The sequence below is a fragment of the Lactuca sativa genome, chromosome 8 (genome assembly GCF_002870075.4).
Source record: "Lactuca sativa cultivar Salinas chromosome 8, Lsat_Salinas_v11, whole genome shotgun sequence".
NCBI lineage: Eukaryota > Viridiplantae > Streptophyta > Magnoliopsida > Asterales > Asteraceae > Lactuca > Lactuca sativa.
Genome location: NC_056630.2, coordinates 126885131 through 127029309, shown reverse-complemented (window position 1 = coordinate 127029309; position 144179 = coordinate 126885131).

Sequence of the window (144179 nt, the reverse complement as noted above, 5' to 3'; positions counted from 1 at the left end):
GGAGCCAAGCTCACATGTCGAGGGGGAGCCAAGATTTACAACTGAAAATGAAAGTGCTTCTCAAACCGAAAGTGCTTCTCCAACCGAAGGTGCATCAACGCCTGCAAGTCCAGCATCACAAGAAACCTCTGAACCTCAAGTTTCTCAAAGCTCATCAATCGAGGGGGAGCCTGATAACATGACGCTTGACTACGATAGCCAATCCGAGCCAGAAGAAATGATCAATGCTGAACTAGACCCAACCTTTGATCCAAATTATCCTCCTCTTACCAAATGGACCAGAGATCATCCTATCTCTCAAGTGGTTGGTGATGTCTCTGAAAAGGTTCTGACCCGATCACAACTGAAGGCAAAACAGACATCCTTATTTTCAAAGGTTGAGTTTTGTATGTTTAACTCATTCGTATCAAAAGTTGAACCGAAGACAGTTAACACTGCCCTCGATCACTCTGATTGGGTTCAAGCAATGCAAGACAAACTGAACGAATTTGAAAGGAACAAAGTCTGGCGCCTCATTCCAACTCCTCCAGATGGTTCGGTTGTTGGTCTCAAATGGGTCTTTAGGAACAAAATGGACAAAGAAGGGAATGTTATAAGGAACAAGGCTCGTCTGGTAGTAAAGGGATACTGTCAGGAGGAAGGCATTGATTATGAAGAGACTTTCGATCCTGTAGCTAGGCTTGAATCTGTAAGAATATTTCTTGCTTATGCTGCCCACAAAAACTTTGAAGTTTTCCAAATGGACGTCAAGTGTGCATTTCTTAATGGAGAACTCGAAGAAACGGTGTATGTGGAGCAACCTCCTAGGTTCGTGAATGAAAAGTATCCAAACCATTTCTATATTCTGGATAAAGCTGTGTATGGCCTTAAACAAGCTCCGAGAGCCTGGTATGAAACGCTAACTAAATTCTTAAAGATGTCTAAATTCAAACAAGGTTCGGTTGACCCAACCTTCTTTCGCAAAAAGGAAGGTAACCACCTTATGATCGTTCAAATTTATGTCGATGACATTATCTTTGGCTCTACGAATCCCAGCTTAACAGCTGAATTCAGAAAGTTGATGGAGACTAAATTTGAAATGAGCTCAATGGGTCCTATTAAATTTTTCCTTGGTTTAAATATTAGACAGGGATCCGAAGGCATCTTTATCAATCAGGAAGCTTACACGAAGACTCTCCTAGCAAAGTTTGGTATGATGGGAGACTTCAAAGTCAAAGTCCCAATGGCATTCGGCACCAAGCTAACTCCATCTCTAGACAAACCGGCTGTTGATATCACGCTCTATCGTCAAATGATAGGTTCACTAATGTATCTTACTGCTAGCAGGCCTGACATCATGTTTTCTGTGTGTTATTGTGCTCGATTTCAGGCAAACCCACGCGAACCTCACATGCTTGCAGTGAAGAACATTCTACGCTATCTGAAGCGAACTGCCTCCTTAGGTCTATGGTATCCTTCCAACTCAGGCTTTTTCGTTCAAGCCTATTCAGATGCAGACCTTGGAGGATGTGGACTCGACAGAAAAAGCACTACTGGTGGCTGTCAATTCCTTGACGGGAAGTTGGTCAGCTGGCAATCCAAGAAACAAACGTGCGTGTCGTTGTCTACTGCCGAAGCGGAATACATAGCTGCTGCTTCTTGCACCTCACAAGTGATTTGGATCCAGAGTGAACTTCGAGACTATGGACTCAATATGAAGAAGATCCCACTATATTGTGACTCTGAAAGTGCAATTAGGATCTGTCATAACCTAGTGCAACACTCTAAAACCAAACACATAGCACTGAGGTATCACTTCATCAAAGATCACGTGGAAGATGGAAACGTCGAAGTTCATTTCGTAAGAACCACTAATCAACTGGCTGACGTCTTTACCAAAGCTCTTCCTGAAGCATCATTCAACAGAATATTGCAAGGGGTAGGTATGATGGAATCAGAGTCAGTACCTCACACTACCTCTCAACCTCAAACGTAAGAAGCGAAACCAACCGAACGTTCGGGTTCGGTTAAACCATCTGACTCGCTCATCACTACAAAGGTAGTTTTCTTGGTTGTATATTTCTTTTACAAAGTTTTTTTTTGTTGAAAGTATTTTCCAATTGCATGTCTAAATTCCTTGGTTTCTCAAAATTTTCCAAAACCGAAACCTACCGAAGGTTCGAGTTCGGTTTTTCAAAATTTTCTGCAACCGAAACCAACCGAACGCTCGGGTTCGGTTTTTCAAAATTTTCTGCAACCGAAACCAACCGAACGCTCGGGTTCGGTTTTTCAAAATTTTCTGCAACCGAAACCAACCGAACGCTCGGGTTCGGTTTTTCAAAATTTTATTCAACCGTAACCAACCGAACGCTCGGGTTCGGTTTTTCATATTTTTTCAAAGTTTTTTTTAAGTCTTATTTTTTCTTACTTATTTTTTTTATTTATTACTTATTTTTTTTCTTTCTTTTCTTTTTATTTATTTTTTTAATAAATCTCAAAAACTCCAAAAATATTTAATTTTGTTTGTGTTAATGGGGGTATAAATGTTAGATTAATTAAGTGTCCCTAGAAGCATGCTGCTGTATGTGTCCCAAGCCTCATAAGATTTTGAATCATAGCCTTCATGACCTGGTATACACAAACCTTGTCTTCCCAATAAGGCTAACACATTTATTCTAATCGTGAGCTACCTCACTCTCTTCTCACATGAGTTAAGAGTTTCCTGCTTGATCCTTATTTTCGCAGCAGAGGTACTTTATTTTCTTACACCATCTCCATTACACTTCTCCATTACATTCGTTTCATCAACGTAACCCTTGAGACTCTCAGAAATTACCACTGAGGTTTATGGTTACACAACATCTGTGTTTATGATCTTAGTTTCGTGCCACTACGAGCTGAGTGAAACCCAAAATTCAACACCAAATTTGAATTGACGGTGACCAATTAATTTGCTCAAGTTTTCACCAAAGAATTGAGAATGTACCTTCATGAAATCTCAAACTTTATTTTGTGTGATTCCTATGAAACTGTTAAGCACCATAACATTTCTTCCCTTGGGATCCAGTTTTTAATTTTTTTATCTGAGATTTTATATTTTCCCAAGCCAATTTAAAATTAATTACTACCTACTTGTTCAGCAGACTACACTGATCTCACAAGTACTTTGTTCACTTTCTTTCTTATTTCAAGATTAGAATTGCTGAATCAAAGCGAAAGCCACCTTTACTTAGCCTAATTAAAAGAAGCCTTTCAACATTTCTTAAAAAGTGATTGATCATAATTCAACGGGAATCCACATTAACACTTTGAGGTCTCTCTAGATCTTGAAGGAAGAGATTCGTGCCCGGGATCATCAGTTTCGTGTCATTATTGACATCACAGTAAATCCTAAAAAGAGTTGCTTTATTTCTTTTCTTTTTTACACTCTTTGCACGAAAATCTTTGATTTTCCAAAATTCCGTCACTAATTAATTTCAGGCTGATTTGTGGCATTGGTGGTTAATAATTAAGACGTGGTCAACAATCCTCCACGTGGGCAGTTTAATTCAAAAGATGCCGTTTAAAAGATAAGACGAAAGGTTGCTGACTCGGCGGGAGTTAAAAGGATTAAATTTCAAACGACGATAAAAATGGGGCGCGTGTGGATTTGAAACGTCCATACTTTTACTGACATCAAGGACGCGTGTGCGAATTTCAAGGGATGTCTCTCTGGCACTTAAAGGCGCGTGAGGATTTGAAACGGTTTTTTTCTGAAACGGCGCTTGTTGGGCGGCGTGATCCTAGGAATCTGACACTCTCTCTCCTACGTGATCATCGCACGTCTCAACTGTCACGCATCTGTCTTTCAGGAAACCTTTTCGTATTTCCGTAGAAGATTTGAAACGATTTTTCTCTCTCCTTTCACCGACTATAAAAGGCAGTCTTCACCACGATTTACCTTTTTACTGCTTCCGGATTTTCTAGAGAGCAAAAACTCCCAAAAGCATCACTGTTCATCTTCTAGTTCTACTATCTTCAACAATGGCGGAATCATCCTCAGTCCATGCTACCTCCCAAATCCTTCCTGTTCGTCCTCAACAATGCATGGTGATCGATCTCAACCCTCTGGCGTACGACTCCTACATGTCGCCGATCATCGAGTGCCTGAATTACTCCCAAATCGCTCCGGCTCTCTCCAGGATTGATTCTGTGCCAATGACGACTCTCTCGCAAGTTTATGCGACTGCCTATTACGACAAAGCAGTCGAGCGGGTGTTCTTTGAGGTTGCTGATCACAAGACCTCCATTTCTCGACAACGTTTCTGCACATTGCTAGGGTTGGTTGCTGACCCATCGAGAATTAATCCGGAGACGATTCCGGTTGGGCATCTTTACAGCATGTTCTACAATATGGGGTACACGGAGGTCCTCACTTCCATCGCTAAGTTCAAGAAATCTTGCTTGCCGCCACAGTGGAACGGCATGTTCACAGTCCTCTTCAAGGGCCTGTCGGAACGAAGCTCAGGATCCGACGGTGCTAGTCGACTGTTCCTGTCGATCATGTATGCAGTTTACAACGGGATCAACCTCGACTTTGGGCTGGTTCTCTGGCAACAGCTCATCCAGAGCCTTTCTTCTTCATCATGACATTCTGAGGTGTCGTATGCCCGGTTCTGGACCCTAATCACAAAGTGGGCGATGGACAAGTTTGATATTCCCACTGCTGCTGGTGCATCGATGTCTTCAATTGGTACGTTTCATACCAAGAAGATCATCGTCTCTGATGCATCTAAATTCTCATTCATTGGCTCTATTCCGGAGACAATGTATGGCGACGTTCCCTCTGACAGCAGGCTGATCCGGACGATCAAGGAGTTCAGGGCAACTGGACCCAGGGAACTCACACCGGAAATGCTAAAGTCCATCCACGATGCGGACAAACCGGTGAACAGGGGTAAAAAGGTGGACAAAGGGAAGCAAGTGACCAAAGCTGCTAAAGGTCCTTCTCCCAAGAAGAGGAAACAAACAAAAGCTGCACAGTCCCCACAGCCAAAGAGGAGGAAGACTCAACCGAAGCGAAAGCTTATAATCCCTTCCTCTTCGAGTTACTCAGAAGATGAGCATTCGGGTTCGGATGGCTCTCAAGGAAGCAAAACCCCTCAACGAGGAAACACACCACCTCGCTCACCTACCCCAGAGATGGAACTTCATAATTCACCAGTTCCTTCTCCTCCTCAAACCATCCCTACTTCCATTCCGACCATAACCCCCACTACCACTATTCCTCCAACCTCTTTCCCTATACCACCACCCATTTTTACAGATACCACCACAACCACTACAAAGGTTACAACCAACGTATCTGATATGGGGGTTCATACCACTACAACCGAAACACCACCCGTAACCGAACCACCTCAAACCGAAACCCATACAACCGAACCTACCCATACTCAACCACCACCCGAAACTACCCCACCCCACACTCAACCTGAACCTTCCAAAACCACCACACCCCCAGCTTCACCACCCCTACCATCTCCAGATCATGCCTCTAATGGAGATAACCCGTTTCCTGGCGGAGATAACATGACCTTCGATTCGGTCTACTTTAGTCTGTTTCAGGTTCAGAGTGACGAAGAGGATGATGCTCCAGTGACAAAGAAGCATCTTAAGGAGCTCAACGAGGAGGTTGACTTACTTCTCGCTTCATCTTCCAACCAACAGTCCTCTCTATCTGAAGCTGCACTTCAGAAGATTATTGATGCCTTCTCCAGGGCTTAACATGATTCGGTAGCCTCAGCCACTGCCGCCATCGAAGCCTCCACCAAAGCCTGTGAGGCTGCGACCGAAAAAGTCGATAAACTATTCTCCGACGCCTCTTCTCTGTTGAAGTCATTACATGAGAGTGCGGATTCTACCAAGACAATTTTGGAACCGATTGTTCAGCAATTGGCAAAGTTCGTCTCAACGGAGTTGACCTCGTTCGCCAACCTTCGTCAATCAATAAGCGACGACAACTCGGCCCTTCGTGCCTCCATTGATGAGCGCCTCGCTAAGCTTCAGGAGGATCTCGCAGCTGAGAATTCATTGATGGACGTTCTGGCAAGCAAAACCACCGCCCTAAAGGTCAAGAGCACTCAGCTATCAAGCTCTCAACAACAGCTGGAAACTCTTCGATCCGAACGGGAGGTCATCAGGACATGTGTTTCGGATGTACACGCTGCATTATCAAACATCCTAGAAGCACACAATCCGATTCTAAATCATTCGGTGAGGCGAACCCTTGCTGAAAAACTTGCTCCTGCCTTGGACCTTCTCAGCAAAATAGAAGGTTTACCTAGTTTCGTGTCCGATCCGAAACAAGGGGGAGAAGTAAAGTCCGGATCGAAACCACCTCCTTCCTCCAAAGCTACTCACACAACCGAACCACCTCCGACTGGTCAAGCTTCGGGTTCGGGTGTGAAGGACAAAGGGAAACACATAGCTGAGGAAGAAGATGAAGATGAAGATGATGCAACCATTGCTGACATGTTGAAATGAAAGAACAGTCGCAATGCTGATGAAGACGTTAATCGTGTGGCGCAAGAGGCTGAAGAAGCCGAACGCAAGCAGAAGGAAGCCCACGATCTCCTCGAGAGCAGGAAGACTCTCTTCCCTGCCTGGACTCGGGAGCGCATGATTAAAGAGGCCATAGACACACCCAACATCTTATGCTCGAGCCGGTGATTTCGTTCGACTGCTTTAATTCTGTTGATTCGCAGTTCGACATGCCGTTGACTCGAAAGGCGTTTATCTTCCACGCCTTCTCGTGTATTTTTGAAGTCCCTCATCCGAACCCTGAGGTGGATAGGGAGTTGATCGAATTCTATCTGAAGGCTGCTCGACCTCAGTATTTAACTTGGAGCGCCCAGAAGATAGTGAACGTTCGGGTACTGAAGCCTTACACCGAAGGCAGATTCATAAACGTTCGGTTCAAGGTGATTCGAGGGTCTGCGAGAACTGAACACCATATATCTTTGGCAGACTTACCGAACTTAAATCCTCATGATTGGATTGTTCTGCATAACATCCTCTTGACAAATGAAGCTGAATATGGTCCGATCATAGACCATCTCAAGAGGATGATTGTTTGTTACATCATGGAGGTTGCCCTTATGGATCAGGAGGTTGCCACAGTCTTCAAGAAGAAACCGAAGATAGCTCCTGTGGGATCGGCCAGTGATCTCAATCAGATGAAGATGGGCAAGATCAACCCGAGACGTAATTCGGTTATGTTCACTAGAGCAGAAGGACAAAAATGTCTCTTTGCTTTAGCTGACAAACATCTTTACACCACTGCTTGTCTGGACCATGTGTTATCGATTATCCAAAGGTGTAAAGAGAATGCAGCGGATGATGTTAAGTACTTCAACGACATGATCCAATGGTACATCAGGTTTAGGCAGACGATACTGGCACTTATCTCTCGTTTGTTTAACACTGTGAAGAAGAAGAAGGTACCCGCCTCCGCTGCTGGGCCAAGTAACAAATGAAGATCTCGCTCCAATTGACGCAAAGGGGGAGATTGTTGGGTTGAAGATTTGTTCAAGGGTTGCGTCTTTGGGCTCGGCTATATGTTTATTTATTTTGTATTCCAGTTTGGGCCTGTCCAATCGAGAGCCCATTATGTTTATTATATAAGTATATGCCTGCATGCATAATTAGGTTAACGATTAAGAGTATTACGATAGAATTACAGTTTCATTTATCGTTCTTGTAACCTACTAATCCTCTACAGTTGATGTTCTTAATCGAGATCTTCTGAGGATTTTGTTTTAATCATTCGACACGTTTGATTCACTTTTGCCTTGTTCTTATTTTCGTGTTCTTGCTGTTTTATATTTACTTACCTGTTTAAGATCTAATCGATCTTCAAGATTAAGCATTAATCTCATTAGAAGATCGTCCATCCTTATCGTCTATCTTTACTTCCTCTGCCTCATCTTGGGTATTCTTTGAGGTAGCCTTCTCTATCATTCGTTTGTGCTAAGCAATGGATCATTATGGTAGAGTCCCTACTATGGAGGAATTCCAGCTTCTGCAGGATCGTTTCGGTTTCTTGCCGGAGCATAGTGTAATGATTCCAGCAAAGGGGATACTAATGCATGACTACCCTTAAGGGAAGGCGGGAGTTTCAATCCCTATATTTGAAGCGGGGTTGCGCTTGCCGACATCTGATTTCTTCAACATGATTGTGGACCATTATGGCTTCTCCGTCGACGAGATGACTCTGGGCGCTGTCAATAAAATCGTCGGTTTTGAACTGATTTGTCGATCTTTTGGTTGTATCCCCACCATCTAGGTTTTTAGTTACTTCTGTCGTTCGACTACGAATTCTGGTGTTCGTACTTTGGTAAAAAGGTAGGGCATTCATCAGCGAATCTCTAAACAAGACGTCCCGAAGAAAAATTGGCAAAGGCAATGGCTCTTGGTTAACCGGGACCTTGTGGGGCGTGGGTATTGCAAAACAAGAGACTTCCCTGATCGCATTCCCAAATTTTTTGGGAGCAACCTAACCCTCGACAAGCGACTAGGCGACATTACAGTTATTGGAGAGAACTGGGAGGATTCCATTCTTACTGCGGCTAGTATGAGTGTCGCCTAGCGAGCCTGTGGGAAGATGGATTAATTGTTCTTTGTGAGATGTGGTATTATTTTGTTCCTATCTTCCATTCTCTTTCTTCTTGCATGCTATTACAAAGTTAGTATCCCCTTGCCTCTCCTCAATTGCATGAAGTTGTTGATGAAAAGGTATTTCAGCTGCTCAAAACTGGAGATGCTGCCTGGCCTCAGAGATTTGAACCACTTGTCAGGGTTGCCAGTGATGGTGCAAGGAAAATAAGTGCAAGTGAAGTGAAGATCCATCTTGAGGGAAGTCATCATCCATTCATAATTGTCAATGTGGTCGTCTGGATCTGTGGTACCGTCATATTTGGCCATGTATGGGATCATCCCCGTGTGCGGAATCTCACACTACAACAGCTAATGATTGAAATTAGAGTTGGCGCTCCGCATGGGATTGTCCATGTGTGATGTTAACATCCCGCTATAAGCTAGGTGCTGTTGTATTTGGTAGGGGCTTGCATACATCTGGCTATGCATAGTCGCCGACAAGATATATGGTTGATAAAGAGGAACATATAGTATCAGCCCGAATTGCTGGATGAAGTGCTGTCCTATTGGGGGAAGTGTGTATGAGTGCGCTCCCGCATATTGATGCGCATTCAGGTTGAACGGCTAAGCGGCTACTATGAGGGGATTAACTTCGGATTAAACTGGAAACTGAACGTTAGATCCGGAAGAACTAGATTCCTGACCTGCCAGGATTTGCGTGCTTGCGACTTGTGGTTGAGTAGGTATATGGATGAAACCTAGGATCTGCTACACAGATGAGTTGAAGATCGACTGCTGTTGTACGTAGAGCGGCATATGGGGCAAGCGTGCCATGGTGGTGTATAGGTAGACCATGGAGGAAATTTGTGGTTGGAGTTGGATGGTGTCGGGGATCCAAGTCCCAGTGCCGGAGGTGTGCAGGAGAGACTATTATTGTGGGACATATGTACCAGTTGTGTAGCACCTGGTTCTTAGTACGTGTTCTTTTTATTAAATCTTTAAATATTTTGCATTTGGTCTTGGACTTGGCAAGTTGAAGGACCAACTCGCCGAGTAGAAGCGGGATGAGGGGCGGAGTTGAAGTTGTGGACTCGGCGAGTCGAGTCCCGGACTCAACGAGTAGACCCCGTTTGGACAAAAACCCTAATCCGAGGGTTTGCACCGTATTTAAACACCTTAACTCGGCATCCTTAGTCCCATTTGCTCCCAGAAGACCCCCATAGCAAACCTTAGCAGTTATTGAAGCAATCTTAGGCATTTGGCGTGATCCTGGTGCTTTTGTGATCCAAGGAAAGAAGGAAAAGCTAAAAGGATCAAGAGGAGGCTAGAAGGATTCGGTTTTGAGCATCATTTGCAGACTTCAGAAGGTATAAAGTCTACACCTTGCTTGCTCTTTTGATAGATCCCATTTTGTGGAGTTTAGGGCTTTTCTAAGCCATTATGGTCACCAACCATGATTGCAAGCATGGTTTGAGGTTTATGTTTCGGATCTAGGTCCTTAAAGGGGTTACAAGGCAGAAAGGAGTGGCTTTTGCACTCAAAGAAGGCCCCATGCATTGTGAGAGCTTGTTTTAGGACCATTTGAGCTTAAAGTCCCATGCAAGCATGTAAAGGTTGTAGCTTTACGTGCTAGATTGATTGTAGAAGCATAGATATAGCTTTTGATCAAGGGTTGTACATCAGAAATTGAAGATTTAGTGAGTGAATGTGACCAACTCGACGAGTCCATTCTTGGACTCGGAAAGTCCAAGGTTCTGTCCCATATCAGTTGAGGGTCATAAGGACCCAGTTGAGTGTGGAAAGGTTTTAAGGGGGTCCCAAGGGGTGACTGATAAAAGACTAGCCTCAAGGGCTTAAGGAGATTATATAGGATGCAAACCCTCAAATTTAAGATTTCACAAACAGCTGCCAACTCGTCGAGTTTTTCTTTCCAACTCGGCGAGTTAGACCAAAAAGATTCGCGGCCCAAAGCTCTTCAACACATCGAGTTAGGGTCATCAACTCGACGAGTTCCAAGGAAAACTTGACTTTTAAACTAATAAATCTCATACCTAGAAACTGGTATGTTACAACTCTCCCCTACTTGGACTAGGCTTCGTCGTCAAAGCCTTCTGTGATGAATAAATCTTGGATAATGCCCCCGCATCTCAGCCTACGGCTCCCAGGTCCACTCGAACCCCCTTCCGGTGCTGCCACTGTACCTTTACCAAAGGTACCTCCTTGCTAAGCTAAACCTTTACCTTCCTTTTTAGAATAACTACCTGCCTCTTGACATAGTTCATGCGCTCATCAACCTGAATATCATCCAATGATATGTTGGATAAGGTGTCTAAGTCCATAACTATTTCCGGTATGTACTTGACCCGACCCGGCATGGTCCATTTGGGTTGCATGGCACCATGCAATTGGATAGACTAAATGAGAGAAATAACACTTGTGGTTATTAATATATTATAAGTTCTAATATATTAATAATATTATTTAATTAGGTTGATCAAGAATTAATTTTAGAATTAATTAAGTGATCAAAAGATAACTAATTAAATATATGGGTTGATTATGTAAATCATCCATAACTTATATAGTGGGCTAAGAGGCTCCATGGATAAACAAGTCGGGTTAAACCCATTGGATGCTCCTTGGAGGCTCCATCGGAGTTACAAACCCATGGGTCATGGAAATGAAGAGTCAAGACACATTAGGGTTTACATGGTGTAACCCTAGATGTGTCAACACTATATAAAGGTCATGTGTTCTCCCAAAATCGGAACTACTAGTGTGAAACAAGAGGGCTTGGCCGATTTTAGTGTGTTATACTTTCTCTCCAAGTTTACTCCATAGCATTTGGTGTTGTGTGAAGCATTTGAGGCATCACACTTGGGGTGCTAGGCACACAAGGTTTCAAGGAACATTTACAACAACAAGGTATGTAATTCTATCTATTATTTAAGTTAAAATTGTTCCCCATGTATGCTAGATAGGATCATAGCCTTGGAAATCAACTTTGCATGATAATTAGACAAACATAGATCCAAGGTTATTAGGGTTGCATGTACACTTAGGAAGTGTTAGAATGCTCAAAACCCATCAGTGGTATCAGAGCCTAGGCTTATTTGTTTGTTATTCGTGCTAAAAAGTTGAAAAAAGTCGAGAAACTTGTTGTCTTCCTGATGAACTCGCCGAGTCCATGGGGAGACTCGCCGAGTTCATGTGTATCTTCAACCTACTCGCCGAGTAGGTTCATGCACTCGGTGAGTAGGAGTGACAGAGTGCAGATTTTCGACCTCTGCTGCTGGAAATGGACTAGAAACATTACCCTAAACTGTTTTGGTGTTATTAAACTTGTTTTAGATGGTGTAATGTTTGTTCTAATCCATTTACAATGACAAATATCAATTTTTCATGATTATATGTGTTCATATGGTCTTGAAACTTTGATATGAATATTCATGTTCTTGATCTTATGAATTTAGATGATCATAAGAATTACTTGTAACCTACTTGGTAGTTTAATTCTTGATCATAATGTGTTTTAATGGAGTCCATAACTTATCCTCAAGTTATGGAAAACCAAGAGTCACACTTGAATTAAAAAAACCATTAAAAGAACACAAGAGTTAGAAAAATGAAGAGTCTTCATTTTTATTACTCTATTTAACTCATAAGTTACAAGAAATGAAAAGTTTTGAAAGTTTACAAAACTTGCCCTCAATTTTTGGAGCAATTAAAGTCTTGATTAAAACTTTAGTTCCAACCCTTAGATTTTTAAAAGTTAAAATTCTACCCTTATACTTATAATATTATAAAGTTATTAATAATATACATACATATATATATATATATATATATATATATACATACATATATATATATATATATATATATATATATATATATATATATATGTATGTATGTATGTATGTATAAGATTAAAGTCGTTTTACCGCTAGTACGCCTCATTCACGAAGCCGGTCTATAAGGTGGGTATAAGGTTGTTGCCTATAAAATGGCAACTTAATGGGTGTCCACTCTCACCCACCGCTTGCTTGACTTGTGGAGGGTCGTTAGCCGAACGGGTAAGACAAGAACTTATAAATTCTCATTAAAAGTATAATGATTATTATAAAGTAACTAAATGTTTTATAAATTCCCAATCTTAGTTACTTTAGGAAAATGTGAATAAGGTGCTAATCCATGGAATTACACTTTGCACCTTGTCTAAGTCGTTGGTCGAGCGTGTGTGGTTTACCGGCACACTAACTTGGACTTAACAAGGAAGGCAAAGGGTGACTTAAGTTTTTCATGAGGTCGGAAGGAGCGCGTGTGGTTTACCGGCACTACGATTAAGTGAAAAATATTAAGGGTACCAAGTAATTTGCATGGTTACTTCACACCTTGTTTTGTGATCCTCAGTATCCCAGTCACAAAAAATGAAGGGCACACTCGAGATTGAAACATGCCATTGAAAAGTTCAATGAATCTCAAAGAATCTAGGAATTTCTAAAAACCAAATAAAACCTAATAATTAATATTTCATTTTCATGGTGGAAATTGGTGAATCGTCATGCACCTACCTTTCAAATATGTTATAACTTGGATTACGGCATCCCTCTTCTAGGTTATAATATATTCTGATTGGATCCTAGCCTTAATTCTACATTTGGGTGTTTTATTAAGGACTATCCCAATATCAAAACTAAACCTTTTTCCTTCTTTTCAGATGTCTTCCAACAATGCTACTTCTGGCTCAAACTCTACAGGCTCTTTCTCTCTCATGAACCTTTGTGGGAGAGTCATCTTTGATGGATATAACTTTACTGATTGGATCAGAAACATCAGGATGGTCACTCGTTACGAGAACAAGGAATATGTTCTTGAAAAGGAGCTCAAGGTGCCTGAGCCAACTGCTACTCCTGAGGAGTTTGCTGAATATGAGGCACATGAAAGAGATGCTACCAAAGTGGCATGTATCATGATGGCCACCATGACAGCCGAGCTCCAAAAGTCCTATGAGGACTACTATCCTTTTGAGATGCACCAGGATTTGATGGACTGCTACCATCAAAGTGCTCGTTAAGAGCGATATGAAATCATCTCCTCTGTGATCACAACCCGAATGAAAGATGGCGAACCCATCACAAGCCACATGCAGAAAATGCAAAGGTATGTGGATCGATTGATGAAGTTGAATGTGAACTTCCCTGAGGAGTTAGCAATAGATATTATTTTGCACTCCTTACCTTCGTGTTATGATCAATTCCGAATGACATACCACATGAATAAAGAGAAAGTTACACTTAGAAAACTTCAGGGACTCCTAAAGACCGCAAAATCAGGTCTTAAAGGTAAGTCAGTTGTGACCACTCCTGCTACTACTCCAAACTCAGCACCTATCCTGGCAATCGGGAAAGGTAGAGGGAAGAAGTGAAAGAACCCTTCGAAGGGTACCAAGGGTAAGACCCTTACTGGCTCCTCTTCTAGCGGAACCAAGAAAGGTTTCGTTACACCTTCTTCTGATCCCAAAGAGGCTGAATGCTTCTACTGCCACGAAAAGGCGCACTAGAAGCGTAACGGCCCAAAGTAACAGCAAGATTTGAAGGATGGGAAAGTTAAACCCAACCATGCAGGTATTTACACTATTTCATCTAATAATTCACTATATTCTAACTCTTGGGTCCTTGATACCGGTTGCGGTATTCATATTTATTCTGAAATGCAGGGACTAAGAAGAAGTGAGAATGTGGAGCATGGAAAGATAAACTTAATCATGGGGAATAGGAAAGTTTCACATGTCACCAAGATTGGAGTTTATACTTTGTTGCTTAGTAGTGGATTTACTTTAGATTTGAATAAATGTTGTTACTCGCCAGAAATGGCAAGAAATGTTATTTCCCTTCATGCTTTGTATAAACAAGGTTTTACCTTTTCTTTTGATAATGAAACTGGTGGAATAAATGCTTTCTTTAATAATGTGTTTTATTTTAAAGCATTACCTTGTGATGGTGTGTATGAAGTTGTGTCTGTTGTAGATAACTTAGGAAATAATGTATTGTGTATTGATTCTTCTAATAGTAATAGCTTGGATAAAGTATCATTATGGCATTGTCGTCTTGGGCATATAAGCAAGAAACGCATAGGCCAACTCCAAAAGGATGGAGTCTTGGAGTCATTTGACATAAAGTCAGATGATAGATGCGAATCATGCTTGCTTGGAAAAATGACAAAGTCACCCTTCACTGGTTCGTGTGAGAGGGGTGAAGGTTTGTTGGATCTTGTACACACGGATGTTTGTGGACCCTTCAAACATGCCATAAGGGATGCTAATCGTTATTACGTGACTTTTACAGATGATTATAGTAGATATGGATATGTCTACTTAATCAAGCATAAGTCAGAGACTTTTGAAAAGTTTAAGGAATTTAAACAGGAAGTCGAGAATCAATTGGGCAGGAACATTAAGATGCTTCGATCCGATCGAGGTGGTAAGTATCTTAGTTCAGAGTTCCTCGACTATCTTAGGGAATGTGGGATTGGCTCACAATTGACACCTCCCAGGACACCACAGTTGAATAGTGTAGTTGAGAGGCGTAATCGAACCTTGTTGGACATGGTTCGTTCCATGATGAGTCGAGCTACGCTACCAATCTCATTTTGGGGGTATGCCTTAGAGACTGCCACCCATATCCTTAATCTGGTCCCTACAAAGAAGGTTGCTAAAACACCTCACGAGATGTGGACTGGAAAAGTTCCTAGTCTAGCCCACATCAAAGTTTGGGGTTGTGAGGCTTTTGTGAGACGTGAGACTCATGACAAGCTCAAACCTTGAAGCGAGAAGTGTATTTTCATCGGCTACCCACAAAAATCCTTTGGTTACCTTTTCTACAGACATAGTGAGAATGTGGTCTTTGTAGCAAGGAGGGATGTCTTTCGAGAGAGAGAGAGAGAGAGTTGATAAGCCAAGGAGACAGTGGGAGGCTAATTGACCTTGAAGAACTTCAAGAGTCAAGTGGTGAAGGAACCTCAAACCCTAGTAGTCAACTTGAGGAGGAACCTCCTGTTGATCCAATTATACCTCCAGTTGTACCTCTGAGGCATTCCACAAGGGTTAGGAATGTACCTGAGCATTACTATGGTTTCTATAATACTGTGGAAGGTGAGACACTTATTAGTGATGAGACACTATGCAGAAGCCATGGCAGGCCCTGAGTATGCTAAATGGAAAGAGGCAATGGATAGCGAGATACAATCCATGTATGACAATCAGGTCTGGGACTTGGTTTAGAATGTACCAGGTCGTAAGACTGTAGGGTGCAAATGGATCTTCAAGAAGAAGACCGACATTGATGGTAAGGTACACACTTATAAGGCACGACTGCTTACGAAGGGCTTTTCTCAAACTTCAGGAGTTGATTATGATGAGATCTTTTCACCAGTAGCCAAGATTAAGTCTATTAGGGTATTGTTAGCCATAGCAGCATTTCATGACTATGAAATATGGCAAATGGATGTCAAAACCGCCTTCCTTAATGGAAAGTTGGCTGAGGATGTTTACATGAATCAGCCAGAGAGTTTTGTCAACACTGAGTACCTTAATAGAGTGTGTAAGCTTGAGAAATCCATCTATGGATTAAAGCAAGCACCTCATAGATGGAATCTTTGCTTTGATGAGAAAGTCAAGGAATTTGGCTTTTCTAGGAGTGAAGATGAATCTGTGTATATGTTAAGGCTAGTGGCAGTATAGTTAGCTTTTTGGTACTGTATGTGGATGACATACTACTGATAGGAAATGACATCCCAACTTTGCAGGAAGTTAAGTCCTGGCTTGGGAAGTGTTTTGCTATGAAGGACCTAGGAGAAGCTACCTATATTCTAGGGATAAGGATTTTGAGAAACCGGAGTAAAAGACTAATTGGACTTAGTCAGAGTACATACTTGGATAAGGTGCTGAAGAGATTCAACATGCAAGATTCTAAGAAAGGAGAGTTACCCATCCAGAATAACACTAGACTGAGTAAGACTCAGAGCCCGAGTACTGAGGGTGAGATAATAGAAATGAGTCGGATACCTTATGCTTCGACAGTAGGCTCGATCATGTATGCTCTAACCTATACTCGTCCTAATGTAGCCTTTGCTTTAAGCATGGTTTGCAGGTATCAGGGGAATCCTGGTAAGGCTCACTGGACGACGGTAAAGAACATTCTCAAGTACCTGCGGAGGACTAAGGACTGGGTCCTTACCCTCGGTGGGAGTGATGACTTGAGAGTTGTAGGGTATAGTGATGCTAGCTTCCAGACTGATATGGATAATTTCCGCTCTCAGTCGGGCTGGGTCTTTACCTTAAACAGAGGAGCAATCTCTTGGAAAAGTTCCAAGCAGGAGACAGTGGCTGATTCAACTTGTGAATCAGAGTATATAGCGGCAAACGAAGCGGCAAAAGAGGCTATGTGGCTAAAGAACTTCATTGGAGACCTTGGAGTTGTACCAGCTATATCGAAGCCTATAGAGATTTTCTGTGATAGTGAAAGTGCAGTTGCCTTAGCAAAGGAACCAAGGGATCATAGGAGATCCAGACACATTGACAGAAAATATCATTTCATCAAACATCGTATAGAAGAAGGACTCCTCGTGGCAAAGAGGGTATCATCGGATGAGAACCCGACAGATCCCCTCACGAAGGGACTGGGTAGGGTTAAGCATCTCCAGCATGCTAGGAGCTTAGGGCTGAAGGATGATACTAGTTTTAGTAGTTAGAAAACTTTGAAATTTGTAAAATGTAATTGACATTTGATGATGAATAAAAGTTGTGTTTATTTATGAGTAAAGTGTTACTGTCTTTTGTCAATCGTTTACTATTATTTCTTTTGCATGTTTTGACTTCCATAATATTTATGTTGTTTTACATATTATTCAAATTATCCACAGTCAGTCATATGTTGGAAGTAGATATGAAGTAAGACTGTCATGGGTTGGTTGTAGAGGTCTAAGATGTTGGACATGGCCTCAACACTCATGAGTGCTCATAAGTTCTGAGTATTGGATTCAACCCACGCTCACTAGTATCACTTCATGGAATTTATCTCGAGTGATCGCGAGACGGTAATATCATATAAGTCTTCTAACCTAGAGATATGACTTGTTAACTATGAGTTAGTTATGCATTGAACGTACGAAACCGCATTGGTAACTCGATGTTATAAAACGTGCGTTTGTGTGTAATTTAGCAAGTAGTAGAACAAGCATATGAGTCGAAGTTTATCTGTTCCTTCTTGGATTAGAAGCTGATATCTAGGCCCCTCGATGATTTTGTTTTGAACCACGTACCGGGCCCGGTCAGAACTAAGTTGATATGTTCAATTAAGTTCTTTGTCAAACAAATCAGAAATCAGAAAACAAACTGCTGGGCAATAAGCAAGACTATGTTCCATGTATTTGTCCGGATGATATCTAGAACAGAGGATTATATGATCACTTATCTGAAATGGCGTACCATCATCTTCTCAGTTCCGAGAAACCTTGAAAGAGCTACGATTGCCGATCGGTTCTTGAAGTCATACCTGCAGTTATAGTTATTAGACTTATCCAACTGGGACACTGTAGGATAAGGTGTCTAAGTCCATAACTATTTCTGGTATGTACTTGACCCGACCCGGCATGGTCCATTTCGGTTGCATGGCACCATGCAATTGGATAGACTAAATGAGAGAAATAACACTTGTGGTTATTAATATATTATAAGTCCTAATATATTAATCATATTATTTAATTAGGTTGATCAAGAATTAATTTTAGAATTAATTAAGTGATCAAAAGATAACTAATTAAATATATGGGTTGATTATGTAAATCATCCATAACTTATATAGTGGGCTAAGAGGCTCCATGGATAATCAAGTTGGGTTAAACCCATTGGATGCTCCATGGAGGCTCGATGGGAGTTACAAACCCATGGGTCATGGAAATGAAGAGTCATGACACATTAGGGTTTACATGGTGTAACCCTAGATGTGTTAACACTATATAAAGGTCATGTGTTCTCCCAAAATCGGAACTACTAGTGTGAAACAAGAGGGCTTGGCCGATTTTAGTGTGTTATACTTTCTCTCCAAGTTTACTCCATAGCATTTGGTGTTGTGTGAAGCATTTGAGGCATCACACTTGGGGTGCTAGGCTCACAAGGTTTCAAGGAACATTTACAACAACAAGGTATGTAATTCTATCTATTATTTAAGCTAAAATTGTTCCCCATGTATGCTAGATAGGATCATAGCCTTGGAAATCAACTTTGCATGATAATTAGACAAACATAGATCCAAGGTTATTAGGGTTGCATGTACACTTAGGAAGTGTTAGAATGCTTAAAACCCATCATGATACCACTACATCCGTGTCCAAAATGCACTTCCTCAACTACGAAACGTGGAAAGTGCTATGAATCTGACTGAGCTCCTCTGGAAGATCCAATCTATAAGCAACCTTGCCAACCCTAAAAATAACCCGGAGTGGCCCAATAAATCAGGGACCCAACTTCCCACTCTTCCTGAAACAAATCACACCTTTCCACGGTGAAACCTTCAGTAACACCATGTCACCGAACTAAAACTCCAACTCGTATCGGCGCCGGTTGGTATAACTCGTCTGCCTACTTTGAGCAGTCTGCAATCTATGCCTAATATGCTGAATCATTTATGTAGTATGCAAAACCACCTGGGTCCGACCCATGAACCTGTGGCCAACCTCGCTCCAACAGATTGGGGTGCGACATCTCCGCGCATATAAAATCTTGAAAGACGGAGCACTGATGCATGAGTGAAAACTGTTGTTGTAGGAGAACTCAGTAAGAGGTAGGTAGGAGTCCCAGATCCCACCAAATTCAATAATGCAAGCTCGCAAAATATCCTCGAGGGTCTGAATGGTCCGCTCACTCTGGCCGTCGGTCTATAGATGGTAAGCTGTGTTGAAATACAGCCTCGTGCCAAGCTCCTCATGAAACTTCTACCTGAATCGGGAGGTAAACCGAACATCACGACCTGAAACAATAAAGACTGGAACCTCATGGCGAGCAATGATCTGGCAAATATACACATCGGCCAAACTCTTGGCCGATGAGCTCTCCCAAATTACCAGAAAGTGGGCACTCTTGGTCAATCGGTCCATGATGACCTATATAGCTTGAAAACCCTTTGCCGTCTTTGGAAAATTTGTGATAAAGTCCATCGATATTTGCTCCCATTTCCAAATGGAAACCTCCAGAGGCTGCAGCATGCCATGCGGCCTCTAATGCTCGACCTTGACGATCTTGCAGGTCAAAGCATCTCTCGACGTAACAAGCTATCTCTCTTTCTCTTCATGCTCGGCCACCAATAACTCAATCTCAAACCCTGATACATCTTCTTGGCCCTCGAGGTTAATAGAGAATCGAGAATTAGGAACCTCCTCTAGCAAGATCTGTTTGACACCACCAAACATAGGAACCCATACACGACAGCAACGGGTCAAGAAAACACAACCATCCGGAACAAATCTAGTAATCTCACTCCTGATCCTCTCAATCTTCCAATTCACCTCTCGGACACCCTCAGACTGAGCCTCCCTAATAAAACTCACCATTGGAGAATCCACAGATATCCTCATACATGTCATCGAAACAGAATATCCAGCCAACTAGTAGCTCAGGGCATCCGCTACTACATTCTGTTTACTCAGATGGTAAAGGATCTCACGGTCATAATCCTTGACTACATCCAGCCACCTGCGCCACCTCATGTTTAGGTTCGGCTGATCCATAATATGCCTTAAAAATCTTGTATTCCGTGTAGATGGTACAATGGACCCCATAAAGGTAATGTCTCCAAATATTGACAGAGAAAACCACCACCCCCAACCGAAGATCACTTTTGGGATATCTCATGTCATGCGGCTTCAACTGCAACGAAGCATAAGCTATCACCCGTCCTCTCTGCATGAGGACTACTCCCAAACTGGTGATGGATGCATCACAGAAAACCACAAAATCCTTAATTCCCTCCAGAAGGGTCAAAAATGGGGCCTCACAAAGTCTCTACCGAAGGCTGTTAAATGCGGACTGCTACTCAGGGCCCCACCAAAAATCCACCCATTCCTTTTCATAAGAGTGAGGTGTACTAAAATCTTGGAGAAATCCTGAATAAATATTCGGTAGTACCCTGCCAAACCAGAAAACTCCTGATATCCGAGGGAGACTTCAGAACCTCCCACTGCATCACAACCTCGATTTTAGCCGGATCGACCAAAATCCCAGCTTGGTTAACAAGGTGTCCAAGGAGCTGAACCTTTCGCAACCAATACTCTCACTTTGAGAACTTAGTATAAAGTCCTTCTGGCCTCAAAACCCCTAGAAGCTCGTGAATATGCTCCTGGTGCTGCTCTCTGGTTTTGGAATCCATCAATATATCATCAATAAACACGATATTGAGCGATCGATCATCGACTTGCGTACCCGATTCATCAAATCCATAAATATCGCAAGCGTATTGGTGAGCGCGAATGGCATAACCACGAACTCATAATGCCCATAACGATTCCAGAACGTGGTCTTCTCCGCGTCCTCTTCCCTCACCCTGACCTCATGGTACCTACACTTCATATCAATTATGGAGAACCAAGATGCTCCCTGCAATTGATCAATGAGACCATCAATCCGGAGAAGGGGATAATGGTTATGCAATGTTAACTTGTTCATCTCCCTATAATCGATGCACATACGGTGCGAACCATCCTTCTTCCTGACAAATAGAATTGGCGCTCCCAGCGGAGAACTGCTCGGACGGATGAACTGCTTGCCTAGTAGATCCTGCAGCTAAGATGACAGCTCATGCATCTCAGGCGATGCTAATCGGTATAACGCCTTGGCAATAGGGGCTGCACCTGGTACAAGGTCGACCCTGAACTCGACCTGCCTGTCAGGAGGCACAACGGGTAACTCCTCTGGGAATACATCAGTGAACTCCCTAACAACCGGAACATCAGCAACTGACACCTTATCCCCATGCCACGTGTCCACGATATAAGCTAAATAACACATACACCTTTGTTGAATATATTGTCGAGCCCTAGTTGCCGAACAAAACCCAACACCCAACCTAGTGCCCTCTCCATAAATAACCAGTTACATGCTTCATAAACTCTAAAAATATACTAAACTATGATGATCTTTTTTTTGTAGAGCATAACACTTGATACAACTTATTATGCAAAGAAAAGGTTAAAACATGTCAAGGTTGTTTAAAACTAAGAAAATCGCATAAGAGGGCTAAAAATGAAAAAATAATCAAAAAGTGAAGTTATTATATAACTCACGATTTTGAAGGGACCAAAAAGGTTTATGTTGAATAAATATGGATCTTTATGGTATTTATGATTTTAAAAAGGGCTAAAAGTGTAAATTTTCACAAATGGGCCTCATATTGGGCTTTCACGGTTTCTAGGCTAAAACTATAAAATTTTGGACTTTTGTGGGCTTGAGTGTCATTTTAAACAAGGTTGAGCCAAAAATGTTATTTTTCGGTTTTAAGGGCTGAAAAATGATAATTTTATCAAACTTGGGCCAAAAAGGATAAATCCTATGTTTTTGGGCCGAAAATGTAAAATTTTATACACTTGGGCCGAAAATGATATTTTTGAAACTAGCCTTACATGAAAAAATTTGGTCTTAAGGGACCTAAAAAGTCAATTTTTCCAAAAACATGCCTAAATTGTAAATTTTTAGTCTAAAAGGACCAAAAATGTCAATATTACAAAAAGTGGGCCTTTTATGTCATTTTGGAAAACGATGGAACAAGAACTAACATTACAATAATAAACGAATCAAATACGTTAAACTCACTTTTATTGGGCTTGGAATATACATTACATGCTTAGTGTGCATTAGTTGTCCTATTACATGTTTATTAGGCCTGGAATATACATTACATGCTTAGTGGGCCTTAGTTGTCCTTTTATATGCTTATTGGGCTTGGAATATACATTACATGCTTGGTGGGCCTTAGTTGTTCTTTTACATGCTTGTTGGGCGTCATTCATTCACGTACATACTCGTTTGGCTTTGTAAACTTAAAACTTATATGGAAACAATATACATTGTGCAATTCAATATTCTCGTAAATAACGTTAAGGATCTTGTGAGACACTTCGTTTGACACCTATCGAGTGTACAACCGTAGCCTGTAGTTATAACCAGAGTCTACTAGAGGGAGAGCGGGAGTTTGTGTATAGATCTATACAGGGGTGACACCCCACTCCTGAGTTGTTCGCTACAGTAAGTCTAGGCCAGTCTAGGGTGACAAACCTTACCTTAAACTAGTCGGCTTCTAAAAGATGACATGACAGGCGAATCAATCATTATCAAGTATGGTTATAACGACTCACATAGAGGAATTAACCCCATTATAAAATTTACAAAATACATTTACAGTTTGGTAACACAGTAACATACATGCACTGGTACTCAGTTTTAGGGTGTTAAGACCACAACGTTTTATCAGAAGACAATATCGGATTGTCTGGGATCATTCATTTTATACATTTTCAAACATTAACACGCATGCATTAATACGAGATCAGACACAAACATTTCAAACCGTTTTTTAGAAAATATCGTATTTTCTGTTTTTTACAAAGTAATACAAAACATTTTACTCAAACACGCTTATGAGCTCACCAACATTATATGTGTTGACGTGTTCAAATTAACTTGTATTCGCAGGAAATCTTTGAGCACGTTGGTTAGCAGGAATACCTGGAAACTTTGTTATGTTTTGTTATCAACATAATATGAATATTTTGGCATGTAATTTGAATTACAATACTTGATGTAAACAATGACAATTGTAATATTGTATGTGTGATGATGATGATGTTTTGTTTCAATTGTATACACTGTCATGATACTACAAGAATGAAGTCATGCAACCCCCGGACGCTTCCCCCGTTCCTCCGGTTCGGGGGCGTGACATATTGGTATCAGAGCAATGTTTATAATGAACTAACATATCTAATCATACAAGATATGCAACTATAAATACAATGAGACTAAAATACTATCAACAAATATAAAATACATACCTATGTGTGCATTTAGGGTATTGACACAATAAGAAACAATAAAAGTCTTCGGAGAATTTGAACATTGCAGTTAAACCCGGGTAGTTGTGTGGTCATATTGGGGATAAATAGAGCCTAGTCCACTATAGTTATTCAAACTACGACCAACATGTGTTCGGGAGTGAGCTTGGTGGTAAATGAATAAAAAACGTACCTATAATGATCCAAAAAGTATTAAGGAACCAAACCTAAATAATTAAAATACGATAGGATTATTTCACGCATATCCTTCCTATTCACTTCTCACGCCTCCCTTCTCGTACAAACTCTATGGATGAATTTCATCAAGGAGACCTCTACTATCAGGCCTTGGTGGCTGACATAGAGATAAAAGAAACAGGACCGAAAGAATATCACGAAACAGACTGTGAGGCGGGAGAATCCGATAAGGATTCGGAGAAGGAAGAAGGCATTGCAGAAATCCCTATGGAACCTCATCCTTCAGAATCAATACCAGCCCAACACACAATTCAGGAAAATTCCACCGACCAACTACGCCTCTTGGAGGAGGAGGTAGTCACTCTTTGCAGAGCCGTGCAAGCAGAACAGAGGAATAAAGAGATCAATTGAGAGATGAGTGAATTGGCTGACCTTGCAGCGCGATATTTTGGCATCAGAGCACCACCACCAGATGCATCCACCCACGATTAAGATCAACTCCACCCCCCACTACTATTCTTCATTATTCTCTTTCACGTACTAAGATGCTATTTACTAATGAAACAATTATGTGTTTTCCTTATTTTATTTTATTGTATGAATTCACTTATAAGCACAACCGAACCACCAAAACCACTAGAAACTCAAGGATCTCGAAACCAAAATAATCTATGTAATCTATGGATAGACCTAATATTCATGCAAAATCTACTATTACTTTCCGCCATAAATACATCATAGGGACGTAGGTTGAAACATTGAGAATCATACAACAAAACGTGAAATTTATAGAGTACAACTAGAAATGACCATCATTACTTCCGATCTTGCTTATCATCATGCAGCAGAAAATGTCATCCCACAGAAATAAGAAGCACCCCTGTGAGACACCAATTCTGCAGATGGACTCTGCTACATTCCAAGTTGTTGTAACAGCTGCCCTAACCGCTTCTATGACACAAATCAATGCAAACAACACCAACATATGTGGAAATAGTGACGAAAACTCTGACCGAAGTAACAACCACGGAAACTATCACACCCCCAAATCGGAACGACGGAAATGTTCAGGGGCAGAGGACGTCATGCTTAGTATCATAACCATAATGAAGAAAGTAAACACAACCATCACAAATATAATTTAAAAGGTTACATCGTTGCAAAAATACATGTTTCCAAATAAATTACATATGACACCAAAAGAGTTCAAAAGAAATATGCGCCTTAGCGTCTTGCCTTCAAAAATCTTTTGGTTACCTGTGTTACTGAATACCTGAAAATACAAGTTGTTTTTGAAAGAGTATCAACATTAAAGCTGGTGAGTTCATAAGCAATTTATGAATGAAAATGGATGTTGTTTCTTAAAGTTTGTTACAAATTCTTTTCCTGAAAATCCAATATTTTCTAAAAGGTTTGTTGTAGTCTTAATTGAACGAAGACTTAGCATATGTGAGTATATCGTCATACGTATGTGTGGTCTTATATTTAAATAAAACTCCTTTTTGTGAAGTACTTAAATTCCCGTGAACTGTGTGTTTTGCGAATTCCCCATGAGCGTTGTTATAACCATGCTAAGACTCGAAGTCCTTGTACTCGACGTTTTTCAGGCATCAGAATGTTATGAAAATTGTCACCCCAGACCTGCCGATCTAGCTGTTGCAAGCAACTTAGGTGCGGGTTTGTCAAACCCAATATAGATCTATACACAACTATCACGCTCTCCTTACAAGAGATTCTGATTATAACTACATGACTTTTGTGTGGTACTTAATAGTACCCTGAAGGTGAATGTCTCACAAATTTATTCATTAACAAGTTCACGTAGTTTGTAATGAAATACCAGTTTTGTAAATCGATTGTTTTACCGTTTCCTTGTTAAACGAGATGTTCAGACTATACCTATTATAGTCTATCAAAAATGTTTTATGAGTTAATGAAACCTTGTTATGCATGACTTTGTATTTCAATAAAAATGACAATGAAAATATTAAGTGTAAGTCCTACACACCTTGCTCAGCATGTTACAATGTGTGAATAACTCTAAAACTTGTTTTGACAGTTTCACCCTTAACCGTCACTGTTTTAGAATATTTATAGGAAAATAATGGTAAGTCAAAAAATTAATCCGTAAAGATGGAGAGTTTGGAAAATGTGTCTAATGTGTTCATAAATTTTCCTATAATTTTTGGTGGTCTCAAACCAGTGTGAAAATGTTCATCTTCACAACCTGGTCCGTTTTGTTGCTGCAGTGATAAACAGTTTAGTAAAAATCACCATAAATTGTAGAAAAATCGTATGGAGAATTTCAAGTAGTCATTTTAAAGGCATAACCCTGAATTATTTTCATATTAAACAGTTCTGAAAAATATTAAGTTTAAGTTGGGTAAAACAGTTCGTAAACAGGTCACAAGTTTTTTGTTGTAAGCTGTCAAGTTATGTTTTAAATATGTTTTGGTGTTTTAACTTGTATTCCCCCCCCCCCTACTAAACACTAAAGAAAACTAGAAAATGTTGGGGTATGAACTCACCTTGAGTGATTTCTTGAAGAGTGGAAGGTCAAAGACGAGGAGTATCACATCAAGATCACTTGATGAACACGTGGAAGTTTGGATGATCCTAAGAACGATTTTTGGTGTTAAAATGTGTGTAGATGATCCAAGAGTGTTATGAAAAATATGGAATAACTCTTGAGTTTAGATGAAATAATTACCAAAAAGTGAAGTAATAGCTCAAGAACACTTTCACAAAGTGGTTGGAAGTAGAGAGAAAAAGAGGCTTGCTTGAGGGGTTAAGAAGTGTGTAAGTTTGGAATTATCAAGGCAAACCAAGAAATCCTCCACGGATTTCTTTATATAGAGATGATTGCTGGAGAAATTTGTAAATTTGAAAGGTTGTTTTCCTTGGTTTGTGTGATGTGGATAAGAATGGGCTAATGAGGTGATGACACATGGAGGCAAGTGGGCACACTTGACCCACTTGACATTCTAAGCTATTTCTTTATTGCAAAATAATGATTTATAACTAATAAATCCTTCAGAAACGAATAAAATATGAGTTTAGGGGGTTTAAAATGATAAAAATATGAATTTGGTGAAAAATCCCTGTCAAAAACGTCAAAAACAGGCTTAATTGGCGACAATAGTAAAAAACTGGACAATAGGAGCGAACCTGCGAGGGTTCGGTTCTTGGAGATGAGGACCGAGAAATGGGAGAAGGAACCGAAGAGAAGGATTGGGCCTAAAGGTGACAGAAGCAAAAGTGGGTTCGGGTCCGAAGGCTAAGTTCGGTTCTGAAGGGACCTTCGGTTCTTCCTTTGGGTTCGGTCATAAGTAGCTTCGGTCCCAAAAGAGGTGTTTCGCTTCTTAGGGTTTCACTTTCAAGAGGCTCGGTTCCATTAGGGTTTTGGTCCTATAGGGCTGTTTTTCAAGTAAGCTTCCCGTTTCAAGCGGTTTTTGGTGAAGTTAATGGTCGGGATGACCCGGATGACTATAAAAATTTGAGAGAGATTTTGAGAGGGGTTTGGGAGAGATTTATTTTTTGTCAATATTATTGTATAGCCTCACAATGCAAGGTTCGTGAACCCCTTTATGCGTCATTTATGATTATTTTAAGTCTCAAAAAGGGTCCATAGTCGTGTTTTGATGCGTTTAACTCCCTTCTTAGGGTTTCACATTGATAAACACAAAGATTCACCGAGACACTTGAATTCTAGACATACAAATGCTCATTTTTATACATAGAATGAATCTTATCATAGAAGTACTAGTTAAGTTTGACCGGTTTGACTTGTTGACTTTGACTTTGACTTTGACATTGACTTTGACTTGAATTTGACGGTTGTCACATTATCCCCCCGTTAGAAGGAATTTCGTCCTGAAATTCGCATTTTGAGACGGACTTCAAGGGTTGGGGAATAGATGTAACGCCCGGGTTTCAGGGCTAAGCATTTTTGTCAATGTAATAGTCTAGGTCAACTCTTGTAACTCTTTTTGAAGTAATAAAGATGAAATATTTGAGTATTATGTGAATTATGTGTGTTTATGTGTTTATTATTTAATTATAAATGTATAATTAATAAAAAATAAAAATGAACGTCAAAATTAAAGTGTGAGATAATCCCGATATCTCTACATAAACTTGTAGAATATGTCTCAAGGTTTCCGTGCATATAAGGAACGCCGAAATCCGAGTTATAACGAAGAAGTTATGACCCGTCGAAGTTTCGCGACAGAACCGACACGATACCGGGAAGCGTAAATAGTGAATTTACGATAGAGCGAGATTTAGCCTTAGCGCTCTAAATGAAAGTCGTAGAATATGTTAAACTAAGAACATCGATAAAAAGAACGCCCAAATCTGACTTCGTATGAGGAAGTTATGAGTTTTCTAAGATTTAGCACAGTAGTGTACAGCCCGAAATCTGAATTTTAGATCGGTCGATTTTTAGCCGACGGGATCTAAATGAAAGTTGTAGTACTCGTAAATACCAACGTGTGGATATAAAGAACGTCGATAATAGAGCTCGTATGCGAAAGATATGGACGAAGCTTAGTCCTTACTTTTCGACCGCGGCGAATTCAATACAGTTTTGTAAATCCGAGATAGAATGAGAATTAGCCAACGAGGTCTAAATGAGAGTTGAAGATCTCATTAATAGGAACTCAACGGTAAAAATACAGACAAAAACGAAACTCGTATGCGAAAGTTATGGACGAAGCTTAGTCTCTACTTTTCGAGCGCGGCGAATTCGATACAGTTTTGTAAATCCGAGATAGAATGAGAATTAGCTAACGAGGTCTAAATGAAAGTTGAAGATCTCATTAATAGAAACTCAACGGTAAAAAGACAGACAAAAACGGAGCTCGTATGCAAAAGTTACGGACGAAGCTTAGAGACTACTTTATTATAAAACTCCTATAAATACAAGGGTGAACTCCTCATATTTTCTTCACACCATAAGCCTCTCTTTCTCTCTCTAACTTCTCTCTAGCCTCCCTAAACCCCTACCAAGTCTAGGGAACCTCCCTATCACGAGAAGAAAGCCCCGGAGCGCCCGACGGCTCCGAGAAGAAAAGCTTTCGGCTCGGAAACGCTGCTCCAGCGAATCCCGATTTTTAATAAAAACCCATTGTAAGTGAGTTACGCCTATACTATATTTAATATAGCTTTTATTTAATTATAGTAACATTATTAGGACCTTAAAATAATTATTTGGGCTATTATTATGAGTTATATTGAGTGTTATTTAATGCTTATATAATAGTAATAATAGCTAGACTATTAATTAGTCGCAATTAACGTTAAAACTAAACTCTAGTGGTATTAATACAAGGTTTTGGTCAAGGAAAAATTGTTTTAAGAAGTAACGAAGAGCTGTCCGAGTGCCGATTCACCACCTTACCAGGTGAGTGCATAGTTACTTTCAGCTTACACATAGATATGAAGTATTTTATATAAATTACATGCTATGTGTGCATATTACCTGAATACTTGCTATCTATGCTAGATGAACATTTTTATACATGTTTTCAAAGATTTAAACTATATATTTATTTTATATCTACGAAAATGTAGGGGTAAAACATGGGTAGATGTATTAGTTGCTGTGTGATAAAATGAAATAATGAGAGGTCTCGTTATAGATGTTATTGATGATCTAGTCATCTAGCGGAGTATAGATGACGACCACAGACTATTCTAGACAGTCCAGTGGAACACTAGCAGGCTCGCAACCTGTAGGTGTTTATTCAAACTGTGTGTTTATTTGAACTGTGTGCTCACCAGATGTACTCCATCCCCCACATGGTTGCCTTAAGGACATTTATTGTTGAGGAATCCCCTTAGCAGTAGTGTCCGTCCCGATGATAATCCTTAGGATAGGTCCCTTATGATAGATGCTTAGGGACGTAATGTGAGGATAACGGGAACGGGTAATCGGGTTTGTTTAATTTAATGAAGTTAATAAACTTATTTATTGTGATTTGAAAACCCTATGTGCTCACCAGGCTCCCAAGCCTGACCCACTCAGTTTTATGTATTACAGGTAGTGGCGCTTGAGCATAGATATGATGTTGGACGAGGGATTACAGATATAGGCCTGTAGATATCAAATAATGTAGTAAGGCTTATATTGTACTGTTTATTCTTTTTATCTGTACGAACATGACATCCCAAGTCTTTTAATGAAATACATTTCTATGGAAATGCTTTTGATAAATCTTTATCATATTTTGTTTTCGGACAAATTCCGCAACACTTTCATTTAAAATGTTACTCTGATTTTTAAACAAAGCATAAACAAACCGGTCTTTTCTGGCCGTGATTTTGGGGATGTCACAATAGATGTGGATACTTTTTTTTCATTTGTTCCTCACGTTCCCAAGAAAATTCGAGTCCTCGCTTGGCGTTCTAGCAAACCTTTACGATGGGAATGTGGCTTTGTTTCGTCGATTTGACCTCTCGATCCATGATTTCAACAAGTTCTTCTATGAAATGGAGGTTCTCATTGATTTCAATTTCTTCCAATGGAATGACAAGGGTCTCATCAGACAAAAATTTCTTTAAGTTTGACACATTAAAGGTGGGATGAACATGGTTGAGTGTCTGTGGTAATCGCAACTTGTATGCCACCGGGCCAATCCTGGCAAGGATTTCCAATGGTCCGAACATTTTCTGAAACATATTAATCTCTTCCAAGGTGATACTTTCTGTAGTACTCGATCCCCAACTTGGAACTCCAAAGGCTTCCATCTCTTATCCGTGTAGCTCTTTTGTCGGTCTTGCGAAGTCTTCATTCGTTCTTGAATTTGGACAATCTTTTTTATTGTTTCCCTTATGATCTCCGGGTCACTAAGTGCGCTGTTAGGAACTTGCCCTCTTGCTAGTAGCATATCGCCCACTTCAGTCCAGCACAGGGGTGATCTGCACTTACGGCCATAGAGGGCTTCTAACGGAGAAACTTTGATGCTAGTGTGATAACTATTATTGTATGAGAATTCGATAAGGGGTAAATGGGAATCCCAAGCTTTACCAAAGTCTATCACACAAGCTCTTAGCATGTCCTCTAGCATCTGAATGGTTCTTTCACTCTGCCCGTTAGTCTGTGGGTGGTAGGCTGTACTCATGTCTAGTCTAGTTCTATAGTAACTGCCAGAACGGTGACGTGAACCGACTATCTCTATCGGAGATAATGGATATCGATACTTCGTGAAGTCGCATAACTTCTTTAATGTAGATCCTTGTCAATTTCTCCATTTTATCGGTCTCCTTTATTGGTAGGAAGTGTGCGGATTTGGTTAATCTATCGACGATTACCCAAATGGTGTCAAGTCCACCCGTTGTCTTAGGTAGCTTGGTAATGAAATCCATCGTAATCCACTCCCACTTCCACTCAGGTATCTATGACTATTGAAGTAGTCCTAAGGGCTTCTGATACTCCACCTTAACCTTGGCGCAAGTCAGGCACTTGCCCACGAAGTTAGCTATTTCGGCTATCATGTTCGGCCACCAATACAGCTTCTTGAGGTCTAAGTACATTTTGTCTAAACCGGGATACATGGAGTAACAATTTTTATGAGCTTCGTTCATGACAACGTCCTTGAATCCACCAAATTTTGGTGTCCAGATCTGGTTCATGAGACGACGAATCCTGTTATCCCTGACTTCAAGATTCTAGTCCATTCCTCTCAACGCTTCACCTGCCACGTTCTCTAGTTTTAATGCTTCTTCCTATTCCTCTTTGATTTGCGCAGAAATGTGTCAATGGATGGTCATGGTTAATGCCTTAACTCGACGACCCGAGTATTCCTTTCTGATCAATGCGTCTGCAACCACGTTGGCTTTTCCGAGGTGATAACGAATCTCGCATTTGTAATCATTTAGCAATTCTACCCATCATCTTTGTCTCATGTTGAGTTCTTTTTGGTTGAGGATATGCTGATGGCTTTTGTGATCGGTGAAGATAGTGCACTTAGTGTCATAGAGGTAATGTGTCCAGATTTTTATGGTGAAAACTACTGCTCCTAGTTCGAGATCGTGCATCGTATAGTTTACCTTATACGTCTTCAGCTGTCTTGAGGCGTAGGCAACAACCTTTCCTCGTTGCATTAACACACATCCTAGACCCAGGTTTGACGCATCGCAATAGATCACAAAGTCCTCTGCTCGATCTAGTAAGAAAATGATAGGAGCACTGCACAGAGTTCGCTTCAGCGTTTGGAACATAGCCTCTTGCTTATCTCCCCAGACAAAAGTCACTCCTTTTTTAGTCAAGGTGGTGAATGGTTTTGCGATTTTTGAGAAGTTTTGAATGAATCTTCCATAGTAACCGGCGAGTCCTAAAAATTGTCGAATTTCTGTGAGTGTTCTTGGTGCTGCCCAACTTTCGATTGCCTTGATCTTTGAAGGGTCCACTTGAATTCCTTCCTTACTGACTACATGTCTGAGGAAATTCACTTCTCAAATCCAGAACTCGCACTTTGATAATTTCACGTATAATTTCTCTGCCCTCAGTGTCTCCCGGACTTGATGTAAATGTTGGTTGTGTTCTTCCTTACTTCAGGAGTAGACTAGTATATCATCGATGAAAAAAATCACGAACTTGTCTCAGTAAGGTTGACACACCCAATTCATCAGGTCCATAAACGCCGTGGGTGCATTTGTTAGGCCGAAAGGCTTCACTACAAACTCGTAGTAACCATAGTGTGTTCTAAAGGCTGTCTTGGGAATATCCACCTCTTGAACTTGTAGTTGATGGTACCCTGATCTAAGGTCAAGCTTTGAGAAGAAACTTGCTCCTTGTAGTTGGTCGAAGAGGTCATCGTTTCGAGGCAAAGGGTATCGGTTTTTAATGGTGAGTTTGTTCAATTCACGACAATTAATGCACATATGAACGATCCATCCTTTTTCTTGATGAACAAGACCGGTGATCCCCAAGGTGAGAAGCTTGGCCTTATGAAACCTTTGCTTAGTAGTTCATTCAATTGACTAGCCAATTCCTGCATTTCGGCTGGGGCTAGACGGTATGGCGATTTGGCTACGGGGGTAGCTCCAGGAATTAGGTCAATTCGGAATTCGACTTGTCTAGTAGGGGCACTCCGGGCAGGTCTTCCAGGATTATGTCGGGGAAATTGCAGACCTCCGGAATGTCTTTTCTATTTTTCGCTTCTTTTTTCTTGTCTATGACGTGGGCTAGGAAGGCGTGGTACTCCTTGCGGAGGTACTTTTGAGCCTTGACACAAGAGATGACCTGAAAGTTTGAGTTGGGTTTGTCGCCATAGACAACGAGGGTTTCTCCATTTGGCAGATTAAGGCAAACGGCCTTTTCGTGACATAGGATTTCAGCATGGTGAAGGCATAACCAATCCATGCCAATGATGACATCAAAACTCTTTATGGTGACCAGCATAAGGTCGATTTGGAATGAGTGATTTTTTAAGGTGAGGGTACACCCGGTGTAAATGTCGTTAGCGTTCTCAGTTTTTCCATTAGCCACTTCTACGGTGAATGTGTCATTTAGTGTTTGTGGTTTTTGTTTAAGAAAGCATTTAAATTGATGGCTCACGAAGCTTTTCTCCACGCTACTATCGAAAAGAATGCATGCGTATGTATTGTTGAGGAGAAATGTACCGATGACCACAGTTAGGTCTGCAACTGCTTCCTCATGACCTATCACTAGAACTCTACCCACTTCACCAGAGTTGGGGTTCCTTGCCTTCAGGAAGTTCCACTTGAAGTGTCCTGCCTCTCCACAACCATAGCATGTTCCACTTGCTCCGGCGTTGGCAGCTTGTGTGTTTTCCTGTACTGGAGGTTTACAAAATCGTGCGGTGTGCCCCTTTTTGTTACAGTTGGTGCAATGCATTTCACGTCATGCGCCGTTGTGGTGAAAGTTGCACTTTTTGCACTTGGGTAGGTTCCCAGCATATTGCCTTATCGGAGTTGGGGTGGCAGTGGTTGTGGCAGCGTGCACAACAACCACTTGTTGCTTTTTGGCAGGGTCTTGAGCCGATTGATCCTTCTTGTTCCAGAACTTCCTCTTGTTGCTTCCCCCTTTCACTTGTTCGGGGGTGGTTGTCACAATGTCATGGATGGCCTTATGGTCGATGAGTTGTTGTGCCAGTTCTTTTGCACTGTCAAAGGTAGTTGGCTTTGAGGCCAATACGTTTCCTTGAATTTGGGGAGATAGTCCCCATATGTATCTTTCCACCTTTTTGCTTTCCGAAGGAACCATCCCGGGACACAGCATGGCTAGATCACTAATACTTGAGGTATAAGACAGGATGTCAAAGCCTGTCATTTTGAGACCCCAAAGTTCTTCTTCCAACTTATGTATCGCGCCCTCAGGCAGTACTCCTTCATTAACATGGTTTTCAGGTCTTCCCATGTTGTCGAATTAGCCACCGAAAGTGTCAATGCCTTGATGTGGCCATTCCACCAGGTGAGGTCCCTATCAAAGAATGTGCATGTTGTAAATTTGACCTTGCTAGCTTCAGTGCATGCGCATATTTCGAAGATGGATTCGGTTTTATCGAACCATTGTAACAATTCTATGACACCTCCGCTTCCATTGAAGGTTTTGGATTTGGCATTTGTAAAGTCTTTGTAGGTACACTCTCTCGAGCGTCCCTGACTGTCCCCGTGGTTAGAATTTGTGGCACCATTACCCGCGCCATTGGTATTATTGGTGCTGATTTGGGACATTGCGGTTGCTACTGCGATTGTTACAGCCGCCTGGAACATAACTGGGTCAAATTGAGGGGGTGGTGGTGGTGGTGGCGCTGCAGCTTCCGCGGCGCTTAAACCTCTAGGATGTCTACGAGATGACATCTTCTGCCATATCAAGAATGAGAAGACAATAAGTCTTTGATAGCACTCACAAGTCAAGAGTTAAAACTAAATAATATTAGCTTTTTATAAGCATCATGATTCCGACTTGTAAAGATATTGTAAGAACCCATTCATACTAGAGGTCTATAGGTAACGAAATATAGACTTTATGAATGTTGATAGTTTTGATTAACATGAAATTTTTGTGATAGTATCCATACCAAGCCCATCCAACAATCGTTTGATGTACAATATTTATATATAATTAAGATTAAATAAACTTTCGAATTTAATGGGTTTGCCCTGGGCCCACAACCAAACAAGGAACAAGATCCAAGGTGGAACCACCATTTCTAGGTCGACATGGTCTTAATTATACATAACTTTGATTTATACATCAAACAATCATAAATTGGCCACCATTAATTTAATCTGAAAATAATCCCTGTTATGAACTTGATGTAATGTTCCCAATAAAACAAATAGCATGTCAATTTCATTGATATAACTTAGTATAAAATAATTGTGAAAATTTGACCCTATAAGGGTCTATGCTACATCCATGTATGGAAAAATTTTTACTACCTAACAAATCCCGAAAGTGTAAACACTTAAATCGCGAGATCGGACATAAAATACTAGAAAATAATAGTATTATTTATCTGCAAAACTAGATTAAACTGAAGCAAGCAGTGCAAAAACTACTTGGGGCGGTTGAAAATTTGAGGATCACGAAGTTCCTTGTTTCCCTCATCTCAGCTCTGGATTCTGCTGCTTGGCGCTCTGCTTCTGCCAGACGTCCTTCTAAAGTGGCTCAGTGTTCTCGGAATTCTTGCACTTCAGCTCGGGTCGCAGCCATTTCCCGTCGAAGAAGCTCGGTGCAGTCTCGAGTCTGATCGTGGTCATCATCCAACCGGCGAAGACGAACATAATTGACTTGGCTGGTGGCACCAACTTCCATGAGGTAGCGGGTGCTTACCCTATTTTGCTCCTCGTGGGGTGCGACACGGTGAACCATGATAGGAAGGGCTCTGTTGGTTGACCCTCCTGGGTTGAGGTCATAAAAACCTCATTCCATTCTATAGGGAGGTCGTTGACCTTGCTCTCGGCTCCATTGATGTACAGTTTCGTCCCATTGGGCATCTGACCTTGGAAGTGTTCCGGAGGGATAAGGGAAGGGTGTGGGTTGTAAACTTCGGGTTGTGAGTCGGTTCCATCTGAGTATTCTTCCTCTTCAGCGTCTACGGATTCTTCCTCTTCCATGGGTTCTTCATCCTCCATGGGTTCCTCTTCGGAATTTTCCTCTGGGTCATCCACAATTCAACCGGCATTTCCTTGGTTAGGGAAGTAGGGATCACCCGGCAAGTGAAATCCTGCCATCGCGCCTGTACGAGAATAGGGATAAGAAGGATATCGCGAGAAATTTTGGTATAAGAAATTAGTTATCCCAATTTATAATGTTCTTATTACATTTTTTGTGTTAAAATACTCCTATAGTATTTTTATGTTTGATTCTTAAGGTTGTTGGTAAGTTGAAGACTTGTTGCTCATCAGGATTCTTCTTCAACATACATTGGTCATACCTGGCTAAATATAGTTGATCAGGCTATATTCATCCAAGATATGACTTCATACCGCGAAGTTGGATCATGGTGCCCAACTTGTCTCGATACTTTTATGTTATTGCGATTATGATGTTGAATTAATGGCTGCGATTGTACGAATACTTTTATAAAAATACTAATTTTTATTTTTAAAGTATTTTTGAAAAGCTACGTCAGAGAAATTTGGCTCCGTTGTACTTATAGTTTGTATATCTTACGTGGTTCGATATACTTAGTTCACTATAAAGAAAGCTCTAATACCAATCTGTCACACCCCTAAACTGGAACGGCGGAAACGTTCGGGGGCAGAGGACGTCATGCTCTGTATCATAACCATAGTGAAGAAAGTAAACACAACCATCATAAATATAATTTAAAAGGTTACATCATTGCAAAAATACATGTTTCCAAATAAATTACATATGATGCCAAAATCGTTCAAAAGAAATCTGTGCCTTAGCATCTTGCCTTCAAAAATCTTGTGGTTACATGTATTACTGAATACCTGAGAATACAAATTCTTTTGAAAGAGTATCAGCACTAAAGTTGGTGAGTTCATAAGCAATTTATGAATGAAAATGGATGTTGTTCCTTAAAGTTTGTTACAAATTCTTTTCCAGAAAATCCAATATTTTCTAAAAGGTTTGTTGTAGTCTTAACTGAACTAAGACTTAGTATATGTAAGTAAATCGTCATACTTATGTGTGGTATTATATTTAAATAAAACTCCTTTTTGTGAAGTCCTTAAATTCACGTGAACTGTGTGTTTTGTTAATTCCTCATGTGAGTTGTTATAACCATGCTAAGACTCGAAGACCTCATGCTCGACGTTCTTCAGGCGTCGGAATGTTATGACATTTGTCACCCCAGACCTGCCGGTCTAGCTGTTGCAAGCAACTTAGGTGCGGGTTTGTTAGACCCAATATAGATCTATACACAACTATCATTCTCTCCTTACAAGAGATTATGATTATAACTACATGACTTTTCTTTGGTACTTAATAGTACCCTGAAGGTGAATGTCTCGCAAATTTATTCTTTAACAAGTTCACGTAGTTTGTAATGAAATACCCGTTTTGTAAATCGATTGTTTTATCGTTTCCTTGTTAAACGAGATGTTCAGACTATACTTATTATAGTCTATCAAAATACTTTTATGAGTTAATGAAACCTTGTTATGAATTACTTCTTATTTCAATAAAAATAACATTGAAAATAATAAGTGTAAGTCCTACACACCTTGCTCATCGTAAGTCAAAAACTGAATCCGTAAACTTCGAGAGTTGGGAAAAAGAGTCTACTGTGTTCATAAAATTTTCTATAATTTTTGTTGGTCTCAATCCTGTTTGAAAATGTACATCTTCACAACCTGGTTCGATTTTGTTGCTGCAGTGATAGGCAGTTTTATAAAAATCACCATAAATTGTAGAAAAATTGTATGGAGAAGTGCAAGTAGTCATTTTAAAGTTTTAAACCTGAAATATTTTCAAATTAAACAGTTCGGAAAAATATTAAGTTTAAGTTGGGTAAAACAGTTCATAAACAGGTCACAACTTTTCTATTATAAGTTGTCAAGTTAAGTTTTAAATATGTTTTGGTGTTTTAACTTGTATCCCTCCCTCCTGAAAACTAAAGAAAACTGGAAAATGTAGGGGTATGAACTCACATTGAGTGATTTCTTGAAGAGTGGAAGGTCGGAGACAAGGAGTATCAATTCAGTATCACTTGATGAACACATGTAAGTTTGGATGATCGTAAAAACAATTTTTGGTGTTAATGTGTGTGTAGATGATCTAAGAGTGTTATGAAAATATGGAATAACACTTGAGTTTAGATGAAATACTTACCAAAAAGTGAAGTAATAGCTCAAGAACACTTTCACAAAGTGGTTGGAATTTAGAGAGAAAAAGAGGCTTTCTTAAGGGGTTAAGAAGTGTGTAAATTTGGAATGATCAAGGTAAACCAAGAAATCCTCGAGGGATTTTTTATATTGTAACGACCCAAAAATCACGATAGGAATCAGGTCAATCGGAAACTCAACCCCGAAAATCCCTAACACACATCCCCGGAAAACCCCCGTGGCACAGATCACTCTATCATCAGCTATGGAAACTCTCAGAGGCCGACTCAATGCCTCACGACTAACACTGATATGCTGACTAAAGGCCAGAGATACAAAAGACCGACTCGCACCCGAGTCATATAACACTAAAGCAGGCACAGAATTCACAAGGAAGGTACCTACGCATAACCTAATATAAGCATAATATTTCAACATCAATATAAATATATGAAAAGGGAACGTACCAGCCACCACATCGGGCGCAGCGCGGACTTCCTCCGCAGTCACCTGGAAGGCTCTCCCTCGAGCTCTCGGTGCCTCGATCTTCATAGGACGACTCTCTGAAGCTCTGACGGCGGCAGGAGCAGATCCCTGAGGTGCTCCGCGCAGCTGTGGACACTTAGCCTTCCGGTGTCCAGTCTGGTTGTAGTGAAAGCACACTGCAAACCCCTTGGGGTAGTCCTTGGCCATGTGCCCCTCCTTGCCACATTTGTAGCAAGACCCCGCTCGGCAAACTCCGTCATGCCCCTTGCCGCACTTTCCGCAAGTGCGGCCCTTCTGGCTCCCCGGTCTGGGATCAGCAGGCTTGGCCCGCTTGGCAGCCGGCTGCGACTGTGCCGGTCGCCGATCCCTCCCCTGAGACTCTGCCTCCTCCCTGGCCTGAGTCTCAAGCTCGATCTCCCTCTTCCGGGCATTTTCCTGAAGCTCGGCAAATGTCCAGTACGAGGAGTTTGCAGCAAACTCCCGAATATCCCTCCTCAAAACACTCAAGTAGCGGCTCATACGTGCCTGCTCAGTGGGCACGTGCTCAGGGCAGAACATCGCCCTCTCGTGGAACATCCTCGTGATTGCTGTAACAGACTCAGTACCCTACTTGAGGGTCAGAAACTCCTGTGCTAAACGCTCCCTCTCCACCTGGGGAACGTACTCATCTCGAAACATGGTGGTGAACCTCTCCCAGGTCACCGCAGCAAGCTCGGCAGGCGTATAATGCGCCGTTGCAAACTTCCACCAGTCCTTCGCTCCCAAGCGAAGCTGGTTCAGCGCAAATCGGACCTTCAAATTCTAGGAGACGAGCAAGTGAAGAAGCACCCCTCAATATCAGACATCCACCTCATCGCTGCCACCGGACCCGGGGTCCCATCGAACTCTGGTGGTTTTGTGTTGCTGAATTCCCGGAATAGTAACGCGTCCCCACCTTGCGGCCTTGCAGCAGTCACCGCTGCGGTAGCCGCTGCAGCAGCAGCCTCAGTAAGAGCGGCATAACGCTCGTCGAACGTCTCAATAAGTGTGGTCTTGATGGACCCAAACATCTCAGGAATCTCGACCCTGATGGCTGCAGCTACCTCCTCCTGGATGATCCGGCGAATATCCTCCTCACTGGTACCACTGCTCTCAGACGTGAAACGTGTCCTCACCATGAGCTACCGCTGAAATACGACATACAATAAATTTAGAATCCCCACAAACATACTCACACTCGTTAACTCTTTCCTCCTTGATTCTTGGCATTCCAAAGATTCTTACTTGGGCTGCACCCCGCTCCGGTGCTTCCAGTAGTACGGGCCCAATACTACTGTCCACACCGCACCAGAATACACTCCAAGTCCTCTTCTTCGGATTCCAGGTCTCAAGTACTCTATCATGCGTAGATTACTCTCTAATAGATCTCTCATAAATCCCTCGCTGCTACCTACTCACTCTCAAGTATCTCATAGCAGCTCACCTCTCCTTAGGCTAAGGCAACACAAATCAAGCCAATCTAGTTCTAATAGCAATGCCTAGCCTACTCTAGCATGCAGACACATCATATCAATATTAACATCACATAATGTAAGGGTGTTTTGGGAAATCACCGTTCGGGCGCGGACTAATCGTACACACATCTCTTGCTCTGAATCTTTTCAAAAATCTTTTAATCTTTTGAAAATTACATCTCAAATCCTCAGTTTGAGTTCAAATACGCCCGAAGGTGTACTCGAATCCCTCAAACCAAGGCTCTGATACCAAATTGTAACACCAGGAATTTAAAAATAATTTTTCGCATTTAATAAAGACAAACTTCATTTAATATTCATAAAAACATCATTACTTGTAATTCATTTCATAACATATATAAAACCCCAAGATCACGTAATATAAAATCCCGCGTGTGTGCACTGATCAGGTCGGCGCCTTCCCGCGATCCTCACTAGTACCTGAAACAAATAACACCAACACTGTAAGCATAAAGCTTAGTGAGTTCCCCAGAATTCCATATAACACATATTAGCCACTCGAGGCTATAACTCTGTGGGTCTGTGCACCCATACTCTGTGAACCCTCAGGTTCTAACTCTGTAAACAAGCATAGCATAAATCACATAGAAGAATGCAGTGCAACACATAACATACATAGCATACAAATACTCTATTATATAACTCTGGTTACCTACTCAAGGTAAAGTATAGTGAGAAGACTCACCTCGCGTGTCTCGATATCTCACAACCTGGGAATCCCTCGTGCCCGATTCTCCGAGCTCTAATCCTCCTATAACATCATAATGTCCCTAGTTAACACTTTATATCTCTAATGTTGACTATCCCTAAGAAGTCAACACATGTCCACTCTGGTCAACGGTCAACGGTCAACTTTGACTGGACTCGGCGAGTGCTAGGGCGACTCGGCGAGTCTAGATGTCCTCACCAATTCTCTAATATTCCCTTTCTACTCGTCGAGTATCTCCCTTGACTCGACGAGTTCCTCCTGGAAGAATCGCGGGGCCACCCCGACTCAACTCGCCGAGTCTGAAGAACAACTCGGCGAGTCCCAGTTAATCTTCAAGCTACTCGCCGAGTCTGTTCATCGGACTCGGCGAGTCCATGCCATGCAACCGCTCAAACTGCTTCCTAAGGTCAGATCTGCTCCGACAATTCACAGGTCTGGCCTTCCTAAACTGGTTCATCACGTAAAGGCTTCATTTCGGTGCTCATAATACACCCCAAGATTCATAATTTACATTTGGACCTAAGGCATAAGGATTCCAATCCAAGACCTCCATTGATTCCCGAAATGCTCAAGCATGGGACATTCTGGACTTCTAAGGGTCCCAATATGGGGCTCCAATCGCTTGGGGGACTAAGGAGACACTCAATCTAGCCACAAAAGGGTTCAATAAACCCTAAATCTATATACACATCAACATAGAAGAATGCAACTCGAAAATATTACCTGAATAACGTTGCTCTGTGTCCCCAATCCTCAGAATGTGGCCTCTCTTGCTGTTCCCTTAACCAAGCCTCCTCCTTCTTGCAAATTAACACTTCCAGGATCAATAATGGCCTTCTACCCTGCTCCAGATGTTCACAATCGAATTAGGGTTTCTCTCAGAGGACTAGGATGAACAATGACGACCATAAGGCCCCTTATATATGTCCCAAGCCTGGACGGTTAGGGTTTCGCTAAACAGCGCAGACTCGCCGAGTCCATATCCGGACTCGTCGAGTCCAGTCGCGAACCCGCGACCAGATCCGCGATCCTACTCGGCGAGTCTGAGCTCCAACTCGCCGAGTCCCCTCTTAAAACACCCAAAATCATAAGTATAATGATACCTGGAATTCCAGGCTGTTATAACTCTCCCCCACTAAGACTAGACTTCGCCCTCGAAGTCTCACTCTGAAAATAGCTCCGGATGCTGCTCCCGCATCTCACGCTCCGGCTCCCAGGTCATTTCCGATCCCTTCCGGTGCTGCCACTGAACTAACACCAGAGGTATCTCCTTATTCCTCAGAACCTTGATCTTCTGATCTCTGATGGCCACTGGTCTCTCAGCATAATTCAGGCTCGCATCCACCTGAATATCCTCTATTGGAACCACTACCGACTCATCGGCTATACACTTTCTCAATTGCGACACATGAAAAGTGTCGTGGATCTGACTCAATTCCGCTGGCAACTCCAAACGGTAGGCCACCCGGCCTACCCTCGCAATCACACGAAAAGGCCCAATATACTGGGGCCCCAACTTGCCCCTCTTACTGAATTGAATCACTCCTTTCCAAGGAGAGACCTTCAGGAGTACGAAGTCGCCGACCTGAAACTCAAGCTCGGACCGGCGTCTGTCTGCATAACTTTTCTGTCGGCTCTGGGCGGTCAATAACCTCTGTCTAACCTGCTGAATCTGCTCTGTCGTCTGAAGCACGATCTCTGTACTGCCCATCACTCTCTGTCCCACCTCTCCCCAACAAATGGGGGTCCGACATCTTCTACCATACAACAGCTCAAAGGGTGGCATACCAATGCTCGAATGATGGCTGTTGTTGTAGGAAAACTCTGCCAAGGGTAAATACGCATCCCAGCTACCCCCAAAATCCAACACACACGCCCGAAGCATATCCTCGAGCGTCTGAATCGTCCGCTCACTCTGACCGTCTGTCTGGGGATGATATGCGGTACTAAAATGCAATCTAGTACCCAACTCCTCATGAAATTTCTTCCAGGACCTAGAAGTGAAACGCACATCATGATCTGAAACGATCGAGATCGGCACCCCATGTCGAGATACTACTTCTCTCACATACACCTCCGCCAATTTCTCTGCTGAAGAACTCTCACTAATGTCAAGGAAGTGAGCGCTCTTCGTCAGTCTGTCTACAATCACCCAAATTGCATCAACTCCTCTGGCAGTCCTCGGCAATTTGGTGATGAAATCCATAGTGATCTATTCCCACTTCCACTCGGGAACCTCCAATGGCTTCAACTTGCCATGTGGTCTCTGGTGCTCGGCCTTAACCCTACGGCAGGTTAAGCACCTCTCGACAAACCACGCGACGTCCCTCTTCATGCAGGGCCACCAATATTCTCTCCTCAAATCCATATACATCTTTGTAGCCCCGGGATGGATCGAGAATTTCGATCGATGTGCCTCCTCCATCAAAGTAGTACGCGTACCGCCCATAAACGGTACCCAAATCCGACCCTGGATGGTCATCAACCCTCGATCATCAGTAACGAACTCTGAAACCAAACCAACAACCCGTTCCCTCTTCTGCATCTCCGATTGCATAGCCTCAGACTGTGCCCCACGAATGGCATCCAGTACTGGAGCTATCACGGTCAACCTCAAACATACATTTCGTAGTGGAGTACTCTCCCCCTTACGGCTCAACGCATCTGCTACCACATTAGCTTTGCCCGGGTGGTACAGGATCTCGCAATCATAATCCTTGACCACATCCAACCACCTCCTCTGACGCATGTTTAGGTTGGGCTGGTCCATCAAGTACTTCAAACTCTTATGGTCAGTGTATATCGTGCAACGAACTCCATACAAGTAATGACGCCAAATCTTGAGGGCGAACACTACCGCCCCCAGCTCTAGATCATGCGTGGGATATCTCGTCTCGTGAGGCTTCAGCTGCCTCGATGCATATGCTATTACATGCCCTCTTTGCATCAGAACTGCACCCAACCCCGAAATAGATGCATCACAATAAACTACAAAATCCTCCATCCCTTCCGGGAGAGCTAACACCGGGGCTTCGCACAATCTCTGGCGAAGTGTCTCAAAAGAGGTCTGCTGCTCGGGTCCCCATGAGAATGCAACCCCCTTTCGGGTCAATCTAGTGAGTGGCACTGCAATTCTGGAGAAGTCCTTAATAAATCTCCGATAATACCCTGCCAAGCCAAGGAAACTCCTGATCTCAGAGGGTGACTTCGGCACCTCCCAACTCATCACCGCCTCAACCTTGGCCGGATCGACCAATATCCCTTCCTGATTAACAACATGTCCTAGGAATTGGACCTCCCACAACCAGAAGTCACACTTGGAGAACTTTGCATAAAGCTTCTCCGATCTCAAAACCCCAAGGACCTCCCTCAAATGTTCCTCATGCTGCTCTCTAGATCTCGAATATACCAAAATATCATTGATAAATACAATCACTGACCGATCCAACATCGGTCTACATACCCTGTTCATGAGATCCATGAATACAGCCGGGGCATTGGTGAGCCCGAAAGGCATCACCACAAACTCATAATGCCCATATCGCGTCCTAAACGCTGTCTTCTGGACGTCCTCATCCCGCACTCTCACCTGATGATATCCCGACCTCAAGTCGATCTTGGAAAACCAAGATGCTCCCTGCAACTGATCAAATAAATCGTTGATCCTCGGTAATGGGTAACGGTTCTTGACCGTCAACTTGATCAACTCCCGGTAATCAATGCACATCCGGTGTGAACCATCTTTCTTCTTGACGAACAGAATAGGTGCTCCCCACGGCGAGCTGCTCGGCCGAATAAATCCCTTCCCCAGCAACTCCTGAAGCTGCGAGGATAACTCTTGCATCTCTGGGGGTGCAAGACGATAAGGCACCTTAGCGATAGGCGCGGCTCCCAGAATCAAATCAATACCAAACTCCACTTGCCTCACAGGAGGTACTCCCAGCAGCTCCTCGGGAAAAACATCTGGAAACTCACGCACCACCGGTACCTCCTCAAATGAACTCGGTCTCTCGGAAGTCGCTCGCGTATCCATCACATACGCTACAAAACCCTTACAGCCCTGCTGTAGACACTGCCTCGCTCTGGCGGCCGAACAAAAGGCTGATCCCGAACGCGTACCCTCGCCGTACACCGAAAGAACTCCCCCACTAGGGTCTCGTATAGTCACCAGCTGACGCTCGCAGTCGATGACTGCGCTGAATCGGCTCAACCAGTCCATGCCCACAATGACACAGACATCACCCATCGCGATAGGAATCAGGTCAATCGGAAACTCAACCCCGAAATTCTCTAACACACATCCCCGGAAAACCCCCGTGGCACAGATCACTCTATCATCAGCTATGGAAACTCTCAAAGGCCGACTCAATGCCTCACGACTAACACTGATATGCTGACTAAAGGCCAGAGATACAAAAGACCGACTCGCACGCGAGTCAAATAACACTAAAGCAGGCACAAAATTCACAAGGAAGGTACCTACGCATAACCTAATATAAGCATAATATTTCAACATCAATATAAATATATGAAAAGGGAACGTACCAGCCACCACATTGGGCGCAGCGCGGACTTCCTCCGCAGTCAGCTGGAAGGCTCTCTCTCGAGCTCTCGGTGCCTCGATCTTCATAGGCCGACTCTCTGAAGCTCTGACGGCGGCAGGAGCAGATCCCTGAGGTGCTCCGCGCAGCTGTGGACACTCAGCCTTCCGGTGTCCAGTCCAGTCGCGAACCCGCGACCAGATCCGCGATCCTACTCGGCGAGTCTGAGCTCCAACTCGCCGATTCCCCTCTTAAAACACCCAAAAATCATAAGTATAATGATACCTGGAATTCCGGGCTGTTACACCACCCTGCTGTGAGAGGCGTAGCACTCCTTGGTCCACTAACTGTCTCATACCATACTCCTCTATCATCACTCTCTTGCCTCAAAGTTCTACTGCCTCATCTGCCCTCCAAATGAACCAAAACCACCCTGTCCCAACTGATTCTGCCGATAACTAGGTTACTGGATACTCACCGGTCACTACAACTAGCACAATCTCTTAGTCTCTCCCAACGACTTCCGAAGGAACTTCGGCTGTCAAAACTGCTCTATCTATCCTACGACTCTGGCACTACCAGTCTTGGGATCCTCGAGCCCCTATCTTGACACAAAGGTCCCTACCAGGTCCCACCCATGCTGATATAATCTCACGGGCCTCACCAACGGGTCTCACTCGACCATATCCTAGAGCGGTCCTCCCCTCTAGTCCCACCTATCTAGCTACTATCGCACGGGCCTCGACCACGGGTCCACCCCAAACCATACTACTGAGCAATCCTGTTCTCAGGTCTCACTTATATTGTTACTAACATACGGGCCTCGCCTACGGGTCTCACCCAACTACGTACTGGAGTGACCTCACCTATCAAGGGCTATACAGGTAGACTCCATACTAAACCTCAACGACTTAGCCTTTCCTGATCCCTATCGTGCTAACTAGGAGATACAGGCCTCCGTCCATACTCCGCGAACTAGGAGATACGGGCCTCCGCCCACACTCTGCTAACTACACTGCTAATGAATGCTACGGCTTACCCGCAGTCTTACATCACTTCCCTCACTGACTCACTGCTGGGGAATGCTGTGGCTATCCTGCAATCCTGCGACACCCTCCATGCTGTCTCTGCCACTGACTACTATTCCGAGGGCATCCTGACTCACCCGAATCCTGCTAACGATCCTTCAACCAACCCTCAGTCATCACATGTTACAACCACCTCGTGGTCTTGCATCCTTGCAATACTCGCGTCCTGTCGGGAAATCCTCAACTTGGTTTCCCAACCCAATCGTCTACTAATCCCAAATACATGAACCCGACATTGGGAAGTTTCCGCAAATTCCCAACTCCTGTACTCCTTAACCCACTCAACCCCCTTGGGTTGCTTTCGCTTCATTCTCAGAGGTCTTTAATCCTTCTAAGTTTAGCATGCTACTGACTCTGAATACTTGAAGGATTCTCCCCCACTTTGATCCTGCTAATACCTTACAGCTCAGTGCTTGAAAAGCATTCCCAATCCTTCCAATCATCCCTGATCGATTTGTTGAACGCCCCAAGCTTACCACAGCTAGGGATCTAACCGATCTATCCCCAAACGACACCTTCCTAATGCTAGTGAGGCACTACCGAGTCTCGCGCATACATGCTACAACTACTACCTCTGAATTACCTGCTCTATAGGGGACGTCCTCAACTGTCATGCTAAAATCCAAGGTATGCAGATAGCATATAATTCAATTACAAGCAGGTAATATAATATTCTAACATATACACTTACTAACATCGAAGCAGAACCATAATCGTAAAATCATGAATAAAAGTTAACACGGGAACAGAAGATACACACCTACAACATCCAGTGCTGCTTGAGCCTCCACGATAGACAACTGAAAAGCCCTGCCTCCTACCGTAGGCACCTTTGCTCAACCCTGACGACCATCTGTGATCCTCAAAGTCGCAGGGGCAGGTGTTATCACCCGTCTAGCTGAAAGCAAACTCGGACACTGGGCCTTCTTTTGGCCCCGCTGACTGCAGTGAAAACATAACAGATCTGATCCGTGAGTGGTGGTCGCAGTATAATCTCTACTAAAATGACCAGTCCGGCCACACTTGAAGCAACCAGAATCACCTCCACTGCCACTCCTGCACGCTCCCTCGTGCGTCCTGCCACACTTCCTGCATCGTCTGCACATCTGAAAATCGCTCAATCTTGAATGTGACCCCTTGGGCCTTTTTCCCGAACCTATGGCTACCTGAACCTCATCTGGCTTCCTCTTCCGGATATGCTCCAAATCAATCTCCCTCTCCCTAGATCTAGAAATCATGTCTTCCATCGTCTTACATCCGGACCTGCTCACAAACTGTCACACCCCAAAACCAAGAACGATGGAAACATTTCGGGGTGGAGGACGTCATGTGAAGTATCATAACAGTGTAAAGTAGTAAACAAGCAACAACATCATCCATTGCATTAAATGTAAAGTTTTAATACATGTGTGTTCTTTCATAATGTATAACAATAAATTGAATAATCAAAATAATCCGAGTCATGACTGTGCTCCGTCTTCTCAAAACCTGGCCACCGTACCTGTCTAACTGATGACCTGAGAGTACAAGTAATTTTGGAAGCGAGTATCAGCTTTAAAGGTGCTGAATTCATAAGTATTTAGGTGTTATTGTCTTGTTTTTGGAATGTTGTTATGAATTTCATGAAATCTTTAAATGGAACAGTTGATATAAGTATGAAAAACCCCAGAAAATCCCATGTTTCCTACTAGTATGAAATGTAGTCTTCTACCAAGACCCGAATGTTTTGTTATAACAATGTAGTCTTCTACCAAGACTCGAATGTTTTGTTATGACAATGTAGTCTTTTACCAAGACCCGAATGTTTTGTTATGATAATGTAGTCTTCTACCAAGACCCGAATGTTTTGTTATGATAATGTAGTCTTCTACCAAGACCCGAATGTTTTGTAAGTAAAATGATAGTTTTTCCTTCTTTTTCACTACTACAAACATTAATTAGTCTAACTCATCATTTATGTGAATGTATCACAAAATAATGTAAATAGGGAAAATATAACCATGTAAGTGTTATCCCTGGTTACCGGGACTAACACGCCATCGCACTAAGCAAAATGTATAACCTAATGGACATCCGAAGATTGTCCAATTGTCCTCTGTAGTAGCAGCAGGTTGGAGGAAGGGTTAGTCCCGTAGCCGACTCCTAATATAAGTAGTAACCTTAGATATTAGTAGATATTCATCACCCACTGGTGCTAACAGCTGGGTTCCCGAATGGTTAGTCCCGTCTAGACATCTCGTCGAACAGGGATAGGCAGGAAAAATTTACACAGAAGGTACAAATAAATCTTCCTCGTAACTCTAGGTACAAGTGTCCAGGTAAGTGAATACAGGATAATGTATCTATGTAACAGTAAGCATGTATGGTATTCATGTAAGCGTATTCAGATAAATATATCTATGTAAACGTACTCACGTATCATGTAATCCTAGGTAAATGTACTCATGTATCATGTAAGCATATGTAAGTGTACTGGTATAGACTCATGAATGAATTGACTCTTGTGTGATTCCTTGTAATAAGAATAATGTTTTGTTTCTTCTAACTATCCCTATGATAATTAACTGGAAGGTAATTGGTTGTTCAAGAAGGTAAAGGTAATGGTTTTGCAAGATATCTAAGAGTTTTGAATAATAATTCAGAGTGACTTGATGTCATGTTAATAAACATTTCAAAACTAATACTTTTGTTATCAAGGTATTTTAAGATAGAAAACCATTTCATGCATCACATTTTGTAATATGTGAAATCTGCTGGATGAAAACACAGTTATAAAATACATATGAGTGATTTAATAACATGTCGTTTTCTACTTGTATTCCCCCCCCATTAAAGCATTTAAAAACATTTAAAATATTCATTTAGGGGTATGAACTCACCTGTTGTGAGTGGTTCTAGCGAGTACGCGTGTAGGGATGAGAAGTTCCACGAATGAAGTCCCGAGACACAGTAAGTCCTAAATGACATATAATGACACATATTGACACGAATATAGTGTTTATAACATCTATATGAAAGGAAATACCTTCCGGGACTAGGTGACACCTTGACCAAGTGTTGGAATCACATGTGATTCAACATAGGAAGGTATAAAGGCACTCACATGAGTTTACTACCATGAGTTCACGGCCCAAGGGAGTTCACGGCCGTAAACTCATGGCTACTCATGTGGGAATGCAAGTTTGAAGGCTAGGGAATGATTTAGGGACATTAGCTCTAACCTAGGATGAAGAAAACCCACTTTCTTTGAAGTTCTAAGGAGTTCACGGCCCAAATGAGTTTACTACCGTAAACTCATGGCCATTTATGTTTATGAGGGTCCTAAAGGTCATAAGGAAGCATTCTAATTTCAAACCTAAGCCTTTGGAAGTGTTTGTGGCATCAAAACGCCCCTAACATGAGTTTACGGCCCATGGACCATTTGGTCATGTGTTTGTGGCCATAAACACTAATGAGTGTTGATATTTTCATAGTTTCGGGTCCTAGACGCATCAAGGTAAAGTGCTATGTTTATCTCTTGGCTTAGAGAAGGTATATAGGGCACTCTGGCACCCTAATATGGAGTTCACGGCCCAAGAACTTCCGTGGACGTGAACACCATTTCCTTGGTGTTTTGAGGTTGCTTTCTATCCCTAAACTCATTTAGGTACATGTCCCATTTAGTCTCTTGGCTTAAGGAGGGTTTTTAAGGCATTTTGGCACTTAAACATGGAGTTCACGGCCCAAGAACTTCCTTGGCCGTGAACTCACTTCTAGACATGAATCTTAATTGTTTTGTGGTCTAAAACATGTAATGGAAGCTTCTAGTTTGAGTTCCAAGGCTTTGAGGGTCTTTGGGACACTTTTGGCCCTTAAAATGGAGTTTACTCCCCAAGTGTTCTTGGGCGGTAAACTCACAGATCTTGTTGTTCTGTCGTGATTTTGATGTTATTACGCACAATCTAAGCTATATAATATAGCTAGATTGAAGTACTCATGATTTGGGATAAAAACCCGAAGATCCGTGAGAGAGAAAATGGCTTTTCTCTAGTTGGAAATGTAACTAATGAGTAAATATGGTTTAGTTTTTCTATTTATAGTCTTGAGGTTTTTGGCCGAAAATATTTTATTCCCGGAATGAACTCTAATATCCTAGAGCATTGGAATAACAGTTTTGCACAAAACCCTAGTGCACCCACTCACCTGATATCTCCTTAAGTGTTAAACTTGAAATACTCAAACTTATACCCAAAGTCTGGAATTTCACTGTAACTGTTCTAACTTCTATTGGCTTGATATGGTTTGCTCAGAATGAAAATTTCAGGTTATCACATCATCCCCCTGTTAAAGTGAATTTCGTCCCGAAATTAGAATTTAGGCACAAAAGTAGGTAGAAGTGATCGAGTCATTAGGTGGAAACTTCCTAATCGATTGGTTCTCGCGCTCCTAAGCAAAATCAGGTTCTCGGTTGGTATTCCAACTAAGGGGCGACGGCGTTGCTTCGTCTGCTTGACCACTCGGTCGAGGTTCACTACGGTTCTAATATGAAGGCAAAGATTTCGTAAATCTCGATCTCGTCGAGAGGGCTTACGAAAGTCCTAACGGAAATATACTATTTCAAGCTCGAGACACGAAGGGGAAAAAGGTACATTACTGAGTTTGCGGAGTAGGTCTAGTTTGTGAGATGCAGGACCGATTCTGGTAAGAATCTTGGGGGTCCCAACTACATTGGATTTAGCTTTCCACGCTTTACGAAGCGTATTAAGCCGTTCCCAGAGTGAGGTTTCCTAAAGAATTTGGTCTCTCACTTGGAATTCCAAAGGTTCTTTCTCTCGCTTAACTTCCCAGTCAAGGGCCACCCCTTGCTGGGTCAAAGTCGAAAGGGTTTCTGAAATTTGCGGGGGTTTCTAAATGGACTATGATAGTAGGTCTGTAAGACCTAGTAATTGGCAAATTTTCCGTCGGTGACTACGAATGACACAGAAATTAGCCGACTGTCAATATCTTGGATATTCATGACGTACAAGTTCGGGGAAAATGACCTTGTAAAAAGGTCTCACATCATATCCAGAGAAGATAGTTCTTGACAATATAAAGACCTAACTAAAGTACTTACAGAACAAGATAGTTTCATAGAAAATGCCACATCGGGCATAGACAGGAACACGATTCCTTTATAACAAGGAATATAAAGTAAAGTATCTACTACTAGCGACGGTCATCCCTCTGGTGAACTCTCAGTTCAGCCAGCTGGCGTTCCACATCAAGTAGGTGTCTTTCGTACACTCTCTGGCGTACTCGAAGTTCTATGACTTCGGATTGAGTTTCAGATAGTGCTTGCAGCAAGGTTTCATGGTCTCTCTCAGACCTCTCACGAGCATGTTCAAGGCGACTGGTGCGAAGCATATACATTCCTCCATTTGTATCAACTTCTGCGATACGTTGTAGAGCTGTCCTGCCCTGAATTTTGTTTCGGGCAACTCTTCGGATCAGAATTGGTAGAACTCTGTCTGCTGAGCTCCCTTCACTTACGTTGTAGAAACTTTGGTCTCCATTGAATGGCATAGGTTGATCTTGATCTTCACTCCATGTTTCCAGACATTCCACCCATGGAGGCATCGGGCCATGCAAAGGCGGATGAGGGTTAGGAATTGGAAAGGGGGTTGCTTGGGGTAGGTTCTCAACCTCAGGTTCGGAGATAGCACCGTCTGAAAGGTCTTCAGCATGGTGATCATTCATAGGGATTGGATGATCGTTATCTAGTTCTTCCCTAAACCCTCCAAAATTCACTTCGTTCGGAAGGAACAGGTTGCCGTGGGGATGGAATCCAGCCATGTTATCTACGCGAGAATTGGGGTAAGAAAATAATTATTAGACGAACTATCTAGATAATTATCTAGGAAATCTTCATTAGTTCCATCGCTATTTGTAAAGTGCATACCAGTTATATGTAATCAACACAGGATAGGCCTTCGAATAAGTGACCTCAACTCCAAATTCACAATGAATAGGGGTAAAGCAAAAATTTCACCGATTCTAAGTTTATAACATCCTAGTTACATATAACTTTAGTATATCCACTTAGCTACTATCAACTTGGTAATGAAGATCCTGCTTTAGTTCTCAAGTATAAAGTACTTATAGTAACACAAAACACCCCTATGGTATTTTAGACTTAGGTTCTGTTGTAATGTTCTAATTGTGGTAATGTTGGTAAGTTTTTTAGACTTGTTTCCATATCACAACCATTCTTGGGCATGTGCTAATCACTCCTTGGAACAACATAGTTGATTAGGCTATGCCACTCCCAAGACTGACCATACATCCCCGAGCTTACCTGTGATCTTCAACAATCGCAATACTTTTGTTCTTGTCATTGTGACACGGATTTTAGTATGAATGCAGGCACATATACTTTGTTAAATGTTTTATTATTTAAAAGTATAAACTCTTAGACAAAGTGTTATAATCCCAATGTGTTTATAGTTAGTATATCTTTTATGGGTTGATATACTTAATTCACTATAAACAATGCACTGATACCAATCTATCACACCCCAAAACCAAGAACAGCGGAAACGTTCCGGGGTGGAGGACGTCATGTGAAGTATCATAATAGTATAAAGTAGTAAACAAGCAACAACATCATCCATTGCATTAAAATTAAAGTTTTAATACATGTGTGTTCTTTCATAATGTACAACAATAAAATGAATAATAAAAATAATCCGAGTCTTGACGGTGCTCCGTCTTCTCAAAACCTGGCCACCGTACCTGTCTGACTGATGACCTGAGAATACAAGTAATTTTGGAAGCGAGTATCAGCTTTAAAGCTGGTGAATTCATAATTATTTAGGTGTTATTGTCTTGTTTTTGGAATGCTGTTATGAATGTCATGTAAATCTTTAAATGGAACAGTTGATATAAGTATGAAAAACACCAGAAAATCCCATGTTTCCTACTTGTATGAAATGTAGTCTTCTACCAAGACCAGAATGTTTTGTTATGACAATGTAGTCTTCTACCAAGACTCGAATGTTTTGTTATGACAATGTAGTCTTTTACCAAGACCCGAATGTTTTGTTATGATAATGTAGTCTTCTACCAAGACCCGAATGTTTTGTTATGATAATGTAGTCTTCTACCAAGACCCGAATGTTTTGTAAGTAAAATGATAGTTTTTCCTTCTTTTTCACTACTACAAACATTAATTAGTCTAACTCATCGTTTATGTGAATGTATCACAAAATAATGTAAATAGGGAAAATATAACCATGTAAGTGTTATCCCTGGTTACCGGGACTAACACCCCATCGCAGTAAGCAAAATGTATAACCTAATGAACATCTGAAGATTGTCCAATTGTCCTCTGTAGCAGCAGCAGCAGGTTGGAGGAAGGGTTAGTCCCGTAGCCGACTCCTAATATAAGTAGTAACCTTAGACATCCGTAGATGTTCATCACCCATTGGTGCTAACTGCTGGGTTCCGGAATGGTTAGTCCCGTCTAGACATCCCGTCGAACAGGGATAGGCAGGAAAAATTTACACAGAAGGTACGAATAAATATTCCTCATAACTCTAGGTACAAGTATCCAGGTAAGTGAATATAGGATAATGTATCTATGTAACAGTAATCATGTATGGTATTCATGTAAGCGTATTCAGATAAATGTATCTACGTAAATGTACTCATACATCATGTAATCCTAGGTAAATGTACTCATGTATCATGTAAGCATATGTAAGTGTACTGGTATAGACTCATGAATGAACCGACTCTTGTGTGATTCCTTGTAATAGGAATAATGTTTTGTTTCTTCTAACTATCCCTATGATAATTAACTGGAAGGTAATTGGTTGTTCAAGAAGGTAAAGGTAATGGTTTTGCAAGATATCTAAGAGTTTTGAATAATAATTCAGAGTGACTTGATGTCATGTTAATAAACATTTCAAAACTAATACTTTTGTTATCAAGGTATTTTAAGATAGAAAACCATTTCATGCATCACATTTTGTAGTATGTGAAATCTGCTGGATGAAAACACAGTTATAAAATACATATGAGTGATTTAATAACATGTTGTTTTCTACTTGTATTCCCCCCCCCATTAAAGCATTTAAAAACATTTAAAATATTCATTTAGGGGTATGAACTCACCTGTTGTGAGTGGTTCTAGCGAGTACGCGTGTAGGGATGAGAAGCTCCACGAATGAAGTCCCGAGACACAGTAAGTCCTAAATGACATATGATGACACATATTGACATGAATATAGTGTTTATAACATCTATATGAAAGGAAACACCTTCCGGGACTAGTTAACAGCTTGACCAAGTGTTGGAATCACATGTGATTCAACATAGGTACGTATAAAGGCACTCACATGAGTTTACTACCATGAGTTCACGGCGCAAGGGAGTTCACGGACGTAAACTCATGGCTACTCATGTAGGAATGCAAGTTTGAAGGCTAGGGAATGATTTAGGGACATTAGCTCTAAACTAGGATGAAGAAAACCCACTTTCTTTGAAGTTCTAAGGAGTTCACGGCCCAAATGAGTTTACTACCGTAGACTCATGGCCATTTATGTTTATGAGGGTCCTAAAGGTCATAAGGAAGCATTCTAATTTCAAGCCTAAGCCTTTGGAAGTGTTTGTGGCATCAAAACACCCCTAACATGAGTTTACGGCCCATGGACCATTTGGTCATGTGTTTGCGGCCGTAAACACTCATGGGTATTGATATTTTCAATGTTTTGGGTCCTAGACACATCAAGGTAAAGTGCTATGTTTATCTCTTGGCTTAGAGAAGGTATCTAGGGCACTTTGGCACCCTAATTCGGAGTTCACGGTCCAAGAACTTCCTTGGCCGTGAACACCATTTCCTTGGTGTTTTGAGGTTGTTTTCTATCCCTAAACTCATTTCCGTGAACACCATTTCCTTGTTGAACACCATTTAGTTTCTTGGCTTAAAGAGGGTTTTTAAGGCATTTTGGCACTTAAACATGGAGTTCACGGCCCAAGAACTTCCTTGGCCGTGAACTCACTTCTAGCCATGAATCTTAATTGTTTTGTGGTCTAAAACATGCAATGGAAGCATCTAGTTTGAGTTCTAAGGCTTTGAGGGTCTTTGGGACACTTTTGGCCCTTAAAATGGAGTTTACTCCCCAAGTGTTCTTGGGCGGTAAACTTACAGATCTTGTTGTTCTGACGTGATTTTGGTGTTATTATGCACAATCTAAGCTATATAATACAACTAGATTGAAGTACTCACGATTTGGGATAAAAACCCGAAGATCCGTGAGAGAGAAAATGGCTTTTCTCTAGTTGGAAATGTAACTAATGAGTAAATATGGTTAAGTTTTCTATTTATAGTCCTGAGGTTTTTGGCAGAAAATATTTTATTCCCGCAATGAAATCTAATATCCTTGAGTATTGGAATAACATTGTTGCGCAAAACCCTAGTGCACCCACTCTCCTGATATCTCATTAAGTGTTAAAGTTGAAATACTCAAACTTATACCCAAAGTCTAGAATTTCAATGTAACTGTTCTAACTTTTGTTGGCTTGATATGGTTTGTTCAGAATGGAAATTGCGGGTTGTCACACAAACTCCTTGATGTCAGCCCTCAACATCTCGTGATAGCTGGCCTTTTTTATCTCCTCATCCGCTGCATTCTGCGGAATAAGAAGATCCCTCTCTCTGAACTTGGCAGTGATCTTTGCCACAGTCTCAGTAGTCTGTGTAAAATCCTGAAACTCCCATGCCAACTAGTGCACCTTAATAATTTGTGAAAACTCAACCCTGAACCTGGCCGAGAAATCACTCCATGTCATTGCATCCAACGCGGCATCATCACCAATCGAATGTCCAACCTCCTCCCACCAATCCCTCGCTCTGTCCTTCAGAAGACAGGAGGTGAGTCTGACCTTGTCCCCCTCGGGACACTGGCTCGTACGAAAAGCGTTGGCCACATCGGCCAACCACCTACTGCTAGCAATGGGGTCCCTAGCCACATGATAATCTGGTGCTCTGCAAGCTCTAAACTATTGGAATGTCAAAGTAAGCGCTCCTCCCAAAGCCATCAACTCTGTCCGGAAGGCTACCAGCCTCTCATCCAAAATCTCTAGTATACCCTCCTTGACCGTGCCAAGGATCACAGGAGTCTGGTCTAGGATACTACGCGTGATCTCAGCTGATACAAACTCTCTCATTCACTCCTCGAGCTGCTCGGTCCCTGACCCTGACCCCGAGTCTGATCCCTCTCCGGCGCCTGATCCGCCCACTAGTCTCTCACACAATGTCACCATGCTGAAAACGTAATACAAAACTATCACTACACACATCACTGTTCAGGGATCACCCATACACACACTATAAGTTTTCTGGTCTCATCTCAACCCTTCTTGAATCAAGTACAGATCCTCTGCTTTCAGTAGTACGGGCCCATACTACCTTCACATCTATCCGTACTTTCCTCAAGAAGTGCCTTGACTCCACCAAGTCCTTTTTGTCTACTACTGCTACTCCCATCACTAACTCATCCTAGGCTTAACCTAGGGAAACCTCTCACCCAAATAGTCCTCAGTTGCTGAAGATTTCCTCGTAATGCCAATCAGCCATTACCTGAATACCATCAAATGTGACGAGGCTCAGATAATCCTCCAAGTAAAGGACTCGTCCCTACAACGGTTAGACTCAAATAAGAGCTGCGTAGTGAGGTCAAATACATAAATTTGAGATTATTCAACCCAGATCACATGTGACTTAACGTATTCATCTAATGACTAACTCTCATCACTCAGAATCCCACAAGGCACAGAGCAAGCAACATTCAGACAAAGGAAAAAATCTAACCATAACATAATCCAATCAAACTGTGATATCCTCTACACAAGAATCTGTACTAGCATGCAATTCATAAAGCTCATACACGTAAAATAGGCACATAAGGCATCCTTCCTAGATTCTTAGCCCTAATCTAGCATGATGTTCTACTAACTGATAAACATAACATAAACTTGTATGGGAATTTTGGGGTGCTTACTTGAGTTCGCCTGATTGCGTGCACCACACCCTTTTCTCCTTTCAAAGTTCTTTACTTTCAAATATCTTTTTGCTTTTTCTAAAACTCTTTTCTCTACTCAAAGCTCCTTTTATAAAAATGATTATCCCTTTTGAAAATGTCTATACTAATTCTATAGTTTGAGTTCTGACACACCCAAAAGTATGTCCGAAACCCTTAAACCAAAGCTCTGATACCAACTTGTAACGACCCAAAAATCATGAATAAAAATTTCCTTTAAAACATTACGAAAATCATATTTATAAAATCATATCATAAATCATAACATAAGCTTGGAGTATCAATTCAAAACATGTTCTTATTATCAGAGTAAAACATCCCAGGCTGACTAACTGTGGTGTGTGCCATGCGATCATCCCGAGCTCTTCCCTCCGCTACCGGAAGTACCTGAAACCAAAACTGAAAACTGTAAGAACGAAGCTTAGTGAGTTCCCCAACCTACCACATACCGTGCATAATCACATACTACAAATATTGGGCTACACCCGCTACTTCGGGCCTCATCCACTACCTCGGGCCTCGCCCGCTACAACGGCCCTGCCGCTCCAGGCCCTGCCTGGCTTTGAGCCCCGCTCGGAAACATATATGTTTCTCTTAGGCCCCTCCTGTCTCTGGGCCCTTCCCGCTAATCATATACAAACATATAACATATCACATAACACATAAATCATAACTACTATATTGCATTCCTATGTTAAGGCGTCGCCTGTCTTGGGCCCTGGCCCTGCCCTGCTACCGATGAGTCATGGAACCCCGTCCACACTGCTGATGATAGTGAGATACGGGCCCAGCTCACACTCACTCCATTCCTAACTTGGGCCTCGCCCCTACTCACCTACTGATGCGATATGGAACCCCATCCATACTATGCTAATAGTGAGATACGGGACCTCACCCATGCTCACCTTCCTACCAGGCACATACAAGTATCACACAAACAACAAGTATACTCTATCATGCAAACCATTCTTGGGCACCCGCCTGACATCAGACCTTGGTCCTGAATATCATACTGGCAAACAGTGCCTAGGGCTAACCCCCGGGTTTTCAAGTACATGGGCCGACATTGTGGCCGTAGACCCATTCACACCAAGGGAAACTCACCTGTACTGCTGAACTTTGTTGATAACCCTCTGGATGCTATCCGACTAATCTTTTAACTGCTGCTCCACTAGCTCCCCAAGCTACTAATATCAATATAACACTTAGTCCCAAACTAAACTCTAGAAGTCAAGCTAAGTCAACTATGGTCAAAGTCAAATCGTGGTCAAAGTCAACCTTCCAGTTGACTCGACTCGCCGAGTTTTTCTACCAACTCACCGAGTCCATGCTCCTCAAATCCCAAACACCCCGACTCCACTCATCGAGTCTAGCGAGAACTCGACGAGTTCCCCTTCATCTAACTCTTCAGCACTATCTTCAACTGACTCGCCGAGTCGTTCTACAACTCGCCGAGTCCATCTTCATCAGCTAAGGAGATTGCCTTGGACTCGCGGAGTTCCTCCTTGAACTCGTCGAGCATCATGATCTTCATGTTTATCACGAACACACACTGGCTAAGTCCTTCTCTAACCTCACTCACTGATCTGACTCATAATAGAAGGGTTTGGGTTTTGCGACCCGACTCACCGAGTCCATGAACTGAATCGCCGAGTTCTCTATGTGATAACTCTATTATGTCGATTTTAGTCTATTCCAACACTTCCAACTCATAGATATGAACTCCTTATGCTAGCATTGCACATAAAGTTGCTAACTTTACGTGCATGCAAGGGTTTTTGAGGCTAGAACAACATATCCAAGATAATAGGAAGTTCAAGGTCAAGACATGGAGCCTTAGCTAAATAAAGCCACCAAATCTGAGCTTCTAGAGCTCAAAAGTGTCCAGATTTAATGTCCAATCCATCCTCCAAGGCTTACCACCCGGATTCCACTTGGAAATGGTCCAAATGTAACAAATAATAAGCTAGAAAACGGATCTAGATGATTAACAACCAAGGTATAAGCTTTATACCTTAAAATGATCTGGAATGTCACCCAAACTCTAGATCTACACTCCTTTCCTTGCTCCCTTTCTTCCATAATCTTCAAGATGCACACCAAAGTCCTTAATCTTCTCATACAAGCTCAAGAATGAAGTTGGGTGGCTAGGGTTTCATCTCTAGACAATGGAGGCTATAAATGAAACCCTAGAAATGAGAATGAGATGCTTAAATAGGGTGACAAGTCCCGAAATTCCAGTTTGCCAACCCAGACCAGACTCGCCGAGTCAGTCTCCCCGACTCGCCGAGTCGGTTACTAAATCCACGACACAGGTCACGCTTCGACTCATCGAGTTCCTCCTTAGACTCGACGAGTTGACTCCCTTGACTTAGGGCTTTTCTTTCCTTTCTTGGTTTTCCTGATTCTGGGTGTTACATATATAAAGAAGGTTGTTAGAGCAATTTGCAAAGTTGAAAGGATGTTTAACTTGGTTTGTGTGATGTGGATAAGATTGGGCGAATGAGGAGATGACACATAGAGGCAAGTGGTCACACTTGACCCACTTGACATTCTAAGTTATTTATTTATTGCAAAATAATGATTTATAATTAATAAATCCTTAAGAAATGAATAAAATATGAGTTTAGGGGGTTTAAAATGATAAAAATATGAATTTGTTGAAAAATCCCCGTAAAAAACGGGCTTAAAAGGTAAAAGTAGTCGAAAACCGGACAATAGGAGCGAACCTGCGAGAGTTCGGTTCTTGGAGATGAGGACCGAGAGTGGGGAGAAGGAACCGAAGGGAAGGCCCGGGCCCGAATGTGACAGAAGTGAAAGTGGGTTCATGTCCGAAGGCTAAGTTTAGTTCTGAAGGGACCTTCGGTTCTTCCTTTGGGTTCAGTCATAAGTAGCTTCGGTCCCAAAAGAGGTCTTTCGCTTCTTAGGGTTTTGATTCCAAGAGGCTCGGTTCCATTAGGGTTTCGGTCCTGTAGGGCTGTTTTTCAAGTAAACTTCCCGTTTCAAGCGGTTTTTGGCCAAGTTAAGGGTCGGGATGACCCGGATGACTATAAAAAGTTGAGAGAGATTTTGAGAGAGATTTTGAGAGAGATTTGGGAGAGATGTATTTTTAGTCAATATTATTGTATAGCCTCGCAATGCAGGCTTCGTGAACCCTGTTATGTGTCGTTTATAATTATTTTAAGTCCCCATAAAGATCCATAATTGTGTTTTGATGTGTTTAACTCCGTTCTTAGGGTTTCACATTAATAAGCACATAGATTCACCGAGACACTTGAATTCTTGACATACAAATGCACATTTTTATACATAGAATAACTCTTATCATGGAAGTACTAGTTAAGTTTGACCGGTTTGACTTGTTGACTTTGACTTTGACTTGAATTTGACGGTTGTCAAAGAAACCAATGAGTGAAAACTTATCGAGGCACTCCAAACCCAAACTTAAGAGCAGGAAGAGAGAGTCTGGTAGTGAAGAAAGGGACAACCAACTAAATGGTCCTCGAAGAAACAACATGTCGCTGCTGTCCATGCGGCCATGACACCTATTACATCAACACCAGCGAGACCATATGCTGGAAGGCTTCCAAAATGCAACAAGTGTAGTTTCCATCATAAGGGAGCCTGCCGGAAGCCTTCCAAAAGCCTTTATCACACTCATCCGGAGATGATGATGATATGATTTCTGGAAGAAACATGTGTTTGATGGCGAGACAAACCATTAAGTGTGATGAAGGCTATTGCTCTTTAGGGTCAGAAGATGAAGATGAATATGATGTTGCTAAACCACAATACTACTACATGGCCACCAACCATCTAACCGGTCGAAGCATCATTCAGCAGGTAACATCTATAATTACTAATAATAATTTAGATATGACTATTTGTGAATCTTATCTGACCCAGATCCAAACAGATATGAACACCATCTATAGAGCCTATGAGTCAACCATAGAAGCCAGTGAGAAGAAAGATAGTGAATTGAGTCATCTTAGGTTACATTTCGAGGATAAGAAATTAAAAATAGAGTCTTTAGAACTAGAACTTGTAATGTCACAAGATGAATGTATCATTCTTAGAGATAAATCTAAAATCACTTATTTTGAAAGAAATGTTTTGATTTCTGATAACAAACGTCTCAATGCCAAAATAGATGCCATGCATAACTCTGCTGACTTGCTTGAAGTAAATCAACGGATGACTCATAATTTTCTTCATCCGTGGTCAAAAGCTCCTGGTCTATGAAGCGAGTTTCCAAAACCAATAGCTAGTCCCTTGAAAGAGTTACAAAACCTGTCCTTTATGGGAGATGTTTTGAACCATAAACATCCGAGTACACTTGTTTCTCCCTTGTTACCCCTTCATGAGACTTCTGACCATTTTGCATCTTTCATTCCCGAGTTTAAGCCTATAGTTGTCAAGTGTCTTGATTCCACACCAGTTCCGCCTTTGACAAACCAGGACCTGAATCGGACCACATAATTCTACCATAGTGTTTCAAATCGAATGGATTATGTTCCGAAACACGATCCTCCTAAGAACTGTGTTGTTGAGGAAATTCTTCCAGTGACAACTGAATCTGTTACTTCTGAGTTTGCATGGGCATCCTTAGATGATAACATTGAAACCACAAGCAATGTCTCCTATGATTCTTATGAATCAAATTCTTTGGTAACCTCTAAAACAACCTTGGTGCCCATCAAGCCAAAGTTTGGCAAACCTTCTAGTGGTCAATCATCCAAGTCAATATCTGACCAAAGAAAGAAACCCTCCTTGAACCTAAAAGACGCCATCAGTTCTAAGCAAGAAGACAAAAATTCCCTCAAAAAGGAAGTTAAGGCGAGACAAAATTCAAGATTCCTTGAGAACTCCAAAATGAGTGTATCTCGGAATTCTCATTCATCAACTCACAGTCAAAACTCCTTCACACCCACTAACATCCTCAAGAGGCATTCCAATCCTCCCAGTCTTGTAGAACAAAAGAAAGCGGTCAGTCCTACTCTAAAAAAGTCTTGTGTAAGCACCAAATCTATCTGAAACAACTCTCCTCAGACCGTTTCATCCGTTTTTATTGCCAAAGATGATGGCATGATTTTTAAACCTCAACCTTCGAACCCAAATGTGCCGTAAACCTAAGCTAAAAGTGTTAAGAAAAAAATTCCAAAATAATCAAAACAAAACCTTGTTTGGAAAGTTAAAACACACAAAGATGAGAAAACAACTTTGGAAGACATAGTAATTCCCACCACTACGGATGTTGAAAGTCTGAAGAATGATGTTCCGAACTCTCATGTCATTGAGTATGACTACTGGATAGATGAAAGGACCATTACGTTCTGTTTGTTTCCTAAGGAATCTAGGAACAAACCTTCCAAACCATTTGTTGCTCAGAAGTCACCACTAAAACCTAAGCCCCGTGCCCTTTTCCCAAAACCTAACTCGGAGCCTAAAAATTCCACATCTCACTAATTTTTGCAAGCACTCTGTGCATCGGAGAAAGAGACAATATGGTATATTGATAGTGCTTGCGCCATGCACATGACAGGGCAGAAGGACTTTCTGCGAGATCTCAAACATTCTCCTAATGTTGGTTATGTGACACATGGTAACAACTCCAACTCTCAGTTTCTTGGTTATGGAATCCTCACCAATGGAAATCTCTCTATTTCAAACATGGCTTACGTAGCTGACCTGAAGCATAACCTGATTAGTGTAGCTCAACTCACTGACTCAAATCGGCGTGTTCAATTTTGCAAGAAACATAGCTACATAATGGCTGAACACAGAAAAAAATGTTTGGTCAAGTCAAATCGCAACAAGGACATGTACCCAGTCGACATCAACATGATCATTGGCAAACCTCAACTTTTCCTTCTCTCCAAAGTTGTTCCTAACGTTAGTTGGTTGTGGCGCTAATGGGTTGCTCATCTAAACTTTTAATACATGAACGATCTTGTGTCCGGTGAAATCGTAAGAGGACAACCACTCCTCAAATTTGAAAATGATCACTTGTGTGTTGCATGTGAGTGTGGAAAGAAATCAAAGAAAGGTCATCTTATCATCATTGAAAAATCAATCTTGGAACCATTGGAACTTCTACACACTGAATTATATAGACCCTCAACTGTAGTGAGTCTTTATCACAATAAATACATTCTTGTGATTTTTGATGACTTTATAAGGTTCACATAGGTCTTCTTCCTTATACTGAAGTCCGAAATAGCCTCTAAACTCATCAATTTCATCAAAGGAATAGAAGTTCTCATCAAGCTTCTGGTAAGAAGAATCTGAAGTGATAATGGCTCGGAATTCACCAATGGCACCATTGAAAAATTCCTCACTCAGAAAGGAATTGATCACAACTTATCTGCTCCTTACACTCCGCAACAGAACGGTGTTGTCGAAAGACGCAATAGAACACTTCTTGAAGCTGCTCACTCTATGCTCAACTTTGCAAATCTTCCACTTTATCTTTGGGATGAAGCTGTCTCTATGACATATTTTACTTAGAATAGAAGTATCATAAATCGACGACTCAACATGACAACGTTTGAAGCCATGAATGGTCGAAAGACAAGCATTTCTTCTCTTCACATTTTTAGATGTCGATGCTTTATAAAAAACAATCGTGATCAGCTTACAAAGTTTCAACCCAAAGCTGATGAAGCAATTTTTCTTGGTTACTCTGCAAAATCAAAGGCGTATCGAGTACTTAATCATCCTACTAATGTTACTACTCACATTATGGAGTCCGATGCTCCTCCTTCGGACTCGCCAAACATTCAAGTAGTTCATTAATTTGACATTGAAATCCTCCTTAGACCCTCAGAAACAGCTCTTGATTCAGAATCTCGATCAAGACAAACCACATCCAAAGCTCTGGTATCCCAGAACATCTCCAGTCCTACTCCTAGTCTTCCTTCATTTGATCCAAACCATTTCAACCTTCTCAGGTTAAGGGGGAGAATGGTCACTCTTCCATCGAATCAAATGTGGATGGATTTCAAGATACAGTTGCTGATTTCGATTCCAATCCTATCAACATCGATGATGATGCAAACTTCTTTGAATTCCCACTTGAAGATGACGTCAACCTATCCGGTTCAGAAGTTCATGGGGAGCATCATCCACACGTTCAAACCACTCAAATGAGCAACACAACCCCTTTGTTGATATTGGATTGTTTGCTGCACAAGAACTTCCGAGGTTACATTTTTGGACTAAGGATCATCTTCCGAACCAAGTTATTGGAAACCCAAATGCTGGTGTACAAACTCGCTCTGCCACAAGTGCTGAAAATGAATGTCACTTCTCGACATTTCTCTCGATGGTTGAACCCAAATCCATCAAAGAAGCACTTGAACATGTTGATTGGATTACACTCATACAAGAAGAATTGGCAGAATTTGATTGAAATGAAGTATGGTCTCTCGTCCCTCCCCCTTAGAATCATCCCATTGTTGGTACTAAGATGAGTATTTCAAAATAAAATAGATGGTGCAGGAGTTATCATTCGAAAGAAAGCAAGACTGGTAGCTAAAGGATTTACACATATTGAAGGGATTGACTACAATGAGACCTTTGCTCCTGTTGCACGTCTTGAAGCTATTAGAATCTTTCTTGCTTATGCTGCTCATAAAGGCTTCAAGGTTTACCAGATGGATGTCAAAAGTTCTTTTCTAAACGGTGAACTTGATACTGAAGTATATCTTCAACAACCCCATGGTTTTGTTAATCTATCATATCCAAACTACTGCTACAAACTCCAGAAAGCTGTTTATGGCCTTAAGCAAGCTCTTCACGCATGGTATGAGACCCTCACTGACTTTCTCAAGCGTTCAGGCTTTCAAAGAGGAATTGTAGATCCCACTTTGTTCCGTAGGTCAAATGGAAAACATCCCATGCTAATCCAAATTTACGTTGATAATATCATTTTCAGATGCAAGCTAATAGTAAGTAGGTTTCAAATGAGTATGAATCAGGAATTAAGCTTCTTTCTTGGCCTTTATGTCAAACAGACTAACAGAGGAATTTTCATTATCCAAGAGAAGTATATTTCAGAACTCCTCAAAAAATACTCAGCTGTAGCAGTTCATGAAAAGAAGTACAGATGAATGATTGAATCCTCACTCTATCTCACAGAAAGTCGTCTGGACATCATGTTTTCAACATGTTCGTATGCTAGATTTCAAGTCAATCCAAAGATGTCTCATCTTTTGGCTGTTAAGAAAATATTCCAATACCTCAAAGGTACAAAGAATCTCGAAATATGTTACACAACAAATAAGAGTTTCCTACTTGAAGAATATTCAGATTCAAACTATGGTGGTCTTCAATTGGACAGAAAAAGCACATATGGTGGCTGTCACTTTTTAGGTGGTAGATTGGTTAGTTGGTCAACCAAGAACCAGAACTGTAAGGCAGTCTCTTTAGAAGAAGAGGAATACAATGCTACTACAGCTGTACCTCTCAAGTTCTCTCGATGAAATCTCAACTTTTGGATTATGTTTACCTCTTTCAACATATTCCAATCGATTGTGATTCTCCAAGTGTCATTGCGACTTCGTGTTGAGAGAAAAACTTGGAGCACAGTTGAACAAACGTTAGAACAAGTAAGTTGCGGAATAGTTAATCTCTAAGGATCTAAAAGCTCAACAATAATAAAGTTAGATAGTTAGATAGTTAGTTGTGGAAAGTAAAGAAAGATAAATGTCAAAAGTTATATCAAGAATACACTGAAAATGATTCATAACAAGGAATGAAATCACTCCAAGTTATTAAGTGAGATCAAGTTTAGTGATTAAGTCTAGAAGACTTGCTCCGAAGAGAGGTTATGTTCCAGTAGTAGTTTAAGTGTGGTGAAGATAAGAAAGATAACTGATGAAGATAAGAAATATGATTGAATGAGAAAGCTTGTGTATTCAGAAGTTAAGAGTTTTCACACTCAGATATATCACAAGTACATAATACATAAGAAAGAGTCTCTATTTATAGATTTTAGAAAAGAACAACTCTATGAGCAGCCGTGCAAGGCATGCTGGACAATAGAGTGAATTACATAGTAAAAGAAATAACTAAGATTGCGAATAGGAAAGACTTGAATACTCCGGATGCTAATATGGTTGCTGATGGAGAATGGTTGCGGTCATAGTTATAGAGATTGACCCCGATGCTGAATTGGTTGCAGGTACTGAACCATTGCGGTAGATAAGTTCAAGAGGGTCACTTTTATGTTTCAACAATTTCCCCCTAAGTGACCTCTTTAACTTTGGTTCAGTTATCAAGTTTGAAAAACTTGATCAAAATCCACCAAAATTTTCTAACATTTTCCAGCCACATGATTCTTCTGGAGATCTCAAATTTGACTTCAGCAGTAGTGTGCTTTGATCTTTCTACTGCGGTTTGCATATGTCAAGTTGCTTCTTAGGCAGGCGATGCATGGCATTCATCGGAATGAAATATTTGACATTGTCTATCTTCCATTTGAATATGATGCCAAGTTATGGGAAGTTGGTTGCGCCTAGAGATCTTTCTTCAAAACCTTCTGTAAGCATTGACACTGGTTCAAGTGGTGGAAGGTCAAATTTCTTGAGGATGGTGGGGTGGATGTTCGCATCAATCTTCGCAAAGTCACAGACAGTTTCCTTGAGGAAGGATTTGGCTTTGTCGAGAGTTATCTACATCTTAGGATGTTTCTCTGCCTTGTTCTGAAAAACTTTGGCAATGAGAAATATTTCTTCAGGGTTCATGCAGGGGAAGTCTGCCCTGGTGCGGATGTAATCATGCTCTCTTCTGGTCAGAGTGAATTGAGCAAAGTCTGCTTTCATAAACTTCCGCATATTGTAGTTCTTCATTGCGGATGGTCTATCGTTAGACCAAATGTTTTCAACTGAAGAGCCATGCTTCGCATAAAAGCGAGTCAGTCTTTCAAATTCCATTGGCAGAAGACTGCAGACGAAGGAGTCAAAGACAGCAAAGTACTTGGCATTGGGAGAAATTGGAATATCCCAAGTAGCCTTCATCAAGTAGCCTACGGAGAGGATTGACCCATGAGTTGATCAGCAATTCATCAATCATAGTGTCAAAACCGCATGCTCTCCATATAATTTCAGCTAACTTGGCTGCTTTCTAGTCATGTTTCCTTTGGGCAGTAGCAGGAGAATCTGTAGAGCTTTCTGAGGACATATGTTCCTCAATATTATTTAGGTAAGGAGGCGTCAGAGGAAGGTTTAGGTTGTTTTTGGGTGATGAGTGGGGAGATGGAATATTTTGAGATGGTGGAGGAGAAGGCTGCGGAGTGGGAATTTTATTTGTGGTGATTGGAGGGCTCTGACGGATGGATGTAATTGATCGATCACCTTCTTTATCACTTCCCCCTCTTGAGGAATGCAACCCTGGTGCTTCCTCAAGCCATTGTTTTAGTCCATCAACTTTGGCACAAACATCAGCAAAGTGTGCTTTCATTGATTTGGCCAGTTGAGAGTTGTTTGGAACGACAGATTTGAAGAGCAGCTTGTGAATATCCATTGTGAGCTGAAGTATCTATGGGCCATGAAAGTTTGATGTGAGGGATTTCTGCATGCGAGCGATTGTTGCATGAAGGACAGAAATCATGGACTCATAGGTAGTATGAGTTTCCTCTATTGCCTTTTGGGACTGGGTAGCTTGATCCGCAATGGCGGTTTGTAGGCCTTGTTTGATTGCAGTTACCTCAGTGATGAGGCGTTCCGCTGCGGCCATCAAATCTTGATGTCCGGCCCTGCGGTTGGTGTCGAGAGATCGAATCCCCATCTCGACTTTGAGAGACATGCGCTCAGCATTGAGGAAGGCACTCTTAACGTCCACTTGGTTGCTGAAGGTAAACTTCTTCTTTTAGTTCAACATTGAGGAAGGCACTCTTAACGTCCACTTGGTGTACCTTGACATTTTTGTGGGCTGCGTATGCTAGAAAGATCCGGATGGCTTCCATTCGTGCTACCGAAGCATACATTTCATCGTAGTCAATGCCTTCTAGTTAACTATAGCCCTTGGCAACAAGTCTTGCCTTGTTTCAGATGACTGAGCCGAATTCGTCTAGCTTGTTATTGAAAACCCATCTTGTACCAACAATAGTATGACCTTGTGGAAGAGGAACAAGTTGCCATACTTTGTTTCTTTCAAATTCTTCTAATGCTTCTTGCATTGAAGTTATATAGTCTGGTTCAAGCAAAGCTTCTTTGATCGTTCGAGGTTCAACCGAAGACATAAATGCTGCATAATGGCAGTGGTCAGATAAATCTTTGGAAGATCGAGTCTGGATACCTGCTGATGGGTTGCCGATAATTTGACCTGGTGGATGGTCTTTTGTCCATACATGAAGACGTGGCATTAGATGATCAACAGCTGTGGTAGAAGGAATGTCTTGGATATTAGAGGAATCTACGGTTGGGGAAGGCAGTTCCCCCTGGACTTGAGAACATCCTGCTGAATCATCTTGATCTATTAAAGCAGGGTTTACTTGAGGAGTTGGAAGAGATTGAGGTTCCCCCTGGACTGCGGATGGGAGTTCCTCTGGAACTTAAGAAGGTTCCCCCTGGAATGCAGATGAAAGAGTGACAATTCTAGGATCGGATCTAGTGTCAATATTCTCTATGAGTTCGCCATCTGAGTCGTCCGAAGGTTCGTTTAATGGTGAGACTTCACTTCGGGCAGGAATGTAAGCAGTATCAGGTACTGGAACCTCAACGGTTGTAGCAATATCCGGAGTAGAGCTTTCCCCCTTAACCGGAGAGGTGGAAGCATTGAGTGATACGAATTCAGATAGAGAAGGTCCAGATACGTCGGCATGTTGTTGTTGAGCTGCAGATGACACTAGGACTTCGGATAGTTTCGCCGTTTCAATGGGATCAAACAGATCATCATAGTTGATTTCAACTAGATTTAGAGGTCTAGAATTGGCTGGAATGTCACTTTCCGTGATTGCATTTGTTTCGGTGGACGGAGGTGCGCTGCGGATGTGAGAGTCATCAAATTTCACATCAAAGCTTTCAATGATCAACCATGTTCTTCTGATGAGCACTCGATATGCAACCTTGTTAGTGGAATAACCAAGGAAGATACCTTCGTCAGAATTTGGTGCAAACTTATTGAGTTGATCTCTGTTGTGGATCACGAAGCATCTACATCCAAAGATATGAAAGAAACGAACATTGGGTTTGTGATTGTTGAGCCCTTCATATGGCGTTTTATTGAGACGCTTGCATACAATACTTCGGTTTTGAACAAAGCATGCGGTTGCTACTGCTTCAGTCCAGAAATAGAGAGGAAGTTGGGCAAAGTTAAGCATGGATCTGGCTGCTTCAACTAGTGTGCGATTTCTTCTCTCTACTACACCATTTTGTTGCGGTGTATAGGGTGCTGAAAAATTGTGAGAGATGCCTTTGGAAACTAGGAAACTGGTCAGAAGATGATTAGCGAACTCAGTTCCATTACCACTGCGGATGCGTCTGACTGGAAGCTTGATTTGAAGTTTGATTTCTTTGATGAAGTTAGTGAAGACTTGTGATGTCTATGATTTGAGTCTGAGAAAGAAGACCCATGTGAAGCGTGTATAGTCATCAACAATAACCAGTATATACTTTTTGTGGTGAAGACTGGCTACGGTTGAGGGACCGCAGAGATCGATGTGTAGTAGCTCCAGTGGTTCAGAGATAGAAGAATCCATTATCAGAGGGTGACTTGCTTTGGATTTCTTACCGCATTCGCACGCTGGGCACAGAGTTTCATTGCTGAATTTGAGAATGGGGAGACCACGGACCAGTTCTCATGTGACGAGGTTGTTGATGTAGCGAAAATTGAGATGAGCGAGCTTGCGGTGCCATAGCCAGTAGACTTCGGATACAGCTTTGGATAGAAAACACAGCTGCGGTTTGCCAATGATGAGAGAAACATCAAGAGGGTACATCGTGCCTTCGCAGCATGACTTGATTAAGCAGGTGCTGCGATCACTCATCATTATGTAACAGAATTGATTGTCAAATTCAATTCGATGTCCTACTTTACATAGTTGGCCAACACTGATAAGATTGTGTTTAAGACCTTCTACATAAGCAACCTTCTGAATAGAAAAGTTCCCCGTAGTGAGAACACCGTAACCTCGGATGACACCGTTTGCATTGTTGCCAAACGTGACATTTCCATCGTTGCATATAGGCCTGAAATCCCGAAGGTACTCTAACCTTCCGGTCATGTGCAAGGAGCAGGCACTGTCAATTAACCATTCTTCTTCTTGTTCCTCCTTGCACAAAGCCTGTGATTTAAACGGTTAGTTTAGGCATCCAAACAAGTTTGGAGCCAGGGACGATTGATGTATTCTTAAATGATGCATGGTCCGAGGTTGCATGGATAGGTCTTTTGTCATCTTTTAGACCGAGTCCTGGGTGTTTGTTCAGATTTGGATTGTTACGAGTTTTCTGAAAAAGTATGAGATTTCTGACTTTGATTTGACTTGACATGAGATAAAAACCTTTGACAGTTGCACTGACATTTGCAAAAAAAGGGTTTGTCATTGAATCTGACATTGTGCTTGGTTAGCGGTTTATGGGCTGTGTTGGACTTGAAATTAATCCGAGGTGGGTAACTTTTGAAAGATTTGACATTTGAGTTCTGAAAAGTTTGTTTTGAACGAGGTTTCGCACGTGTAAATCTTTGATTTGCTCTAGGTGGATTTGATAAAATTCCTTTCCATTTGTTTTGATTTGAACTTAAAAGTGTTGGAGTGGGTAAAACTCCTTTCTATTTCGGGTCAGTTGAAGAGTAGATCTGAAAAACATAGTTTCTAACAAGTTTGACACCTTTTTGGGTTGTGTCAGAAGTAGCAGGAGTGACTTTTGAATCTGAACTTTCTTTTTTTTTTTTGTTTTCATGAAAGAAGAATTTTTTGAAATGTAATTTGTGAGAACAAATTTTTCTGGACTCCTGGATTTAGGAATTCTTACATGTTTTCTATTTTCTGGAAAACTTTGTCTGCTTTTGTTTTGAAATCTGATTTCCTCTTTGAAAGCTCTTTTTGCCAAAAATTTTGGTGAACCGCAGTCATTGTTATTCAACTGCGGTTTCCTGGACCCTTTTGGATTATTTTGAAAATGTGGGCTAGAATCATCAGAACTTGAAGATTCTGGAATTTGAGAGCATTGGCCTACCTCAAAATTTTCTATAGACAATTCATGAAAAATTGGTTGAAGAGTTGTAGTTCCTTGAACTAAAGAGTTACAGTCAATGTTTTTTAACTGCGGTAAAGATGACTTGACTATTGCAGAGTAGGTTTTAGATGAGACTGCGGTGGGACATTTCTGGAACAGTTGATTATAGTCTGAGGACAAGGATGGAAAGTCCTCTGAGACTTCGGGGCCTTCAACAACAATTTCTTCATCAACTTCGGATGAAGTTTGAGAATTTGAGTGAGTTGTGCCACTGATGGGAATTTGATCACGTATGTGACTAGAATCCCCAGACACAGTTTCCTCAATGATACAATTATTGCTCAAATTGTGTAATCTACCGAAGTGAGTTTCAATATCTTCGGGAAAAGTCTTGTCATTGACAGGGAAATGAAATTCTCTATCAGGAGGGACATACACTCTGTCTTTGTTGAACCGGGGTGAGGAATCCATTATGGTAGGATATCCATTTGACCAACCCCAATTATATGTATTGTCTACGGTTCCATTGTTTACCAAATTTTCAATAGGCTCACTTTCATTAAACATTTTTTCAATTAAAAGATTCAAGCGTACAATTTCTTTCTGAGCTAAATCTTTTTGATTCAAGGTTATTTCTAATTGAGTTTCACTTAACATTCTAGCATCTTTCTCTAACTCTAGATCTCTTTCTAGCATTGCCATCTTAAGTCTCTTGTTATCCAGTCTTCCTCTCACGTGGAACATCTCTTGGGATGCTATGTTCTTCTCATCTAAGGCTTTGTTATAGTCTGAAAGGACGGCAGCACAAGTGTCATTAAGATCATCTATGTAGGGTTGACAATCATGCATGCTATAATTTAAAGTTTGGATCATGAGTTTTACCTGTTCAACGATGCTTAGAGTACCATCTTTCGCCATGTAGCAATAGTTTTTGTTCAACATTGCTGACCCATCATCATCAGCAGTGGCCAGCATGCAGATTTTCCCTTTCTTGTAACACTGCTGATGGTCTCTTCTTCATCTCCAGATGACCAAACTTGATGGTCTCGTTTAACTTGAGCCACATATTCCCTTGCCTTTTCTTTTTCTTCTAACTCTTGAACCATTCTGAGATAGAATGCTCTGTCCTTGACTACGTTGGTCTTACATTCTTTTGCGAAGTGATTTTCTTTTTTGCACTTGTGACAAATTACAACATCAATCTTGTCTTTTGATTGAGTACCGAAGTCTTTGTTCTGAGGAGACTGCGGTACCTCCTTGGGTTGATTGTTCTGAGAGACTTTAGGATACCGAGAGTTGTTGTTCTGAGGACCGAAGTTACGGTTGAATGGTGGTTTGTTGAATTGTTGATTCTTGTAAAAAGAGGAAGGTGGTATGTGGTTGAACTGTTGGCTAACTAGAGCAATAGCCTTCTGAAAATCTTCTTCATCTTCATACTCAGAATCTGCTTCGTATGACTGTGGTGGGGTGTCATACAATGAAGAGTAAGGTGACTGCGGTGGAGCTTGTGCTATGAGAGCAAGCGGTCCTCCAAAGTCAGCACAGTCTTTGAGTACAGTGGATTCTTGTGCTTGAAGTTCTCCATAGAGTTTGTAGAGTGATAAAGAGTGAATCTTTCTGTCACCTTGGACTATCATTTTGGCCGTATTCCAATCTCTTCCTAGACCATTAAGGAACTAGAGATTGGTTTCATGGTTGCTGCGGATCGTACCAGCATTTGATAACTTTGTGACTATTAGGTTGAATCTTTTGAAGGAGTCTTCCAAACATTCACCAGCATGGGCTTTGAAGTTGTTGAAGTCGTTGTGTGCTGTTGTGAGCTTCTTATCTTGTGCTTGTTCTGAACCTTCGTACAAATTTTTGAGTACATCCCAGATCTCTTTTGCTGACTTGCAGTTTATGATAATATCAAAGTTTTCAGGAGCAACACCACATGAAATTTCATGAAAAGCAACAACATCATTTTCCATTTTATCGAGATCATCTTTGGTAGGACGGCTCATAGTTGGTTGACCTCCTCCTAGTCTGGTTGCAGCACCGTCAGTTTGGATTGGTGTGAGGACTGGGACATGTGGTCCTTCTTCCACGGATCTCCATACATCTCTACCCAATCTTCTTAAGTACCTCTCTATTCTTTATAACCAGTGATGATATTCATTTGCTACTAGTATTGGGGCTCGGTTAGAACCACCAACACTATTGGAGACATTCAGAGATAACGATTGTGCCATTTTGTTTTTTTTGTTTTTTTTTTTGTTTTTTGATTTTTTTTTGAGAAATGAGCTTTAGTGGTATAGAAAGCTTAATGAGAAAATCAGAGTTCCGATATCCAAAAAGCAACCACTTCAGCTCTGATACCAATTGTTGAGAGAGAAACTTGGAGACACACTTGAACAAATGTTAGAACAAGTAAGTTGCAGAATAGTTAATCTCTAAGGATCTAAAAGCTCAACAATAATAAAGTTAGATAGTTAGATAGTTAGTTGCGGAAAGCAAAGAAAGATAAATGACAAAAGTTATATCAAGAATACACTCAAACTGATTCATAACAAGGAATGCAATCACTCCAAGTTAGTAAGCGAGATCAAGTTTAGTGATTAAGTCTAGAAGACTTGCTCTGAAGAGAGGTTATGTTCCAGTAGCAGTTTGAGTGTGATGAAGATAAGAAAGATAACTAATGAAGATAAGAAAGATGATTTAATGATAAAGCTTGTGTATTGAGAAGTTAAGAGTTTTCACACTCAGATATATCACAAGTACATAATACATAAGAAAGAGTCTCTATTTATAGAGTTTAGAAAAGAACAACTCTATGAGCAGCTGTGCAAGGCATGTTGGACAATAGAGTGAATTACAGAGTAAAAGAAATAACTAAGACTGCGGATAGGAAAGACTTGAATACTCCGGATGCTGATATGGTTGCTGATGGAGAATGGTTGCAGTCAAAGTTATAGAGATTGACTCCGGTGCTGAATTGGCTGCAGGTACTGAACCGTTGTGGTAGATAAGTTCAAGAGGGTCACTCTTATGTTTCAACACTTCGTACAATCCAATTCAGCATTCACTGACCAAGCAAATTAACATACGGTACCATTACATAAAAGATGATGTCTTAAATGGCAACTTTGAACTCATTTTTGTTCCATCTGATGATGAAATTCCTGATGTCTTTACTAAGGCATTAGACGAAACCAAGTTCAATGGTTTTCTGAACAATATGGGTATGATAATGCCCGATCCTTAGTTCTATCAAGAAACTTGCACCTCTCTGATGGAAACATTAGAATGAAAATTAGTTCTGAATTCAAAATCATATTTCATCTCGGAACTATTGTTTCTCGGAATGCATATGATCATTTTACTTGTCTATGTTTCTAACCACCACTTGAGTTTTAAGTTGTTCAGTTCATCTTATCATATGAATTCCATAATCCATATAGTTTCATTGGTACATATTTCACCTCAGAACTTACTTCATAAGGTCATTCTGAAATTCAAATTCGGAAAGGTACTGTATTCTTAACTTCAAATTTTACTCCGGAAATTCAAATCTCACTCCGAAAGTTTTTCAAATTTTGATCCGGAAATTCTTTCAAAATGCACTCCGGAACATCTCAGTGATCATCCTGTAATTTCAAAACTCTGTTCCAGAATCTCAAACCTTGTTCAATTTTGCTCCGAAAATCTTTCTCAAATTTTCATTCCGGACATATGTCTCAAATCTTATTCCGGAAGCTAATGAAATCTTTCTCTCCGGAATCTTTTAAATATTTTGCTCCGGAATCTCCTCAAAATTTTTGTCTCTAGAATTTCCAAAACAACTCCGGAATCTTTTAATTAGCAAAAAATTTTAAAGACTTCCGAAACACCATTGTTCCGTGTAAGTCCCTAATTTTCCTGTGTATCAATCAGATCCGTTTGATGGTGCTGAATCCCAATCAAACGGATGATGTAAGATCAAATAGAAGAGAAGGAGAAGAAGAATAATATGAATCTCTGTATGAATTGATTAGAATTAAAGATCAAATACAAAAGATTCACACCCAAAATGCTCTCTAGTTTCTCTCTTCTCTCGTTCATCAATCTCTACTCCTCACCCTAACACCTATATTTATACAAGGGGAACATGGGCCGGAGAACATGGACCGTAAATGTGTTGAGGGTCGTAAACTTATTTACGGCCATAAACACATCCGTAAACACCATATGGCCGTAAACACCAAGTTGTTTACGGTCGAAGACAAAAAATACATTTTTCTAGAAAAGTAAACTATAAACCATATTTTTGACCCAACAATCTCGCCCTTGGTTTCTAACTTTCTTTTCTTAATTGACCCAACAAGCTCCCCTAAAAAGTAGCTGGCATTTCTTGTTAAAATTCAATGGGAGCTTTGGCTTCAGCTTTACTCTTCGATGACTTCACGACTTCAAGATGAACTTGATGAATCTTCAATAAATGACTTCATCTTGAGCAGTTGGGAATTTCTTCAGAATATGACATTGAACGCACGTTGGGTGAGGAGGCTTGACGTACTGATTCTTGAAAAATAGCGCTTTCAGCTTGAGAATCTTTAGAGAGAACATCAGAGAGAACAAATCTTCTGGATCACTTTAGCAGGTACAACGATAGCGGCAGACTGATTGAGGAGGCTTCAATGCAATCTGTCACATAAACTTCAATTTCTATTTCACCTTGATTCTGGGGTTTAAAGATTGAATGTTGAAAGAATAATCTTCATTTCTTGCTCTTTCGAATATGAATTCTTCGATGCTCACGGACGAGGCTTTAGCTTAGAAATCTTCAACACAAACTCCATGAGTTTTATCTTCACCTGAAATCACTTTTCAAGACAAAACTAAACTAAAAGAAAAAATTAGCACACAGTATTTTTGGATTTTTCATATTTTCTGAAAAAGAAATAAAACAAAAATAACACTATTTTTGGATTTTTAATTTTTTTGATTTTTGTTTGTTTGTTTAATTTTTTTTAATTTTTAACTCTCCCCTAATATTTAAATTAAAAGAAACTATGAACATATTTAACAAAAACAAAAATAATAGCTAACTTTAAGAGTGATTTGAGATCAAAGTTGTTAGACAGCCTTATTCCACTTGTCGGTACCCTTATCTTCACATCTTCATCTGATCGATCGCCAGTATTGTGGTCCACTTAAACACAAAAAATATCTAACTGTAACTTTATTATCATGATTGGCCCTAATTCTTAAATAAATTTTTCTGATGACCATTTAACTGACTACAACCAGGGATATTGTTGTCCACCTAAATCAAGCAGCGAGATCTACAGATAATCTGTATGTGTTCAATTTTAAGTGTGCTAGAACGTGTTTCCCGTTTCCTGATATGCCCCAGCCATCAAGAACTTCCAGAGTACTCCTTACACCGGGTGAGAAGAAAAACATTCAGAGAGAGGATAGATTCAGAATTCTATTACTTATTGTTTCAGAGGGGTTGAGAAGTAGAAGGTTGCATATGCTGTGTACTAGGTCGGATTAGAAGTCACGCAAAAGAGACATCATATGGCTAACAGATAAGAGGGATTTCATATATATATATATATATATATATATATATATATATATATATATATATATATATATATATAACATGCAGAGAAATAGAGTTACATATGTTGTGTACCAGGTTAGATTGGAAGTCATGCAAAGGAGACAACATATGACTAACAGACAGAAAGAAAGAAAACGATTTTCTATAGACCTAATTTATCGGAATTTACCAGTCGCCCCATCCAACCGGAATTAAGGACAAAATCCGCACATCGACGAAAAGTGAATCAACAGCTCTAGATACGGGTTATTTAATGTGACCTGTAGATTCCCATGTATATCTCCCTGCTCAACCTATCCGAGCGTCGTGAAATCAGGTTAAACGGATCTAACTAGGTCAAAGTTTGTCAAGTCCTTCAATTTGTTAGGTTCAACTCTCCCTAGTCAAGTCCATTTAAAATCTTTCGTGCCTACCAGCGCATCGAGCACAGAGCATAGACGATTCCACTTAGGTACGTTACGCCGATTCAGATTGCCCGTTATCACTTGCTGATTTCATTTCCCAAAACATCTCCCGCAAGCACATTCCATTAACACCACATTTTTGATTTTCTGATTTTCTAATGTTTTTGAATTTTTTAAAATTTTCTAATTTTTGATTTGTTTTTATTTCTCCCCCTAAATTTTTGGATAGGAGAGAAACGAAAGTAAATGCGCAAATTTAAACTATGCTAAAACAAAAATTAGTCTTTAAAGCAAATCAGCTTAAGAAAAACTCCGTAGTATAGAGAAGAAAACGCAAACCGTAATTCACCGATTGAATCTGCATTCAGAAGGTCAGAGAACAACAAGCATAATCTCAGAATAGATCCAAAAATTCTTCATATCATTAAGCACTAACCCCATTTGTGATCTCTTCCTTTCTTCCTTTCCCACAAAAGGACACATACTAAATTTATCGTTTTCGGCTCTTATGGTTGGTCTACTGTTGAAAGGAGTTTCTCATTGGTAGTGGGTGGCTCAACCTCTTTTTCGTCAACCTCCAACACTTCCTCTACAACTTCCATATCAACATTCTTAATTTCTACTTCTTCTTCGACAACCTTCTCCACTTCTACTTCTTCCTCCTCTTCCCCATCTTCTAATTGCAATCTTGGTCCATCAACATTTTCACCATTGTTCAAGGGGATGGAAGAAATGGTATGCCTTGGGTCCTCGTCCGTCTGTGATGGTAGTTTTCCCTAAGTTTCCAATATACTCACAGATTGAGTAAGTTGTGAAATTTGTTGCTCTAAGATTTTGAGGCTAGCTTCGGTTGTTTCTTGGAAGATCTGGGTAGTAGTGGCAATGCTTTTGACAATGTCTTCCAAGGACATGCTCGACGTTTCAGGTTGTTGGGGAGGTGGAGAATATGGTTGTTGGAACTGTGGAATTAGTTGGTATTGGTCATTTCCCCAAGCTTGGTATGGGTTTTGGCATTGGTTGTTTCCCCAAGCTTGGTTGTTTTCCCAACATTGATCATGTTGAGGTTGATCATAACTCCATTGGTTTGGCCAGAAGTAGCTTCCCATTTCATGCACTTCCTCCCATTCCCCTTGTAAATATGGACACATGTTGGAATGATGTCCATTTTGGGTGCAAAAATTATAAGGAATAGGTGTAAGTTGCGCACTTTGGTCATTTTCAATCATCATAACTAACTAAGCTAGCTCAGAAAGTTGGTCTTCAATGTATGGAGTATTTATTTCTGAGCGACACTTTTTGTTTTATTTTTTTTATGTATTTTTAAAGAGATTTACCTGCTCACAAAAATATTGGCATAAACAATTAGTAACACTGTGTCCCCGACAACGGCGCCAATTTGTTAGGCGTGTCAAACCCAACAAATAAAGGGGTACAATAGACTCCAAATACACTACTTTAATGCACTAAAAAGTAGTACAAGACAAGCAGGGTCGAACCACAGAGACACGAGACAAAAGTCTATACTTCTTTGCGCAAGGTACTTTGATCAGAAGAAGGGGGTTTATTTGCAAAAGTGAAATAATAAAATAAAATTCGACTTGGGAACATGCAGAAAATGAAATAGATTTGTAAACAAGTTGTAAAAGTGCTTCCAGGTCTAGTTCTCAATGTTGTTGTTCAACTTGATTATGACTTGATGTAATTCAAGATTGCTATTCTAAGTTGGTACTGAAAGATATTAACACGCTCTAATTCCCCTCGCTTTCCAAATTATCTAACCAAAATACGATCTTTGACTAGACCTAGCTTCACTAATTCAACCTAAACACGCTCTTAGATTGTATTGAAAAACTGCATTAAGTTTTGTACAAGCTTCCCAACAATGTCCATTTCTTCTCATACGCTTGGAAATGTGAAAACTTGTGACATATGTTTTACAATAACAAAACTTATTGCCTGTTACCAATTATTAACTTAATAGAATGATTAGGTGCTCTAAAAGTTAACTAACCGCACAAAAATTCAATTCATGAAAGTGGCCAATCAAACACAAATCAAATTTAAGGGTTCTAGTTTAAACAAAACATAATCACTAGAATAGAATCACAAATCAAACATCAAATCATATGCTTCGAGTCAAGCAGTCAACATGTTTTGAACAAGAACTAGAAACTAGGATTTCTTAGCCACATATGGCTAAAAACAAATCAAATAAGAATAAAGATGGAAATAATGTGCAATTACAAGTTAAAAATACTAGAAATAATGTTTCCAAATGATTACAGATCAAACCCTTGCAAAAACCTTCGAAATCCCCTCTTCAAATGTGCTCTGATATGATGTGTGTTTCTAAAAATGGCCCTCAACCCATAATATGAAAGATAGAAAAAAATGCCAAAAGTTGGTTTTTGGGTCGAACACGGCTCGTGTTGATTTGCACTAAACCGACACGGCCCGTGTTCAGCATGGTCAACAACTCTCATTTTGGTCAACACGGCCCGTGTTAAAATAGGCTAAACTGACACGGCTCGTGTTCAGCATGGTCAATAGCTCCCATTTTGGTCAACACGGCCCGTGTTGATTTTGCAGTGTAAATCCAACACGGCCCGTGTACCCCTCTAACTCCAATTCCAAACTTGATTTTTTTCAACTTTTCCGTTCTTCGCCTGATTATCCCGAAATCTTCACCAATGCTTCCCGAAACTTCCCAAAGTGTGTTCCAACCTCCAGTTTACCTGAAAAATACATAAAAGTGTGCAAATAAGGTTGTTCTAGAGACTAACATGAATATGATGAAATGCAAGACAAATGAAGAACAATTATGCTAAATAGATGTATGGAAAGGGACTAAATGGTGCACAAAAAGGTGCACAAAATGCACCTAACATGTTTCATTCAATAATAAATCTCCTATCAAATCGAATCTTGAGGCGATAGTTATTTCCAGTAGTTTTGTGGAAACTTCTATAGTGGACACAACTACTATTCTTGATGATTCCACAAAAATATCAACTCCTGAGCAGACTTTCATCACACCACCCAAGGATTCGTTAATCAAGTTATCTCATGAGGTGGTTCGAACCTCAGACATATTTACACACGTATGTAATACGGATGTAAATGTCAATATAGGAGAAGGAATTTCGAACACTGAAAACCCAGCTTCAACTCAAGGTATTTTCGAAACTACAATCATCACTAGCAATACTTCTTTGCCACCATTTGACATCACAATTCCCACTACATAACACTCACCCACTTTTGATATTGTCATAAATCAACCCATTACTTCTCTATTTTCGTCTCAATCCACTGAGCCACCCAAACCTATCAATGATGATGATACTGATGATGGAGGGATTGGTGGATCATTTTTTGTCTTAAAATTTGATCCTGGAGAAGAAAATATACTAGAACATATGTTAATGTCGGGGAAGCATTTCGAAATTCTCAACAGAAAACTTAACTCTTTGTTACAATCACAAGCAGATGCAGGGGATAGGAATTATGTTTTTGGTATTGAAGTTGATGTAATGATCAAAGTTCAAGAACTTCGTCTTCTGAATAAATTGAATGTGTTGGTTCAAGAAATTGGGTCTCAAATTCAAGACAAGCTTGATGTCTTGGATAAAAATAATGAGTTACGAGTGAAGTCTTCTTCTTCGAATTTTAATGATGAGCTCAAGGATTTGAAAAGGGTTGCTAAGGAACGTCATGTTCTTTTTGTGTAAGATGTAAAAACTATTCGTGAAAATGTGAATAACAAGCTTGAAGAAATAAAAGTGAGTGTCTCTACAGAGCTTTGTGAGTTCGATCAAAAGTATTCTTCAATTCTTGAGAAAGTTGACATTATTGTTCATGTTGTTACTACGTTTGTTCAAACACATCAATCTTTTGTTCCCAAGTTTGATGAGAAAGTAACTGTTGATGTGAATAGCTTTGGTAAACTTAATACCATGTTTGTCGAGTTAAAGGAGCTTGTTTCGAAGTTTGGTCCTGCCTCTATTATAACTCCTGAGTTTTTAGCTCAGAAGTTTTGTTTCTTCGAGGCTCAAGTTCAAAAAGTATTGGCTCCATTGTCTCAGTTAATCAATCTCTTACCAACAAATGCCTCGCCTGTTGCTACAAGGGTGCAAGGGGGGAAAAGAAAGATGTTTTTAAAGGAGAAATAGCAAAATCAACTGAAGAAAAAAAGTTGTTGGAAAGATTTTCAAAGCTCAAATTCCTACAACAAAACCAAAATTTTCGAAGGCAGAACAAACAATGGCAACTACTGTTACTACAAGGACAATTGCTAAAGGCATTGTAATTGGTTCTACTAGTGAACCAATATCTTCAAAACCTAAGTCTTTAGATGCCGATAAAGGAAGAGGACAAGGGATACTTATTGAAAAATAGAAGTATGAAAGAAAAGCTGAGATAGAAGAAAAAATGGAGAAGCAACGAAAAATTCAAATCATAATGAGACTTCTTGAAAATGATCCTCCCACAATGGATAAAGGTGATCCAAAGAAGCTGCATAACTATGAAAATATTGAAGCAAGAATGTCATATAATGAAATGTATACATTCGAGAAGAAACCAAGAAAGAGTTATTTAATAGAAAATACAGATATGAATCAACGTGATTTCCCAATCAATGAAATGTTGTTCCATCATAGCTCGATACAAGATTATTGAGTAATTCGAGAATGAAGAATACTTTCTTCATATGAAATTAAGGTTTCATGCTATAATGGGAAAAGAGCAGGTGGAAGTTTGGTCCTTTATCAAGATTCTTCATGTGATAATCGTGACTAAGGATGTGTTGTTTGAAAACATGATTCAAATTTTTCGATTTCATCTTGTCAGGGAAAACAATGTGATGTGTGCTTTTACAGTTGCTGACTTTCTATTAATGAACTTGAATGATCTTATTTAAGTTGCAATGATTCTCAAAGATATGGATGCTTCAAAACTTCAAGGAACAGGCAAAGAGATTTTGAGACTAGGTCTTGGTCACATCAAAATTTTTATAGACAATTACTATGATTGTCTAGCCTTAACTTATATGAGTTTTGTACTACATTAGGAAAGGAAGTAAAACTTGCTCCTGAAATTGTGAAGTGTCAAGAAGAACTGAAGAAGTTTGTTGATGGGGAAATCTGTTTGAATCCGATGGGATTAGTTTTGTTGGGAAAGACGAGAAAGGAAAAGCTAAGAAATTCTTATTTCAAGCTTCGGAAGTGGAACGATATACTACTACTCAATATATGAACTTTATTGTTTGTATCAATAACTGTAAGAAAAAACAATGAAGGAGATAAGGCTAATCTGAAGAAGGTTATGAGTTGGTATATACAGAGGTTCGAAGGTTAATGCATATGGCTGCTCAAATACTCACAAACTGTAACAGCCCAAAATCTCAAGTATTGTTAAATTGCATTTTGGGGTGTTTTAAAGGGGAGACTCGGCGAGTTGGAGCCAGACTCGCCGAGTAGGGTCGCAGAGTTGGTCGCGGGTTCGCGACTGGACTCGACGAGTCCAGGTATGGACTCGGCGAGTCGACGTTGTTCAGCAGAAACCCTAGCCGTTTCGTATTGGGTCGTATTTAAGGGTTGTTATGTCGTCATTTCACGTCTTTTGGCCGATTGTGGAGAACCCTAGACGACTGTGGCATCTGGAGCAAAACTTGAAGGCCATTATTGACTTTGAAGGAATTGTGGTGCAAGAAGAGGAAGGATTTTGGCCAAAGGAAGAGCAAGGGGGCCGAGTTCTGAGGTTTGGGGACACAGAGAGTATGTTTTCAGGTAAGGTTTCGGATCATTCCTGTTATTTGGATGTGTACACGAATTTAGGGTTTATGAAACCCATTTGGAGATTTGATGGATTATTATGTTGTTATACAAAGGTTTCTACCCTAGTAATAGGATGATTAGAGGTCCAGAAGTCCCATGAGTGTGTATCTCGGGAAAAACGTATCTCAGGAAGCAGTTGGATCGACTGCATGGCGTGGACTCGCCGAGTCGGATGATCAGACTCGGCGAGTAGCTTGAAGATTCACTGGGACTCGCCGAGTTGTTCTTTAGACTCGGCGAGTGGAGTCGGGGTGGCCCCGCGATTCTTCCAGGAGTGACTCGTCGAGTCAATGAGGATACTCGACGAGTAGAAGGGGAATCTTAGAGGATTGAAGGACGACCAGACTCGCCGAGTCGCCAGGGAACTCGCCGAGTCCAGTCGAGCTGACAATGGACTGTTGACCAGAGTTGACCTGTGTGTAACGTTGTAGGGTCAGTTAGCGTGGGAGATAGAAGTATTAAAAAGAGATATATGATGAGACAGGGAGCTTGTAGCTCGGAGGATCAAGTGCAAGAGATTTCAGGAGTTGCTATCTTCCCGTGTCCGCGAGGTGAGTCTTCTCACTATACTGTACCCGGAAGGGTTTGACTGTGTGACCGGAAGGTCGGATATGATATGTGATATGTATGCTATATGTGGTATGTTATATGTTATATGTTATATGTGCTATGTATGTTATGGGCCGGAAGGCGAATATGTTATGGGCCGGAAGGCGATATGATGTGTGATGGACCGGAAGGTCGGCGTGGGTAAGGCCGGAAGGTTTACCCAGCAGGGACGGAAGTCCCCTGAGACACATGGACCGGAGGATGTGTGATGGACCGGAAGGTCGGCGTGGGTAAGGCCGGAAGGTTTACCCAGCAGGGACGGAAGTCCCCTGAGACACATGGACCGGAAGGTCGGGCCTGGAAAGGCGTATGTGCGTAAGGTATATTGGGGAACTCACTAAGCTTCGTGCTTACGTTGTTTATGTTATGTTGTTGCAGGTTCTTACAGTAACGCTGGATGGCAACGGTTCGATTGTACACACCGAAGAAAGAGTTGTGTTTTGGAGGATCCTGGTTTTCTATTATAATGAAAATGAAACTATGTTTTGTGATTCAAATGTGAATAAGATTTTAAACAAGTGTTTTTAAATGTTAAATTGATTATTAAATGAAAATTTTGTTTTTTGGAAATCACGGTGTTACAAATTGGTATCAGAGCCTTGGTTTGAGGGATTCGGACGCACCTACGGGTAAATCTGGACTCAAACTGAGGAAGTAAGAAAAAGTTTTCCAAATAAATGGTTTTCTAAGAGTGAATAAGAGTTCAAAGAGAAAGCAAGAAAGAGCAGTGTGTACAATCAGCCAGAGCCAAACGGTGATTTCCCAAAATACTCTTACTTTTGTATTATGGAATATCTATTATGCACTCTATGAGATATTATTGCATGCTAGAGACAGGCTAGGTATTTCACATTTTAGGACTAGAGTGGCCTGATTTGTGATGCCTTAGTCTAGGGTTTGCTGTTATATGTGCGTTATGCTTTTGTGTGTATGTGATGAGTGAGAGTATCTAGTTAGAACGCACAAGGGGTAAAGCTACGGGGTACAGAGGTACTTCTGAGGATGAGCCGAGAAGGTGGAGCTACCACAGATGGGGAGTCCTATGTATGCTTCAATGCTCGAATGCTGCTTGCTTTGTGCTTTGTGGAGTTGTCGATGATGGGAGTCAGCTACTAAGTGAGTATGACGATACTCAGGAGGTAGAGGGCTGGCATCATTAGGAACTCTTCAGCAGCTGATAGCAAAGAAGTGGGAGGACAGCGGAAGGGACTAGGGAGTAAACCTAGCCAGATGAGTGCGCGGGTAAAGTAGAGGATTTCGCTGGAAAGCGAGCACGCGCGATGAGATGGGTGAAAGAGCAGGTTTATCAGCTACTTAGGAACTCTGGGATGGTCCGTGTGGAAAGTATGGGTAGATGTGGCAGGTAGTATGGGCCCGTACTACTGAAAGCAGAGGACCCATACTTGATACAGGGGGCATCCTAAAGGTCCTAAGGAACAGATTGAGGGGTGATGTTATGGTTCGGATACCATACATCGGAGCGGATACAGAGTGATGTTATGGTCCGGGCACCATACATCGGAGCAGATTGAGATAGACGTTGTGGTCCGAGTACTATACATTGGGGCAGATTGAGGAGTGGTGCTATGGTTCAAGTACCATACACTGAAGCATGTTGAGGAAGGATGTCATGGGATGAGTACCATGGTTCGTAGTGGATGATGCTTGTGGCTATCTTGTTATCCGGTTATCGATCGGACGAGCACGAGCGAGCGGGATGCGAGGATTCGCGAGATTCGGCGTGATGAGGTTGCTGCATTGTTGCGGGCTGAGTCGCCAGAATTGGTTGGGTCGATCAGGACCACTATGATTGAAGTAGTTTGATGAGCGATATGCGGCTTTCGCAGAGACGGCTGCCGCGGCGGTTACAACGGCAAAGAAAGGGGCTAGTCGGGGTTTTCAGTATCGGGACTTCTATTATGCGAAGTCTTCCACATTCGATGGAGTTCAGGACTCGATTGTTACTATGAGATGGTTATCAGACATGGAGGGGTGTTTCTCCACGAGTTATGCCCTGCTGATCAGAGGGTGGGGTGTGCTCTGAACCGGTTGAGGCTCGGGGCGAAGGATTGGTGGAGATTGACCACGAGGTCATTTTCCGATGCGCAGAGGGCTGCGGTTTCATGGGATCAATCCAGAGGGATGTTCAGTACTCGCTATGTTCCGCGGGATGAAAAGGAGAAATTGGCTCGGAAGTTCCTTAAGCTGAAGCAGGATTTGGAGTCGGTGACTGAGAGCACCGGGATGTTTATTGAGAGGGCGATGTTTTGCCCTGAGTTCGCTTCGGAGCAGGCTCAGATGTCCCGATATCCGAGTATGCTCAAGGGGGGGGGGGGGGGGGGGTATCAGACAGTTCGTGTCTGCGCAGAGGCGCGAAACCGTGTTGGTATCGCAGGAGGCCGCCATGTGGCGTGAGTTAGAGGTTGAGTTGCAGTTGCGTGGGGTGAGGCAGGCCCCGATGCAGTCGCAGTCGGCGCCGAAACGGTCCATGACCGTAGACGTTAGAATGGGGGATCGGAGCGGTCACACTTGTGGGAAGTGTGAGAGAGATGGCACCGGAGCTTGTTGGCCCAATGGTGCATGCCGCAAGTGCGGAAAGGAGGGGCATGGTGCACGGGATTGTCGGCAGTCAGTGCCGATTCGGGATTTGAGGATTTGTCATCAGTGTCGGCAGGTTGGACATTTGAGGGTCAACTGTCCACAGCTTTTTGCAGGATCGGTGCAGGCTCTAGCACCGGCCACCTTGAGGAGTTCAGGAGGAGGACAGGATGGAGTAGAGCCCAAGGGCTCAGGGTTGTGCTTCTCGACTTGCGGCAGAGGGAGACGGAGCAGTGCCGGAGGCAACTGCGAGTATGATGCTCTCTTGATGTCTTGAGTAGTTTGCGTTGATTGTGGCGTATTGTTGTGCTGGTGTCTGGTGTGGATTTCGATGCGGTATTAGTTGTTTCGCGGGTTTGGTTTGGTTATGGATTGGTGCTCCAGGTTTTCGCTTTGGCATTCGTTATTCCCTGATAGTTGGGTACGGTTATAATTGGTGTTTTAGTGTCAGTAGTCTTGTGCGGTTTCGATGTGGTGTTCATCCTTTGGGGCAGATTGTGAGTTTGGTTACGGGTTATTGTTGAGAATTCAGTTGGTTATCGTTCGTGGGGGTTGATAGTGGAGATGCGACACTGGGTTGAATGACGGGTAGCATCTGCAGTTGTGGAGTGGATAATTGAAAGATCGGATTCTTTTGAACGGATTGATCAGGGAGGAGATGTGTTTTGCTGAGGGTTGCTTACGCTTGTGGGAAGCAGTCAGTGGGTAAATGTTCTTTTGTGCAGGATTGATCTGAAAGGTCGTTAATGACGATCGGTGGCAGTTAGTCAGTGCTTTAGTGGGGGAGAATTGGAGAATTCTCCGGGAGATCGATGAGTATGTGAGGGTGCTTAGCTGTTGGGATTCAGCAGTGTTTGTCAGCGCAGAGTATAGGCCGACGAGAGCGAGTGTCGGGTATGCGGGGCGGGATACAGACCTAGGGCAGTTTATTGTGGAGGCCTGAGAGGAGGTCGGGATCAAGCTTGAGTAAGTAATTGGAATTTTGCGATCAGAGTATTGGTACGTTTGAGGTACGTGATGGGTTGTACCGCATTAATCCCACGGGATTATGTTGTGCATGTTTCTAGAGCTGGAACCGGAAGGTTCCCAGAGTTAGAACCTGAGGGTTCGCAGAGTTGGGTGTACGGACCCACAGAGATATAGCCTCGAGTGGCTAGTATGTGTTATGAGAGTCGGTACAGTCATACTGGAGACTCTGTTGGTATTGCTGGATTAGTTTGAGATTTGCGGATCGCATATGTTGCAGTGTGATTGCATTGGAAGGTCTGGCCCCGGGTTATTGATCTTGTTTAGCGGAGGCAGTGATTTTGATGAGTGGAGAGAGTGCATGGGATTGAGAGCCCCTGCAATGACAACCAGAGTATGTGAATAGCATTTACGCAAAAAGGGTGGTGTCGCTTGGGGCGAGCACCGTGGCACCGGTTGGAGTGGCATTATGTTCAAGAGAGTTCCGTGGAAAAGGAAAAGAGGAGGGTATGTAACTCCGAAGGGGGTGCAAGTTCACGAAAGTGAAAGCTGCAGGGCAGAGTTATGGTTAGAGTATTTCGAGTATGGTTTTGAGCATCGTGTTCGCGGCAGTGGAGTAGGAACCCATCCGGTTGGGATGTCTGTTGAGGCTCAGAAGGGATGCATGGAGAGAGAAAATTTAAAATTCTCAGTGTGAATCTGATCAGAGTGTAGGGTGGATGTGGTGGTTCATCTTGGGAGATGTTCGAGGATATCATCAGTGTATCGGGTCTTTTCACCTGCGGGTGTTGGGACTAGTTCAGTAGGTGTATGTATGGCGAGAGGGAACTTGTGAGGGTTGATCTGAGAGGGAGAACGGGTCTCTCAGTCGGTCCGGAATGGGCAAGGTGGGCTTTGGATCGGGGATCCGGTGGTTCAGGGTTTCCTAACCCTTATGGGTTGAGTGATCGTTGAGATTTGGAGCAGAGTGCATCTTGGGTAATTCCGATTACAGAGAGTGATGAGCAGTTCAGGGTTCGTACTTTAGTTGGCAAAGCAGACCCAGCAGGTTAAAGAGAGTTAGTGATCGTCTAGAGTTAACAGGAAAGTTATGCAGGTAGACGCCGTTACGAGTATGTGATTCAGGTCAGCGACATCGTATTTCTGATGGGGTGTTTCGATTTAGGAAGAGGGGTAAATGGGGGGCCCCGGTATGTTGGGTCTTTTCGTGAAGGTGCGAAGGTAGGAAGGGTGGCCTATCGTTTGGAGCTGTCAATGGAATTGGGACGGATCCAGGACACTGGTATGTGTCGCAGTTGAAGAGGTGTATAGCGGATGGGTCAGCAGTGGTTCTGCTGGAGAACGATTGGGTGGATGCGAGCCTGTGTTACGTCGAGAGGCCAGTGGCCGTCGGAGATCGGAAGATCGAGGTTCTGAGGAGCAAGGGGATACCCCTGGTGATAGTTCAGTGGCAGCATCCGGAGCTAATTTCAGAGTGAGACTTCGAGGGCGAAGTCTAAATCTAGTGGGGGAGAATTGTAACAGCCCAAAATCTCAAGTATTGTTAAATTGCATTTTGGGGTGTTTTAAAGGGGAGACTCGGCGAGTTGGAGCCAGACTCGCCGAGTAGGGTCGCAGAGTTGGTCGCGGGTTCGCGACTGGACTCGACGAGTCCAGGTATGGACTCGGCGAGTCGACGTTGTTCAGCAGAAACCCTAGCCGTTTCGTATTGGGTCGTATTTAAGGGTTGTTATGTCGTCATTTCACGTCTTTTGGCCGATTGTGGAGAACCCTAGACGACTGTGGCATCTGGAGCAAAACTTGAAGGCCATTATTGACTTTGAAGGAATTGTGGTGCAAGAAGAGGAAGGATTTTGGCCAAAGGAAGAGCAAGGGGGCCGAGTTCTGAGGTTTGGGGACACAGAGAGTATGTTTTCAGGTAAGGTTTCGGATCATTCCTGTTATTTGGATGTGTACACGAATTTAGGGTTTATGAAACCCATTTGGAGATTTGATGGATTATTATGTTGTTATACAAAGGTTTCTACCCTAGTAATAGGATGATTAGAGGTCCAGAAGTCCCATGAGTGTGTATCTCGGGAAAAACGTATCTCAGGAAGCAGTTGGATCGACTGCATGGCGTGGACTCGCCGAGTCGGATGATCAGACTCGGCGAGTAGCTTGAAGATTCACTGGGACTCGCCGAGTTGTTCTTTAGACTCGGCGAGTGGAGTCGGGGTGGCCCCGCGATTCTTCCAGGAGTGACTCGTCGAGTCAATGAGGATACTCGACGAGTAGAAGGGGAATCTTAGAGGATTGAAGGACAACCAGACTCGCCGAGTCGCCAGGGAACTCGCCGAGTCCAGTCGAGCTGACAATGGACTGTTGACCAGAGTTGACCTGTGTGTAACGTTGTAGGGTCAGTTAGCGTGGGAGATAGAAGTATTAAAAAGAGATATATGATGAGACAGGGAGCTTGTAGCTCGGAGGATCAAGTGCAAGAGATTTCAGGAGTTGCTATCTTCCCGTGTCCGCGAGGTGAGTCTTCTCACTATACTGTACCCGGAAGGGTTTGACTGTGTGACCGGAAGGTCGGATATGATATGTGATATGTATGCTATATGTGGTATGTTATATGTTATATGTTATATGTGCTATGTATGTTATGGGCCGGAAGGCGAATATGTTATGGGCCGGAAGGCGATATGATGTGTGATGGACCGGAAGGTCGGCGTGGGTAAGGCCGGAAGGTTTACCCAGCAGGGACGGAAGTCCCCTGAGACACATGGACCGGAGGATGTGTGATGGACCGGAAGGTCGGCGTGGGTAAGGCCGGAAGGTTTACCCAGCAGGGACGGAAGTCCCCTGAGACACATGGACCGGAAGGTCGGGCCTGGAAAGGCGTATGTGCGTAAGGTATATTGGGGAACTCACTAAGCTTCGTGCTTACGTTGTTTATGTTATGTTGTTGCAGGTTCTTACAGTAACGCTGGATGGCAACGGTTCGATTGTACACACCGAAGAAAGAGTTGTGTTTTGGAGGATCCTGGTTTTCTATTATAATGAAAATGAAACTATGTTTTGTGATTCGAATGTGAATAAGATTTTAAACAAGTGTTTTTAAATGTTAAATTGATTATTAAATGAAAATTTTGTTTTTTGGAAATCACGGTGTTACACAAACTGAGTTCGACACTGATTACAAAGGGGGAGAATGTTATAGTCAATTATGTTTTAATGTGTCGAAGTCAATTGAGTCAGTTTCAAAAGTCTTCTTATCTGTTTACTAAGGCATATTAGTTTCAAAGTCTTTATGATTAGTCCTTAGTATTTTTTGTATACTTTCTTATTCTCCTATAAATAGGAGTTGTACTCAGAGATAGATAGAACTGTTTCCATGTACTTCTGTCTAATACTCTCTCTGTATTCGAAAGTATAAGTGAGCTATAAAAAATATCTTATTTAATCTCTGTGTTCATATTACTTTGATTACTATGATTACGTTTATACTCGATTAAATCGAAACTTCACTTAGTGTATGCATCACGACTGTATATAACTAAGATCTTATAACCTGATAATGTTTGGCTTGGCCTTATTTCTTATTCTTGTTTCATGAAGGGCTTAGGGTAGGATTAGACATTCGAATGTCTATAGGGTCCAGTGTTATGTATGGCTAGCATACACGAGTGTTGCAAGGTTGGTGGAAATTTCATGTGTGAGTTGTACGGGGTCAGTCGGCCAGTTGTGAAGTGTTTAGCCTTCCTCTAGGAGTGAGGATTGAGCGCCCACCTATGCTTATATATATTGCTAGGGTGATGTGATGATCCTTGAGACAAATATGGGTAGGTTTGGATGGTAGTATGGGCCTGTACTATAGAAAGCACAGGACCCATACGTGTTGCAAGGAAGTCACAATCCCTAGGGTTTTGTTGGGAGTTGGTTCCACGTTATTATATGGAATGTGTGATATCTTCCTTGTGTATTTTTGGTATGGTGGTTATGAGGCGATTTGAGGCTGGGTCCGGATCAGAATCGAGAGCTGGCAGCTATTATAGGCTAACATTGATAGAGGAGCGCGTCAGGGAAATCATCCGTGAGGAGGTGGTTGAGATTTTCTGAGGTCAAATCCCGGAGATATTTAGGTCTATCAAGACTGCGATGATGGAGTACTTTGATGACAGATACGCAGCCATTGTTGAGACTGTTGCTGCGGCAGCCTCCGCAGCTATGGCGGCTGCGGGTGTTGGATCAGGACGTGTGTTTCAGTATCAGGACTTCAATAATACGAAGCCTCGACTTTTGATGGAGTTCAGGACCTGATTGTAGCCATGATGTGGATATATTGTGTGGAGTGATGCTTCTTCACCTGTTTATCCCTGCTGACTAGAAGGTCAGATGCGCTCTAAATCTATTGAGGTATGGAGCGAAGTACTGGTTGAGACTTATTACAGGATCATACTTCAATGAGTAGAGGGTTGTAGTATCTTGGGATTAATTCAGGTATATGTTTCACACTCGCTACATTCTATGTATCGAGCGGGTGAGGTTGGCTCAGGAGTTTCTGGATTTGAGACAGGGATCGGAGACGCTGATGGAGATCACCCGGATGCTTACCGAGAGGGAGATGTTTTTCCTAAAGTTTGTTTCCGATCAGGATCAGATGACTCATTATCTGAGCATGCTCAAGACTAACATCAGACAGTTCGTTGTTACCCAACATTGCGATACTTTATTGGAGTTACAGCAAGCCATTAGGCGGTGTGAGCTTGAGATTGAGTTGCAGTTGAGAGAGTTGAGGTAGGCCCTGGCGTAGTCACAGCCTTCGCCAAAACGGTTTAGGGTCACTGACTCCAGGTAGGGGAGTCAGAAGGGTCACACTTGTGGGAAGTGCGGCAAGGTGCATGATGGGGTTTGTCGATCTTCTTCAGGGTGCCATAAGTGTGGTAAATAGGGCCACATTGCTAGGGATTGTAGGAAGCAGAATCTAGCTTCTATGGTCAGACTTTGTTACCATTATGACCAGGTAGGCCATATGAAGGCCCAGTGTCCCCTACTAGCTGCTATGCCGGCGCAGGATACCTTAAGGATTACTGACGGGTGTCAGGGTAGACCAGAGCCCCCAAGGGCTCGGGGACGTGCGTTCCAGCTTACTACCAAGGAGGCCAGGACCGCACCAGATGTTGTGGTTGGTATGTTTCTATTTCTTTTTTCATTGATTATGTTTAATGTATAGTCATATGTTTGTACCTATGTTAGGTATGTTTTTAGTGAATTCCTTGCCTGCTGTTGTATTGTTTGATTCGGGGGCGAGTCGGTCATTTGTCTCTCGATCGTTTAGTAGGGAGTTCGGTTATCTCATAAGAGAACTAGAGCATCCATTGCGAGTTCCCATCACCAAAGAACACGGGGTTTCTGCTTCATCAGTTTATCGTGGTTGCGTTCTAGAGGTCTTTAGGGTATCCTTCCCCATTGAATTGATTCTGATTCACATGGGGGATGTTTGCATTATAGTGGATATGGATTGGCTAAGTCGTTTCAGTGCCATGATCGACTGCGAGGATCAGCGTGTGGTAGTCCGAACCCCAAGTGGTGGAGAATTGGTTATCTATGGTGAGGACACCAGGTAAGGTTCAGGGTTTTGCTCGACAGCTAGGGCTTGGTAGTATATTCAGCACGGGTGTACTGTTTCTTTGGCGTATGTGGTAGATACGTAGGTCAGGGATCAGGTCTCGGTTTCTAATGTTCCAGTTGTTAGAAATTTCGCAGATGCATTTTCGGAGAAGTTACCCAGAGTGCCTCCTGACAGGCAGGTTGAGTTCAAGATCGACCTTGTGCCAGCTGTTGCCCCTATTGTTAAGGCGCCATACCGATTGGCACCGCCTGAGATACTGGAGCTGTCATCTCAGCTCAAGGAGCTGCTACGCAAGTAGTTCATTCATTCGAGCAGTTCACCGTGAGGAGCACTGATTCTCTTCGTCAAGAAAAAGGATAATTCACACTGGATGTGCATTGATTACCGGGAGCTGAACAAGTTGACGATGAAGAACCGTTATCCACTTCCACAGATAGATGACCTCTTTGATTAGTTACAGGGATCATCTTGGTTTTTCAAGACATATCTGAGGTCTGGGTACCATCGGGTCAGGGTGAGGGAGGAGGACATGGAGAAGACCACATTCTGGACTCGCTATGGACATTACGAAATCATGGTGATGCTTGTTTGGCTCACCAACGCACCGACAATATTCATGGACCTGATGAATTGCATATGGATGCCGATGTTCGATCACTCAGTTATTATGTTCATCAATGATATCATGGTGTATTCCAAGACCAGAGAGAAGCATGGGGAGCATCTCCGTGGGCTTTTGGGAGTTTGGAGGCGATAATGGCTTTATGCCAAGTTCTCAAAATGGGAGTTTTGGTTGCGAGAGATTTGGTTCCTTGGACATCTCGTTAACAAGGAGGGCATTTTGGTCGATCCGACCAAAATCGAGGCGATGATGTGATGGGAGGTTCTGGAATCTCCCTCAGATATCATGAGTTTTCTGGGTTTTGTAGGCTACTACCGAAGATTTTTACAGGGTTTCTCCAAAATTGCAGTACCCCTCACTTGTCTGACGAGGAAGGGGGTAGATTTCTGGTGGGGCCTTGAGTAGCAAACAGCATTTGAGACCCTCTAACAACGACTTTGCAAGGCTCCAGTTTTGACAATCCCTGAGGGAGTTGAGGATTTTGTAGTCTTCTGTGAGGCGTCCATTGCTTGGTTGGGAGCAGTTCTCATGCAGAGAGGACGAGTGATAGCATACGCTTCGCGGCAGCTGAAGTTGCGTGAGACGAGATATCCTACACATGATCTTGAGTTGGGAACGGTAGTATTCGCCCCAAATATCTGGAGACATTACCTATATGGGGTCCGATGTACCATCTACATGGACGACAAGAGCTGGTGGTCGGACGTAGTCATTGATCAGCCGAACCTAAACATGAGGCAGCACTGGTGGCCGGACGTAGTCAAGGATTATGACTGCGAGATCCTTTACCATTTGGGTAAAGTGAATGTAGTGGAAAATTCCTTGAGCCGCAAGTCGGCTGGATCTTCTATTCCAACATCTTGTATGAGGATTTACGTGGACTCTCCACTTGTGGGATTGATTAGAGAAGTACAGACCGAGGGTCTGCGGTAGGATAATTGCAAAATTGAGAGGATCAGGGGAGAGATCACCCAATTCGTGCAGGATAGTCGTGTATTGTTGACCTGTTGCGGTCGGGTGTGGGTTCTGATGTCTGGTGGGGTCAGACAGATTGTTTTGGAGGAGGCTCATAAGTCTCGCTTTTCGATTCACCTAGGGGCCACCAAGATGTACCTGGATCTGAGGTTGAGCTACTGGTGGCCGTGCATGAAGAGAGAGATCGATTGATATGTCAAGTGGTGCTTCACCTGTAGGATGGTCAAGGCCGAGCATCAGAGGCCGCATGGCAAGCTGCAGCCTCTGGAGGTTCTTATGTGGAAATGGGAGCAGATCACGATGGATTTTATCACCAAGTTGTCGAGGACAATGAAGGGATATGATGTTATTGATGGGTTTTGATTACTATAGCATTCATATGGTGAACATAGAACCCTAATGCTTTGGATCTAAGTTTTCTCTAGTTATACATGCAATAAACAATTTTCCATAGCATGATTCCTAACTAGCATGCAACTTGACATATGATTAATAAAATCTAGTTAGAAAGTTACCTCTTGTAGTAGATTGAATTACTAGGCCTTTAAGAACTTAGCACCTCAAGTGTGATGCCTCAAATGGTTCACAAAACACCACCAATAATTGGAGAACTTGAGAGAGAGGTTAGGACACTCAAGAATTCGACTATAGTATTTCTAAGATCACTAGTGTGTATCAATTTTTGCCAAGGGGTTACATATATATAGTGTAGAATTCCAAGGGTTGTGTGTAAACCCTAATTCTTACACTTAGGCTTGTAATGGACCAACACTATATGAAAGCTTACATAAGCTTAGCCCATCACTAATCCACCATGGATTTTTAGCCCAACCTATATGTATCATTGATTTACACAATCAGCCCCTATATATTTAATTAGTTTGTTTTGATCACCAACTTAGTTCCAAATTAATACTTGATTAATACTAATTAAATAATAAACCTCTTTCTCAAATATCCATCCCATCAGATTGTTCTGGTGAATGCAACCCAAAATAGACCATGCTACTCTCGAGTCAAGTACATACCATTTATAGTTATGGGATTAGACACATAGTCCAACAGTCTCCCACTTGGATAAGTCTAATAACTATAACTGCAAGTACAACTTAAAACCGACTAGCAATTGTAGCTCTTAAAATCCGCTGTCGAACTCTGACGTGCCATTTTAGATAAGGGATCGTATAATCCTCTGTTCTTCAAGATATTGTGCAGAAAAATACATGGAACATAGTCATGCTTAGTGTCCAGTAGTTTGTTTCCCGTTTTCCGATTTGTTTGACATAGAACTTAATTGAACACATCAATTGAGTTCTGACAGGTCCCGACACATAAGTCAAAAATTAATCATTGAGGGGCCCAAGATATCGCTTTTAATCCTCCATGGATCAAAAGGAGCAGATAAACTTCGACTTATACGCTTGTACTAACTACTCGTCAAATCATACACAATAGCACGTTTTATAACATCAAGTTACTGATGCGTGTTCGCACTATCAATGTACAACCAACACATAGTCAACAACTCATACATCTCAGTTTGAAGAATATTTGATATTATATTCTCACAATCACTCGTGATAAATTCCATCAAGTGATTCATGTGAGCGTGGGTTTAATCCAATAATCAGACCTTATCAGCACTCATGAATGTTGTAGCAAACTAATGCTATGTCTAAACTGTTGGGTTTTGAGCATTCTAACACTCCTAAGTGTACATGCAACCCTAAATACCTTGGATCTATGTTTTCTCTATTATACATGCAAATAAGAACAACCAAGGTATTATCCTAATCTAGCATATAAAATCAATGAATATAACAAGATAGAATACATACCTCTTATGTAGAAAGTCTTCATGAAGCTTGAGTGCCTAGTGCCCTAAGTGTGACACCTCAAATGGAATCACAATCATCAAAACACTTAGAATAACTTGAGAGAATTCTATAACTCATGAAATCGGCTAGCCCCTTCTTTTCACACACTAGTGGCCGATTTTGGTCAAGAATAAGATGCTTATATAGTTAGCGTTACACCATGTAAACCCTAATTGACATGGCCTTTCATTTCCATGATCCATGGGTACAAATACACCATGGAGCATCCATGGACCATCCTATGGGTTTTAGCCCAACTTGATTATCCATGGAGCATTAGCCCACTATACAAGTATGGATGATTTACACAATCAACCCATATATTTAATTAGTCTTCTTTTGATCACTTAATTAATCCTAGATTAATTCTTGATCAATACTAATTAAATAATCTTATTATTCTTATTATTAATATACTAGAACTTATAATATATTAATAACCATAAGTGTCTTATTTCTCTCATTATAGTCTATCCAAGTGCATGATGGTATGCAACCCAAATGGACCATGCCGGGTCGGGTCAAGTCTTACCAATTATAGTTATCGACTTAGACATTAATCCAACAGTATCCCACTTGGATAAGTCTAAAACTATTATTGCGTATGACTTCAGGAACCAACTGGCAATCGTAGCTCTCAAAAGCTTCTGTCGAACTCTGACCTTGTAGATGGACTCTGACCTTTGTCAGTGACTTGTCCATTAGATAAGGGATCATATATTCCTCCATTCTAGATATCATATGGACTGAGACATGGATTATAATCATTCTCTCTGTCCATTTGTTGTTTCCCGATTTCCGATTTATGACGACTGACTAATTGAACAAATCAAATCAGTCCTGGCCCGGCCGAGCACTTCCATTTGTCATCATCAAATCATCGAGGGGCCCACAGATATCGCTTTTATCCCGAAGGTAAAAGGAATGGATAAACTTCGACTCATATGGCTTGTTCTACTACTTGTTGAATCATACACAACGGCACGTTTTATAGCACCGAGTTACCAAATGCGATTTCGTGCAATCAATGTACAACCAACTCATAGTAACAACTCATATCTCTAGGTTTGAAGAATATAAGATATTATCGTCTCATGATCACTCGTGATAAAATCCATGAAGTGATTCTAATGAGCGCGGGTTGAATCCAATACTCAGAACTTATGAGCACTCATGATTGATGTAGCCTTGTCCAACACCTTAGACCTCTACAACCCATCATGACAGTCTTAATTCATATCTACTTCCAAAATATGACCGACTGTGAATGGTTTGAATAACTTAGTCATTCCGGAAGAATAACCTAGTTTATTCGGGAAGTCAAAACATGCAAAGTGAAACACAATAATAATTGAATCCAATATGGTCTCAGAACTTATGAATATAAATAAAACACCTTTTATTTATCACCATATGATTACACATTATTCATTGTATACTGTTTCAGCTATCAACTTTAATCTTGAATTTAAAACAACAGTTGTCCCATGCTCCAAGCATGTACACTATGTTTTCTAAACACTAGTCATGCCACACACTAAGTATGCATACTATGTTTGTCTATGATCTTTACTTTGTGAACTAGATCCATTGAACATAACTTCAATGATTCTTTTTTCACACTCCCAAATCCTTACTGCAAATGCAAGAATTCCAAATTCATGCCATTTACTGGAATCTGTCAGATTCTAAACTTATATGCATTGATCCTCTTGTAATGATTATGCACAAAGTCAGAAAGACTTGCCAACAATCATTACAGAGTATTCCAAAGGAGATCAGCTCCTTGGAAACATTCTTCTTGCATTAAGTTTCCTTAATCTTACACAGATTCAAAATTCTAACTTTGAAACATTTCCAGATTCCATTTTGACTATCACTTCTGAACAAGAGTTGCCTCCTTACAGATTATGTCAATATGGTCCTTCCAGAATTATCACTATACTTCCAATTGTCCTTGAGCAACCAATCTTTGGTAAACCTTAGATTGTCCTCGACAATTGTTTAATCCTTTTAGTCATATCCAGTTCTATACCTTTTCCCTTCTTAATGCCCTAGGCATTTGAAAAATTTTAGAACGGATGAATATAGCACATGTAATCGATCCTATATCCGAAGCATATGGGACACGATTCATGATGTCTTACATAAAGACTAAACCAGTCTTTTGCTATAATATTTCCATTTCAATTTGCCAAGTTCTCATAATTCAGATTATGAAAAGGGATGCTGTAATCATAATCGAATTTTAGAACGCAAATAATGGAACCATATACAGAATTTCCTTATGTTGAGCCATTCCAACATGAAATTCATATATATCCTTGACTAAATGATTAAAACCTCATGATCTAAGCTTATAGATTTGAGATGAAGTATAATTTCCTCTCCCTTAATTATAGCAAAACAACCTTTTCAACCCCTGAAACCTCTCGAATTGAAACTTTTGTTTCCTATAATTAACGTTGCTAACTTGCAATACTTATCATAATGATCATGCTCCCACTAACATGATGATTATTAGCATAACACTTATTCTCCCACTAGCTTTGACATGTACCCAGAAATCAGTTGGACTTCTAGAAATCAATACTTCATTGACTTTCTTACCAAAGTTCAGATTTCTGATACTAGATTGTTTTGATAAGACTTTATCAAAATCATACACCTTCCCTTAGATAGCACACTTGTGAGTCTAAACAATTATGAAGAGGTATGCCGTAATCATAATGGTTAGACCTTTTTGCCACTTCTCACAAGTCCATATTAGTGTGCCGGTTAACCACACGCGCTCCACTAACGACTTTGAGAATGCAAATATCACAATTACTATCTAGATAAAATCTACTTAGTGAAAGTGTTTCCTCACCATCATTTTCATGAATCGGAGAGAAACCTTGTGACACTTAGATTTATATGGTGTATGTGTCCTTATCCATGTGAATCATCAAAACCATAGTCACTAGACAAGGATAATGACAAATCCAAACTCATATGGATTGAATTCAATCTAATCTCTTGCCACCTAGCAGCTCAAGGGCCTGCCATTGCTTCCAAGTTGTTGTGCAACAAATTGAGAACTCTAAGAACTCATATGCAAAGCCAACTTTAACTGGAATGGGTACAGAATATGTCAACACGATAGGTTATAAACCTCAAGTCGTGTGCTAGTGAAGAACTTCAGGTTCTATTCTTGATTAGTTCTTGAGACTTTCAAGACCTTTAAGGCTCCCACTGTCCTCTTGACCTATAAGACTCCCTTGTAAAATATCCAAGAGATAGTGTGGATTCTAATCAAGACAAACCCTTCACACATTTGGCCTAAGTTGATCTTTGTTTTATCCAAAACATCACAACTTACCAATTTCAAATGTACAAGAGTAGAAAACTTTTACTCTTACATTTGACAAGTGTTTTAAACCTTCTTTAAGACATGTCACTCAAGTTACAATCTTGGAGTATGACTCTAAGACTTGTATTGGAACGAAGTATGACTCATCTTCTTGATTTAACCACTTCAACAATTCAAGTTCCTCTTCTTAGTCATAAGAATGCACTAAGATTTTCTTAGAGAACTAATTGTGCTATGGTTTCTTAATCATTAAGATGATCACAAAACTGATACTAAAGTACTCTTCCATCTTTTCAGATTTGAGAAACTTTTATCCTTCTGCCTAATTTGATTCTTCTTATTCGCTCTGCCATACATTGAAATCTTTTCCAATGTCTCAGAGTTACACTTAAGCTTGTAAGTATAATCATATTTACTGAACTTAAGTAATTCATGACGAATAGTCTTATCAAACTTTTGTGGTGGACTAAATCAGTGCACAAGACTATGTACTCGATCCCTTAGTCCATTACTTGACTAACACATCCATGTGAATAAGTAATTAGTCTTAATTTTCCAATGCTTGAAAGTTCTCATTCATCATGCTATACAACTTGCATGATTCCAAGTTCCGGTCCACTTGAAACTTGGGTGATGAGAATCTTTCCTTATTTGGTAAATTTAGACATTACCACAAATGAAAGAATCAATTTCATATTTCCACTCTTGCTCTTAATGGAATTCTATAAGCAACAATTTTTCCTCAAATGCCATTGAAAGGATATTTTAAAATAAATAAAATCAAAAATTTTCCTTTATTTTAAAACTTTGCGGGAAAAACTTGTCCTTACAATTCATATGAAAACTTGTTGTTATCTATTCCTAAGCAATATCTCATAACTCCTAAGAAGTAGCTCAAGAATCCGATTTTTCAAACTATGCGATAGAAATCCATCTATGCGATCAGATTCAGCATATTCTTTCTTTAAGTTTCTTCACTTTCCTTTGATTCTTAAACATCACCATGTGACCCAGTCACATTATGTATCAAGAATCTCAGGATAGAAACTTAACAGAGTTAGATAGTCGACTTTACCTGAAGTAGAGTCAAACTTATTGACTTTAACTTCCTTAGGTAAATTTGGCAGCTACGCAACCAGTGCCCCTTCCTTTGGCAATATAAACATATGGAACCTTTGATAATGGTACACGAGAATATCACAGACTTAGCTTTTCTCTTTACCATTTGGTCAACCGAGTTGACTATGGCCGATCCCTTTCCATTGGGAAGAGAATGCTTTACTAGATATCCAATGTCATCATTGTCAATGTCCATAAAGTTTTAGGAAGTTGATCTTAGATAAGATCATTAAGGGTCTTGTCATAGTCTGTTTCATAGGTGTCCCAAAGGAACTCACTATGTGACTTAGAAAGTGATTGAACCACCAACTTTCTCAAGACTTTGACACTCAACTCTCCCGGCTTGTCAATATGTGACTACATCTCCAAGATGTGTTCACACCTAGACCTTGCCTTGCCAATAGGGCTTGAGTGACCTTAAACTTTTCAAGAACTTGTGGGTTAGGGAGAATAATTGGAGGAGGAGAAAGAAGTATGATATCCATGGGACATCATCTTCATTAGGAAAGCTTGTTTCAAGAGATTTGGGAAGATCATAGGTGTCTACTACAGACATCTTTTGGGAGATATTCAAGATAGTTGATTTAAAGTCCTTAATATGACACCCAATATGAAATATTAAGGCTAGGACCCAACAAACTATTTTATAACTTAGAAGAGGTATGCCGTAATCCAAGCTATAAAATATTTGAAGGTAGGTGAATGACGATTCACCAATTTCCACCAAGATAAACGAAATATATAATTAGGTTTTAATTGGTTTTGAAACTCCTAGATCTTTGAGATTCATTGAACTTTTCAATGGCATGTTTCAATCTCGAGTGTGCCCTTCAGGTTTTGTGACCGGGATGCCGAGGATCACAAAACAAGGTGTGAAGTAACCATGCAAATCACTTGGTACCCTTAATAAATTACCCCTCAATCGATGTGCCGGTTAACCACACACGCTCCATCGATACTATGATAAATATTAAGTCACCCTTTACCTACCTTGTTAAGTCCAAGTTAGTGTGCCGGTTAACCACACACGCTCCACCAACGACTTAGACAAAGTGTAAAGTGTAATTTCATGGGTTAGCACCTTATTCACATTTTTTCTAAGTAACTAAGATTGGGTATTATTAAGAGTTTAGTTACTTAGTATTATCATTAATACTTTTAATGAAGGGAGAATTCTAGTCCTGTCAAACCCGTTCGGCTAACGACCCTCCACCGGTCAAGCAAGCGGTGGGTGAGAGTGGACACCCATTAAGTTGCCATTTTATAGGCAACAACCTTATACCCACCTTATAGACCGGCTTCGTGAATGAGGCGTACTAGCGGTAAGACTGACTTTAGTCTTATACATATATATATATATATATATATATATATATATATATATATATATATATATATATATATATATATTAACTTATAATATTATAAAGTATAAGGGTTGAATTTTAACTTTTAAAATTCTAAGGGCTAACTTGGAATTAAAGTATTCATAAGTGAAAACTTTACAAATTCCAAAACTTGAGGGCAAGTTTTGAAACTATTCAAAACTTTTCATTTCTTGTAACTTATGAGTTTAATAGAGTAATAAAATGAGGACTTTTCATTTTTCTAACTCTTGTGTTCTTTTAATGGTTTTTTTTAATCCAAGAGACTTTTGGTTTTCCATAACTTGAGGACAAGTTATGGACTCCATTAAAACACATTATGATCAAGAATTAAACTACCATATAGGTTACAAATAATCCCTATGATCATCTAAACTTCATATGAACAAGAACATGAATATGAACACTTTCAAGAATCAAAATCACATTAAACTTTGTAATTTTGATAACTAGTTGTTGTAAATGAATTAGCAAAAACATTACATCAGCTAAAACAAGTTTTTCAAGTACCAAAACAGTTTAGGGTAATGTTTCTAACCCATTTCCAGCAACTAAAGTCGAAAATCTGCACTCTGTCGACCCTACTCGCCGAGTTGCATGAACCTACTCGCCGAGTAGGTTGAAGATACACATGAACTCGCCGAGTCCCCCCATGGACTCGCCGAGTCCATTCGTCAGACAGCAAGTTTTTGACTTTTTTCAACTTTTAATTACAAGTATAAGAGAAAGCAAGCCTAGGCTCTGATACCACTGTTGGGTTTTGAGCATTCTAACACTCCTAAGTGTACATGCAACCCTAAATACCTTGGATCTATGTTTTCTCTATTATACATGCAAATAAGAACAACCAAGGTATTATCCTAATCTAGCATATAAAATCAATGAATATAACAAGATAGAATACATACCTCTTATGTAGAAAGTCTTCATGAAGCTTGAGTACCTAGTGCCCCAAGTGTGACACCTCAAATGGAATCACAATCATCAAAACACTTAGAATAACTTGAGAGAATTCTACAACTCATGAAATCGGCTAGCCCCTTCTTTTCACACACTAGTGGCCGATTTTGGTCAAGAATAAGATGCTTATATAGTTAGGGTTACACCATGTAAACCCTAATTGACATGGCCTTTCATTTCCATGATCCATGGGTACAAATACACCATGGAGCATCCATGGACCATCCTATGGGTTTTAGCCCAACTTGATTATCCATGGAGCGTTAGCCCACTATACAAGTATGGATGATTTACACAATCAACCCATATATTTAATTAGTCTTCTTTTGATCACTTAATTAATCCTAGATTAATTCTTGATCAATACTAATTAAATAATCTTATTATTCTTATTATTAATATACTAGAACTTATAATATATTAATAACCATAAGTGACTTATTTCTCTCATTATAGTCTATCCAAGTGCATGATGGTATGCAACCCAAATGGACCATGACGGGTCGGGTCAAGTCTTACCAATTATAGTTATGGACGTAGACATTAATCCAACATAAACACTTTAGAGAATCTACAAGCCACATTCATGACAGTCTTGCCTCAATATCTACTTCCAAAGTATGATTGACTATGGATAGTTTGAATAATTTTATTATTTTGGAAGTCAAAACATGCAAAATGAAACAATAATAAACAGTTGACACAAGATAGTAACTTTACTCATAAATAAAACTTCTTTTATTTAATCATCAAATGTCAATTACATTTTATCTATTACAAGTTTCAGAATAGCTATCTAATCATTAAAACTAATATCGTCTTTTAGCCCAATGCTCCTTGCATGTTGCAAGTGTTTATCCCTACTCAGTCCCTTCGTAAGGGGATCTGTTGGGTTCTCCTCTGAAGATACCCTCTTTTCTATGAGGATTCCTTCTTCTATTCGATGTGTTATGAAGTGATATTTTCTATTGATGTGTATGGATCTGTCATGATCCCTCGGTTCCTTGGCTAAGGCGACCGCACTCTCGCTGCATAGAAAATCTACATATGGTCCTTTATAGCTGGTATAACTCCAAGGTCTCTGATGAAGTTCTTCAGCCATATCACCACCTTCGACGCTTCTCTTGTTGCTATGTACTATGATTCGTACATTGAATCAACTAAAGTCTCCTATTTCGAAAATTTCCAATTTATTGCTCCTCCATTCAGGGTAATATACCCAGCCCGACTGAGAGCAAAAATTATCTCTGTCGGTCTGAAAGTCGGCGTCACTATACCCTCTCACTCTTAAGTCATCACTCCCACCGAGGGTAAGGACCCAGTCCTTAGTCCTCCGCGGGTACTTAAGAATGTTCTTTAGCGAAGTCCAATGAGCTTTACCAAGATTCCCTTGGTATCAGCTGACCTTGCTCAAAGCAAAGGCCACATCAGGGTGAGATAAGTCATAGCATACATGATCGAGCCAACTATGGAAGCATACACTACTCGACTCATCTCTACTATCTCAGCCTCTGTACTCGGACTCTGAGTCTTACTCAGCTTGGTATTGTTTTGGATAGGTAAGTCACCTTTCGTGGAATTCTCCATGTTGAATCGTTTCAACACCTTATCCAAGAAGGTACTTTGACTAAGTCCAATTAGTCTTTTACTCTGGTTTCTAAATACCCTTATCCCAAGAATGTTAGTAACATCTCCAAGGTCCTTCATAGTGAAACACTTCCCAAGCCAGGGCTTAACCTCCTGCAAGGTTGGAATTGTTGGATTAGTGTCTAAGTCCATAACTATTTTGGTATGTACTTGACCCAATGGTGCATGGTCCTTTTGGGTTGCCTTCACCAAAGCATCTTGATAAGATGAATTATAGAGAGAAAGGATTAAATATGATTTATTAATATATTATATTATGAGAATAATATATTAAAGGAGAAATCATATTGTTTAATTAATATTAGTCAAGAATTAATAAGAATTAAGTTTGTGACTAAAAGAGATTAATTAAACTTAAGGGACTGGAATTTTAATTATAAGATAATTGCAATTTGGGCTATGGATTGCCTTATATTAAGGAGTGGACGAATTCTATGGGAAAACCCATTAGAAATCGTCCAAGGCCTTTAAGGAAAGGAGTCCATGGGTTGCTTAGGGCTTAAGCATCAAAATTAGGGTTTCCTTGTTAGATAACCCTAATAGCCTCACTATATATAGAACCCTTATGCCCCAAAAACGTGGTGAACAAGATCCTTAGGGTTTCCACACGTTTTGGGCAGCCTCCTTCTCTTCTCTTCTTCATCCTCTTGCTCTTGGTGTTTGTGAACCATTAGAGGAGTGACATTTGTGACTCTAAGCTTTCTAAAGTCAATACAAGGAGGATTTGAGATTGTTATTGCTACATAACATCAAGGTGTGATCTAAACCCTAATTTATATGTTATCATATTCTAGATCTAGGGTTTATAGTCTTGGATAATTGCATGTACAATATAGAAACCTAGATCCAAGCATTAGGGTTTGTATGAGCACATAGGATGTTCTTATGGCCAAAACCCATCAGTGGTATCAGAGCCTAGATTGGTTTCTATTGTATTGATGCATTATGTAGCTGAAAATCGTTTTCTGGCCTTCTGTTCGACCTGACTCAGCGAGTCACTACTTGGACTCGGCGAGTCAGCCCTACTCGACGAGTTCCAGAGTGTGACTCGGCGAGTCGGAGCGTCAGACTGAGGAAACTTCGGATTTTGTTGCTGTTTTGCTTAAGGATTATTACCATATTCGTTTTAAACCTATAAAATACGAATTTTATTGTTTCTTAAAGAATATCCTTGCCAAAACACAAGATAATTACCAATTGATTAGATAATAACTTCCTTATATGATAAAGATTGGATTATTTGTATTAATTGGGTAACTTATTTTGCAAGTAATTGAAAATTAGGTCAAATATAGATAATGACAAAAATTAATTGTTTAATTTATATTATTTGTTATTTGATCCTTGTGTTATGAAAAGTTTCAATTTTCCCCTTTAGGTTTTATAGTTTAAATTTAAACTCAAAAGTTTAGTTTTGAAATTTAAATAGTTGAAACCCTAATATTTTGAAAAGGTTTCAAAACTTTCCCTCAAGTTTTGGAATTTAAATTTTGATTAAAAGTTTAATTTTGATGTATATTTAAATTCTAAACCTAATGTTTTGAAATGTTTCAAAACTTGCTCTCAAGTTTTGGAATTTAAAAGTTGATTAAAAGGTTTAATTTAGGAATGTTAAATTCTAAAACCCTAGTATTGTTTTGTAAAGTTCAAATCACACCCTTATGGTTTTAGTAATTAATTAAGGTGTATAATTAAAAGAGGTTTAATAAATCCATAAAATTTTGGTTTACAATTTAATTGAATTAAAAGTATAATTGTTAAATTTGAACTCCTAGTATTTTAAAAGTGTAAGATACACCCAATACTATATATAACATTAAAAGTCTAACATTATATATATTTATGAGTAAAAGTCAGTCTTACCGTTAGTAGGCCTCATTCACGAAGCTGGTCTATAAGGGATGTTTAAGAAAATTGCCAATAAAATGGCGATTGAATGGGTATCCACTCTTACCCACCGCACTCTTGACTAGTGGAGGGTCATTAGCCGAATGGGTAGGATAGGAGAAAACCTTCCATTATAAGTATAATGAAGTACAAAAGTAACTAAATGTTTTACAAATTCCCAATCTTAGTTACTTAGGCAAAAGTGAATTGATGCAATTCCATGAAATTACACTTTGTGCCCTTGCGAAGTGTAACAACCCGAAGTTGTTCATCGCCGAAAACCCGTTCTACCCGTATAACTCGTCGGAAATCGAAATGTCCCGTTATCATTTTTGGGCTTAGTTATCTAAACTTATATATTTATTTTCATTCAATGAGGGTCCAAATCATCTAGGAACTCATGAATTTAGCCCAAAACATTTATTTCTTAAGTTTTAGAAATATCCTCGTCGGGTGACGAAAACTCAATCGGGTGCGACCCAAAGCATCGTTTAAGGCCGGTATCGGGTAGAATTCCACCGTGTCCAAGTTTTAGGGACTATATAAACATGTTTTAGCACTCATTTGAATCTTTTTCCTTCTCTCTCTACTCTCTCTCTAACCTCTCTCCTAAATCCAAAGATTAAGTGTCCAAAACTCAAATTTAAGGCTTCAAATCCTTAAGGTACCTTCCTAGCCTTAATCTATAGCATGTTTAGCTTCCAAATAAGACACTTAATCATAAAATTGGACATTATATGTGAGTTTACGGCCCAGGAGGCAGCCTAGGCCGTAAACACCATTTTGAAGGGTTTTTAGCCCTTAAACTCCTTCCTAGACTTGTTTGGACTTTAGATATGGCTAAGGGACTTCAAGATATGGACTTAGAACACCTAAAACTATCAATTTGTGGACTTTGAAGGAGTTTATGGCCAAGGCATAAGCTTGGGCCGTAAACTCATGAAAATGGTGTTTTTCATGTCTTTAAACCCTTCCAAATCACCCCTACAGCTTAGATATGAATTATAGGACTTTGATTCTTGCAATTGGACACTTGAAACATTAATTTTGAGGGACTTAGATGAGTTTACGGCCAAGGAGAGTTCTTGGGCCGTAAACTCCACAAATCTTGGCATAAATCTCATTCTAAGGTGTTAGAAAGCCATCCAACACCACCAAAAGCCTTGGAATAAATCAAGGGACCAACCAAAAATACTTTGAAGGCCTTAAACACATATTTTATGGGGTTTCTAAGAGTTTACGGCCAAGACATGTTCTTGGGCCGTAAACTCCAAAAATTTTGGTGTTAGAATGCAAACTACACACCCCTAAGGCCCTTAGATGAATTTTAGAAGTCCATTCATGCAAGTTTTAGGCCTTGAAACACCTTGTAGCACCATATAATAGAGTTTACGGCCAAGAGGGGGTTCTTATAGGCCGTAAACTCCATAAAATCCTCATATGTTCCATATAAACTCATTTCTAGGCTTGTGGGAATTTTTAGAATCACATGTGATTGATTTTAACAACTTAAAAACACTAAATCTTGGAGAATTGAGAGTTTACGGCCAAAGAACCCATGCCTAGGCCGTAAACTCCCTTATGTGTTGTAAATGGTGATTTTAAATTCATCCAAGCCTTAAGAAAAATTAATCCAAGCATTTCCAAGTGTCCATATCCATTTATAACCCAAATTTGCACTCTAAACCACCCTACCATGAGTTTACGGCCGTAAACTCATGGGGAATGGGTGTTTTGGACCTAAAACTCTTGTATAAGTTTACTCATGGGGAGTAAACTCAAGTCCCAAGTCCCTAGTGTCATTTCACATCTTTAAACGCCACCCGGGTCCCTCCAAACACTCGTATCGGAGTGTTTTCACGACTTGAAGCAATTGTCCCTATCCAAAAATCAATCTAAGTCCTAATTAGATACAAATGTGTATCTTTACATTATAATTAGGAATCTCGTGTATTTGCAAGCCCCGGAACAACTCTTAGCATCCAAATCGTCATACTTCTCGTCTGGTGAGTTCATACCCCTACGCCTTTTTCACCGTTTTTAACTGTTTTCAGGGGGGGAATACAAGCAAACCAAAACTGTTTTCAAATCATAACATTTATGTGTTTCAAATAATATCTGGCAATCTTACAAACTCTTTTACTCCTTATGTATTATATTGAGCATAAGGAATGATTTATCAATTACAACTAAATGGATTTTAGTTAAGAAAATAACCAAACTAATCAAATTATTATGGGAATAATTTGGGGTTCTATGTTTCTCTTTATATCATGTATTGATATCTGTATTAAGTTATTAGATAAACTATGTCTGATTCAGTTTATCTCCGTATTATTCGAATGTTTTTGCCAGATAATTTCATTGTATGTATCTATTTTTCACTATATCATGTCTTAAAGTCTATGTATGTTTGTAATCGTATAAGAATCCTGTGAATAGTTAAATACTAGTTTGTGAGATAGTCACTACCCTTTATGGATGATCAAGTAAATCCTCTCCGGAAGTGTAACCAGAGTCTCCTGGAGGGAGAGCGAAGAGTTTGTGAATAGATCTATTCGGGACTGACAATCCCACACCTTAACTGCTAGCTACAGTTAGGCGGGCACGCCTGGGGTGACAAATTCTGGATATCATTCGACGTCTGACTAACGTCAAGGAGGTCTCATTGTCGTATCAGCATGGTTACCCGACTCACAATACGTATTAATATAACTTATTCACAGCTAGGGTTTGTTTAGAATTTATATCTTGTTCGGGATGGTAATCCCATGGTCTTGTATCTATATCTCATTCGGGATGGTATTCCCATGGTTTTATGTCTATATCTCGTTCGGGATGATAATCCCATGATCTTGTGTCTATATTTCGTTCGGGATGTCAATCCCATGGTTTTGAAACTAAATCTTATACGGGATGATAATCCCATGATTTTATCAATCTATCATATATCTAGTTTCGGGATAGTGATCCCATGGTCTATCGAACTATCTTATATCTACTTTCGGGATAGTAATCCCATGGTTTTTATCGAATTATCTTATAACTGGTTCGGGATGTAGTCCCGAGGTTTTCAAAATGCACTCTATTTACAGTTCATCTAAATTATAGTTTTGTTTATTAAACTATACTATGGGCTATTCAATCAATCTTACAATTAGGAAAATATGGGATTTTCCTGGGGTTAACTTATATCTGTAACAGAACTGTAATGAAAGATAACTTAACTACTTTACATAAGAAAATATGGGATTTTCTTGGTTATCAAATCTTTTCAGAATACTAAAGGAAATCGATACATTTTCACAAAACAAAACCGCTTATGAACTCACCAGCTTTATGCTGATTTTCAAACCGCTTGTATTCTCAGGTCCAAGTTAGACAGGTACCCGGCGATATCTTTTGGTGAAGACGGAGTGCTCTGAAGACTCGTCTCTTTTGTTCATATGATATATGTATAACTTTTGTACAATTTACTTTTGAACCAAATGTAAACTTTCATATATATGTAATGTAATGGTTGTTTACTGTGATTACTATGTACATTGGATTTGATACACAACATGGAGTCAACCCCGGGAACGTTTCCGCCTTTGGTTTTCGGGGTGTGACAGATTGGTATCAGAGCCCTTGTTTATAGTGAACAGAGTATACCAAACCTTACATGGTCTAAAACTATAAACATTAAGGGGCCTAAGTGCTCTGAACTAAAAGTATCCTACAATATATAAGTATTTTCAAAAGTATTTAAGTATGCCGAGCCGTCGAAATCCGTAACTGTACGTAGAACAAAACATAAGTAAATGGGTGTTGTACGTTGCGGTTAAACCTGGGCAGTTATGTAGTCGTGTCTAGGGTCAATATAGTCTGGCCAACTATATTCATTCGAGACACGGCCAACATGTGCTTGGGAGTGACTGTGGCATGCGGCATACCTAAAACTTACCTAGTATCCCAAACAACAAATCGACGCTGCAGCGAACCATGAAATACTATGGGAGTATTTCTCGAGCCGATCCTTTGTAGAAAATCCTCGTATACGCGTTATTCCTTAACCATTCCTCTAGCGATAAAATGTTCTATCTTGGTAACTCCTTTCTGCTTTATCGCTTTGTATGATGCTATATTTGCCATGATGAGATATCTCCTGTCCCATATCTCTTGATTCAATTCAGAGGACTTATGATCCTCTCTTTCCTGATCTTGTTAGATCACGATGCCTCCAAGAAAGAGACCCAGCTCAACGAACAACAACAATCCTCCTTTTCAACTTGATCTTGCATCGCTTCAGACAGTTCTGACTGCTGCAATGGTAGCAGCCATGTCGCAAATGAACTCTAGAAATTCAGGAGGTGATCCCCAACCCCAAAACCCAGAAGATAGCCAGGGACACCAAAAAGGGGGTTCCTATAAGGACTTCATGAACGCAAAACCGACATTCTTCGATGGCACAGGGGGTGTCATTGCTTTAACCCGATGGTTCGAGAGAATCGAATCAATCTTTGAAATATGTGGCTGTTCGGAGTCTGATAGAGTCAAGTTTGCCGCCTGTACCTTCCTAGACAAAGCCCTGACTTGGTGGAATGGCCGAGTCAAATCCTTAACTTTACCTGTAGCCAATGCTATGGGTTGGGAAGCTATGAAAGAGCTTCTTCTCGTAGAGTATTGCCCTCGGGGCGAACTTCAGAAACTAGAACATGAACTATGGAACCTTTGTTGGATAAGGTGTCTAAGTCCATAACTATTTCTGGTATGTACTTGACCCGACCCGGCATGGTCCATTTGGGTTGCATGGCACCATGCAATTGGATAAACTAAATGAGAGAAATAACGCTTGGAGATTATTAATATATTATAAGTTCTAATATATTAATAATATTATTTGATTAGTTGATCAAAGGATTAATTTGGAATTAATTAAGTGATCAAAGGATAACTAATTAAATATATGGGTTGATTATGTAAATCATCCATATCTTGTATAGTGGGCTAAGAGGCTCCATGGATTATCAAGTTGGGTTCTACCCATAGGATGCTCCATGGATGCTCCATGGGAGCTACAAACCCATGGGTTATGGAAATGAAGAGTCATGACACATTAGGGTTTACATGGTGTAACCCTAGATGTGTCAACACTATATAAGGATCATATTCTCCACCAAAATCGGCTACACAAGTTGAACACACTAAGGAATAAGGGGGCTTGGCCGATTTTGAAGAGTGTGTATTCTCTCATAAGTTCTTCCAAAAGCATTTGGTGTTGTGTGAAGCATTTGAGGCATCACCACTTGAGGTGCTAGGCTCACAAGGTTTCAAGGAACACAAGCAACAACAAGGTAAGTTATTCTATCTATACTTTATGTTAAAATTGTTCCCCATGTATGCTAGATAGGATATAACCTTGGAATTCAACTTTGCATGACAAATTAGACAAACATAGATCCAAGGTTATTAGGGTTGCATGTACACTTAGGAAGTGTTAGAATGCTCAAAACCCATCAGTGGTATCAGAGCCTAGGCTTGTTTGTTGTTATTTGTGCTTAAAAGTTGAAGAAAGTCGAAAATCTTGCTGTCTGACTGATGGACTCGGCGAGTCCATGGGGAGGACTCGACGAGTTCATGTGTATCTTCAACCTACTCGGCGAGTAGGTTTATGCACTCGGCGAGTAGGGTCGACAGAGTGCAGAATTTCGACTTGTGTTGCTGGAAATGGATTAGAATCATTACCCTAAAATGTTTTGGTACTTGAAAACTTATTTTAGAAGGTGTAATGTCTTTTCTAACTCATTTACAACAACAAATTATCAAAATTACAAAGATTAAATGTGATTTTGATTTTTTGAAAGTGTTCATATTCATATTCTTGTTCTTATGATGTTTAGATGATCATAGGAATTATTTGTAACCTATGTGGTAGAATTAATTCATGATCATAATGTGTTTTAATGGATTCCATAACTTGTCCTCAAGTTATGGAAAACCAAAAGTCCCTTGGATTAAAAAAAACCATTAAAAGAACACAATAGTTAGAAAAATGAAAAGTCCTCATTTTATTACTCTATTAAACTCATAAGTTACAAGAAATGAAAAGTTTTGAAAGATTACAAAACTTGCCCTCAAGTTTTGGAACAAGTAAAGTTAAGTTAAAACTTTAGTTCCAACCCCTAGAATTTTAAAAGTTAAAATTCAACCCTTATACTTATATTATTATGATTTAATAATTTTATATATATATGTATAAGAACAAAGTCGTCTTACCGCTAGTACGCCTCATTCACGAAGCCGGTCTATAAGGTGGGTATAAGGTTGTTGCCTATAAAATGGTGACTTAATGGGTGTCCACTCTCACCCACCGCTTGCTTGATCGGTGGAGGGTCGTTAGCCGAACGGGTAAGACAAGGACTTATTAATTCTCATTCAAAGTATGATGAATATTATAAAGTAACTAAATGTTTTATTAAATTCCCAATCTTAGTTACTTTAGGAAAAATGTGAATAAGGTGCTATTCCATGAAATTACACTTTACACTTTGATTAAGTCGTTGGTGGAGCGTGTGTGGTTAACCGGCACATTAACTTGGACTTAACAAGGTAGGTAAAGGGTGACTTAGGGTTTATTATAGTATCGGTGGAGCGTGTGTGGTTAACCGGCACATCGATTGAGTAATAAACTTTAAGGGTACCAAGTGATTTGCATGGTTACTTCACACCTCGTTTTGTGATCCTCGGTATCCCAGTCACAAAACTTGGAGGGCACACTCGAGATTGAAACATGCCTTTGAAAAGTTCATTGAATCTCAAAGAATCTAGGAATTTCTAAGAACCATTCAAAAAAAAAAACCTAATAGTAAAATATTGCGGTTTTCGTGGTGGAAATTGGTGAATCGTCATTCACCTACCTTTCAAATATGATATAGCTTAGATTACGGCATACCTCTTCTAAGTTATATTATATTGTGATTGGATCCTAGCCTTAATATTACATTTGGGTGTTTTATTAAGGACTCTCTTATATCTAAACTAATCTTGTCCTCTTTCCTTCAGATGTCTTTCAACAATGCTTCTGGCTCTAATCCTAATGGCTCCTTTTCCCTTATGAACTTGTGTGGGAAAGTCACCTTTGATGGATCCAACTTCAATGAGTGGATCAGAAACATCAGGATGATTACCCGCTACGAGGACAAAGAATATGTCCTTGACAAGGAGCTTAAGGAGATTGATGAGTCCACTGCAACTCCTCAGGAGATCGCTGAATTTCGGGCACATGAAAGGGATGCTACGAAAGTGGCTTGTATCATGATGGCCACGATGACAGCAGAACTCCAAAAGTCTTATGAGGATTTCTACCCTTATGAAATGCACCAAGATTTGATGGAAAGATACCATCAAAGTGCAAGACAAGAGAGGTATGAAATCATCTGCTCCATGATAACAACCATGATGAAGGACGGGGAATCCGTCACGAGCCACATGCAGAAAATGCAAAGGTATGTGGATCGTTTGCTGAAGCTTAATGTGAACTTCCCGGAGGATCTTGCAATAGATATTATTTTGCATTCCTTACCATCGTGCTATGATCAATTCCGCATGACATATCACATGAACAAGGAAGAAGTCACCCTCAGCAAACTTTAGGGACTTCTCAAGACCGCAGAAACAGGTCTTAAGGGGAAGTCGGTTGCTATCACTCCTAATCAAAACTCTACTCCGGTTTTGGCAATCGGGAAAAGTCGAGGGAGGAAGAGAAAGAGCTCTTCTAAGGGTACCAAGGGTCGGACCCTTGATGGCTCTTCTTCAAGTGGAACCAAGAAAGGTTTCGTTACTCCTTCTTCTGACCCAAAAGAGGCTGAATGCTTCTATTGCCATGAAAAAGCTCATTGGAAGCGGAACTGCCCAAAATACCAGCAAGATGTGAAGGATGGGAAAGTTAAACCCAACCATGCAGGTATTTACACTATCATTTCTAATAACTCACCCCATTCTAATTCTTGGGTCCTTGATACCGGGTGTGGTATTCACATTTGTTGTGACTTGCAGGGACTAAGAAGAAGTGAGGATGTGGAGCAAGGAAGGATAAACTTGATCATGGGGAATAGGAAAGCTATACCTGTTACCAAGATTGGAGTTTATACTTTATCGCTAAGTAGTGGGTTTAGTTTAGATTTGAATAAGTGTTGTTATTCGCCAGGAATGGCAAGAAATATTATTTCCTTTCATGCTTTGTACAAACAAGGGTTTACCTTTTCATTTAATAATGAAGTTGGTTCTATAGATGTTTTCTATAATAATGTCTTTTATTTTAAAGCATTACCTTGTGATGGTGTGTATGAAGCTGTATCTGTTGTAGATAACTTGGGAAATAATGTTTTGTGTATTGATTCTACTAATAATAACTTGGATAAAGCATCTTTATGGCATTGTCGTCTTGGACATATAAGCAAGAAACGCATAGGCCAACTCCAAAAAGATGGAGTCTTGGAGTCGTTTGACCTAAAGTCAGATGATAGTTGCGAATCATGCTTACTTGGAAAAATGACAAAGTCACCCTTCACAGGCTCATGTGAAAGGGGTGAAGGTTTGTTGGACCTTATACACACGGATGTGTGTGGACCATTCAAACATGCCACTAGAGATGCTAATCGTTATTATTTGACTTTTACCGATGATTACAGTAGATATGGATATGTCTACTTAATCAAGCATAAGTCAGAGACTTTCGAGAAGTTTAAGGAATTTAAACAGGAAGTCGAGAATCAATTGGGCAGGAACATTAAGATGCTTCGATCCGATCGTGGTGGTGAGTATCTTAGTTCAGAGTTCCTCGACTATCTAAGGGAATGTGGGATAGTCTCACAATTGACACCTCCCAGGACACCACAGTTGAATGGTGTGGCTGAGAGGCGTAATCGAACCTTGTTAGATATGGTTCGTTCCATGATGAGTCGAGCTTCGCTACCAATCTCATTCTGGGGGTATGCCTTAGAGACTGCCGCCCATATCCTCAATCTAGTCCCTACAAAGAAAGTTGCCAAAACTCCTCACGAGATGTGGACTGGTAAAGTACCTAAACTAGACCACATCAAGATTTGGGGCTGCGAGGCTTTCGTGAGACGCGAGACTCATGATAAGCTCGAACCCCGAAGCGAGAGGTGTATTTTCATCGGCTACCCACAGCATTCCTTTGGTTACCTCTTCTACAGACCTAGTGACAATGTGGTCTTTGTAGCAAGAAGAGGAGTCTTTCGAGAGAGAGAGTTTATAAGCCAAGGAGACAGTGGGAGGCAAGTTGATCTTGAAGAAATTCAAGAGTCAAGTGGTGAAGGAACTTCAAACTCTAGCCCTCAACTTGAGGAGGAAACTCCTGTTGAGCCAATTGACGAATCTGTACCTCTGAGGCGTTCCACGAGAGTTAGGAGTGCACCTGAGCATTACTATGGATTCCATATTACTGCAGAAGGTGAGACACTTATTAGTGATGAGACACTAGTAAGTCAAGATGACCCTAACAGCTACGAGGAAGCCATGGCAGGCCCCGAGTCTGCTAAATGGAAAGAGGCTATGGATAGCGAGATACAATCCATGTATGACAATCAAGTTTGGAACTTGGTTGAGAATGTACCAAGTCGAAAGACTGTAGGGTGCAAATGGGTCTTCAAAAGAAGACCGACATGGATGGTAAAGTACACACTTATAAGGCTAGGCTGGTTGCAAAGGGCTTCTCTCAAATTCCTGGAGTGGACTATGATGAGACCTTTTCTCCGGTAGCCAAGATTAAGTCTATTCGGGTTCTGTTAGCTATAGCCGCATTTCATGACTATGAAATTTGGCAAATGGATGTCAAAACCGCTTTCCTTAATGGAAAGTTGGCTGAAGATGTTTACATGAGTCAGCCAGAGGGTTTTGTCAGTAACGAGTACCCTAATAGAGTGTGTAAGCTTGAGAAATCCATTTATGGATTAAAGCAAGCACCTCGCAAATGGAATCTTTGCTTTGATGAAAAGGTCAAGGAATTTGGCTTTTCTAGGAGTGAAGATGAATCTTGTGTATATGTCAAGGCTAGTGGGAGTATAGTTAGCTTTTTGGTATTGTATGTGGATGACATACTACTCATAGGAAACGACATTCCAACCTTGCAGGAAGTAAAGTCCTGGCTTGGAAAGTGTTTCGCTATGAAGGACCTTGGTGAAGCTGCCTATATTTTGGGGATAAGGATCTTGAGAGATCGGAGTAAAAGATTAATTGGACTTAGTCAAAGTACCTACTTGGAGAAGATTCTGAAGAGATTCAGAATGCAAAACTCCAAGAAATGAGAGTTGCCCATCCAGAGTAGCACCAAGCTGAGTAAGACACAAAGCCCTAGCACTGAGGCTGAGATAGCAGAAATGAGTCGATTACCTTATGCTTCGGCCGTAGGTTCGATCATGTATGCTATGACGTGTACTCGACCTGATGTAGCCTTTGCCTTGAGCATGGTTAGCAGGTTTCAGGGGAACCCTGGCAAGGCACACTGGATTGCGGTAAAGAATATTCTCAAGTACCTGCGAAGGACTAAGGACTGGGTCCTTACCCTCGGTGGGAGTGATGACTTGAGAGTTGTAGGGTATAGTGATGCTAGCTTCCAGACTGATAGGGATAACTTCCGCTCTCAGTCGGGCTGGGTCTTTACCCTAAATGGAGGAGCAATTTCTTGGAAGAGTTCCAAGCAAGAGACAGTGGCAGATTCTACTTGTGAATCAGAGTATATTGCAGCTAGCGAAGCGGCAAAGGAGGCGTTATGGCTGAGGAACTTCATTGGAGACCTTGGAGTTGTACCAGCTATTAAAGAGCCAATGGAAATTTTCTGTGATAGTGAAAGTGCTGTTGCCTTAGCTAAGGAACCAAGGGATCACGGGAGATCCAGACACATCGACAGAAAATACCATTTCATCAGACATCGGATCGAAGAAGGACTCCTCGTGGCAAAGAGGGTATCATCGGATGAGAACCCAGCAGATCCCCTCACGAAGGGACTGACTCGGGTTAAGCATCTTCAGCATGCTCGGAGCATAGGGCTGAAGGATGATATTAGATTTAGTAGTTAGATAACCCAGAAATTTGTAAAGTGTAATTGACATTAGATGATGAATAAAAGGAGTTTTATTTATGAGTAAAGTGTTGCTATCTCTTGTCGATCGTTTACTATATTTCTTTTGCATGTTTTGACTTCCAGAATAATTTTGTTTGGTATAACATATTATTCAAACCTCCACAGTCGGTCATATGTCGGAAGTAGGTATGAATCAAGACTGTCATGTTTGGTTGTAGAGGTCTGGGACAAGGCTACGACAATCATGAGTGCTCATAAGTTCTGAGCATTGGACTCAACCCACGCTCACTGGAATCACTTCATGGAATTCTATCTCGAGTGATCGTGAGACGGTAATATCATATAAGTCTTTAAACCTAGAGATATGATTTGTTACTTACGAGTTGGTTATGCATTAATTGTACGAAAAACGCATTGGTAACTCGATGTTATAAAATCGTGCTCTTATGTGTAATTCAATGAGTGGTAGAACAAACATATGAGTCGAAGTTTATCTGTTCCTTCTTGGATTAGAAGCTGATATCTGGGCCCCTCGATGATTTTGTTTTGACCTATGTACCGGGCCCGGTCAGAACTAAGTTGATGTGTTCAATTAAGTTCTATGTCAAACAAATCGGAAATCGGGAAACAAACTGCTGGACAATAAGTAAGACATTGTTCCATGTATTTGTCCGGCTGATATCTAGAACGGAGGATTATATGATCACTTATCTTAAACGGCATACCATCGTCTTCTCAAGTTTCGAGAAACCTTGTAAAGAGCTACGATTGCCGATCGGTTCCTGAAGTCATACTTGCAGTAATAGTTACTAGACTTATCCAAGTGGGAGACTGTTGGATAAGGTGTCTAAGTCCATAACTATTTCTGGTATGTACTTGACCCGACCCGGCATGGTCCATTTGGGTTGCATGGCACCATGCAATTGGATAAACTAAATGAGAGAAATAACGCTTGGAGATTATTAATATATTATAAGTTCTAATATATTAATAATATTATTTGATTAGTTGATCAAAGGATTAATTTGGAATTAATTAAGTGATCAAAGGATAACTAATTAAATATATGGGTTGATTATGTAAATCATCCATATCTTGTATAGTGGGCTAAGAGGCTCCATGGATTATCAAGTTGGGTTCTACCCATAGGATGCTCCATGGATGCTCCATGGGAGCTACAAACCCATGGGTTATGGAAATGAAGAGTCATGACACATTAGGGTTTACATGGTGTAACCCTAGATGTGTCAACACTATATAAGGATCATATTCTCCACCAAAATCGGCTACACAAGTTGAACACACTAAGGAATAAGGGGGCTTGGCCGATTTTGAAGAGTGTGTATTCTCTCATAAGTTCTTCCAAAAGCATTTGGTGTTGTGTGAAGCATTTGAGGCATCACCACTTGAGGTGCTAGGCTCACAAGGTTTCAAGGAACACAAGCAACAACAAGGTAAGTTATTCTATCTATACTTTATGTTAAAATTGTTCCCCATGTATGCTAGATAGGATATAACCTTGGAATTCAACTTTGCATGACAAATTAGACAAACATAGATCCAAGGTTATTAGGGTTGCATGTACACTTAGGAAGTGTTAGAATGCTCAAAACCCATCAACCTTAAGATGAAGGGTTCTGACATAGCTGCTTATACCTCAAGATTCGACGATCTGGCCCTACTTTGTCCGGGAATGGTTACCCCGGAAAGTAAAAAGATAGAGAGATTCATCTGGGGGTTGACCCAGCCAACAAAGGGGAATGTCTTGGCTGCGAAGCCAGACACTTATGACAGTGCCAAGTGCCTTGCGAAAATCCTGATAGATCACGAAGACAACTCTGATGAAGAAGCTACTACCCCCGAGCCAGTCACTAGTGGAGGCGGAAGTAAAAGGAAATCCTGGAACAAGCGTAAGGCCCAGAGTACGCAAGGGTCTTCTAAGAAACAGCAAACGGTAGCAGTCCATGCTACTACTGCCCCTGTTGCTGTTTCAGCTGTAGGTTCCACAGCCCAAACTCCCGCCAGTGGATATACTGGTACCCTTCCTTGGTGTGGTAAGTGCAACTACCACCACCGCATTCCTGGACCATGTCGCGAAAGGATCTGCGACAACTGTGGCAATAAGGGCCATCTTGCGCGAACCTGTAGAAAACCAGCGAAGCCAACGAACCAATCATCTGGAACGGGAATCATTCCGGCCTGCTACAATTGTGGTGAAGCTGGGCACTTCAAAAGGAATTGTCCCAAGACAGCTACAACCACAAATCCCTCTGCTGCCGCAGGTATATCTCTCTTTGATAATTCTTATACTTGCAACTCTTTTCGATTTTGGGTGCAAAAAGGGAAACCTGTTATCTATCTATTCAAACATATTCTAAACTCAATCCTTCGTATGTAATCGAAATGTATACCGTCGAGACGACTAACTAGTGAGATAGAGAACACTAACTTCGTATCTATAGATTGAATCCTCGGTCCGGAGGACTATTCTATTCCATTCGATTTATAAAGGGGGAAACTTTCCATGAAAATACTTTGATGCCATGTTTAACCAGAAATGACCGAGTTTTCATTCGCGTTGTTATCTTTACTTTCGAAAGGGCCGCTCGTTAGATCTTTTTCTCGACCCGATTCTCGTGATCTTCGGCATCAAACTTTCGTATCATTCTATGCCTTAGAACTCAAAAGTTTTCCCAATGTAAATTATCATGCATCCCTCGTTTCTGTGATTATTGAGAAACGGGAAGTTAGCAACTGCTCCCTCTAAATGTCTATCCCGAAGGATTCCCGGGAGTTTCTTTCGAGCATCTAGTTTAGTCTCACCTCAAACCTTTCGAGATCTTCGTAGAGATCGATTCAGCAGCTTTCAGGTTTCGGAAGCCCTTAGAGCTTGGTAATATCTATCTAGACCATCACGTCTCGAATCCTTAGAAACGTCGGCCCAACGAAACCCTAGTGATTCCTTGAAGAAACCGAAGTCGTTCAGGGTTGGAACTTCCACGAGAAAGCAGATTGATATCGTAGATTGAGAGAGAGTCAAGAAGCGAAACCAAGACATGTCCCGATAGTGAGAATTCACTAGAACGCCCAATAGAGGCTTGATTCCACTTGAGAAAAGTGAAGATCCAACATAACAAATCCATTCGTATCTCATTCCAATCCATGACCTGTATCTTATTCTTTGAATTTCGGGACGAAATTCCCTCTAACGGGGGGATAATGTAACAACCCGAAGTTGTTCATCGCCGAAAACCCGTTCTACCCGTATAACTCGTCGGAAATCGAAATGTCCCGTTATCATTTTTGGGCTTAGTTATCTAAAATTATATATTTATTTTCATTCAATGAGGGTCTAAATCATCTAGGAACTCATGAATTTAGCCCAAAACATTTATTTCTTAAGTTTTAGAAATATCCTCGTCGGGTGACGAAAACTCAATCGGGTGCGACCCAAAGCATCGTTTAAGGCCGGTATCGTGTAGAATTCCACCGTGTCCAAGTTTTAGGGACTATATAAACATGTTTTAGCACTCATTTGAAGCTTTTTCCTTCTCTCTCTACTCTCTCTCTAACCTCTCTCCTAAATCCAAAGATTAAGTGTCCAAAACTCAAATTTAAGGCTTCAAATCCTTAAGGTACCTTCCTAGCCTTAATCTATAGCATGTTTAGCTTCCAAATAAGACACTTAATCATAAAATTGGACATTATATGTGAGTTTACGGCCCAGGAGGCAGCCTAGGCCGTAAACACCATTTTGAAGGGTTTTTAGCCCTTAAACTCCTTCCTAGACTTGTTTGGACTTTAGATATGGCTAAGGGACTTCAAGATATGGACTTAGAACACCTAAAACTATAAATTTGTGGACTTTGAAGGAGTTTATGGCCAAGGCATAAGCTTGGGCCGTAAACTCATGAAAATGGTGTTTTTCATGTCTTTAAACCCTTCCAAATCACCCCTACAGCTTAGATATGAATTATAGGACTTTGATTCTTGCAATTGGACACTTGAAACATTAATTTTGAGGGACTTAGATGAGTTTACGGCCAAGGAGAGTTCTTGGGCCGTAAACTCCACAAATCTTGGCATAAATCTCATTCTAAGGTGTTAGAAAGCCATCCAACACCACCAAAAGCCTTGGAATAAATCAAGGGACCAACCAAAAATACTTTGAAGGCCTTAAACACATATTTTATGGAGTTTCTAAGAGTTTACGGCCAAGACATGTTCTTGGGCCGTAAACTCCAAAAATTTTGGTGTTAGAATGCAAACTACACACCCCTAAGGCCCTTAGATGAATTTTAGAAGTCCATTCATGCAAGTTTTAGGCCTTGAAACACCTTGTAGCACCATATAATAGAGTTTACGGCAAAGAGGGGGTTCTCATAGGCCGTAAACTCCATAAAAGCCTCATATGTTCCATATAAACTCATTTCTAGGCTTGTGGGAATTTTTAGAATCACATGTGATTGATTTTAACAACTTAAAAACACTAAATCTTGGAGAATTGATAGTTTACGGCCAAAGAACCCATGCCTAGGCCGTAAACTCCCTTATGTGTTGTAAATGATGTTTTTAAGTTAATCCAAGCCTTAAGAAAAATTAATCCAAGCATTTCCAAGTGTCCATATCCATTTATAACCCAAATTTGCACTCTAAACCACCCTACCATGAGTTTACGGCCGTAAACTCATGGGGAATGGGTGTTTTGGACCTAAAACTCTTGTATAAGTTTACTCATGGGGAGTAAACTCAAGTCCCAAGTCCCTAGTGTCATTTCACATCTTTAAACGCCACCCGGGTCCCTCCAAACACTCGTATCGGAGTGTTTTCACGACTTGAAGCAATTGTCCCTATCCAAAAATCAATCTAAGTCCTAATTAGATACAAATGTGTATCTTTACATTATAATTAGGAATCTCGTGTATTTGCAAGCCCCGGAACAACTCTTAGCATCCAAATCGTCATACTTCTCGTCTGGTGAGTTCATACCCCTACGCCTTTTTCATCGTTTTTAACTGTTTTCAGGGGGGAATACAAGCAAACCAAAACTGTTTTCAAATCATAACATTTATGTGTTTCAAATAATATCTGGCAATCTTACAAACTCTTTTACTCCTTATGTATTATATTGATCATAAGGAATGATTTATCAATTACAACTAAATGGATTTTAGTTAAGAAAATAACCAAACTAATCAAATTATTATGGGAATAATTTGGGGTTCTATGTTTCTCTTTATATCATGTATTGATATCTGTATTAAGTTATTAGATAAACTATGTCTGATTCAGTTTATCTCCGTATTATTCGAATGTTTTTGCCAGATAATTTCATTGTATGTATCTATTTTTCACTATATCATGTCTTAAAGTCTATGTATGTTTGTAATCGTATAAGAATCCTGTGAATAGTTAAATACTAGTTTGTGAGATAGTCACTACCCTTTATGGATGATCAAGTAAATCCTCTCCGGAAGTGTAACCAGAGTCTCCTGGAGGGAGAGCGAAGAGTTTGTGAATAGATCTATTCGGGACTGACAATCCCACACCTTAACTGCTAGCTACAGTTAGGCGGGCACGCCTGGGGTGACAAATTCTGGATATCATTCGACGTCTGACTAACGTCAAGGAGGTCTCGTTGTCGTATCAGCATGGTTACCCGACTCACAATACGTATTAATATAACTTATTCACAGCTAGAGTTTGTTTAGAATTTATATCTTGTTCGGGATGGTAATCCCATGGTCTTGTATCTATATCTCATTCGGGATGGTATTCCCATGGTTTTATGTCTATATCTCGTTCGGGATGATAATCCCATGATCTTGTGTCTATATTTCGTTCGGGATGTCAATCCCATGGTTTTGAAACTAAATCTTATACGGGATGATAATCCCATGATTTTATCAATCTATCATATATCTAGTTTCGGGATAGTGATCCCATGGTCTATCGAACTATCTTATATCTACTTTCGGGATAGTAATCCCATGGTTTTTATCGAATTATCTTATAACTGGTTCGAGATGTAGTCCTAAGGTTTTCAAAATGCACTCTATTTACAGTTCATCTAAATTATAGTTTTGTTTATTAAACTATACTATGGGCTATTCAATCAATCTTACAATTAGGAAAATATGGGATTTTCCTGGGGTTAACTTATATCTGTAACAGAACTGTAATGAAAGATAACTTAACTACTTTACATAAGAAAATATGGGATTTTCTTGGTTATCAAATCTTTTCAGAATACTAAAGGAAACCGATACATTTTCACAAAACAAAACCGCTTATGAACTCACCAGCTTTATGCTGATTTTCAAACCGCTTGTATTCTCAGGTCCAAGTTAGACAGGTACCCGGCGATATCTTTTGGTGAAGACGGAGTGCTCTGAAGACTCGTCTCTTTTGTTCATATGATATATGTATAACTTTTGTACAATTTACTTTTGAACCAAATGTAAACTTTCATATATATGTAATGTAATGGTTGTTTACTGTGATTACTATGTACATTGGATTTGATACACAACATGGAGTCAACCCCGGGAACGTTTCCGCCTTTGGTTTTCGGGGTGTGACACGAAGACGTTAGTGGAGCGTGTGTGGCTTACTGGCACACTAAATGGTTCTAAGCAAAGGTAGCAAAGGGTGACTCAATGTTTGTCATAGTTCGGTGGAGTGTGTGTGGTTTACCGGCACATCGAATAGATGACTGTAACATGTGAGGGCACCATGTAAGTTTACATGGTTATTCACACCCGCTTTGTGATCCTCGGCATCCCAGTCACAAACTAGAGGGGCATATCGAAATTTAAACATGCCATTGAAATGTTCAATGAATCTCAAAGGATCTAGGAGTTTTCATAGATTTAAAACTTAAATTTCTTTTTCGTTTTTCATGGTGGAAATTAGTGAATCGTCATTTCCTTACCTTCAAATATTCTGCAACTAGATTATGGCATCCCTTTTTCTAGGTTGTAGCGTATTGTGTTGGGTCCTAGCCTTAGTATCTCATTTGGGTGATTTACTAAGGACTCAATCAATCAACTAACTTGAATTTGTTTTCTCCCATTTTGTAGATGTCAAAGTTCAACAACTATGGTCTTCCCAAATCCCGTGGAACAATCATTCCACATGAAGATGATATTCCACGATTCGATCGAGGAACAAGAGATCATGTTTCACTTCCTCCTCCTCCTCCAATTATTCTCCCTAACCCACAAGTTTGAAGGCTTGAAAAGTTCAAGCCCTTTTGGCAAGTAAACATAAAGAAGGAAAGTTGGTGTGTGCACACGTCCTAGGGATGAAGTCACACATTGATAGGTTAAGAATGTTGGGATCTGTTGTCTGTGAGGAGATGGTTGTTGATTGGGTTCTTCAGTCACTTCCTAACTCATATAGTGAGTCCTTAAGAGAGTACTATATGATGAACTGCGACGTGACCCTTATAGATCTCACCTATATGCTTATTGCTGCTGAATCAGCAATGGTTTGGCGCAATAGAATAGTAAAGTTGATTGGTGAATCTGCCTTCAAGACCTCTATGGATATAGACAATGGCAACGAAAGACATGCTATGATCGAAAAGTTTGATCATAACAGAAAGGCAATGTCTGAAGTAGTTCCATGTCCTGTTCCAAAAGAGTCAATTTGCTTTTATTGCCATGAGAACGGGCATTGGAGATGAAGCTTCCCTATTTACCTAAGAGATCTAAGAGATGGGAGAGTCAAAACGTATGGCTCTGTTTTAGGTAAAATCCATTGACTAACTCTTTTAAGCTTCTATTTTAGATTCTTAATACATAATGTGATAAGATTACAATTCATGTTTTGTAGGATCGAAGAAAAGAGAGGAAGCTTAAGGGAAGAAGTGAGCAGAATCTAACCGTGAAGAAATGGATTTCGATCGCATTACTTGAAGATTAGATTCTTGAGCTACTACTTACAGTTAGAATTAGATTGCTAAGAAAGATGTATTAGCATAGTTTTTCAATGAATTGCATTGTAAGGACAAATTTTTCCACAATAAAATAAATTTTGATTTTATATTATTTATTTATCCTTGCAATGGCGTATATGAAAAATTGATGTTTTAATGTTTCTAATATTAGCAATAATGGATTTGATTCTTAATTATGTTGTTTGTGGAAATGTCGAGAATTTACCAAATAGGGACAGTTTCTCATCGCCCAAGTTTCAATTGGACAGAAACTTGGAATCATGCAACTTGGTTGCACGATGAATGAGAAATTTCATATTTGGAAATTAGACTAATTCATTGACAAAGTGTCAAGTGAAGGACTAGGAGATCGAGTACACAAAGTTGTGTGTTGATCAAGTCCACCATAAGAGTAACAAGATATTCGTTGTGATTTAGTAAAGGCTTAGTAAATATGATTATACTTATAAGATTAAGTGTAATTCTGAATTGATTGAAAAAGTTTAAATCAATAGTAGAACGAATAAGAAGAATCAAGTAGGCAGAAAGATAAAAGTTTCTCCATTCTAAGAAAAGGGGAGAGTACCTTTTATGCTTTATGATAGGTCTTAATGATTAAGAACCATATCTCAATTGATCCTCTAAGTGAGTCTTAGTATAATTGTATGTCTAAGAAGAGGAACCAAGAATTGAGGAAATGGTTAAATCAAGAAGTCAATCATACTTCGTTCCAAAACAAGTCTTAGAGTTAAGATTGTGAAATTGAGTGAAAACTATTAAGAAGGTTTATAGCATTCATCAAATGTGGAAAGTTGTGATGTCTTGGATAAGACAAAGACCAACTAGGACCAATTTATGAAGTGTTTTGATAAAAACTACACTAACTCTTGAATATTTGTTTGTCAAGAAATGTTTATTGACAAGAGAATCTTATATGTCAAGTAGTCAGTGGGAGTCTTAATGGTCTTGAAAGGTTTCAAGAACAAATCAAAATAAACCTTATCGATCATCACTAGCACACGAGTTGAGGTTTACAACCTATCGTGTTGACACTATTATGTTTCTGTGCCATTCCAATTAAGTTAATTATGCATGTGAGTTCTATGAGTTCTCACTTGAATGCATAAAAGCCAGGCACCTTGATCAATGAAAAGTACATTGATATGAAAAGGTGAGCTGCTTGACTACTTGGAAGACATGGTGGGCAGCTGTGCTAGCATAAGGCAAGAAATCAAGATTAAGAAAGTTCGGTCCATATGAGTTTGAATTTGTCGTAAACTTTGGTTTTGACAAATTCACAGGGATAGGAACACATACACCATTAAAAATGTAAGTGTCATAAGATTCCTTCCTTCATGAAAATGACTGTGAGGAAATGCTTTCACTAAGAGAGATTTTAAAAAGATAGTGATTGTGAAATTGTATTCTCGAATTCGATTATGGTTACGATATCCTTTTCCATGATCGAAATTGTGAGATTTGGCAATTTGTCTGAATTGTTTAGACACACATATGAACTATCTAAGGCAAAGGTGTATAAGTTTAAGAAGCCTTGATAAAAGATTATCAAAGCATTGGGTATTAGAAACATGAACTTAAGAAATTCAATAAGTATTGTTTTTCTAGAAGTTAAGTTGGTTTCTAAATACATGTCAAAGCTAGTGGGAGCATAAGTGTTATGTTTATAATAATCATCATGATAGTGAGAGAATAAATGTTATGATTGCATGATTATTATGGAAAGTATTGCAAGTTAGCAATATTAATTATAGAAAAAAAGTCATACTTTGCAAAGTTGTAAAGGTTGAATAGTTGTTTTGCTATAATTAAGGGAGAGAATATTATCTTCATTTCAAATCTAAAGGCTTAGGTTGTGGAATGTTAATAATTTAGTCAAGGAAACATAGTGTGTTCTCAAATTTCGATTATGATTACGGCATTCCTCTTCATAGTTCGAATTTTGAGAACGTAGCACATAAAATATTATGACAGAAGATTGATGAAGTATCAAATCTTTATGTAAGACATTATGCATCGTGTACCATACGCTTTGGGTATAGGACCGATTGCAAATGCTATAATATTTGACCATTCTAAAATTTTCCAAATCTCTAGCGCATTTAGAGGGAAAAAGGACAAGAATCGGTTTTGACTAAGATAATTAAACAACTATCAAAGGACAATCCAAAGTTTGCCTAGGATTGGTCGCTTGTGAGTAGTTGGAAGTCCAGTATTGGATGGACCATATCGACATTATTATGAATAGATAAGATTCTATTGAGAATGAGTTGTCATATGGTAAGTATGGAAAGTTTTCCATATTAGGAATTGAATATTAAAAATCTATGTCTACATTAGAAACTTTTATGCAATAGGATGTTCAAAGGAATGGACTTTGAGTGAGAGACATCATATCTAAGGAATTGTCTTGTAATAATCTCCAATAGAGGACTTTGTAATTTCATTGGCAATAGTCATTGTTACTTTAGTGCGGTGATATTACGAAAGGATCATTGCATAAAATGTTAGAATCTAGCATATTCCATAAGTGGCAAGAATTTGATATTCTTTCACTCATGAAAAAGAATTAGGAGTTGTGAAATGAGTATGATTGGAAATGTGTTCAATTTGATCTATTTCACAACGTAAGAACCATAGTAAAACATTGTGTGCATGCTAAGAGCATGGGACAAGTGTAGTAATAATTCAAGTAAGAAGTTGATTACCTGAAACAACAAATAATGAGTAATCGATATGGTGATAAATAAAAGGTGTTTTATTTATGCTCAAATGTTTGAGGCCATATGGGATTAGTATTATTCTTGTGTTTCACTTTGCATGTTTTGACTTCCTGAATAATTTAATTGTTTGAGGCCACATTCGTTCATATGTTGGAAGTAGGTATGAATAAAGACTGTCAGGAATTGGTGTGTGGATTGTCTAAAGAGTATTAGACATAAGCAAATGTTTGCTACAACGTTCATGAGTGCTTATGAATATGATTTGAGCATTGGATTAAACCCACGCTCACTTGGATCACTCCATGAATTGTATCACGAGTGATTGGTGAGATGATAATATCTTATATTCTTGAAACCGAGATGTGTGAGTTGTATCTTGCAAATCGGTTGCACATTGATAATATGTAAACGCACCAGTGACTTGGTGTTATAAAACATATTGTTGTGTGTGATTCGGTGAGTAAGTGCAAGCAAGCATTGAATCAAAGTTTATCCGTTCCTTTTATCCAAAGTAGGATAAAAGCGATATCTTTGGGCCCCTCGATGATTTAGTGATGACAAACGTAAATGCTCGGCCGGGCTAGGGCTAATTTGATTTGTTCAATTAGTCAGTCGTCATAAATCGGAAGTTGAGAAATAGTACAGAGAGAATGATTAGAAATCATGTCTTACGATATCTAGAATGGAGGAATATATGATCCCTTATCTAAAGGACACGCGTATTTGATAGGATCAGAGTTGACAGCGGCTTTGGAAAGCTACAATTGCAGATCAGGATCTGAAGTCATACGCAGAATAGTTATCAGACTTATCCAAGTGGGAGACTGTTGGATTAGTGTCTAAGTCCATAACTATTTTGGTATGTACTAGACCCGGTGGTGCATGGTTCTTTTGGGTTGCCTTCACGAAAGCATCTTGATAGGATGAATTATGGAGAGAAAGGATTAAATATGATTTATTAATATATTATGAGAATAATATATTAAAGGAGAAATCATATTGTTTAATTAATATTAGTCAAGCATTAATAAGAATTAAGTTTGTGACTAAAAGAGATTAATTAAACTTAAGGGACTGTAATTGTAATTATAAGATAATTGCAATTTGGGCTATGGATTGCCTTATATTAAGGATTGGACGAATTCTATGGGAAAACCCATTAGAAATCGTCCAAGGCCTTTAAGGAAAGGATTCCATGGGTTGCTTAGGGCTTAAGCATCCAAATTAGGGTTTCCTTGTTAGATAACCCTAATAGCCTCACTATATATAGAACCCTTATGCCCCAAAAACGTGGTGAACAAGATCCTTAGGGTTTCCACACGTTTTGGGCAGCCTCCTTCTCTTCTCTTCTTCATCCTCTTGCTCTTGGTGTTTGTGAACGATTAGAGGAGTGACATTTGTGACTCTAAGCTTTCTAAAGTCAATACAAGGACGATTTGAGATTGTTATTGCTACATAACAATCAAGGTGTGATCTAAACCCTAATTTATATGTTACCATATGCTAGATCTAGGGTTTATAGTCTTGGATAATTGCATGTACAATAGAGAAACCTAGATCCAAGCATTAGGGTTTGTATGAGCACATAGGATGTTCTTATGGCGAAAACCCATCAGGAATGTCGTTTTCTATGAGAAGTATGGCATCCACATACAACACCAGAAAGTTAAATATACTCCCACTAGCTTTGACATATACACAGGACTAATCCTCGCTTCTCGAAAATCCAAACTCTTTGACATTCTTATCAAAACAAAGATTCCTTCTGCGAGATGCTTGTTTTAATCCATAAATGGATTTCTCAAGATTACACACTCTATTAGGGTACTCTGCACTGACAAAACCCTCTGGCCGACTCATGTAAACATCTTCAGCTAACTTCCGATTAAGGAAAGCGGTTTTGACATGCATTAGCATTTGCCATATTTCATAATCATGAAATGCAAATATGGCTACCACAACCCTTATAGATTTGATCTTCGCTATTGGTGAGAAGGTCTCGTCATAGTCAACTCCAGGAGTTTGAGTAAAGCCCTTCGCAACCAATTGTGCCTTATATGTGTGTACTTTCCCATCCATGTCGGTCTTCTTCTTGAAGATCCATTTGCATCCAACTGTCTTACGACCTGGTACATTGTCAACCAAGTTCCAAACTTGATTGTCATACATGGACTAAATTTCGCTTTCCATAGCCTCTTTTCATTTTGTAGACTCGGGGTCTGCCATGGCTTCCTTGTAGTTATTAGGTTCATCCAAATTTACCAGTGTACTATCATTCATAAATGTATCACCATCTGTAGTAATATGGAATCCATATAACACAGGTGGAACACTTACTCTACTGGAACGCCAAAGAGGTAAGGACTCGTCAACTGGTTCAACAGGAGTTTCCTCCTCGGTTTGAGAGCTAGTGTTTGAGGCTCCTTCATCATTTAACTCTTGAAGCTATTCAAGTTCAATTTGCCTCCCACTTTCCTCTTGGCATATGAGTTCTCTCTCTCTCTCTCGGAAAACCGCTCTCCTCGTAATGAAGACAACATTGTCACTCGGTCTATAGAATAGATATCCAAAATAATTATGTGGGTAGCAGATGAAAATACAACGCTTACTATGAGTTTCGAGCTTTTCGTGAGTCTCAAGCCTCACAAAAGCCTCGCAACCCCAATCTTTGATGTGTGCTAATGAGGGAACCTTCCCTATCCACATCTCACGAGGTGTTTTGGCAACCTTATTAGTAGGGACTAGATTAAGGATATGGGCAGTAGTCTCTAAGATATACCCCTAGAATGAGATAGGTAACGAATCTCGACTCATTATGGAACGAACCATGTCCAACAAGGTTCGATTGTGCCTCTTGGCCACACCATTAAGTTGTGGTGTCCTGGATGGCGTCAATTCTGAAATAATTCCACATTCCTTAAGATAGTCTAGGAACTGGACACTAAGATAGTCACCACCTCAATTGGATCGGAGCATCTTTATCATCCTGCCCAGCTGATTCTCCACTTCTTTTTTAAACTCTTTGAACATTTCAAAGGTTTCTGACTTATGCTTGATTAAGTAAATATAGCCATATCTATTGTAATCATCAGTAAAAGTCACATGGAAGCGGTTAGCATCCCTTGTGGCGGATCTGAATGGTCCATACACATCGGTGTGTATGAGAATCCAACAAACCCTCACCCCTTTCACAAGTACCAGTGAAGGGTGACTTGGTCATCTTTCCAAGCAAACAAGATTCGAAAGTGTCATCCGACCTTAAGTCGAATGACTCTAACATACTAGCCTTTTGGAGTTGGCCTATGCTCTTCTTGTTGTCATGTCCAAGACGACAACGCCACAAGGATTCCTTATCCAAACTATTGGAAGAATCAATGTGCAAAACATTATTTCCTAAGTTGTCTACAGCCATCACAGTTTCATATACACCTGTACAAGGCAATGCTTTAAAATAAAATACACCATTATAAAAACCATTAATAGAACCAATTTCATTATCAAATGAAAATGTAAAACCTTGTTTGTACAAACCATGAAAGGAAATAATGTTTCTCGCCATATCATATGAGTAGCAATAATTATTCAAATCTAATTCTAACCCACTACTAAGCAATAAAGAATAAACTCCAATCTTGGTGACATGCGACATTTTCCTATTCCCCATGATCAAGTTCATCTTTTCATGCTCCACATCCCTACTTCTTCTTAGACCCTGCAAATCAGAACAAATGTGGAAACCACAATCTGTATCAAGGACCCAAGAACTGGAATGTGATGAGTTATTAGATAGCATAGTATAAATACCTGCATGGGTGAGTTTTATCTTCCCATCCTTGACATCTTATAAGTATTTGGGGTAGCTTCGCTTCCAGTGCCCTTTATCACGACAATAGAAACACGCTGGTTCTTTTGGATTGGTAGAGGGATTAGCAGAACCAGCTTTGGTCCCGCTAGAAGATGATCTATCATGAGACTTTCCCTTGTGGCTCTTAGGAGGAGCCTTCCTCTTCTTCCCTTTCCCATGTCCAATTTCCAGGACTGGGGCAGCAGCAGTAGGAGTAGGAGTAACAGATTTTCCTTTTAGACTACTTTCAACAGTTCTCAAAAGGCCTTGAAGCTTGCTAGAGTGACCTCCTCCTTGTTCATATGATATGTCATATGAAACTGATCATAACAAGGAGGTAAATAATTTAGGATCATATCAATGGCCAACTCTTCATCTAAGCTCACATTCAACTTCAACAAGCGGTCCACAAACCTTTTCATTTTCTGCAAGTGGGTCGTGATCGACTCTCCATCCTTCATCTTTGTCGTAGTCATGGAGGCAATGATTTCATACCTTTCTTGACGAGCACTTTGATGGTATCTTTCCATCAAGTCTTGGTTCATCTCGATAGGGTAGTAATTCTCATAGGACTTTTGAAGTTCAGCTGTCATAGTGGCAAGCATGATACAAGAAACCTTTATGGCATCCTTCTCATGTGCAATATACTCAGCAACCTCTTAAGGAGTAGCAGTGACTTCATCAATCTCCTTGAAGTGATCGAGTCGTGAGGTGAAAACTTCAAAATCGATTGGTTCTCGCGCTCATAAGTGAATCCGGGTCCTCGGTTAGTATTCCAACGAACCTTCACTAACGGGTGATGGCGTTGCTTCGTCCGCTTGACCTCTCAATCGAGGGTCACTACGGTTCTAATACAAAGGCGAGGATCTCGTTAATCTCGATCTCGTCAAGTGGCATACGAGAGTCCTAACGGAAAGGTATGGTTTAAAAATCGAGATGCAAAGAGTAAAATGTACGTTACTGAGTTCGAGGAGTAGGTCTAGTCTGTGAGATACAGGACCGATTTTGGTAAGAATCTCGGAGGTCCTACCTATATTGGATTTAGGTTTCCACGCTTTACGAAGCATATAAAGCCATTCCCAGAGTGAGACTTCCTAAAGGATTTGGTCTCTCATTTGGAATTCCAAAGGTTCCTTCTCTCGATTAACTTCCCAGTCAAGGACCACCCCTTGCTGTGTCAAAGTCGAAAGGGTTTCTGTAATCTGAGAGGAGTTCTGAATGGACTACGATAGTAGGTTTGCACGACCTAGAATTTGGCGAATTTCTTCCGGCGTCTCTGGTGTTGACAAATTCTCAACGGTTTTGACAAATTGAAAGAGTACTCAAAAATTCCCACATCACTAACAGTGTGTCTTAGGAATCTGACTCTCCAATTTCAAAACTCATTTTTAGAGAACTTCGTGAAAGTTCCTCTGAAGGTAAAGTTTCCATGGGTTCTTTCTTACTACGAGGGTAGATAAGTAAGTCATTACATGGAGAAATGACGAACTAGTCCCAGTAAGAAAGACGTACCCTACTCATTTAGCTCATGAATATTATGGGCGTATTGGTCCTATCCAAGGGGTATCACTATGGACTTGAAGTGTCCGCATCAAGTTCGAAGGGTAGTCTTCAGGACATCCTTCCCTAACACTCGAACTGGTGATATTCGGATCTTAGGTCCATTTCTGAAAGTAATTCTTTCCCTGCGTTTGCTAAATAAATTCATCTATGCGAAGCAGAGATATCGATTTCTAAAGGAAATCATAACGGAGTCCCCGATCGTCGAGGTACATATGATGAAATCCTTCGACTTCTGGAAGAATAAGATCGGAGCTCTCAAGGGTGAGAAGCCTGATCTTCCAATTCTATCGTTGAGTAGTTCGCTGAGTTGTTCGGGCTGTTTTGGTATCTCTGTAGGGTTTTAGACTGTGAAGCGATTTGGTTATAAGTGTCATACTGGGTTCTAAGTTTTTTCACATGCCAATGCAATTACTCGAAGTCTTGGGCAGTCTCCGTCCTAAAGTTCATATTAAAATCATACATGTTTCAACGATCACAATCTCGTGTATACGAGTCGTATATATTTAAGATTGAAATGGTAGTCGAATAACTGATTCTTCCTTAAGCTCACATCCCATCGGGGGAAAAGAAGTTAAAGTGGAATCATCAATTCTAAACCTGTAGAACATTGATTATATATCACACTTATGTACACATTCTTCAGTGATAGGTCAACCGTATGAATCTTTGGATTGAACTTGACGTACTGCATGAGTGATACTGCAGGGATTCCTTCGGAAAGGAAAAGAACTATGCGGTACTCCATGCATGAGTACTTCGGTGTTCTGCTATGATGGCTTCGCTAAAAGACGTTTACTGAGAAAGAGATGTACTTATGAAGCAGGTATTGCGAGGATCGAATTTACTCGAGTTGTATGATAAACTCGCAATCATATGGAAACTAAAGACATTAGATTTAAACATAAGGTGTTACATACAAAACAGAACAGTGCAATTTTTAACTGGGTTACAATACTTTTAGAGTAACTATATAGGAATACTGTTGCGAACAAAGTATACTAAAAAAGACAAGCATACATAGCACGAGAGTCCTTTAACTGACAGGATCTTGCAAAAGATAAGACTCGAGTTGCACTAGTTTTTAAACATGATTTAAAAGCATATAAAATACTGACGATTGGAAGTGAACTGATACTATAATAGGTTCCTTCGCTGCCTCTTTCCATTATGAGGTCAAACTCTTCTTGTTCCATCATCGATCTGCCCTAATGGGCAGTCTCTCTTTAAGTGCCCTATCTCGCCACATAGATGGCATATCCGAGAGTTTTCGACATTGGTGATCGAAGTAATGTGTTGGATCCGAGTTCTGCAGTAGCGGGTAGTATGCCCGTCTCTGTTGCGTTTAAAGCAGTGCGGTATACGACATCCTCCTAGGTGATGGAAAGCGCACTTATCGCACTTCGGTAAGTCCCCAACATACGGTCTGGCTAGGTTAGGGGCAATTAGGATACCAGAAGGAAAGGTAGTTTGAGATACAGATATGGTGGCTGTGAAAGTTGTTACTAGTGGTTGTTTCCTGTTCGCCCTTCGGAGCGATTTATCCTTAGATTTAACCCAAGACTTTCGTTTGTTACACTTAGGCTTGGGACTCGGGGCGTCGTGGTAGTTTGCTGCTTGTTGAGGTGCATGATTGTATTGTAATTTGTGTTAACAATCCTGCCAACATTTGCGTTGTTAGCGTTAAGGTGGGTCAGAATAGCAGACACGACAGCCGAGACTACAGCTTGAAAGGTAGCTGCATCAATCTGAAGATTTGGTGGTTGGTTGAGGGGCTGATTGTCTTTCCTTGGCGACATGATTCTGTTACACGGAAAGAAAAATGAATTTGTGAGCAAGAATGGTTGAACCTAGACGTAGTTCGATCGCTCATGTAAAGAATAGAAGTATGTTCTCTAAGGTTCGACGTATATCCCTATGATGCAGTCCTTGTATGGAAATAGAAGTATGTTCACCAAGGTTTGACCTACATCCCAATGATGCAGTCCTAGCAAAGATCGGAAGTAAGTTTGTATAATGGTCTCAAGATGTTTTTCGTTCTAGCCGAGGTATCGTTGGTTGGTGAATAACATGATCCAACCATTAAAAGAGACTTGGAGATGTCTCCGGAGTCAAATTGCTATAGTCCGATGACTTGACTAGAGCATGTTTCAAATAGACTCTAATGAAAGTATGATAAGAGTATTTGAATAAAGAATGACACAGAAGTTAGCCGACTGTCAATATCTTTGATATTCATGACGTATAAGTTCGGGAAAATGACCTTGTAAAAAGGTCTTACATCATATCCAGAGAAGATAGTTCTTGACAGCATAAAGACCTAACCAAAAGTACTTATGGTACAAGATAGTTTCATAGAAAATGCCACATTGGGCATAGACAGAAACACGATTCCTTTCTAACAAGGAATATAAAGTAAAGTATCTACTACTAGCGACGGTCATCCCTCTAGTGAACTCTCAGTTCAGCCAGTTGGCGTTCCACATCAAGTAGGTGTCTTTCGTACACCCTCTGGCGTACTCGAAGTTCTATGACTTCGACTCATGATTCAGCCAGTGCTTGCAGTAGGGCTTCATGGTTGCTCTCAGATCTCTCACGAGCATCTACTAGACGAATGGTGTAGAGGGATTAGCAGAACCAGCTTTGTTCCCGCTAGAAGATGATCTATCATGAGACTTTCCCTTGCGGCTCTTAGAAGGAGCCTTCCTCTTCTTCCCTTTCCCATGTCCAATTTCCAGGACTGGGGCAGCAGCAGTAGGAGTAGGAGTAACAGATTTTCTTTTTAGACTACTTTTAGTAGTTCTCAAAAGGCCTTGAAGCTTGCTAAGAGTGACCTCCTCCTTGTTCATATGATATGTCATATGAAACTGATCATAACAAGGAGTTAAAGAATTTAGGATCATATCAAAGGCCAACTCTTCATCTAAGCTCACATTCAACTTCAACAAGCGGTCCACAAACCTTTTCATTTTCTGCAAGTGGGTCGTGATGGACTCTCCATCCCTCATCTTTGTTTTATTTATGGAGGCAATTATTTCATACCTTTCTTGACGAGCACTTTGATGGTATCTTTCCATCAAGTCTTGGTTCATCTCGATAGGGTAGTAATTCTCATAGGAATTTTGAAGTTTAGTTGTCATAGTGGCAAGCATGATACAAGAAACCTTTGTGGCATCCTTTTCATGTGCAATATACTCAGCAACCTCTTAAGGAGTAGCAGTGACTTCATCAATCTCCTTGAGCTCTTTTTCGAGGACATATTCTTTGTGCTTGTAGCGAGTGACCATCCTAATGTTCTGAATTCAATCACTGAAGTTCGAACAATCAAAGATGACCCTCCCACACAAGTTCATGAGTGAGAAAGAGCCTAAAGGATTTGAGCCAGAAGCGGTGTTGGAAGGCATCTGAAAAGAAATACAAAGTTTAGATTACCTAAAAATCCTTAATATAACACCCAAATGAAATATTAAGGCTATGACCCAACACAATATTTTACAATTCGGAAGAGGGATGCCGTAATCCAATTGCAAAATGTCTGAAGGTAGGTAAATGACGATTTACCAATTTCCACCATGAAAAAAGAAATTGATTATTAATTATTAAATTGGATTGAAATTCCTAGATTCTTTTGAGATTCATTCAACTTTTCAATGGCATGTTTAAATCTCGATTATGCCCTTCAGGTTTGTGACTGGGATACTGTCACACCCCAAAACTAAGAACGGCGGAAACGTTCCGAGGTAGAGGACGTCATGTGAAGTATCATAACAGTGTGAAGTAGTAAACAAGCAACAACATCATCCATTGCATTAAAAGTAAAGTTTTAATACATGTGTGTTCTTTCATAATGTACAACAATAAAATGAATAATCAAAATAGGACGAGTCTTGTCTGTGCTCCGTCTTCTCAAAACCTGGCCATCATACCTGTCTAACTGGTGACCTGAGAATACAAGTTATTTTGAAAGCGAGTATCAGCCTAAAGCTGGTGAATTCATAAGTATTTAAGTGTCATTGTCTTGTTTTGGAAAGTTCTTATGAATGTCATGTAAATCTTTAAATGAAACAGTTGATATAAGTATGAAAAACCCTAGAAAATCCCATGTTTCCTACAAGTATGAAATGTAGTCTTCTACCAAGACCCGAATGTTTTAGTTATGACAATGTAGTCTTCTACCAAGACCCGAATGTTTTGCTATGATAATGATAGTTTTTCCTTCTTTTTGACTATTACATACAGTACTTAGTCTAACTCATCGTTTATGTGAATGTATCACAAAATAAAGTAAATAGGAAAAGAATATAATAGTCTTCTGCCAAGACCCGAATGTTTTGCTATGATAATGATAGTTTTTCCTTCTTTTTTACTATTACAAACAATACTTAGTCTAACTCATCGTTTATGTGAATGTGTCAAAAAATAAAGTAAATAGGAAAAGAATATAATAGTCTTCTACCAAGACCCGAATGTTTTGCTATGATAATGATAGTTTTTCCTTCTTTTTGACTATTACAAATAGTACTTAGTCTAACTCATCGTTTATGTGAATGTATCACAAAATAAAGTAATAGGAAAAATATAATCATGTAAGTGTTATCCTTTTGTATTAGGATAACACGACATCGCGATTTGTGAAATGTATAACCTTTGAACATCCGTAGATTGTTCAATTGTCCTCTGTAGCTACAGCAGGGGAGAGGAAGGGTTAGTCCCGTAATCGATGTTCCTAATATAAGTATTAACCGTAGGCATCCGTAGATGCTCATCAACCTCTGTAGCGAACAGTAGGCCCAAGGAATGGTTAGTCCCGTAAAAGTATTCTAATATAAGAATCAACCGTAGGCATCCGTAGATGTTCATCAACCACTGGTGCTAACAGCTAGGCTTCAGAATGGTAAGTCCCGTCTAGATATCCTGTTGAACTAGGATAGGCAGGATAATTTACACAGAAGGTACTAATAAATCATCCTAATGAATCGAGGTACAAGTATCCATGTAAATGTATACAGGAAAATGTATCTACGTAAAAGTACTCATGTAATGTATTCATGTAAGGTACTCATGTAATGTATTCATGTAAGGTACTCATGTAATGTATTCATGTAAGGTACTCCTGTAATGTATTCATGTAAGTTACTCATGTAATGTATTCATGTAAGGTACTCATGTAATGTATTCATGTAAGGTACTCATGTAATGTATAGTGTAGACTCCTGAATGAACTAACTCTGATGTAATTCCTTGTAATAGGAATAATGTTATGTATCTCCTAACTATCCCTATAATAGTTAACTGGAAGGTAATTGATTGTCCAAACAGGTTTATACACCCTTGCTACACAAGAGTGTGGGAAACTAAATGAAGGATGAAAACTATAACATCAATACATATAAAAGAACATAAGTGTATAGATATAGTTTTATTCAAGAAGGTAAAAATGGTTTTGTAAGACATCTAAGAGTTTTGAACAATAATTAACAATGATTTGATGTCATTTTAATAAACATTTCAAATGTAATACTTTTGCTATCAAGGTATTTTTAAGATATAGTACCATTTCATGCATCACATTTTGTAGTATGTGAAATCTGCTGGATGAAAACACAGTTATAAATACATATGATTGATTTAATAACATGTTGTTTTCTGCCTGTATTCCCCCCCCCCACCCCCACCCCATTTAAGCATTTAAAATCATTTAAAACATTGATTAAGGGGTATGAACTCACCTGTTGTGGGTGATACGGATGAACTGAAGAGGTAGGATTGCTAGGTGTCAAGTGAAGTCTTGAACACACTCTATGATCCTAGTTAACATATAATATCACATATATGTAACAAATTAGTCTATAAACAACTAATAAATAAGTCAAGACACCCTAGGACATGCTAAACACCTTTATCAAGTGTTATTAGCCTCTAGGATTGCATCTAAGTGTTTGTAGGGGAAGCTATTGTGTGTAGGGCTCAAGGAAAACTCCACCATGAAGTTCACGGCCCTAATGACACTACCAAAGGATTTTACGGTCGTAAAATCATGAGTTTACAGCCGTAAGCTCACACTTATGTGTCCATGTTGTGTTTGATGCTCTACAAGACCCTAAGAAGCATTTCTACTTAATGGCTTGGTCTATGCAAGAGTTTAGGGAATAATATAACTCCTTTTAGGAGTTTACAGCCCTGGGACCAAATCCCATGGAGATTACGGCCATAATCTCCCTTGTATGGGTGTTTTTGGTGTTTTCAAGTTCCTAATTCAACTAGGAACTAAACTAGGCTAGTGTACAAGGATTTAGAAGAGTTTATAGCACCACTTGGCACTATTGTTTGGAGTTCACGGCCCTGGAACTTCTTGGGCCGTGAACACCTTACTCTTGGTGTTCTAATGGTGTTTGCTAGTCCTAAACACATTAGGGTAAAGTGCTATGCTAGTCTCTTAGCTTAAGGAAGACATTTGGGGCATTTTGACACCTTAAAATGGAGTTCACGGCCCAAGAACATCCTTGGCCGTGAACTCACTTTCAACCCTTGATTCTTAATGTTTTGGATGTCTAAACAAGCTATGGGTAGTCTCAAGGTTCATTTCCAAGGTTTGGAGGGACATTGGGCACTGGCCCTTATAAAAGAGTTTACTCTCTAGGTGTTCTCGGGCGGTAAACTCTCAAATCTTGGGGTTTTGATCTGATTTTGATGTTATTAAGCACAATCTAAGCTATATAATACAACTAGATGGAAGTACTCACGATTTGGGATGAAAACCTGAAGATCCGTGAAAGAGAATTTGGCTTTTCTCTAGTTGGAAATGTAACTAATGAATGAATATGGTTCAGATTTCTATATTTAGTCCTGGGATTTTTGGCAGAAAATATTTTATTCCCGGAATGAACTCTAATATCATAGAGTTTTGGAATAACATTGTTGCACAAACCCTAGTGCATCTACTCTCCTGATATCTCCTTAAGTGTAAATCCTGAAATACTCCAACTTATAGCCAAAAGTCTAGAATTTCACTATAACTGTTCTAACTTCTATTGACTTGATATGGTTTGTTCATAATGGAAATTTCAGGTTGTCACAGATACCGATGATCACAAACAAGGTGTCAATAACCATGCAAATATAATTGGTACACTCAATGTCATTTATCACCTAATCAATGTGCCAGTTAACCACACACGCTCCATTGATCTATGACAAACATCAAGCTACCGTTTGCCACCCTTACTAGTCTATGTTAATGTGCCAATTAACCACACAAAGTTCAATTTCATGGAATAACATCATTTTCACATTTTTTCCTAAAGTAACTAAGATTGAGAATTTTATAAAACATTTAGTTACTTTATAATTATCATTATACTTTTAACCAGAATTAATGTCCTCTCCTACCCGTTCGGCTAACAACCCTCCACCAGTCAAGGAAGCGATGGGTGAGAGTGGACACCCACTAAACCACCATTTTATAGCTACTAACCTTATACCCCCTTATAGACCGGCTTCGTGAATGAGGCCTACTAACGGTAAGACTGGCTTTTCTTATACATATATATAATTATTAAACTTATAATATTATAACAGTATAAGGGTTGAATTTTAAACTTTTAAAATTCTAAGGTTTGGAATTAAATGTTTCAAAAGTGAGACTTTACAAATTTCAAAACTTGAGGGCAAGTTTTGAAACTATTCAAAACTTTTGGGTTTCCATAACTTATGAGTTAAGGTATTTTAATGAATAAGACTCTTGAATTTCCATAACTTGAGGACAACTAGACAAGTTATGGAGTTCATTAAAACATTTAGATCAATTTTAATTAATAACATTATTATGTAATTTATCATTGATCTAATCTTACTCATCTAGCAAGAAAATTCATATCAAATAATGCAAATAATCATCTTATTATCTTAAAATTTGACAATTGTCCTTTAATTGGATGAGGATAATCATTACCATATCAAGAAAAATGAATTTTATGATACAAAAAAGTTTGTGATAATGACCCTAATCAGTCAGAGGCCAGAAATTCGATTTTTTCAGCTTTGAAAAATAACCAAGCATCAATATAATAGAAAACAATCCTAGGCTCTAATACCACTGATGGGTTTTAAGCACTATAACACTCCTATGGTGCACATAAAACCCTAACGCTTTGGATCTAAGTTTTCTCTAGTTATACATGCAACAAATTTTTTTCCAAAGCATGATTCCTAACTAGCATGCAACTTGACATATGAATATAAAATCTAGTTAGAAAGTTACCTCTTGTAGTAGCTTGAATTACTTGGCCTTTAAGAACTTAACACCTCAAGTGTGATGCCTCAAATGGTTCATAAACACCACCAACAATTGGGGAACTTGAGAGAGAGGTTAGGGCACTCAAGAATTCGACTATAGTATCTCTAAGATCACTAGTGTGTATAAATTATTGCCAAGGGGGTACATATATATTGTAGAATTTCAAGGGTTATGTGTAAACCCTAATTCTTACACTTGGGCTTATAGTGGACCAACACTATATGAAACCTTAAATAATCTTAGCCCATCACTAATCCACCATGGCTTTTTATCCTAACCTATACGTATCATTGATTTACACAATCAGCCCCTATATATTTAATTAGTTTCTTTTGATCATCGAATTAATTCCAAATTAATACTTGATCAATACTAATTAAATAGTAAACCTCTTTCTTAAATATCCATCGATCATATTAGATTGTTCTGGTGAATGAAACCTAAAATGGACCATGCTACTGTCGGGTCAAGTACATACCAATTATAGTTATGGGCTTAGACACCTAATCCAAAAACTATATGGGTCATCGTGGATCGACTGACCAAGAGCCCGTTTTCTGGAAATCCTGGAGAGTTCGTCGTTCGAGAAGTTGGTCGATATGTATATCTACGAGATCGTTGCTCGCCACAGGGTGCTGGTCTCTATTGTCTCAGACCGTGAAGTTCGATTCACCTCCCGTTTATGGCAGAAGTTCCATGAGGAACTGGGCACGAGACTGCATTTTAGCACCGCGTACCATCCGTAGACAGATGGCTAGAGCGAGCGGACCATTCAAACCCTCGAGGATATGTTGCGGGCCTTTGTTATTGACTTTGGTGGGATTTGGGATTCCTACCTACCCCCTGCAAAGTTTTCCTACAACAAAAGCTTTCATTCCAGCAATGGTGCTCCACCTTTTGAGTTGTTGTATGGACAGAGATGTCCTACCCCAGTCTGTTGGGGTGAGGTTGGCCACAGGGTCATGGGATTAACCGATGTGGATCTGCAGACTACCAAGAAGATTCAAAAGATTCAGCAGATCAAATCAAGAACACCCGCTCTGATTACAATTGTAGTGGTGTTGATTATGATGACAAATGCGGAATATAAAAGATCTAGTGAATCATCATACAAATCAAGGGGTAAATAAATCTGGGTTTAGCTCTCATTGTAACATCCTAATGTTCGGGTATGAATTTAAAGCTTATTATTTAAATTTTAAGGGAAACTCGTCGTGTAGAGTTTTAATGACCGTGCATCTTACAGGGTCTACTCGACGAGTTGAAGGCTGAACATGAAAAGCCTAATTTTCAGGGTTTTGCACCCTATTTAAAGAACTTATGACCGATTATTAGCCTCCCTCATCATCCCCTCAGTCCATAGAAAACCCTAATCGTGCCTCTTTCCCCCAATTTGAGTGTGTGTGTGCTTAAATAGTATTATTTAATGCATTTCTTGAAGGAGCTTGAAGTTGGTTGTGCAAAGTTTAAGGGAGAAGCTTTAGATCTGGGATTTTCAGTGTT